A 144179-nucleotide genomic window follows, 5' to 3' on the forward strand; every position below is an offset into this window, starting at 1 on the left:
GATGAAATGGAGGACATGTCCTGGAAAAGGAGGACAACCTTTGGTCAACCTGCACGCAAGGCTTCTGTGCGCCTGACAACAGGGTGGGACTCTAAAATGGCGGCACTTCCGGTCGCAAGGCACTTCGGTACTTGTCGTTCCCTAAAGGCTTTGTTCTTGTTTTTGAGCGGACAGCGACTCCTAGTGGAATCCCTAGCTCTGGTATAGAGACGCGGAGGGAGGCTCTTCAGCGTAGACTACAAGCCCCAAAATGCACCGCGCGCGCCGTCCGTTTAGCTCTCTAGCTCTGGCCAAGCGACAAATGCTGAAAGGAAGAGAAAGCTGTAGGATGGGTCTCGGCTGCGCTGGCCTGAGGTCTATGGACTCCTAGAAGGTATGTCTCCGCCAGAGTGCCTGGCCCTTAATAGAGCCTCTGCAAAAATCTCCCCCTTTTTTGTCTCTCTTCTTGGACTCATCCGCACTGGAAGAATTCCTCCAATGAGGATGCATGCCTAGTCTGCCCAGCAACCCCTGCCCTCCTCATCCTCAGCCTAGCTGGAAGGTTTTTTAGCAGCATTGGCATGAGGAGGATGGTGAAGGGAGGTGCACAAACCCAGACTTTTTTGGTGCTGGGTTACAGCTGCGTGGCTGAAGTAAACAACGGATTCCGTCTTGACCTGGGAAGGAATGGGGTTCCACTCTTAGATAGTATAATCGTGGTTGAATTAAAGGACGTAGCCGTGTTAGTCTCTGGAATCAGTACATAGACTGGAGAGATCTTGTAGCACCTTTGAGACTCACTGAAAGGAAGAAGTTGGCAGCAGGAGCTTTCTTAGACTCCAGCCTACTTCCTCTAAATGGCTTTGTTCATACACTTTCAGACATATTTCACAATCTGCAGGGTTAGAAAATTACTTATATAAATATTAAAAACAAGCATCTCTGGAACATGATTTCTTCACCTGTTATCTGCACCCAATATTATCTCTGTGGATATTCTATATTCTTATAGAACTATTGGACATACACATCCTTCCTTCTATATCTTTATAATACAGTAGGTTTCAGAGATATAGCCATGTTAGTCTATAGAATCAGTACGTAGAGAGATCTTGTAGCACCTCTGAAACTCATTGAAAGAAAGAGGTTGGCAGCATCAGCTTTCCTAGGCTTCAGTCTACTTCCTCTAAATACACTTCCAGACACATTTACCAACCTGCAGAATTAGAAAATTACTGATAAAAATATTAAAAACAAGCATCTCTGGAACATCCAATCCCCAACCGATGGAAATCTTATTATCCAGGACCAATCTACAGACTTCAGAGATATGAGCAGACATTGCTTATACACTTTCAAACACATTCCACAGCCCACAGGATGAGAAAACTGCTTATACAAATATTAAAAATAAGCATCTCTGGAACACGACTTCTTCACCCATTATCTGCACCCAATATCTCTGCAGATATATTTAGCTTACACATTGTAAACCGCTTAGGGAGTGCTTAAGTACACTGATAAGTGGTATAGAAATGTACCTGCTATTACTATATTCTGTATTCTTGTGGAACTATTGTACATGGACATCCTTCATTCTCTGTCATACAGCAGGTAACCAGACCTGGGTTTTCCTTTCCTAGACTAGTTTAGTCATGCTAAAAAACCTAAGGCTATATCTGCTCTGCAAACATAGAAAAATGAGCATTTCATTGTACATGAATGTCATATTGAGGAGGGAGCAGGCTTGTTTCCTTCTGCTCCAGAGAACAGGACCCAGAACAATGGATGCAAGCTCTAGGAAAAGAGATTCCATCTCAACCTTAGGAGGGACTTCCTGACAGTGAGGGCTGTTCGACAGTGGAACACACTCCCTCGGAGTGTAGTGGAGTCTCCTTCCTTGGAGGTCTTTAAGCAGAGGCTGGATGGCCATCTGTCAGGGATGCTTTGAGTGAGATTTCCTGCATGGCAGAATGGGGTTGGACTGGATGGCCCTTGCGGTCTCTTCCAACTGTGAAATTCCATGATTCTGTGACTCAACAGTGCACATTCAGTGTGTCACACCCAGTTTCAAAAGAACATCAGCACATTTTCGTCTGAATTATTCTGTGTAGAACCTGGTGATAACATAGTACTGGGAAGGTGTATTGTCTTGCTGTGTTTTACGTTTTTGAAAAGTCTATCCTAGTAAGTACTAAATACGTAGAGAGATTTTGGAGCATTTTTGGAGCATTTGGAAGCACCAAATGCATCTGAGGAACTAGACTGAAGTCTATGAAAGCTCCTGCTGCCAACTTCTTTCTTTCTTTCTTTCTTTCTTTCTTTCTTTCTTTCTGTTAGTCTCAAAGGTGCTGCAAGATCCCTTTCCATACTGTAGCTGTGTCTGGCTGCAACAGGCAAGGTAAATAGCAGGCATCTCCAGAAGCATGCTTTGACTGGCAAACCAGAGAGAAAACCGTCCAAAACACGCTGCAGAAATAATCCAGTTTGAGACCACTTTAACTCAACTGCCCTGGCTCAATGCTCGGGGATTCTGGGAACTGTCGTTTTGTGAGACATTTAGCCTTCTCTGTCAGATTACTCTGCTGCCACAATAAACTACAATTCCCAGGATTTCCTAGCACTGAGCCATAGCAGTTAAAGCAGTCCCAAAATGGATTATTTCTGCAGTGTGTTTTGGACCTGACTGCCTCAAAAGCAATTTCTGGCATGTTTGTTTAAAAAAAGCATAGGCGCGTTACAGACTGCCCAAAATGGGTGGTCTGCTGGCGCCATCATTTGAGGCGGCAAGGAGCCCCAGTGGCCAAACCATGAGGCTCCTCGGTGCCGCAAAAAAGAAGCCCCAAAATGGCGCTTCTCCTTGCGACGCCTCAAGGTGCCAATGGTGCACCCACGACGTCATTAACGCCATGCGACGTGTGGACGCCATTTTGTATGTGCCGAGTGCGTACTAGGGTTAGGGGTGTCCGTAAGGGACGCCCCTTCCTAACCTTAGTGTGCGCTCGGCGCGTACTTTACGCCCATTTGTAACGGGCCCTAGATCTATAAGTTTGGCCACTAAAATGGAAATCATAAGAAAAATGCATCTGAGGAAGTAGACTGAAGTCTACGAAAGCTCATGCTGCCAATTTCTTTCTTTCAGTTAGTCTCAAAGATCTCTCCACATACTGATCCTACAGACTAACATGGCTATATCTTTGAATTCATACGGAAAGTGAAAAAAGTAATCCCTAGATACATTTGGGAAGAAGTTTTCAAATCATCTCCAGAAGGTTTAAAATGCTTTTCTTTTTGACTTATTCCTGGCTCACCTGAGTTGTGACATTTCATGTGCGCATGTTGTTAGTTTCAAATGAAAAGTCTGATGAAACATGTTGAGCTACTCTTTCTTTTTTGTGGTATAGAAGCCTATCCCTATGCTTTCCATGTTATTCATCTCCCTGGTACCATATTTTTCTATTAAATAATGCCCAGGAAGACTAGTTTTTTAACTGAGGTCTGTGTTTGTTAACTGGAGGTATACTTGAATAGGTCTGTGCTGTTAGGTTTGTTCAAACTAGTGAATAAATTAGTCATAGTTAATTTAAATCTCATTTCTTTCAATAGTATATGAAGTCCAGTTCTAGAAATATTTATGTAGAAGTAAATCGGGAGAGCCAGTGCAGCATAGTGGTTTGAGTGCTGGACTACAGCTATGGAGACCAGAGTTCAATTCCCTGCTCAGCCATGAAACGCACAGGGTGACTTCGGACAAGTCACACTCTCTCAGCCTCAGAGGAAGGCAGTAGCAAACTTCTGAACAACTCTTGCCACGAAAACCCCATGATAGAGTTGCCTTAGGGTTACCATAAGACAGAAATGATTGAAGGCACACAGTAACAACAACAAATTTCTCTTCATTTAAATGAGGTTACCCCAAATAAGCATTGCATAAGATTGCTGCCTTCCTGACTAGTATACATGGAAGTAAGTGTTCAGCATGGTTTATGCTGTGTGTAGGATTGCAACCTTACTCATGACCGATTTTAGCAAGTTTAAAGCCATTAAGTAGAACTCCTGTCCGACTGATTTTCAATAAAATGACTTTCATATAACTGCTGTTTAAAGCCTTTCATCTAGTGAAATCTCTCTTCAAGCATATTTATGACTGGTTTATCAGTGAGTTCACTGAGAATTGTTTCCTACACAACGTGCTTAGAATTGTAGGCCTCCGGACTTACTTTAAAGAGCCTCCAATTACTCAGAGCAAGTTGGATGACAGCTGAGGTTTTTTTATATTTGTATTTTTATTAATGTGTGTATGAAATAATTTATAATTGCAATTTAAAGAAATGAAACTAAGCAGAACAGATAGGAAAGAGTGTTAAGAGTGTTTATAAATAATCTGAAATATGTTTAGTTTTCATGCTTTCCATACCACATCTCTCTGCTACTAATTTAGGACTGACACTGATATGATATTTAGGATTGACATTGATGTATATCCTTACTGTAGATTTTTAAAGGATGGTCCAGTATATTAGTGCAAAACTAAAATGTACCTGTTGTGATTTATTACAAATTGAGAAACAAAAGCTTCCTGTGCCCACATACCTTTCCATACTGCTGTTGGGATGTTTTTGTCTAAATCAGTTTCCCATGCTGCCTTGTAACTGGGGCTATCTTTAAAAGCCCTAGCAGACATTTAACAGGCGCTATTATTAAAATCTTTTCCTGTTGGATTCTCAGAATATAAATATTCTTGAGGAACTTTAGGACTTTATCACACCAGCCTGCTGTCCGGCCACAGTCATGCTAGTTTAAGAATTGAAGCTTACCAGTTTGCCATAATTTCTTATCACACTTCCCCCCATGGTAGCACTTTGGAAGTCCATGGTTCCATGATCTGTTTTCCACACTGCCAAACAATGTCTTCTGGGAGGAACGGGGGTAAGCGATCATGGTTGCCAACCACCAAAGCTGGCTACTGTGTGAAAATGTGCACAGCAATTGGCTTCAGGATACCATTGGAACCACAGTCCTTCCTCTCCCCTTTCCCAAAGTGCAAGACTACTGTGTGCTGACAACCACCTCCTGAAGGTGGCTGCTGTGTGACTGTGCAGATGGAGAGTGTATTGATTGGCTTTCCATATCAGTGAAAAGGTTCACAACAGTAACAATTGGATTATAAGGCAGCAGCAGGTGGATACTATGTCATATGATAAGTACTTGCCAAACATATTTTTATCCTGTTAAAATACCACTTTTTAGCCTTATGATAAAGCCCTTAGACCCTTTTAATAGTTTTTGGACCTCTGCACAATTAAATTTATGGGGCTGTTGATACCAAGAAGCAACAAGAAGCATTTGGGTTTTATTGCAGACATGTTGATGTTTGCTACTTCATTTATTTATGTTCTACTTATGTTGTTTTCTGTTTACATTGCTTTACATGTTACCAGTTTCCTATGCAGCAGCCATATAGAAAATGGTGCAACTACCACGTGTTGATAGGCACATACAGTTCTACTTGTGTGCAGTTGCACATGCATGTGTTAAGAAATGGTGACAGTAGTTTCCTAGCATATGCATCAGCTTGTAGATGTGCATATTGCAAATGTTGAGTGATAACTGATGTTTTCCATACAGATGTTTGCACTTAGTGGTATATATGGCGCTGGTAGGAAACTGTGACCCCCAGATGTTTTTGGATTATAACTACCATCTTCCCATGCCATTAGCAAGGTTGTCCAGGTCTGATGGCAGTCATAGGCCAAAAACGTACCATAGGAACCCAATAGCCCACCCAATATAGGATTTTCATGATGCATGTTGGCATAATAATTAAAATAACATTTTTTATATATATTTTAGAAACAGTCATGATAAAAGTTAGTCAGGGAATGAAAGATGAACACTTTCTGCCCATAGCCTTTTGGATGAGAGCAGATCTTGGGGAAATTTTTAAATTTTTTAAAACTTGAATGGATGAATTCGATTTCCTTCCCCAATGGAGCCAAAGTCCACAAATTTCCTGGTTAATGCAGAAGTGAAACTTTATCTTCACATCCCTGTGATGTAGATCATTGTGTGAGATAATACCTGACCCAAGGTCCTCCAATGAGTTTCTTTGCTCAGTGGGGAACTGAATTCCAGATCTCCCAACTCCCAGGCCAGCACTTTAATCCCTGCACCACACTGAGTCTTAAAATAAAATATGTTTAAAAGATATGTGAGTAGGCATATGGAACCACTGGAAAAAAACACTTTTCTTTTTCTTTTTAAAGAGGACATACCTGGGGATAATCACAACAACTTAAGTTTTAACCTTCAAAGGTTTTTTTGGTAGGGTGATCTTTTCAGGATATCTGCTTATGATGACTGTTAAAGTGGCAATGATAGCAACACCATCACTGCTGAGAAATGCACTTGCTGCTGGTAAGGAGTAGTGCAAAAAATGGACCTCATTTAACCTGTGGACATTGCTTTAATGCTGTATAACCCTGCTAATCTGCAGGTCATGTTTGCACCTCTCCCTGCTATCAAGGATTTCTAGATGCTGCCACATGGAGTTTAAGCTGAGAGAGGCATCTCCTGTCCTTGTACATAAGAGCACTCGCTGCTAGTTAAATCAGTGCCACCAACTGCCCCACCTCCTTCATCCTTCCTTGCTTGCAACTGCCAGCACACAGGTTTTACTTACAGTACAGCAGTCATAATCCCTGTTCTTTTGGCAGAGAGAGAAAGGCAAAGTCAGACACCTTCCTGTTTGTTGGAGACAGGTCAGAACGTTTCCATGTTTGGAGTCCAGTGGAATATCTATTTGAATTCATCTCAGCAGTTATGGAAAAGGCATCTCCTCTGCAGCTGCGTATCTTTGATCTCAATTGCTGGTAAACTTAACCTTTTGCTTTAATTTTGAGGCCAGTGAGGGTAGCTCTGAACAGCATGCAATATTTAGCATGGGGAGGGGGCAGTATTCTCTTTAGCGGTCCTGTGATGTTGTATTACCAAGACATTGAGACTGGTAGATTTCTGTTCCTAGTTTAAAAAATACTTAAATGAGTATTTTATTTCTCTTTCTATCTTACCCTTTTGAAGGGTGGAATTGACAAAGACCTTCATGTCCCAGCAGGGCTGTAAGGCTGCAGTTTTGTAAAGATATGGGGACATAGTAGTGTTATTTGTAAAACTGTTATGCAGTTAGATTTTCTGTTGTTCCAGTCTTGGTGTCAACCGTTGAGGAAGTTGACTGAATGTGCATTGTAGCATCAGTCACAGAATTGAGGTGGGAGTATTGTTTAACGTCATGCTGCAGTAATGCACATGTGAAAGAATCTTCAACTGCAGCTTCTTGATCTTTTAGAAGAAATATAATTACCGGAATTCCACTAAGCTGGTGATTAAAAAAAGTAGCCACATTGGTTCATAAAAACAAAATTAGCCATGTTGGTCTACAAAATCAAATTCAGCAGTTGGGTAAGATATTTTGCTGCATTTTGGATGCTCCTAATGTACTTTGTTGTTGTTGTTAGCTGCCTTTGAGTCAACCTCAATTCATGGCAATCCTGTGAATGAGACATCTCCGAGCCTCCCTATCCTCTGTTCAGGTCCTGTAGGCTCAGGCCTGTGGTCTCCTAAAATTAGTGATGGTTAAGGTTCATTTTGGGATGCCTACAAGACTCTATGGTTCTGAACTAATGCCTTGTCCATAAGGCATAGTTAACTCTTAGATCTTTCTGTATTCTACTGAACTGTGCTTTCTACTTTTAGTGTGAGATTAAGCACAACAAAGCTCCCTGCCCTGCCTTTCTTCACCTTTCCTGCCTGCCTTATGTAGGCTGACAGTGTTCCTATGCTATATGCTAGGAAAAGTCAATTTGTTGGGGAGGTGAATGTTGCAGATGGGGGAGATGAGAGGGAGTAGGTGAGAGTAGGTGCAGCTTCTGATTCCTGTTTACCTTCCTAATATGATCAAAACAAGAAATATGATTGAAGCTGAATTCAGGCATATTGTGAAAGAGGAGGTGGTTCTTTTTCCTTCTGTGAGGCAAACCTAAATTCCCCCTGCTTCTTCCTGCAAATGACAGCCATTCTTGCTTCCTAATTCCTGTTATGACTTATTCTGTTGTGTGCCTGTGTGCCTAAGCCCTTCAGCATCTAGTGCTTTAATTTTGGAGTGTTAAAACACTCTGTTTTAAAGTTGAAGGACTCCTGCAGGGATGTAATGTTCCTCTTGGAAGCATCATGGGCACCAGCAATCTTTCTGTATCACAAACCAGTAGAATTGTATTTCCATTAGTGTGATCCTGAAGAGGCAATTGTATATCTGACCCAAATACTCCACTGCAGTTCTCTTCCTGATTTCAGATGTTCTCAGCACTGAGGAGGGAAACAAATAGGTTTAGAGACTCAGTGATGGAATACAAATTTGTATCCTTTATTTTCTCTGTCAGAGTATACAGTTATATTTGGGGGGCCTTTGGCTATTCAAGGCCTCCTCTATAGGCTTTCTGAAGTGGGCCAAATATTTTTATCTCTCTTTAATAAAATATCTCCCATTCATGGTCAGTTTGGCTTCAGTCCTTTCTTTACCATTTTTACATAATTAAGAGTCAGAATTGCAGTGGGCGGTGACCATCTTGGGAAACCTCACTTTCACTCCAATCCCTTCCTTTTCCGCCTCTTCCAGGGCTATTCGCTATTTGAGTAAATTGCGGCAGGAGCGTATTGAACTGATTGGTGATGTCCTCAACCAGGAGGGATTTGACTTGGCACTTTTACAGGAGGTGAGGAGAACTTAGATGGCTACAGTGGATTGGAACTGGGAATTCATATCCCTGTTCAGCCATTGGTATATTGTATGGTTCTGAGCAAATAATTAATTGGGCTGTTCAGGGAGTTGTTATTAAGTCTTGAACTGCTGTGCACACTGAACAGTGCTATAGAAAAATGATAAATAAGATAGTGTTATTGAGGGGATGGGGTTGGCTGAAGCTAGGGTCTAGGGCTTACTTTCAAATCAGCTGGTAATTTATGTCCTTTGTTTAGCAGTCATTGTGAGCACAAATTCTTTGTTTTTCCAGGTGTGGAGTGAGAAGGATTATTGGGAACTGAAGAAGAAACTGTGTACCCGTTACCCATCTTCCCACTACTTCAAAAGGTAAAAGAGGAGCTTAGATGGTGTCTTAAGTATGGTGGACTTTTGACTTCTCAGTGACAAATGGATGAATGACATTCTGATTACTACTTTATGAATGGGAAGCCCTTCTCAATTTTGAAACTTTATAAACTTTATAAACAAGTTAGGGCGAAGTTTGGCTGATCAGAAGATTTTTTTAAAAAAAAAGCCTGTGTGCCTTTATTAATTGCTTTCATGTCTTTTGTACTTATGTAGAACCTGTATCTTTCCAATACATTATTTTTCATTGCTCTCTTATGAACTTCAATCCCTTAATCATTTTTATTGCCAGGTTGATTGAACAACCTGAACAAGTCTTATAAAGTTGTGCATCCTTCTATATAGCAAGTATGGGTGGGGCCTGTGCTCCGGCCTGCATCCTGCCTGAGAGTCCTCCCAATTGCCCCCATGTGGGTTACATACTTACAAATACCGGATGTGTATGCAGTCAAACTTTCCTGAACAGTAACCTCAACAAAACAGTTTTCAAACAGACTTTCCCAAACACCAGCAAAGTTCTCCCCCAGGCTCAGGCCTCTTCGTGGTTGACGTCCTCTTTTCTGCTCCGGCAAGAAACATACTTTTCCAATGGCTCTCGTTCAGACTCGTCCCATTCTGTGGGGCCAGGGGCTTGCTCCCAGCATTCCCCTTTTAGGTCCCACCACTCCCTTTCTAGTGTACCTCCTTCCTTCTCGCTCCTCACCCTCTCTTGGGTATCTAAAGTCCCCCTCTTTCTTGGGGTCTTGCAACTTTACTTCCACGTGCAGGCATACCCTCAAGAGCCTGTGTCGTCCCTGTAAAGAGACAAGCTGGCCTTCTCTCCTTGGGCTTCTGGTGACCTTTCCTCTCCCTCTTCCAACCGGCTCTCCACAACCAATTCTTTGCATCTTCCCTTCCATCCCGTGCTTACCTCTCCCTCTCCTTTTATGCCTCCCCCAAAGGCCTTTTCCTCCACCCCTGGCTCCTCCTCTTTCATTCTCCTCATCTCGCTCTGACCAACCCTTTCCTCATCCTTCCCCACCTCACTACAGCAAGCTTTTATGCTCATTGGCTCCAACTATGTGGCAAATCTCTATGAATGTTCAACAGGTTTCTGAGGCAGTAGGTATCTCTTATCAGCAGATGTAGCAGAATTTAGAATTTTTAAAAAAATATTTGTGTTTCCAGTTCTAGCCCTAGCCAATTCTTTTTTTCACTGATGAGAACCCCAGCTTTTCTACTCCAGATAACAGGGGGGTTAGTTGAGTAATACCTTATATTTTCAAATCTGCTATGATGACTTCAGCAGCTTGGAGAAATGGGCCAAAACTGATAAAAATGAATTGAAACAGGGATACATAGAAGATAAAATACATGTGGCTACCTGTTGAGAATATGTTAGCTGTTGATAGTGTACTAGTAGGTGGTTGAACAAGATGACCCTTGGGCTCCAAGATTTATGACAGAAAGGATGGTACAAAGATGGACATGTCCAGTTCCAGGACAACAACTGATACTATACAGATTTTGGAATATGGACCAGAAGTACAGTGGGCCCTTGGCATCTGCAGAGGTTTGGTTCCAGGACCCCTGTGGATACCAAAATCTGTGGATGCTCAAGTCCCATTAAATACAATAACATAGTGAAATGGCATCACTTATATAAAATAGCAAAATCAGAAAATATATTTTCAAGCTGTGGATGGTTGAATCCATGGATAAAGAATCTAGGGATATGTAGGGCCAACTGTATATACACCTGGCTGACTTTCTTGTTAGTTTCTGCAGATGTCTGTGTTTCTAAGACATACATTGTAATAGAAGGTATTTATTCATATACAGTATAGTTACTAAACATTGGCGGGTTACACACCGCCATTTAGTACGCGCTCCGTGCGTCCTAGGGTTAGGAAGGGGCATGCTAGGGTTAGGAAGGTTCTCACCTTCCTAACCGCCCCTTTTCCTAGAATGCGCGGAGCGCGTAGTAAATGGCAGCGCCCGTCCACATGGGCGCTGCCATATTTACATCTTGGACGCACAGCGTCCAGACATGGCGCGGCGGAAGTGACGCCACGAGTGCACACCTTGTGGTGCCACTTCTGGGGGCCAAAAGGAGCGCCATTTCAGCCCTCCTTTTTAGCTGCGCCGGGAAGCCTTGCGGTCTGGCCGCTGGGGCTTCTCGGCATAGCTAATGGAGCCGGCGCCAGACCGCCCGCTTTTGGGCAGTCTGTAACATGCCATTGTTTCACATCCTTTACAGCCTTTTCCTCCCTGATGCCCTCCAGAAGGTTTGGTCCAGAACTACTATCTTTCTAACTGGGGCTGACAGGAGTTCACAGCAATGTCTGGCATTCAGTATTGCAGTTATGGATTCATAACCTAGAGTTACAGATGTGTAACTGCTCTGTATTCAGTGAGATAAATAGTTTTATGGTAAAACTCTACCACCCCCACCCCCACCCCCACCCCAGCCCACTTTAAGAACCAGCAGCCAGATCAGGCAAAAGAGGTTCATTCAGCTTCTAATCATGATGCAAAGAGGACAACATTTCTACCACCACCACCCACATCACTGAGCAAGGCTGCAACAATCTGAAATAGAAACCCATTACAGGTCCTTGTGGCAGCCTTGCTTGCTGGAGGGAAGGAGATGGAAATGTCATCCTTATTCCAACTTGATCACCAGCTGAACAGATTCCTTTGCTCAATGCAGCTGCTGCCTGTTAAGGTGGGTGGGTGGGGATGTAGGATTAGGAGATGTCACTTAGTTACACTTACATAACTAAGTAACCAATATAGAATATTAGCATACATCTGGAAGGCACCATATTGGCAGTGGCTGTTATAAATTATTCCTGCAGTTAGATTTTGATGGACAGGTAGCCTTTGACTTGTTTGTGCTGTTACACAAATAATTGGTTTGGCAGAAGCTCATTCCAGTCTGTAATCACTAGAGGTTTACACTCCTTTCTTAGACTCACGAGTAATTCCAAAGGAGCTTGAATGCTAGTTCTATTCTGTAAGCACTTGCCTTCAAGTGTTGGTCACTGGGCATATTCTTGAAAGGTGGCTTCCAGTGGTGGGTAAAAGTAAAGTAGTGAGATGGTGAAGGGTGGTAGTGATTATGCTGGTATTACCCCCTGATTCTAGGTGATGACTGTGGTGTTCCTCTGTTTTCTAGTGGAGTGATTGGCAGCGGGCTCTGTGTCTTCTCCATACATCAAATCCTAGATACTTTCCTGTACCAGTACTCAGTAAATGGCTACCCCTACATGGTAAGTAAGTAGTACTTTCTTTGGGAAAGAAAGTCAGGCACACCCTTTTGTGATGATGCTTTACCTCAGTGTCTTATGCTCTTCTCCCTCTCCTGTTCACAGTTCCAGCATGGAGACTGGTTTGGTGGCAAGTCTGTGGGGCTTGTGGTGCTAAAGATTCAGGGAATTGTTTTCAATGTCTATGTGACTCACGTAAGTCTATTTATTTTGGTTTAAATGTTGTGAGCAACTTTTCTAATCCCCAAATTAAGTCCTCAGAGTGATACAACATTCCCTAAATATTATACATTGGGTGGAATGTCTAGATGAGAAGAATATTACATGGTGAATGCAGGACAGCAGTTCCCACCTTTGAGATGTCTGCATTTTCATGTTGGATAGCATGAAAGTTGGTTCTTTTTGCTGTATGCCAGTAGGGGGTGCAGATGAACAACCCAAGGGTTTTTATGTATTTTTGGAAGACCTCAAGGGGGAAAAAAGGACTTGAACAACTACAATACCAAATGTTTCTGGTTTTTCTTTCTTGCTTCCCATCTCTTACTAATGTTGGTGTCATTAGTGGCTGCTGTATATTCTCATCCACACTGATATGGATGTAACCATATGATTTAACTATAAATGCAGCCCAGATTAGACAGCTGAATAGGCTAAGCAGTAACTGCTTGGGTTCAGTGTCTCATGTAGCAGCCTCCAGAGACTGTGAATTCAGTCCCAGAGTTTTATCAATGACTTTCTGATTGTGGAAATATCCCTAAGTAATTGTTCGCTTAGTAAAGGCACAGATAAAATGCAAAATGAATATCTAAGGCAAACTAGTAGAGTAGATAGCTCCAGTGATGAATAGTTTTGATCTTAAATAAGAAGTCTGACCATACTTAGTATACCCAAATCCAAAAGCTGCATATGGAAATATTGGGGGTGGGAATCTAGTGACACAATCAGAAGCTGTTATCATCTCAGAATATTTTGATGAAGATTTTAAAAAAAACTGTTTACATGAACAAAAATCTAGGATGTTTCAGCCATTCACATTGGACATAAAGCTAAGTGTTGGTTTAACAGTCCATAAATAACCCTAACGACCTTTTTGCCCTACACAATTACAGTTCTGCTTTAGCCACTATGGCTGCATCCTATGGAATCCTGGAGTTTATAGTTTGGTGAGGCACTGGAGTGTTCTCGCTGCGAATTTTAAATGCCCTCTCTCGTAAATTGCAAATCTCAGGATTCCACAGGATGTTGTCATGGCAGTTAAAGTGGAATCATAATGCTATGATTATGTAGTGTGAAAGGCCCCTCAGTTAGGCTCCCTTCTTCTCTTCCTCCAGCCTGACTTTGAGGAGGATATCACAGGCTCACATAATTACACTTCAGTACATGAGCAAAACTATAGTATTGTGCCTGAAGTGGCTAGCTCACATTGCTGACCGTCTTTGATTATTGAGGTGTGTCTCTGAAATGGTGAACTCCTGTCACTTACTAAATAAGCTTTGCATTGTTTCTCATTTTTTAAATCTTAAGTTGCTTGGGGAAAACCAGTTAAGAGCCATTGCCTCTTTTTGCCTTATATCAGGTTTGAATTTGAGCACAGGACTCCAAACTGGTTACAAAAAGCTACTGTAGAGGGCCCAGAGACTTTTGCCTTGTGGTTCTGCCTATAATCTAGATTGTGAATTTTATGTGTGTCCTCTGCTTCTTCCCCAGCTGCATGCAGAGTACTGTAGGGAGAAGGATGCTTACCTGCCCCATCGAGTAGTTCAGGCCTGGGAGCTTGGCCAGTTTATACAGTAAGTAATAATAGGAGACATAAAAACAAACAAAGAAAACAAACAAGCCTATTTTTAAGATTTGTGCTCTAGTAGAAATGCAGTTATATGCATTTCCTTGTAATTTTCCCCCTTAGCTAGATCATTCATAGGCAGTGGCCAAGAATTCTAGTTCAGAAGAAGCTCAGTTGATCTAATGCCACCTTCTGTCATGGGAGAGGGACGGAGAAGGGGAGTCAATGCAATTACACCCATCTAGAGATCGAGAAAATCCTGACAACATCTCTGTTTGACTGGTCCAGGAAGCCTGCAGTCTTGGTTTCATTTTTGATTCTTCTCTGCCAAGTATCCCCCAGATCCAGGCCACAGCCAAGGACTGTAGATTCTTTCTCTATGATATTACTAAAATCTGTCAATTTCTCTCTGTCTCTACTGCCAAGATGCTGGTCCACGCTGTGGTCGTCTTGCGACTAGATTATAGTAACCTCTTTCTGGCAGGGCTTCCTCTCTCTCACCTCCGTCCTTTAATTTCTGTCCCACATTCAGCTGCACGCATTATTACATCCACTCACTGCTTTGACCATGTTTATTATCATCCCTTCACTGGCTCCCCTTCCCATTCCGCATTCAGTATAAGCTTCTGCTGTTGACTTTTAAAGCCCTGCATGGGCTGGCTCCTCCTTATATATCTGATCTTCTTTATCCTCACATTCCCACTCATACCCTCCATTCTGGTAGTCAAGGTCTGCTTTCCCAATCTAGGATCTCCACTGCCCCGTCCCAGATTCGTCTCTTGAATTGCTGCCCTCACTTCTGGAACCTCTTTCCCCCACAAACGCGGGTCATCACTTCTTTAACCAGTTTCAAAACTGAGTTGAAGATTATATTGCTCAGGGAAGCGTTCCCAAGCATTGTATGATTGTTTATCTGATTGTTATCTGACATTTGATTTGATATTTGATGTTTTTAATTTGCTCCCTGCTTATTTTATGTAATTCTATCTTGTATTATTATCTATTGTTTTATATGTATTTTGTAGAATGTACGCCATTGGCAGGTCTCATTTTTATCAATTTTATTGTTTGTATGTACAGTGCTGTGTAAATCTACAACGCTATATAAAGTATAATAATAATAAATAATAACACAATCTACATTGTTCTCAGCCAAAAGCATTCTAACTAGGGGGCTATTTGTTCCCTCCCATTTTTGTGACACTGTCCTGTCTTCCCAGACATACTTCCAAAGGAGCTGATGTGGTGCTGCTTGGTGGAGATCTCAATATGCACCCAGAAGATGTTGGCGTTCGGCTATTGCGAGGTTGGGTTGGCCTGCAGGACTCCTTCATCGCTGCAGAGAAGGTTTCAGTGAGTACCCTGGTATCATGTTATGAAGTGAACAACAGCAGGAAGCGGGTGCTGGTTTTTATTCAACCTATCTCTGATAAAGGTTGACGAGTACCTGAATACCTATGAGGAAGTTACTTTTGGGACCTGGAAACTAACCTTAATTTTATTCATTCAAGAACTTGGCATTGTTAATATGTCTGGTGTGACTTGTTTTGTCCACATAACCCTCTCCCTTTATATTATTATTATTATTATTATTATTATTATTATTATTATTATTAAGCTTTATTTATATAATGCTGTGAATTTACACAGCGCTGTACATACAACCTTTTAAATTAGATGGTTAAAAATATAAAACTCTTAAAACCTACAATCCTTTGAATCTTAGCCAGGCCTAGCAACAGGCTTCTTCTACTTCACAGCCAGTTGTAGGTGCTCTGAATTTGTGTTCAAATGAAAAGTAATGAAGTTCTGCTTTTGCTGTCAGGGTTGTGAGGACGGCTCTACTCTGGTGCCAGCCAATTGCTTCACAAGCAAAAAGGAACTACACTGTTATCCTCAGGGAATTCGCATTGACTACATTCTTTATAAGGTATGTGAAAGTTTAAGACACTAGAAAAATAGACTGGGCTAAGTAGTGTGTATATTTCTGGAAACAGGGAAACAATAAAGGCTCTCAGATTTTGGGATACTGCGCAATGAATAAGTTTGCCTCTTTGTTTCCTCAGCTTAAAATGGAGAGGTAGAACAGATTCTGTTCTTGGTGGTGACTTTTTTTAATACAGGTATCTCCAAAATGATGTCTTGTCTTTGTAGGTGTGTTTATTGACAATGGACATAACTCTTGCTCTCCCGCATTTTTCACATACTAATCACCACCTAAACATAGAAATTCTCCAACCCACCAACCAAGGAATCAACTTTCTATCCTGCCTGCCTTCTTGTAGGGTTTGTCTCAGTATGAAGTAAAATGCAACAGTCATGAAACTACCACCGGGACTGCTCCCAACAAGGACATTCCTTACTCTGATCATGAAGCTGTCATGGCCAGTCTGTCTGTAGCTAAAACACAATCAGATGTGCTAAACCATCCTACAGTTGGTAAGTGCCCAAGTTTCAGTGATTTGGCACAAGAGGACTGGGGGATGTTATCTAGGTGCTTGTGTGTGTCTGTTTCTAATTCATTCACAGCCTTCAACAGGCTTCTTCGGAGCCTGCTTTCCTTTCTCCTTAGAGCGGGAGTGAGAAAAGAATTGTCCAGGGGCTTCCAGGCATCATCATCAATATTATTCCTATTGTTTTTTTAGAGCCAGCACTGGTGGACATTTTGAATGAAGCGCGAATGGAGGTGCGGGTGGGTCTGCATTCAGCAGAGCGCCAGCAGTATTCGTGCGGTCGCATGGCTGTCCTGGCTGTCCTGCTGCTGTTCATGCAAGGAGCCATGGGTCTGACTTCCATCTTTGGTGGAACCCTACAGCAACCCTTCCCTAAGTTCTCCTTCTCGCTGCTTAGTCTGCTGGCTGTGTTGGTTTTGCTCATCTCAGCTGTACTGTACCTCTTTCACACCATTGAAGTGAAAATGCTGCAGGGGACAGAGGAGCAAATGCGGCTGAGACTACAGACACTCCAGGACAAGCTAAGCTCTGGATGAAATCCTTTGTTCCTGAAGCTGTGATAGGGACCAAGAGACCTTTTAGCAACACATCCTCTCTCTGCTGTTTTGTTGTAAGCAGAAGTAGTAAAGTGTGGCAGTAACTAGCATTTGATACTGCAAATATTTTTTAGTTGAAGTTTTAGAACTGTTACACTTTCTGTGCTTCCATTCAAGCCTTTATGACAAAAAGGCACTTGAAGAAAAAAGAATTTTCAAACTAAAACTAAAATAGATGAATGATATGCAACAGAACTATAGAGAAACCAGCAATGTATTTTTATTTTTTTTAAGTGCAAACTGACTCAAACAAGGTAGTACTGTAAAAGTTGATGTAAATGAATTAAAATAAACACTACCACTATATATACACAGATACATCTTTGAGGTTATTATGACAGAATAAATCTATCTGCCTGTGCAACTATACAGAAAATAGTACTTTTAATGATATCTGGTTCTTGAAACAATTATCAGTTATTATTTTATTGTGATATTCTTCTCCTCAGTATCCTATTTTTCCTTGCAACATTCTTGTAATGTATATTGCACTGGCTCCTTTTCCAGCAAGGGGAGTCTTTAAGGACTTAGCCAAGTCCAACCTGGTAATCAAACCTGATGTGTTATATGAAGCTGAGTTGGAACAAGTAAAATCAGTATTCTAGCTCAGGAATGTGGTACAGTGGCCCTCCACATTTTTTGGACTGAAACTCCCATAGTACTATCACCCCACTGGCAGTGCTGAGAGTTATGAACCAAAAAGTATCCTGAGAGCTGTAGTATTATTATTATTGCTATTACTTTATTTACTTACATCCCATCTTTCTCCCAATATAGAGACCCACTCTAGTTATTCTGGTGCAGATACACTGAATGACAGTAGTTTTGTAGGCTGTCAGGTAAGAGAGATTTTTCCAGCCCTTTTTTTTTGCCAAGATCCTTTAATGTGAGATGCCAGTGACTGACCCTGAGATTTTTCCTCATGTTCATGTATTCCTGATCTGCATAACTGTATGCTAAGGAACCTTCACTGAACAGTTCATAGCAGCCTGCTATACGGTTGTAAACCTTTTTTTAAACCTGATCTTATGGAAGGGCGGTATACAAATAAAACGTTTATTATTATTTATTATTATTTTAAAACATAATATTGTGAACACCCTTCTGTTGTCAACAGATTACCTCCTACCCTGATCCCAGTGGCTGCTTCTTGAGCTGGGATTAGCAGACTTCAGGCTGAATTTTATGCAGCTTGTTCCTTAAAACATCTTGGGGAAAGAGACAGATGACCACATGGGTATGTGTGAGGGAAGAAAAATCCTACCCTTTCAAATATATTTGTCTCATTTTTTTTTTAAAAGCGTGAAGTGTAGCAAATCAGCATGCACTAGAAAAAGGAGGTACCTTTTAGCTTCTGCTCCTCCATCCCTTTTCGAAAGTCCAACTGGAAAGAGCAGTTTTGAGCCAAAGTGTGCTGTGTTGAACTGTATAATGTTACACCTTAGATCTTTTGTCAAACACAGCATAATGGAGAATGCACCAAGAAGCAGGATGCTGATAGTCTTGCTCAATGTGCATACAAGTTACTGAAATTTTCAGGTAAGCATGCCCTATCTCTGGGGCAGGGAAATGCAACCTACAGGCTCAATGCGCTCCTGTCCCCTTCCTTTTACTGCTCCTCTAGGCTCTAATGACCCTATCAAAAACTCACACACCCCTCAAAACTTTTCCAAAAAATGGGGTGAACAACCAGAGGCTTCCAGAAATAGCTATTTAATTTAACCCCCATTCCATTCCTGAAAACAATTTTGTTTTGCTCACTTCTGAGGTAGAAAGGTAGGCAGCATAGGCAGTAGGGTTCTCAAAGGCTTGGCAGAGATGAAGAAAACAATCTGTGGGCTAGTTTCTCTGTTGTGAAATGAACATGGATAAGAAAAGAAAGAAGAGTGCTTCCTGTTTACTCCACACACCTTTATTGAAGCAGGAAATGTGTGTAAAAGGAACAGCTGCTTACATCAATTCAGGCACCTTCCGATCAGAACAGAAACCAGTTTCTTTTTAATTTGGAAGGAAGCCCAATTCTGGTTGTGCAACAAACCAGCAGGAATTCTCTGACAGCTTCCCTGCAGTAAATACACTCTTCTGCCTAGTTAACAATCTTCTCTTAAGGTTGTGCTACTATTACAGGAATACTGTATCAGATGTAAGACACACTTGCATGGCTTTATAGCTGGGAGTTAATTAGAATCTATTACAAGTATACAAACAATGTGAAATGTTTGAGATTTGGATAATAAAGGAAGCCCTTGCTACTCCCAGGCCTTTGCCATTCTAAATTTTAATTTGGAGGAGATTGTCAGATTTAGTTCACCCAACAAGATCCTCTCCCACCATACAGATGTTTTAGAAGTTACATTTTTGGATTACAGCTCCCACAACTCTCTAGCCAGCATGACCATACTGGCTTGGGAATTCTGTGAACTTTAGCCAATAATAGCCCCTTATTTCAAAAACTTTACATTTGTATGCTCTTTTGATGTTTAGTTTTTTGTGGGTTTTTCGGGCTATGTGGCCATGTTCTAGCAGAGTTTCTTTCTGACGTTTTGCCAGCATCTGTGGCTGGCATCTTCAGAGAATGCTTTGCCTGGAAAAATTGGGTGTATATATACTGTGTGAGCCTGGAAATTTTGGTGTTACTGCCCACTTCAGTTTTCTGCTGGAAAGTGTCTTGAGTAGCTTAGAAGAGGGAGGATGGACAGCAGTACTCATAATAAGAATCCCCAAACCTGCTATGGAGAGGGGCAGCATTGTATTGTCAGCACTGGGAAGGAACTTAGAAGTAAATTGTCAACTATGTCATTTAACATAAAGGAGTCAGAAACATTGTGGCCTCATGCTGTGGCATGAAAGAGAAGCTGGGTGGCTTAGTATGGGAGAGAAACTACAGCTATAATACATAAAATGTTCCCTTCACTTCTCCACTAAAATGCCTCATCGGCTCCAGTTTTGCAACCCCATGTAATAAAATTTCTTATTGGCATAATAAATCAAATATCCTGTCCTGCTACACTGTAAAACATGCACAGTTCAGTAGCTGGAGCAGCATCACAGCCCAGCTTCCTCTTTTCATGCCAAGGAGTAGCTATCAAGCACTAACCTGGGGACAGGAAATATGTTCTATTTCAAAGCTTCTCATTCCGGTGTTGTTTTTAATCTGCCCAGAAAACTTCAGGTAGTAAGTGGTTATGTAATAAATAGATCTACATGCACTCCACTTCCAGGGTGCAGCCATACGTCAGGCAGGGCCTCCCCAATGTAAAATGGGTAATAATTGAATGCTACAGTTATATTGGCAAAAGTTCTGCTTGCAGCACACTGCAACACCATTGCATCTTGGGTCTGCCTTCAGTGACAGTTTGAGCAGCATCTGTGCAGTTCTTCTGTTCCTGTGGCAGCAAAGTTTCTGCTGCTGATCTTGAAGACAGCTTTTTTTTTGTCTTGTTTGCACCAAAATGGAACTTCAGCACAAAGAGAAAGGCCTCTTGTTTCCACAGGCTTCAAGCCAGGTGACTCTTAAATCTTTCAGAGTTCTCCCACCATTGGTACATGCTCAGAGAGTTCACTGAGACGTTTTTTCTCCTGCATCTCAATTAGGGCACTACGCTGATTTACAACTTCCAGCAGTTGAGACAGGATCTTCTTTTCCACCTGCTGGTCCTCAAGGGTTTTTGAAGACTCTGTTTAAAAAAAACATGTTTACAACACAGCTTAGAATGGGATGCTGTCAAACAACACGGTAATGTTGACACGAACAACTGGCAGCTCTCCAGGTGTTTTGGATTACAGTTTCCATCATCACAGCCTATGTTGGCTGGAACTGATGTGAACTGAAGACCAACCAGATATGGAGAGCCAGATATTCACTACCATTGTTGTTAACAGAAAGGTCAGTGATTCAAATATCTACTATAGCCCAAGTATTCAAAAAATCTTAACAGAGAGGGGAGATGGACTTGTGGGCATTCTAGACTTTGACTTGACTGTGTCCACTATACCAGTGTTGATGGGGAAGGTTTGAAGAAAAGTTTTAACACATTTGGCTAAATGCTCTTAAAAGAGCTGACTGGGATTCACAAGCAGGGTTACCACTTGAATATTAATGACAATTGTTGTTGTGTGCCTTCAAGTCATTTCCAATGTATGGTGACTAATGCAATGCTATCATGGGGTTTTCTTAGCAAGATGTGTTCAGAAGATGTTTGCCATTGCTTTCCCTTGAGGCTGAGAGAATATATATGCAACTTTTATAGGCTTCCTTTAGACTACCCCCATCAATATAGGCAGACTGAAAGCAGAAACAACAAGCATGTGTTTCCATCAAACTAGGTGTGCCAGACACATAAACAGCACTCAATTCTTCAAAGTTAAGTGAGATCAGCCAACACAGGCCAACGTTCTTCTTAAGTAGGGTCCTCAGAATTGCATTCTGAACAAATTAAATCCAGTCAGATAGAACAGACATCTCAGTTGTCATTCCAGGCAGCTGTTAGCCAGTGAGAAAAATTTACCAACTGTTCTGAGAACAAAAGTGCTTGGTAGCAGTTTCAAGATACTGCAGTGTAGGGGAAGCACAGTAACATCTAACACTTATGTCATTGCTTGTTAAAGCTTGCGCTGGTCACTTGGAATGAAACTTTTCATAAGGTTTTCTATTTGAGGCAGGCATGTATGATACATCAGTGCTGCCACTGTTCATTAGTTTTGTGAATGAGTAAAAGTGAATGATTAGAGCAAAGTATAACTGTTATTAATGTTCTGGCCAAATCCTCTTGGGCTATAACCTCCATAGCCGTGCAGCTACTCCCAGCTCAACTCTTGCAATCCCCACTTACTGGCCGATAGCCACTGTGATTCCCTAGAGGAGAAACAGACCTCATTGATTGCAGCAGCTGCTGCCCAGTAAGTGGGGACTCTGGGACTTTCACAGTTCCAACATATCCCCTGAACTACAGCATATGTGGGGATTGTGAATACAAAACAGTCATGAATACATAGCTCTATGCATTCATAACTGCCCAAGAGGATTCCAACCTCTCTTCTGGGCTGTAACTACATTTTGCTGCGTGCAGCTAACTTTGATTCAAGCTCTCTAATAACTGATTAAATAATTAGATGTAGCTAATAGAATAAAATGTAATTGTTGCTGCTTCAATGTTGATATGCCCATCCAAAGAATGCCAGACAGCACTGATTCTGCCAGAAGAAATAAGCTACCATAGAAAACATAAGAGTCAGAGATTCCAATACACAAAACATCTATTTCACTTTTAGGGTACACCAGGCATATCTGAATTCTAAGCTCTGGATAGCCAATTTTAGAGAATTTGCTATTTTGTGTCAGGCCTGTGTGACTTTTGTTTTCTTGTGGGTTCCAGATGGGTGTATATAATATTCATCCACTCATTAACCAGTTACATTAATAGTATAACAGGCTCATCATAAGTTTTTCCATTGGGCAGATTTTGGGTAAAATCTAATAACGCCACATCTCATCATAGGGTTTTCACTGTAAAAGAGATTCAAAAGTGGCTTACCATTGCTTCCTTCTTCAACACACACACAGAGACACACAGATACAGACAGACACACACACACACACTGCTACTGCTCAGTAGGGCCACCTCATCTGAGGCATTTGGCATCCTGTTAGCAGCATATGCAGGAGTTAAGTTAACCTTATGCCGCATATGTCTCTTTGTGGTAAAGATACAGTTAAGTATTCCCTTTCTCCCCACATATTGAACCTACTGGATAGTCACTGCAGCCCACCCATCCCCACCCCATGCTGAGAGGTGTTCAGAGTAGCATCTGGCTATATTCCTGTAGCTAGATGAAAAATACTTACAGCATCTGCTGAGACTACTGGGAAACCCCAGTGGAGGATGTAATCATTTTATGGCTGGCTAAAAGGACATAGCCAGACTGTTTCCCAATCCTCCACTGCTATCACCAGGCACTGAATTCCTGGGGGCAGTGGGCTACAGCAACTCTACGGTAGAGGTTGGTGTAGTTCCACATTCAGAACGTCTACACTTGGACCATAAAGGACTGTGACCTCAGTCTCGCTTCTCAGTAAAAGTCTCTCTGACTGGACTCTACTAGTAGCAATGCTACCATCAACATATCCTCTTGCTTCATGGGAGCATTCAGTCCCACCATCATGGAAATATAATTCCATGGTAGGAAACAGGACCATTGATGAAGTATAAATTTCAACCAGTGTAGTTATCCAGATGGTCCATGGGGTCCAAAGACTGCTCCTTCTTCCCTAGATGCTCAAGGGCAGCTGGTGGGTCCTGGGGTCAGCTCTGCAGCTGCTCTTGAATACTCAAGAGAAGAAGCAAACTTTTCCCTGCCCTGGGTCAAAGTTGAAGGCTGCTACCAGTTCCTCAGATGCATAACAGCAATTAGATGGCATCTGGGCCCTCCTCTGTAGCCAGTCAGTGGCTGAGAGGGAGCACACAGCTGCTCTCAACAGGCCTCGTGCACCCTCCACAAAGACAACGCACAAGGAAGGGCTTGATGGCTCTCCGAAATGCTTAGAAAATATTTGTTAATTGTTGTTAAATTGCCTTCAAGATGACTCTGACCTACAGTGACCCCTATGAATGAGACACCTCCAAGACATCTTGTTACTAACAGCCCTGGTAAGGTGTTGCACACTCAGGGCTGTGTGGTTTTCTTGACTGACTCTGTCCACTTGCAATGCAGCCTTCCTCTTCTCCCACTGCCTTCCACTTTGCCAAGCACATTTTGTCATCTCATGATGTCTCCAAATTATGATAGCCTGTTAATCAAGAGTTTGAACTTGATTTGTTCTCAAACTGGGGATTATTCCAGCAACTAAGTGGCCTTCTTGCTTTCATTCCATTTGCCTTAAAAAATAGGTTACAATTTTCACATGTCCTTGACCATACCTAGTATTCATCTACACCTGCAGCCTCAGTAGGAACCATGGTCTCATAATGCTCCTTCTTACCATTCATATTGTAGTACTGGCGCAGCTCTTGGTCCAGCTGGCACTGTTGCTCCTCTAGCTTCAGCTCTTGCACCCTAGGGGGCAAAAGAAATGAGAATTGAGAACTCCTCTGGTATCCATAACTAAGGACAAGCTCATGGAAGTGCCTCCCTTGTGAAAGTTCCCCCATTCAATTCCTTTTGTCACTACCTATTCTCTCTACACCATTAGCTCAAATAGCTATATATGCTAAAACTTAATGAGAAAGGCCTTGTAGGCAAGAGTGGCAGCAGTCATGAATTATATATGTGTGCTGTACCTGACTCTAGTTTCCCAGGGAGTTTGCATATGCTACTTGTGGTAACAGATACTTGCACAAGTTAGTGAGCCTTTACTACCTTGGATACAGGATACGATAGGAGGAAGATTTTTTCTATAGCTATACATGAGATTCTCAACACTGGCCTAAATGCTAGAGCTGTTCGCAATCAGAGTAGAGGCACTGAATCAATACGATTTACCTATGAGCTAACTTATCATTCATCAGTTGATTCAATGGGTCTACTCTTTTCAGGACTATCCAACAGGATTCCAGCCATTAGTTGTTGGTCTAATGAAAAATATATATGCACAGGTGGCCAGGAGTTAATTAATTGATTTCCCAGTATTAATATTTCCTAATCAATGCTGTCCACTTTATGTGTTAGGCTCTGATTGCTGACACTAACAGAAAATTACATTAACATTTCTAACTCCATAAAATATTCCATGGCAGCCTGTGGATACACAATTTTATTTGAAACAACTTAGCTGTTTAAAACTGAGTAAAGGAAGGAGTTGGAAGCAATGTATTGAAATCAGGGAGTTATAAACCGCTATTAACCTCCACCGCTTTTTCGCACTATGGAGTTTATCATGCAGGAAAAAATTGGAAGTTTAAAATGGTCAGAACCAATTGCGCAATTGGTTTTCACACGCAAAACACTGTTATTCCATGCAGAATCTGAGATCAATCTGCACTTGTACACAAATGGTTTTCATATAAGAGGACTAAATGTGCCTCCATCCCAATAATGATAAAAGCGCATGCATCCTGAAAAAGTGATCAAATACAAAAATCATTTCCAAACACAGACCACAACAAATCTGTGTGTGTGTGTGTGTGTGTGTCCCTGCCTTCCCTCAGCAGCTGTTCCTTTAAGAGCCCCGACTATGGGGGCTGAAGCTGGAGACAGGCAGACATAAACAGGAAAGAGCGAGGGGGAACTCAGCCTTTTCTTTATCCGGCTTGCTCTGTCCCTGCCTTTGCCTCAGTAGATGTTTCTTTAAGAGCGCTGGCTTGGAGGAAAGACTGAAGTGAAAGAGACACACAGAGAGGAGAGTACCTGGACTCAGACTTCACACACTCCCCTCTCTCTTTGCCCTTGCAACTGCTGTTTGTTTTAAGAGCTCTGGCTACGAAGAAGGGTGGGTACTTATTTTATTTATTCCGCGGCACTGGAAGTAAACTCGTCCCAAAGAACCATGGGAAACAAACACAAAAACAGGGATAATCCCATAAACAAACCGCAAGTAGCTTTCACACTACGGAAACTGCACAAAAAAAAGCGAATTTGTGAATGAAATGGAAATGAATTTCTGATATTTTCCTGAAAATGCTTATTTACTGGTTCATGTCACTTTCTTGTCAGATTCTTAAGTGGGTTGCGCACGTCTTCTGAAAACTATTTGCACAATTGCGCCTAATACGCTGGACAACTGCAGGTTCTGACCTTTTTAAATTTCCAATTTTCCCCGTGTGATAAACTCCTATGGGTGTGTTCATACTCTGTTTCACAGTCTGACTTTTCCAATTTAGAAAAAGATTCATCTAGAAGTATTATTATGACCTAAAGAAGAGCATATTTTTATGGGATAGTGTAGGAGGTACAAGAGAAGCTGGAGATTCTAATATGGAAAGGGGACATCTTGAGGCTCATCCACATACAGCATCAGCCCAGTTTCCAGAGAGTTATTGCTGCCGCTACATAGCCTCCCTATGATCTACAACAAGTGTGGGCAACTGTTGGAGGCTAGGGGGCCTCAGGAGAAGAAGGGCTGTACCCCGAGCAGAAAAATTGCTCCAAATGCCCTTGAACAGGGCTGGGAGGGCATTTTCCCTATTTTGTGTGCCGGGGGGAGGGGGCATTTTAGATCCAGAAGTGGCCTTGTTTTAAAAAACAGAAAGTAATCAGAAACTGCTTCCCTGTTTTGTTTTTTAAAAGTCTGACCCTTGAACAGCCCAGGGGGCAAATAAAGTAGTAACATTTTCCCCAAATATTCTCCAACTGGGCCTATGAGAGTGATTTAAAAAAATATATAGCAACAGCACTTGCACTTCTATACCGGTTTATAGTACTAAGCACTCTCTAAGCAGTTTACAATGTGTTAGCCAATTGCCTCCAACAAGCTAGGTACTCATTTTACCAACCTATGAAAAGATGGAAGGCTGAGTCAACCTGGAGCCCTGCAGGATCCAACTCACCACTGCGCCACCACAGTTCCAACCATATTAAAAAAAATAACCCTGGCGCCTACAAAGCACTCTAGGGTTTCTGAGAATTGCTTGCTAGCCCAGGCTTGCTGGGATGGGTCACCTCCCCTATTAAAATTCAGGTCTAAACTGGTAGGATCTGCTGGCCTCTTACGCAATCATGAGGTCCGACTCCTCACACATCAGGCTGTTCTTCTTTTGGACCAGGGAGAGCAGCTGGCTCATCCATTCTCTCTTTAGTTCAGATTCTGTTCCTGGAGGATAAAGGAGGCAAGAAGTTATCCTAACAGCACAGCTGACATACAAACCAGTTTTACCTTCTTGGTAGCTATTTTCTATATGCTATATCCTCACTTCTAGCTTTGTCGGAGGTGGTCCAGACTCTCACCTGCTACTTCCCGTAGAGACCGCTCCAGCTTCACCCCCTGTTTCTCAAGCTCTCGGAAAGTCACTTCAATTTCTTCTAGTCGCCTCTGGATTGACTGCAATGTCCAAGAGATCAAGAGTTAGTCAAAGCAAGGAAAGATGTTGAAGATGGTGGCTGTAACAGGGTGGCTGCTGGGGGTACTTGTAGGGTGAGCTAGTAGTCAACCAGCTACTTGTTCAGCAAAAAAGGGTGAATGATCAAAGCACCCATAAAGCTATGGTTACAACTACAGTTTCGAATTTAATGTCAGTGGTGATAAAATAAAGAAATAACAGCAATTGTTGTGACCTAGAGGAATGGGGGAAAGGATGTGTCAGAAACTACAGTGCGCCCTTGGCTTACGGAGGAAATCTGTTCCGGACCCCCCCTCCCCCGGCGTAAGCCAAATCAAACTGGAATTGAAGTTTAAGATACTATACATAAATTTAAAAGTGGACAGAGAACACTGTCATTTAACATTAAACTGATTAAAGAAATAGACATCTAGGAGGTGTAGAATTAAGAATCAGAAATTATTCACAGTTGTATTATATATAAAAGGAATGAAATTTATCATAAAGAGCTGGAATGTGTTGTAAACAGAAATTTGACAACAGAAGAAACAGAAAATAGCTGAAATCAGAAAGATGAGTCAGGATTGTATTACATTGAATGTAAAGTGGGGAGGGGGATTTGTAAATAATTGTGGATTTTTTTTATGAATGATTGATATACACATAGTGATGGACATTGATGATTGCATTTTGTGAAAAATATAAATAAATAATAATAAAAAGAAGAATTCCCAAGGGCTGCGTGTAACTTGTGGGCCACATTTTGTCCAGGTTTGCTATACAGGATCCTTTCATGGATCCAAAACAAGGGAAAGAGTGGGGAATGTGTGACATTAAAGCCAAGAGCAGGTACTATGAAAACAATAGGAACTGGATATTTCCTAACATCAGAAGTGAAAGAGCTATATTTTTAGAATTGTGGGTATGTCTTTCTTAAAGCAGGGTATGATAAGTTGTGTTCCATCCCAGCTGGATTGAACCAGGATGGGGAAAGACCACTAGAAGTGAAAGCACTCATATGCTGGTGCTGTCCAAAGTGTTACCTGAGCTTTGCAAAACCTCTTCATTTGTGCATCTCTGGCTCGTCGCATCAATGTCTTTTTCCATGTTGGATAATGACCTTCTTCAGTCAAGCTCAAGAACTGCTGAAACCATAAGAGGGCAGTAATAATTTTGAAATGTGTCTTTGTGGCTGGCTTAAGCTATAACATCACTGCTTGCCATGCAGTTATAGCCAGCAGTGACACACACACATCTGTACATCTCCTCCCCCCATGTGTACTTACAGCAGATATCCAAGACTAAGGCACCTAGCACAATATTCAAATACTGGGGAAATTAGGAGGAGGGTAGGAATCAAGCGTGACTGCTGGAAGTGGTCTAGGCCCAGACTATTTTGCAGCTGTAAGAACTTTAAGGGACTGACTCAACCTCCAATTTGCTGTGCAGACTGGGTGTACCTTGTATATACAATGGTGATAGCTGTCTGTTAGGCTTTGCCAGAGTCTTGTTAGTCATCCTTCAGTACACAAATGCTTCTGCTGTTCCTTTAGTCTCACAGACCTACTATAGCCTCCCCTCTTTCTGCCTTATTTTCAGACCCTTGGGAGATTTCCAAACATTCCCCATTTGTGTCCTGCCAAATCTTTGTAGGAATTCAACAGCTTAAGAGTCTCCACCACATGTGAGGGAGTGGATTGTGCAAAGGGCTAACAGACCCCCATTGATCACAACTGCTGCCGCCCAGTAAGGATGAACTGGGGAACTTTCACAGTCCCTATGTAGCCCCTAGGGCTATGTGAATATGAAACATGCACAAGTGTTTAACTCTAGGTTAGACATTTATAAATTGCCCAACAGGATTCTGCTGTTAACACTCCTTTTAAAAAGAAAAATGGAAAGAATTTTTTTGGCTGTTGATACAGTGTTCATGTAGCCCTTTTAGCCTTGAGAGTGATTTTAAGAGCCTGCTCTGGAAGAATTCAAGTTTAGACTCACAATCTCTGCTCCAAGGTCATGGCTCTCTGGTTCATATTCTTCTTCCTCCTCCTCTTCTTCACTTTCACTGCCAATCTCCAGAAAATCTACCCAAAGAGGAGCATTTATTGTTACTCATTGTTTTTAGGAGAGAACTATTTTACCTTAATACTTAAGTTACATATTTTGTTGCACGGACCTAAGCCCCAGTTCACCACCTGGGAAATTGTTGGATGGCACTGAGGCCATGGCCCTGCCGGACAATGTAACTGGTATGGATGGCAGAGGCTGTCTAGACAGAAGTGCAGTGGAAGGGTTAAAATGGCCATGGGTCCCTTAGCAATGGAGACTGGGTAATTTAGGAAATAATTTCTGTCAAGACAGAAAGCTAACTTGCTTGCTCTTAAGTTACTCAGTAGCTGGCACGGTAGCTTTCTATGGCAACAAAAATAGTTTTCCTTCTCCCCCCCCTCCCCCCCACCACTAATGTGAGAAACTTCAAAAGCCAGGGCATAAAAGCTGGTATAAATTGCCAAGAGGTTCCTGGCCTATGTCTAAGTGCCAAATTACATGTTGGGTTTTTGTGTAGCACGTCCCTAAGTCTTCATTTTTAAATTAATTACAAAAGCACTAATATAGCTTAGCAATTGTTCAGCAGATGTATATTAACAGAGCATTTCTTTTCCTGTGTGGATTTGGAGGTTTAAGAAAAATGTTGTCATTAGGTTTAGAAGGATTTCTTTTCCTACAGATTCAAGATTGGGGAGGGAGGAATGGTAATTTTTTTGTTGGATTGCAAGTGAGGATTAACAGAAAGAGAGAATGATGGGGAAGAGATCTTTTGGCAAGTACTGCATTATAAGTAATGCTCTCCTTCACACAAGGCTGTAATTAATTTATCAAAAAATGAACATGTAGCTTCAAACTATGTAATAAAAGCATAATATTGTGCTTTGACCCTTAAAAAAAGATGATTAAGGGAGAAACGGTGCCAAATGGCAGATGGGAATGTTTATTGTTACTATGTGCCTTGAGTTCTGACTTATGGAAACCCTATCATAGGATTTTCTTGACATGGTTTATTCAGAGGGGCTTGCCTCTCAGACTGAGATACTGGGATTTGCCCAGGATCACCCAGTGGGTTTCCATAGCTGGGTGGAAACTTGAATTTCATAGAGTCCTAGTACAGAGGTCAAATCACCTAGTACAGCAGTCAAACCACTTCCCAGGGCTGGCTCCTGGGAATTTTAACCACTGTCAAGAGCAGAATAGGATTTGGTAACCTACTGAAACTGTTTAGAGCAGACAAATTTAAGATAGTTCCATCACAATCACCTGTTGTAACTTTAGAGGAGAAGTAAGGAAGGTTCATCAGAAGAAAAGGCCAGAATGAGCAGCTTCTCTGTATGGACCATGCAAGTTTGCTATACAAGGAGGAGCTCAACATTTCCATAGAAGCAGCAATAGATGAAGCCTAAATGTTTAACATTCCAACCCCCCCCCCCCCCCCCCGCTGAATTTATGATTGTAACCACAACATACAAACTACAGGATGGAATTTTGCCAAAGGTGGAAGGAATGTTTGGAATGTTTTGACTTTACATATGCCCTACAGGGCATACATAAAATTATCTTTGGTGGTCCCTTGATGGGGTCATCCAATCATTTTTTTTATTCACACAGAATAGTGTGTTTGGTGGCTGAATGGGACAAGCATTATCACACTATGCTCTTAAAGAGCTACTATTCCAGTGTGACTCCTCTAGCAGCCTCCTGTTGCATGCTGGGATTGGCAGTTTTAAGGAGCTGAACTTCTCTGCCTGAGAATTCTAAATACCCCTCCTTAAAACTGCCAATCTCAGCATGCAACAGGAGGCAGCTAGAGGAGTCACACTGGAATAGTACCTCTTTAAGAGCATAGTGTGATAAACACCAGATCTGTTTCCCTCCTCTCCTCAAGGGCAACTGAGACTAATGTGTAACATGAGGAACTCAAGCCCTCAAAGAGATTAGCACTCACTGGAATGAAACCAAATGATAATTAATTATGGTTAATCATTCTCCTAGACAACTCTGTGTTCTACATCTAGTAAGTGCATTGGTTTACCTTCTGAGTCTTTGCTGGTGTTGAATTCTTCCAGACTTTCATCTGGAAAATTAAATGAGGCTGAAATTGGACTGAGTCGGGATAGTTCACACTTCTCCAGGGTTGACAGGCGAATCATTCTCCTCTGGGCATTCCCACACTCCCCTTGTTCTAGTACTGGGCTTGGAACAGTCAGCTGTCGAGAAACAACAGGATCTATACTGACTCCTTGCATGCCTGTAACAATGGCCCCATGTGCCTCTTCCTGCAGTTGGTTGTCAATCCAACTTCTTAGGTCATGTGCAGCTTCTTTAGGATAGGCCCTGCCCAAATCTATATCTTGGTCCCCCACCCATGAAGCTAAACTGGAATCAGAATTAGAGTTCTGCAGCTTCTCATCCTCTGCAACAAAGGGTTGCTGATGCAGATGTTGAGATGACTTTATCATGGCAACACCTCCATTTTTTCTGGATGGAGAAAGTTCAGATCCTTCACCAGCTGATTTCTGAGATTTCGCAAGTTGGCCTGCTGGTGGCTGATTTGTAAAAGATGATGGGCTTTGCTGTCTTGAGTCTATTTCCATTCTATCCTCATTAACAGCCAAGTCAAGAATGCCTTTATCTGAAGGACTGCAGACCTGGGAGGAAAATAACACATAAAAGCATTAGTTTTCCAGTGATCACATTGTGAGCAGATCAATTCCATATAAGTCTAAGGGGACACAGTAACTGCATGGTGGAATCTATTGCAAAAACATTTTGAACAAAGATATAGGTCTAACTAACAGTTCAAGACCATCTTGCTAGTTTGCACCAAACACCTCTTAATTCTGAAAAGGCAACAATCTCACTTACTTTATATCCTGTTTTGACAGAGGTTCTGCTGCTGGATGAAACCATATCTGTGGCAGTTGCAATGTGGAGACTGCAATAGAAATTACCTAAGAATAAAACAAGGTGGCTGTAGTCAGATGAAGGAATGTTACTGCCATGGCTCAGCCTCAGCAAATAAGTTCTAGTGCCAGGACAGATTCAGTCTACTCAAAGGGAAGAAAAGTTGATGAGATGAGTGCAGAATTTAAACCTTTGCTCCCAGGAAGTAGAAAAATAGCACAAAGAAACATGCTATAAGAGTTCAAACATCTCAAATAAAGGCCTGTCTATGCCCTTCATAGGAACACAGGAAGCTGCCAACTACTTGAACACCTGGCTCAGCATTAGCAGCACTGACTGGCAGCAGCATTTTTTCTCAGCATTATCTCAAGAAACCAGGAATTAAGCCTGGAACCGTCCACATGCAAAGCATGTGCTCTACTATTCACTCCCTCCACTCACCATCATCTTCATTGAAGGCAAAGTCCCCCAGTCGCAAAGTTGTCTTACAGTGGTAACATTTGAAACAGCCTCGGTGGAAGAAGCGCCCTTCAGCACTGACCCGCTCTACAATGTAGACATGCTTGCCACAGATATAGCAGGCATCACTGCTCCTCACAGGAGAGACAGGGGGGCTCTATCAGAAGACAAAAGTTTTTTTTCTCTTAGGGCCATGCACACAGATTGGATGAGAGGGTGTCCTTTTAATAGGCAGGCTAAACAGACAGCTTGGATACAGGTGACACCATGAAGAAGAGCTCTCTTGTCTCTCCACTCATTTATCCCTGTTCCATTATCTAGTGAAGACCACGGGCATGGCTGCTCTCCAGAGATATTCTATAGTGTTGGAAAGGGTTTACCTTTCAGCAAATCTACTAGAAGAATTAACAGCCCAGATAATGGGATTTGATAGTTGAATAGTTGAGACTTCAGGTGGCTAAGACATTATGATATATAAGTCCTATTTGTCTATTTAGGTGATTTTCTGAGAACATCTGCCTCTGACCCCCTAATATATCCCAACCAGTCACTTTTCTGGGGAATGTCTTTACAAAGGGTTTTGAGTTGGCCTGGTTAACCTTCTCCTGCCCAGGCCAGAAAGTCTAAGGCCTTGTCTGCACAGGCCAAAAGGCTGGTTTCCCCCTGTTTTCCTGTCATCCTTTTTAATGATAATAATAATAATAATAATAATAATAATAATTTTTATTTGTATACCGCTTTTCCTTCAGATCAAAGCGGTTCACAACATACAAGCTACATGTCACATGCTATAGCAATACAATACATCAACAGTGACATCAGCGATCTCATACAATTCAACAAAATTCCTCAAAAACAATGTACAAAGCAGTCAAAGCCATCAGTTGAGGCTTGTTGCCGCCAGCCTGATTTCTAAGCTCTGCTCACGAACCTCTAAGCTTGAATGAAAGGGATGACTGGCTTTTTCCAAAACCTGTTTCACAGAAGATGACAAGTGAACTCACCCCATGCTCTTGTTTTTTCTTCTTGGTTTGTTCATCCCACATGGAATTTTCCTCCTACAGTCAAAAGTGAAATCTTCAGTACAGCAGTAAACAATGAAGTCCCAAACCCGTATGTTCTCAGAGTAAACTAAGGGATATCCCATGGTGGCTTCCAAAGGGGAGGGGTTAGAATAAACTGGGGAGAGATCCAATCAAGTGCCAAAGGGCCACAATCCAATATATGAGATAAAAAGAAAGGTATCATTGGGAATGTGTGCTAATGGATTTAGTGATGGGCAAACAAACTCACCAGGTTCCTTTTACGTGTGAGAGAGAGACTCTTCTGCAGCTTGCTAAGAAACAGGATAGCTCCCTTGGTACCACGGGGTGTCAGGGGTTTAGCTGTTTTCTCCTCAGGTTCTGTAAGAGATTACATAGCATTTCCTGGGTCTAAACCTAATCTCCCCATCCTTTCCCACAGTACAGACATGGAAAAGGATGACTCTTAACAATAATACATCAGTCTCTGCCATAGTAGCCATAACAGGCAATACATGACTGGAAAGGTCTTCAAAAGAATGGAGAGAGATGGCCTTTGTCACTATACCTTCAGAGAAGAGCTTGACCTATGGTTCCCACAGTCCCCTGACATCCTGGCCACAAACCATGGTGGATGAGCTTCTGGGAGACACAGTCCAAAACCATAACACATCCCAACACTGCTTTGTGGTACCAGGGTCCACAGCTGTTTAGTTCTTGTTTGCATCAAGTTGAGTGCTTTGGAATAATTTACCACCATGCTAAGTGGTGACAGCCAGGTTTTATAGCAGAGGATGAAGTCAGCACCTACTGAGAGACTAGGGGTAGGAGTGGGACTGGTCTTATGGGATCCCAACACACAGCTGAGAGGAAGGCGGGCTTCTAACAGCGGAAGGAACTGAGTGTGCTTTCCTCTGATGTAAGCAACTGCAGTATCCATTAATCACTCAAAAAATATTTCACCCACTGGCTTTTTGATCATCTTCAAATCTGTTTTGATGTGATGAATCTCAATTCACAACAGCCACCAAATTTTACTTTGAAATAGGACCAAGACAAATTCAAGGAGGATAAGGCTAGCAAGAGCTATGATGTCTACCATCAGCCATAATGATTGTGTAGTGCCTCCAGGATCAGAGGCAGCATACATCTCAATGCTTAGCTAGTGCTCATTAACAGCAGAATGCCATAAGAGTCAATAGGAGACAGAATTAGACAGGCCTTTGATTTGACCCAGACAGACACTTCTTATGCTTATTTATAAAGACCTTGATTTCTCTCTTCTTCTCCATACCCCATCCCTTGTCCCTTTAGTAAGGACTATGTCCTTTGGGCCAGGGACGAATCTACCATTCTGGCTGCAAAAAATCTAGCACACTGTCAGTTCTATGTTTAAATGTTAAATGGCCAAACTCAAAACTGGATACCTTGAGAGTCTCTACCTGGAAAGTTCTTGAAAGCATCATAAAACTGGCTCAGGTAGGTGATCAAGCCAAGCTGCTCAGGCTCAGACATTGAAGCCATTTCAGTGCTGGAGAGGACTGGAGAGATCCCTAGCTCCTGCTCAGCCACATCTAAGGCCAGCTGGTTGTTTCCAATGGGGTCGTTCTGGTTCAGCGAGCTGAAGTCTCTGGAGAGGAAAGTTACACATTAGAGTGACTGACAAGATTCAGCTCAAAAATAGAGATATTGCCCAGAATCCTGTCCAGCAGTTAGGAATATGTAACCTAGAGTTACACACTTGTGACTGTTTTGTATTCATTATCCCTACATAGCCTCTAGTTTACCAGGAAGCAGCTGCTGCAACCAAGAGGGATGTTCTCCAATTGCTTGGTAAGCAGATGGCTGCTGTTTATACCCACTCTTCACATCACCAATCTCCAGAACAAGTGGAATAGGATATGATAGTAGCCAATGGGGAGATAGGGTAAGAACAGGAGTGAATGGGGCTGATTGTGAACAAGACAGGAGGAACCCGGAGGAGGAAGATATGAAGTGAGTTAAGGTCTGGTCCTTGGGAGAGATGGGAGCAAAGACATGGCACCCAGTGGTCTTCTCACTCTTTTTATCTATTTAGTGTCCCTTGTGATTGCTCTCTTGTGCTAGGACTTTCCAACACATCTTGAAATACTTGGTTCAGTCATAATTTGTTCAGACAAAAGGGGGAATACAGCCCCTTCACACCCACACAGATTTGAAACCATACACATGTATGGAGTGTGGAAAGTGCTGCAATGATTATGTAACATATACTAAACATCAAAGAAGCCACACAGGGGAGAAACCCTATAAATAGATGGAATTAGGAATGAGCTTCAGTCAGAGTGCAAATCTATAGTTACATGAAAGAACCTACACAGGGGAGAAGCCACACACAGTTGGCCCTCCACATTTATTGGGTTTCGGGGCACAGGATCCCCACAAAAATGGGAAAACTGTATCTTTTTCAATTATTATCCATTTAAAAAATATTGTAAGCTGCCTTGAATCCTGTTTGGGAGAAAGGTGGGATATAAATTCAATAAATAAGTGTTTTAAAAAATTGTTGCAGGGGCCTTCTGCTTGTCACACCAGAAATCACTCATAGGAGCAGTTGTAAATGGCACTCAGCTGCTTCCCAAGTGACAAGAGAACAGACCCCTGTCAGTCACAGTGGCTGTTTCCTAGTAAGAGGGGAGTGGGGAATAAGACAGAATTCAATGTGTTATACTCTGACTACAGTGATTATGCATATGTAAAGGCCATACAGGACTCTGGCCATCATTTTCTCCCATCAAGCCATCAAGTGTCACTTGCAGCAGTCAGTCATTCAACTTGCAGTCAAAGAGGTAGAGAAAAAGTGCAGGACCGGAATCTGTTGAGACAACAACAACTTTTGGCTCATCTTTTCTCTATAATGTGGCAACAGATTCCATCTGATCTCAGAAGCTAAGTAGGATCAGCATGGTGAATATGCAGGACTGTGAGGGAATACCAGGTACTGTAGGCAATATTTCAGAGGAAGGCAAAGGCAAACCACTGGAGTACTCATTGCCTTAGAAAACCCAATGAAATTCATGGGCCAACCATAATGCAACAGGCAATTTATACATTATATAACATTACCTGGTGCCTGAATTCCCAGCTCCCCACCATTCTTCCCTCCTGGTAAGCCTGAACACAGGGATGATCTGGACTTTTTCACTAATATGCAAACTACTCTGGAAACATCTTTGTTTTTTTTCTTTAAGTCCAAGGTAAAATAATGTTTTAAACAGCCCTGGAAAATTTTTGTGAGAAAGTATGGAATATGCATTATATGATATAGGTAGGCAATGAAGACAAGCAGGCACGAGACCTGTTTTTAGGCGATCCATGCTACCAGTAGCATGGGACGAAGCCATCCAAAATTGCCTTTGTAAACTGTCTTTATGTTAGTTCAGATATGTGTGTTCATATTTATATATACGTGTATTATTTAACCAAGAAAGGAATCAGAAGGTGAATTGTGTGACAGTTGCTTTTAAAGAGGATTGCACAGCAATCCCAGCACATGACAAGTCATTTGTAGACCAGCTAGCATTTTAAGGCATCAGCAAGCAACTATGCAAATCCATTTTGATTGGGTTTTTTTAAAAACACAGCACAGCTTCCAGTAACTGGACACCCGCCAGCTCTTCTTCCCCTGAGAGGACTTGGCTCCTACTCCATTTTACTTGATGGGGAGAAAGGAAAATTATTCTGCCTCATTTGGTCACCAATAATGAGTAAACTATATGCTGTGATCTTCCTATCAAGATCTGGCAGCCAGGACTGCAAAGCAACTATCCCACATTTGAGGAGTTCTTAACTCTAGGGATTAACAGGAGAAGGCAATAGGTTGCACATTAGAAGCTCATGCTCACACTTCAATTTTGTACAAGAGCACTGAACTATGGTGGCATAATTTCCACTTGAGTTCCAGCTTTGGGATATCGTCAGTGTATAAACAATGATAACAACAATAACATGTTTATGATAGATAACTGAAAGCAAACTATGGGCAAAGTTTTTCCGTGTCTGCCCCAATTTGTCCCAGGCTGTGTCTACACAGGCCAAATAGCACATCCTCTCCCTTGTCCTCACAACAATCAGTCTGGACAATGCAGGGCCCAAGCCCCAGTTCTGGTGTTAACTGTCCAGACAATGTCCAGCCAATTCAGCATCAATCCCATGATATGCCACCCTTAACATGAATTTTTTTCAAATGTCACCTTTTGCTCCAGATCTTCCCAGAAGATTTGGAGCCCTCTAGCGTGATACCAGATGGCTGTTTATAACACATCCTGCTATGCTGCCCTCCACCACTGCCACTGGCATGAGTTGCTCCTTCTGAGGTCAGAATGAAATGCCATGCCATGTCATCTATGCTGGGCACCTCATTTCTGACCTCAAAGGGAGCGACTTATGCTAGTGGCAGCAGCTGGTAGCACAGTGAGATGTATGTGCAAACAACTGACCAGTGTCACTCCAAAGTGACCAGGTAACAGGGGAATTTCAGGGCATCTTCAGGGCCAGAATACTCTGGACTGTTCCCAGAGCATTCTGCCCCATGCACACACAGCCCCTGATGTCTGAGACACATGGAATCTCCTTGTGACAGTGGAGTACCTAGGATTGGTGTCACCCAGTGAGGTAACTCACTGACCTCCTCCCATTTCACACTGTACAGAATCCTTAGGAATGCTTTTAGGCACTAATGTTACTGGTAAATCATAATTCTATATACCACTGAATGTACAACATGTCCGCATTTTATGCGGGTGCGCCATACGCAGCTTTCAGCATATGCCGGAAGAGCCCGTCGCACACCTCGAAAGAATTAATGGGCCATGTGCCCCACTCCTGTGCACCATGGGCGCAAGCCCCATTAGTTCCTATGGGGCTTCAGTATACGCTGATTTCCCCTTACATGGAGGGATCCGGAATGGATCCCCGCGTAAGGGGAGGACACACTATAAAGTGAATAGTTGTGACATAAACAACTAGCAAAATTAAAAAATATACCTTGAAATTACAATATCATAAATGTATTTACATACACATAGTAAAAATTTGGTTAAAATGTGATGTTTTTAAAGAAAATGTAAAAATACCGGTAATATCTTTTTTTAAAAAAATTAAAAATTATTTTTTTAATTAAAATTTTGAAATTTTAATTTTAAAAAATCTGGAACCTCTTCTATCTCCTCCCACTGAGCTTCATCTTACTCTCAGCATCTCTTAAATCATTTTTAAAGGAAGCAGGTAAATGCCACAGCCCATTTCTGCCAAAAGGTAGATGTTTGAGGAGCCGTGGTGTCACCTCCCCTTAGGGTGTTACCTAGCATGGTCCACACCCCACTAGTCACGCCACTGCCCCATGGGCCCTTTTCTGAAGTAGGAACTATAATGCAGTAGAAAAAGATCCACTCTGTCTACAATAGTGGTAGCACCATGTTGTACAGTGCGCCCTTTCCTTACATGGGGGAATCTGCTCCGGACCCTCCCCCCCCCCCCCCGCATTTAAAAAAAGGTATGCTGAAGCCCCATTAGAAGTACTTCTTCCAGGCGCGCCAAGGCTTCTTACGGCACAGGCTTCCAGCATATAACGCGGGTGCACTGTACTTTCTCAAAAATACTGATCAGTACTGAGCATCTCTGAACTGAAGCAAATTATCAAGACAGTCACAGAGACCTGCTAGGCCTACTAGGTCTGTGGTTCAAGCTTAGACTAATGCATACATTTACATTTATCATTTGATCACTCAAGTATTAAATGGTCATCTGTATCTGTGCATGACCTGCTGCAGACCAGACTCCACTGACAAAACCTGCATTTTACTATATACCTCCTTGTGTACTTTTTAGAAAACACATGTTCAGGTGCTGTACAGGCATGTATAAACTAGTTCTTTTAAATTATATAATACAAACAATTTGCTGAAGAAGAATCAGTCCCTCTTCCTGGACAAGACACATTATGCGTGTGTATATGAATTAGTCATCATTCAGAAAATGCACTCAGCAGGAAAACAAGTTGAACTGCTCACTAAATTTTAAATATATTTTCTACAAATACCCAGCATAATTATTAACTCGAAGAAGCCACAAATGTAATTAATACCCTGAAGATGCAGCAAGAGGCATTCAGTAATGTGCAATTACTACCCCAAAGAAGCTATGCTGAGATGTAGAGTGGACAGCTATTAGTCAAAATCAAATGAAAAACTTTTGGATTGCAATTGCTAGAATATCCCCTAGCTAGGGGAACCTGGCTGATACTGACCAAAAAAAGTAATTTTTCTAAGTTTTGGCTGAAATGCTTATGCCTTACAACCTTATAACATGCAAAGGTGACCCAACCACAATACCCTGATGATTTGACTTGTATGTGCTTCAGGCAGGGAGTGGAGTATTACATAGCTCTCTCCCATACTTTCATAGAGTTTGCCTTTAACATACAATCAGCATTTACTGTTGTTAGCAAGGATTCCTTCCCACTTTTCCCAAGGGACACTCACAGAAGGTCTGGCCGGAAGCGGTGTATGAGGGCACACAGGGCCAGGCCATTCTTCCAGGAGTGTGTGAAGTCCTCAACCTTGATGCTGTGGTAACTTGCTGTGTTAGCTTGACACCAGCTCAGGAGTTCTTCATAGGCTCTGCTGGCATCTAGGGGAAGGGGGACATTTCATGGGGAAAAGAGAAAAAGAGCAGAGAGCTAAGATCATGGTAGGACACAGAAATTGGCAAAAGAGCCTTTATATCACATCCTTAGGACATTTTCAACTACAAGACTTAGTTATTGTTAGTTAAATATAAAACACTTCACTCTTTTGCTGAGCTCAAGGTGGCTTGCATAGTTCTCTTCATTCCTACTTTACTTTCACAACAACCCCTGTGAGGTAGGCCAGACCAGAAGAAAGTGACTGGCCCAAGGCTACTCAGTGAGATTCATGGTTCAGTGGGGATTAGATTGCAGATCTTTCAAATTTCAGTCCAGTTTAATAATCCAGGGATGGAAATAGTGCAGCCCTCCAGATGTTGTAACTCTCAGTATTCCTAACCACTGCCTGTGCTGCCTGGGTGCTGGACGTTATAGTTCAACAACATCCAGGCAGCTGCACAATTCCAACCTCTCACCTCCTGCAACTAATCACTGCAATACACTGGCTCTCAATTTCTGCATTATAGTCTAAGGACTTCTGCAAACTAGGATTTAATCATCTAACCTCCTTTTTCTTTCCGACAACAGAAAAAAAAAAGTGGATCATTGTCAAGAGACAAGGTAGACTCTGAGCTTCAAAGCTTTCTTTCTTTCTTTTATTGGTTTACAATTCCTCAAACGTCTCTGCCAACAAAGCCAATGACTATGCTGGGTGGTGGATTCTAGGAGCGGTAGTCCAAATGGTAACTTTTCATGCTGGGTATGCTGTTGCACTATAGATCCAGCGCAACCCACAGCTCTAGTTTGCTTGCTGAAGACATGGAACCCTTTCACAAGCTCTGTACTGCTCACAACTACTACTAGAAAAACACGCAAAGGGATCTTTTAGACCTTTTGAAACTAACTGAGAGAATGACATTTGGCAGCATAAGTTTTCATAGTCTACTTCATCAGATGCATGGAGTAGACCTAGTCTACAAAAGCTTATGCTACCAACTTCTCACTTTGTCTCAAAGGGGCTACAAGACCCCTTTGTATTCTGATCAAGACTAACACAGCTGTGTCTTTGTATTCTACAATGAGGGCCACTCCGATTGTCTTGCTACAGAAGAGTGGGATATAAATATTTTTATTTTCTAGAAAAGCAGTTCTTCAAGAAAGACAGAGATAAAATAGACACAGTATGTAACAGTGGCACACATCTTGGTCTAATAGGTAGCAGGCTCTACCTATGTATCTGTTGTTCAGATACAAAGCAGAAGTAATAGAGAGGATGGCACTCAGAACAGAAAGAGTAAATGAACCAGTGAGTGGACACTGCAGGGAAGATGTCAGCTTTACATAAGGGAAACTTTCTAATGTACAGGTTGTTAGACAGTAACCTCAGGAAGTGAGGCTTCTCCTCCACTGAGGCTGGACAGTCATCTCTCAGGGATGCTGGAACTGCAACCTGCATGGGGAGTGTACTGGAGTTGGACTGGGTGACTTCCAATATTACTTCCAACTCTACAGTTCTGTGATCTACATCCAATGAAGGCTTGGCATGGTCACAGAGAAATCAAGAAGCCATTACACCTAAGGGAAGGGAGAATATGGAATACAAATGAATAGGAGGCCTACTTTCAGGTAGATCTATGCAACCAGTAGCCAGGGAGGAAGCCACTCATACTTGCCTTTATAGACTATCTCCAGACTGTCCAGACTTCTCCTCTTCTTCTGGTCCATTTCAATTTCTCCTGTCACATACAGGTTGCGGACCTGAAAGAAGAGGCATGCAGTTGGTATTGCTTCTCTCATGTTGTATATAGAATAAAAACAAGGAACTGAGGGTCAATTGGTGTGGCCCTCATCTTTTCAGATTGGAAAATACACCACACCCTATTTCTTAGCTGGGAGCAGAACAAGAACATATTCAGAACATATTGTTCTGCAGCCCTTATCATCAGTGTCCTTAAACATTTCTGTTACTTGCTGGAATATGGATCGTGGAGTTGCAGAATTAGTGGGATGTCAATGTTTAAAAAGTTGCAAGAGAGAAGGCCAAGCAAAGAGAAGAATCAGCTAACTGTCAGGGAGCCAGATCTGCTCTTACCACTACCACCACTGCCTCCCCCCTGCCCCCCACCATAGATCCCTTGAATACCTGAGAGGCCTTGATAGCTTGAAGGTTGATGTTTGGGTATCGTGTGATGGGGTCAATGCTATACTGATTGATGTTCTTGTTGGTGTTGTCAGGTGATGTCTGTGACAGCCTCTGATATAAGCTTTCTCTGGTGGAGGAAGGAAGCAGGAATATCCCCCTCTTAGTCCCTTAGCAGTGCTTAAGATTCAAATACAGCTTTCATCATTTAGATGACTCCAGGCAAAAAAGTAAGATCACTCTCCCATACCACACATGTTTTTCACTTTCCTGACAAAAGTCCCTCTTCTCCCACCTTGCCTGGCTCTGTAGGGGTGAAGCTAAGGAGCAACACTGATTTCTCTTGGACACATACACCTTCCTGCAGCTTCAATAGAGAATCCTGCCTCCCCTTCTTTCTATCTTCTGGACCTCTTGGCCACTGCTACACACTGGTGAGAACTTCTGAGACTATGGTCTGATACAGATGGACAGAAAGAAGCACCAAGACGCCGCCCCTTTCTGCCCCACATGGAGACGGCAGCAACCAAATGCTGCGGTCTCCAGGAGCCCTAAATACTTCTTAGGGTGCCATTAGCACCCTCACATGCGCTGATGTCAGCATGGCATGGCACCATTTGGATGCTGCACTGCGCATATGTCATCATGGCAGCCCCATGCAGATGGTGCGGTAGGGCTTGGGAGCGTGCGGTCACTCCGTGCTCCCGAGCCCTAATTTTGGCCCCAATATGGTGCTTGTTGCCCGTTTGTATCAGACCTATGTGTTTTCGAAGAGGCACAGAAGAAAGGGCTGCTCCTTTCTGTTCATTTGTCCATTTTGAACAATCCATCTCTAACAGTTTTTCACTTTGTGGTGGGTTTGCAGGCAATACTAGTCCAGTACAAGGTTGCCATTCTTTCTACATTCTTAACTAACAACAGAAGATATCTACCTATCCCACAACCCAACACTATTGACAGAGAATTTCCCTTCTCAAGGGCACTTACCTCTCTGCTAGCACATCCAGAGAGGGTATCCCTGAGGCCCACCTTTTTACCATCCAGGCAGCATCAAAAGCAGCCAGGAATCCTCTGCCCACTCCAGTGCCTAAGGGCCAGAATGGCTAAAGAATGGAAGAAACATAAAATGAGGAAAGATTTGTGGCCAGTTAGAAAAATGATTCTACCACAAAACATGGTGTAGTGGTTTGAGTGTTAGAGTCTGCAATACTAGGGTTCAAATTCCTGCTCAGTCATAGAAACTCAGTGGGTGACCTTAGACAAGTTTCACTCTCTCAGCCTAAAAGGAAAACAGCCTCCTCTGTAGAAATCTTGCCAAGAAAACCCTAAGATAGGGTTGCAATAAGTAGAAGTCTGATCTACATAACAACAATAGGAAAAATAGCCCTATAGGCACATATTGGCCTGAAGCTCAACAGACAATGAAATTAGACAGAAAAAACCTCATAAACTGGAGTTCTAAGATTAATATGGCAGTTGTAGTCTTTTTATGGGAGTCTCTCTGTGCACAGCATGTATTTGGGAAATGTTGGCACTAAATGGGGCCCATTCCCTTGCACATATCAGCTGGTAAGACAGCAGAGTGGAGTTGTATGAGTGCAAAAGACAAAATTCCAGGTAGGGCACAATGCATTTCCCAGCTGCTGGATGATCATTGAAGCTAAATAAACTGTAGGAGTGGGTATACAATCCCTCAGCAAAATGATACTCTAAGGCCATATATGGGAAATGAGATGAATCACACTCAGAAAAATCTCAGTTGTGTTCCTGTGACTGTACTAAATCAGAGGCCAACACATGTTTGAAGGCTCTTCCTTCACAAAGTGAAAAATGTTATATCTTAGGCTTCTCTAATAGTAGTGTATTTAAGATGTGTCTGTTGAAACAGAGAGGTAGCATGGTGTAGTGGTTTGAGTGTTGGACTATGACTCTGGAGACTATTTTCCAGAGCCTTCGAAAGCCACTGGGTGACCTTGAGCAAGTCACACTCTCTTAGTCTCAGAAGGAAGCAAAGGCAAATCCCCTCTGATCCTGCCAAGAAAACCCTGTGATAGGTTTCATCTTAAGGTCACTATAAGTCAGAAATGACTTGAAGGCACACAACAACAACAACAACATGTTCAGTAACGCAACCTGTTGTGGTTCAGTCTCAGAAAAGTGTGCCATGTGAACATACCATTTGGTTCTAATGGAAAGATAACTGAAGAAGAGCTCCAGTCAAGGATGCTCAAAATGTACACAGCTTCCACCATTTAAAAAAGCCCCTGTTCTTAATACAGTTATTCTGGTATTATTAAGGATGTGCTCACCTCCACAAGGCAGTCTCCTACCAATCCAATGAGCAGCTTTTTGCCATTACAGTCACGCACCAGAGCTGCATTGTCTGAGCGGCTCATGCAGGTAAAGTCAAACATGTCAACGTCAGGTTGGTCGCGATGATTCAGTGCAAACTGCAAATTGGGGAGCTGGTAGTTGGTGGAGAAGTTAGCAGCTTCCTTGGCATAAGCAAGAAGAGCTTCTGGATTTACATTCTCTGGAGACAGCAAACTCTCTATGTCCAGCTTATCCTAGAGATGGATACACACCATGATATCTTCCACAGCAACAATCCTTCATCCACACTGGGATGTTAACTTTTAACTTGAGGGTGGATTGTTGTAATACTGTAAATAGTTTAATTCTATTTTAGTGTTCACTTTTTGTATGTTTTTCATTGTACAGTTGGTTCCTTTCTTCCCTGGGCTTGCCATCCGTAGATGGCCACGTCAGTGTGGTTGCATGCATGTCGTGCCTCCATTGAGGATAGCAGGACTTGAGGTCCAGCAGAATTTGCTATCTGTGGGGGAGTCCAAAACGGAATCTCCCCAGATCCAAAAAGCTGACTGTACACTCATCCCTCCATATTTGTGGCTTTGATATTTGCGGCTTTGATTATAATTAATAATAATAATAATAATAATAATAATAATAATAATAAAGATTTATTTCTAGCCCGCCCAATCACAAAGAATCCGGGCGGGTTACAACAGTAAAATACATCAAGTTACAATAGAGTTTTTAAAAAATCAAACCCTAAACCTACCCCCCCCCATTCCCAGTACTAAAACAGAATTAAACAGTAATAGTATAACAACATTAAAGACATTAAAGACATTAAACAAAAAAATAGGCAGAAAGATAGGCGGGGAAGAATAGACAGATGAGGGGACAAATATCTCTATGTCTGGGGAGGGTAACTAAGTTGGAAAGGCCTGCCGGAAGAGATCCGTCTTGAGTGCTTTCTTAAAAGCTGTCAGAGTGGAAATATGACGGATCTCCACCGGCAGATCGTTCCATAGTTTTGGAGCAGTAGTAGAAAAGGTTCTCTGGGAAACTGATGTTAGCCTAGATTTTTTTGGCTGTAGTAGATTTCTTCCAGAGGACCTTAGTGTGCGGGACGGACAATAGGAAAGAAGGTGTTCTCTCAAGTACTTTGGGCCCAAGCCATGTAGGGCTTTTTTGCGGATTTGATTAATATGTTCTCTCTAGGAATATCTAGGTCCTCCAGTGCAACTCTATGGTCAAGTTTAACTAAAAGTTGCACTGAAAGACCTAGATATTCCTAGAAAGAATACTCTACTAGGCATTTGTAGCTCCTCCACTGAAGTTCTATGGTCAGTGTCTGTCGGACGTTGACCAGAGTTGCATTGCAGGACCTAGAAAGGTGTCCTTTCAGGTAAAAACATGGTGTTTTTGTTATTTGTGGTTTTTCCATATTCATGGGGGTCTTGTGCCCCTAACCCTAGCAAATATGGAGGGACAAGTGTACTTGAAATTGTGAGCTGCTCTGAGCCCAACTGGGGTGGGTGGGATACAATTATTATACTTGTGGAATTCTACAATGCTCCCAGGGTATTTGTGGAGACAGAGGGCTCAAAGGCAGAAAATCAACATATAATAAGCATCAGAACCTTGCTTATAACAGGGGTTCTGATGTGTACTCACAAGCAAAAAGTGTTCAATATCCACATGACTAGAGAAAAAGCATCCTGATCAAGATGCATCTAACTTGATTTGTTGTATCTTCAATTTTGTCTCTTCTCACTTCATTGTCTATTCCAAGCACCACCCATATTCTGATACTATTTAGAACCCAGGTTCCAAATGTTATTCCTCTATCACAGCTAGGTCTTGGAGAAATTTTATTTGTTACACTAATCTATAATGTGAATGCTTTTTTAGCAACAATTTGTAAAATCAGTGGGAACAAGTGGATATGTTTTTCTTGGAGTATAGTCCTTTAAACTGCACTGTGTGAGGTGGGGGAAGAGACAGAGAGAATCATGTAGACACACACACATACACACAGAGAGAGCTGAATAGTCTCTTGTAGAAAATAATTTCTGCACAATAATAGCTATCATGAGAAAGTTGTTCAGAATAAAGCCTTCTCCACTAGATGCTATATTCTGTGTGACTTGTCTTGACTCCTACTCATGGGGAAACTCTGAAAACCAGAACCAACCGTTCCAGGGCAAAGTCTTCTTTCTGATACTGTTAACTTACATAAACCAGTTCACACAACCTCCTTTTCCTCCCCTTAAGTTTGAAATTTATGCAGAAGCACATGTTGCAGATTGTGTATATCAGCCACCCAAAAGTGAAACTCACTGGTATGCCATTTCTTAAAACACTCAAAAGACCAAAGAAATGGTGTAAATCACCACTCTAAACCTGAAAGGACATTTCATCTTCAAAGCAGGTGAATTCAAAAGATGGCCTGGAGTCTCCACATCTTTCATGGGGTACTTGCTGGAGCATCCATTCTCTCACATACCTTTAAGATGACTCCCTTCTTCAGCAGACTCTGCTTTTTTGCTGTCATGACAAAGTAGTGGGTGTCATCTTTATAGTAGACAATGTTTTCCAAGTCAATACCTGGCATTGTTGAAAGACAAATGAAGGATTAGATGACAGAAGGCTATCAATAGCTACTCATCAGGACAGCTATATGCTGCCTTCAGAATCAGAAGTTGCAGGCATTGTGGGCTTCCTAAGAGGCAACAAGTGAGAAACAGTATGCTAGGTTAAATGGGCCTTCTACCTAATCCAACAGTGCAGTTCCTATCCTTTTAAGCTACAAATAAATATCTAACATAGCAATCCAAATACTGTCTCCAGAAAACTGGACCCAGTTTAAAATAACTCGCACATGCAAATGTTGCCATGTACAGAACAATATATTCTGCTTCTGTTATTAGTCATAAAAATTAAAAGGAACCAGGACGATAAGGAGACTGGTCAAAGGAGAAAGAGACAAGCTGATTTTCATCTATATGTTGGCTGGAGCCCCCTGTTTTGGCTCATTAGAAACCACAGAATTACACAGCATTGAAGGCACATAGAGAAACGGCTATCATTAATTGTAGACTCGGAAACAGAAAGCTCAGACCTGTTTTGTTATAGAGGTTTTGGAAGAATTTCTGGTTGTAGATGCGAGCTACTCCACTGATCTCAGCCACCTCCACCTCAGCTCGGCTGTGATTGTTAACAAAGTTGGTGGTTATGCCTATGGCCAACTTCCCACGAGTCTCCTTCCTCTTGAAGCCTAGGGATAAACATACAAGAGAATCTCCCATCAGTCCAGACGAGGAGGACTGACACTCCAGGAAAAAGCCACAAAAAGAATGGTGGACAAAGTAAAGGTATATACCCAAAATGGGGCCAGTTCCATCAGCTGCAATATGGTTCAAACTAGTCTCACTAGTCTCACTATCACTTCAGTAGTAAAGGAACCAACCAACACTCCAACTCCTAAGAATTTCAGGATCCCTCCAGTGGGCTGTCTCTATAAAGAGCCATGTTAAATGTCTTTAGTTTCCTTGCATGACTTGTAAGCTCTCCACAGAGAGACATTTTTGCTGCTGTCTAGGAGTTTGCATCTGGATAGTTTTTTGAAGCTCTATTTTAGCAAGCATCTATCTGCTGTCATTATTTTCAGTGCTATTGCTGATATTTTATGCTAATTTAATAATCTGGAATTTTATTCTGGCATCGTTGCATTTTGTTGTTGAATATGTAAGCTAGGTTGCAGTGGTATACACCCTAAAAAGTTATCAGCTCTAAATAGTAGATTTAGGAGAAAATTCAAAACCATGGTAGAAAAGTGACTATCCCAGGTCCTTACAATCAGCCTCTGACAGAATGGTCCCAGTAATCTTTATTACATAAAGGCTGGGCCATCCCCTCATATCTAGGGAAATGTAGAAAAAGCCTGGAGAATATTCTGAGAATAATGTGGGAAATGAAATGAAAGATGAGGTAGTGGGAGTAGGTCCTTTTGCAGTTACACAGGCCAGTTATGAATATGGTCTGGATGAGCACCAACAAATGATCTAACCCTGCAGATGCTATCCTCTCCCCCTGCTTTCCCTCTCAGTGCCTCAAGGCAAGTCGCCTTTCAGATTTCTTTTATGACCCAAACTACTGAGCTCAGTGGTTCATGCTGCTTTGCAAGCCATAAAATGACAGAGCAAAGCCAGACTAGACAATTGCTCTTGTTATCATACAGCAAGGCCTCTTTGGAATTCATAATAAGATTCACCCTTAGTTTGGGTTGCTACAGGTGATCATATTCCCCTGAATGTTTCCACATCATCACAAGGCCAAAGATGAAGGCTCACAGCACTTGCTGCTCCCAGACCAATGTTGAGACTGCATTTACTTTAGCCTTAAAATATTATTGGGAAGAAAACTGAAACTATCTTATGCTCTACTAAAAACACACAAATCTATAAATAAAAATAAAACCTCTCAAATACTCCTCAAATCCTGCCTCTTTGACTTTTTAAGAAAATTCCACCTCACATCTTCCTCAAGCATTCTTGAAGATTGACTTAACTGCAGGCTTTTAACAACAGCTTACCTTCTGGCACAAACCTGCCACCACCAGCAGAGATGAGGACATCAAATTCATACTTGCTCAGGGGAGAGGAGCTGGGATGTAATATAGCTCTCCAGCCACTGACTGCAATGAGAAGTTGGAATCAATATCCTTGCTGTAAAGACTGCCAAATCTACTCCCTTCTTCAAACATATACATTTATAAAGCAAGTAGAAATGGGCTGTATTCAATAAAAGATTCCAGGCAGGCAGGACTCTGTTCAAGGCTGTTTTGGTTATTGCTGAGGACACCGTAGCATCCTGCTCTGAAATTCGAGAATAGCATTGATCTACTTGCCTAGACAACTCTCTAGCTGGGACATTGCTTGCAGATGGACTACTCACAGCCATCAATCAAAATAGAAAATTCATGAAAACGCAGCTGTCCTTAACTTGACTGTTGTGAGTAATGTCAAAGATTAGGAACTTTAGAGGGGAGAGGCGACAAGAGCTTCTTTCCTTCTAGCTTTGTTTGTATGACATAGGTCCAAAACATATTGCAAAAATAATCCAGCTGAGTCATCTTCAACTGCTCTGGCTCAATGCTAGGGAATCCTGGGAACTGTGGTTTTGTGAGACATTTAGCTTTCTCCATCACAGAGCTACAATAAACTACAATTCCCAGGATTCCCTTGTACTGAGCCAGGGCAGTTAAAGCAGTCACAAACTGTATTATTGCTACAGTGTGTTTTGGACCACAGAAAGAAAAACTGAACATGGGGAGAAGGTACAGAAAATAAACTCTTCCCTAAAATAGCTTTTCACTATTATAGTTCTGAATGATTTTGCCAAGTATAAATTTGAACTTATTTTGCCCCTACGCAATGACATGACAACATAACATTTGAGACACAAAAAGATACACTCTACTTAACTCATTGGCCTACAACTCCCATCAACCTTGCCAGAATGGCCAATGGTAAAGCACTTTGGTAGTTACAGGGGAAAGGTTTCTGACCCTGGTTGCAGCCATAATTGTTTCAACAATACAGTATTTGCTTTCTGCAGGTTATACTCAAGTGGCAGCAAAATCAGTCACTTCTCAGCAAGGCAGAAGAGAAGCTGACACTCATAAGGGGGGTGGGGTGGGGTGGGGTAGTTTCCCAGGTTATGTAACAGGGGTCCCTGTGCCCTAGAAGGAAGCTCTTAATTTTGAAGAAAATTATTAACGCTTCCCTCTGCATATACATGTAACAAGGAAAAGGCCCTGGATCAGATGCATTGTCTTTAAAGACTTGCAGAGGGAATGGTCTCTGGAAGTTCTTACCCTGTTCACTAGAACTGGCTGATGGTGGAACAAGTCCCTTAAACTGCACATTGGTGTGAATCTGAACTCCCAGAAGTAAGGCAACTTTCAGCAGGATCAGCTGCAATTGACGGATACCTGTAGTGGGGGGCATGGAATAACCAGAGTTGTACTAGTTAACACACACATCCGCACACATTTTCAAGCTTCTTTTAAGCAATCAAAGCAATTAAAGCAGGGCTAGGCAACTTGTGCCCTCCATAGCCAGCACAGCTGAAGGCAAGACATGATAGCAATACCAGTCCAACAACAACTGAAGGGCCTCACCCTTTAAATGCAGCTCTGCCCCTCAAGCCATCTACTTTCCAGTTTCATAAAGCCCCATATCTTGAGCTCCCTGTAATAAACATGGGCTCAGATCCTACATGTTCCCACAGCTTCACAGATGCAATTCCATGTCCTCCTACCACCTGTCAGCTTTCAGGTCCCAGCAAGAGCTTTGCTCTTCATTCTTACTGGTGAGGAAGGGAGAGATAATTCAGATCATAGAGAAGCTGCTGGTGGAGAAATGAGGGTCACTCTCAAATGGCATGTTTCCCTTCTTTTCCTTCCCCAGGAACTCAGAACAGCCAGATTTTCATGGTCAGAACTGCCTCTCCCCTCCTCTTTCTTCCCTCTGGTTGCTGGTCTTTCAAAAGCACTGGCATTTATTGCTGACTTTTCCCATTTTATGTACTTTATCAAATACCTAACTGGGACCTCCGAAACCCAATGCTGACTACTAGCTCCCTTGAACTGGTATTGCTAGTTCCCTCTCAATAGCATATTCTCCAGGCTACTGCTAACTAAAGCTTGGTAATGTTACAAAAACCCTGATTTCCTCAGCCAGACTGACCCTCTCACTGACATAGACGATACCTTTGTCAATCCTTCCTGTCATACTTACTGATGTGATCCAAGGAGCCTGTGCAGAAGTGGCCATAAAATTTCTTGGCTCCTAGTGCCCGCAGGTCTTGAATGGTGAAAGGCCAAAGGTGCAGCACATTGTTTCGGGAAAATGCATCTCTCTTCTCCACCACCACTACCTGGGCTCCCAGGAAGGCCAGTTCAATTGCGGAACGCAGACCACAGGGCCCTGCCCCAATGATCAGGCACTGGAAAAAAAAATGGTAAACTGGGTGGCCACTTTGGAAACAAAAGACACAGGAGATTATCAGATGGAGGGTGGGAGCGAAGCGCATCCTTATCCCATCCGTAACAGCAATTGCGTGAAAGACTTTCACTCTTGACATGCCGATCCTGTCATAAACCTGTCAGTGAAGTGGAACTGCATTAACAAGTTCTTCCATTAATGTAAAATGAACAGCAAGGATGGGACAGTTCCACCTCACTGATGGGACAATGACAGGAACTTCACAATGTCATATAAAAGTCTTTCACACGATCAATGTCATTTGCGTTTCCTGGATGGGACAATGTCTGGGTCAGCGCTACGTCATCTGAAAGTCCTTCCCGCAATCGCACAGGAAGGACAGGACAAGGACATCCCATCCCCATCCGATAATGCTTACAGTGAACACATTCAGGAGTTACCAGGTCTTTGGCTTCTGGTTGCTGGCATACAGTGCAGAGTTGACCCTATTTGGTCAGCTGTCAGCTTAACCAGGACTGAGCAGCATTACATCAAAACATCCACAGTATGGCTGGGGAGAAGGATAAAGGAAAGCCCAGGAGTCTCTCTGCAACTGAATACCCTTCTCTTTGTGGGAAACAAGAATGTTTGAAATAGGGCACTAATTATAACAAGGGTAGTATTCATGCAGCCATCCCAGAGGGTGTTGGAATCCAGTTCCCATCAGCCCTAGCAAACGGGTTATAGACCGCCCATTTGGGGCGGTCTAGACCCGCCCCTTTCCCCGGAGTATCGGGGCTTCAGCGGATACACCGGCAGCCGCTGAGGCCCCGATCCGCTGCTTTTCAGGCTGCGGGGAAGCAGCAAAACGCCGCTTCCCCGCAGCCTGAAAAGGGGTGTCTTTGGGGCTTCAAGCCCCAAGGACACCCCGCGGCGGCGGGGAGGGGGAGAAAGGGGCCGCTTGGCCCCTTTCTCCCTTGCTTTGCTGGGCGCAGCCATCTGAAGGCTGCACCCAGCGAAGCAAAGCGGCGCCGTGGACCAGGAAGGAGCTCCGAAATGGAGCTCCTTCCTGGTCAGCGGAAAGGGCGCCCTAGGCGCCCTGCCGCAGATTGAGGACGTCACGTCCGCGCCGCCCCGTCTAGAGGTGGCGTGGCCGTGACGTCCTCACGGCGGCGGCCATATGGAAGGGCCGCCGCCGTTTAGTGCGTGACGGGCACGCACTAGGGTTAGGGCGGTGCGGAAGCACCGCCCTTTTGTAACCCTAGTGCGTGCCCGTCACGTACTAAACTGCCGGTGTGTAACCGGCCATAGGCAATGGTGAGTAATGCTGTCAGTTGCAGTCCAACCACACATCTGGAAGACCATGTAATTTCCATCCCAAATTCTAACAATGGCCCTTCCCAGATATTGTGTGTATGTATGTGTGTGACAACTGCATAGTTAACAACTTTGCTGTTGTAAGGCAGGGTTGGGGAATACTTGCCTCTCTAGATGTTTGGACTTAGAACTCCCACAGTCTATTACCACGGGCCATATTGTGTGAGATTGATGTGAAATACAATTGCCATGCCATTTAATTATTTCTATTAAGATTTTTGAATCCTCTATAAAATGTGATTGCATGAATGTCACTGGTTTCTATTCTTATGACACCAGTGCTGACAAGTGAAGCATTTCTTCTTCATCATGCTTCTGTTACTTGGTAAAAATTTAGAAACCATCCCACCTCCCTCTTTTTCTAAATATAGTGTCCTCTCAAACCACTGTAATGACTGTATGCTTCCTCTGTTTTTTTTTTAAACTGTCAGAACAAAGAACATAAGAATGGCTAGCCCACACAAAATGTATCAGCATTTTCTTCCTATAAAACAGTCATTCTCTCACATGAGTAGACAACTGATGTTTGAAGCAGTCACTTTACTCATCTGGTCCTAGAGAACATGCTTTAAAAAGCCCACAAAGGGTTTTTGGTGATGGAGGGTGAGCTCTTGGGTCCATTCACACTACAAAATTAAAGCACTGTGATTTTACTTTAATTGTCATGGTTTGATTCTATGGAATTCTGGAACTGGTAATTTGGTGAGAAACTAGAGGACTCTGCCTCAGAATTATAAATGCCCCTCCCTATACTGCAAATCCCAGGATTCCATTGAACAAAACCATGGCAGTTAAAGTGGAATCATAGCACTATAATTCTGTAGTGTGAATGAGCTCCTTATCTCCTTTTTCAGATTTCTTTCAATAGTGTTTCAGTTTCCCGAACACTAAAATGCCCTTTTCTTATTCCAGTTGTTTCATCTTTCAATTTAGTTTCCTTTCTCTGTATAATTAATATTATTCATTTATTTTCTTCATGAATGTGGATATTACCCACTGTCCTGCATCAAATGTTGACGTTTCAAGGCACAAGGTGGTTTAACAATGGAGGCCTCTCCTCTCCATCTTGATATTACACCCAGCAAGTCACAACAGATACAGTATGAGACATTTTGTTAGGCCATTCCAAGAGCTGTTTCATACTTCTTAATTCTGCTCTTAGGGCTTGCAGACATATATTTAAGGCTTATCTTGACAATCACTTCAAAGCACATCCATATGCATTCTAGCTTACGTGAGATAACTCTCCTGGTCATTTCATATTCAAAGGCACTACATTCAAGTCCATACATGGAGGAGGCAGGTAACGCTTGAAAACTTTCTAAATGATATAGGGTTGTTGTTGTTGTTTGGGGAGAAGATTTGTGTTGCTCTCCACCACCAGCCCTGCTTTTTTTAATTAAAAAAATGCTAATTGTCTTCCTTTCCAACCCTCTTTCAGCCGTGCCACCCTGCCTCAACCAGTGATATTAGCTGTTTTCACACTTGGATTGGTTATTTTATCCCAGCTGGAAGCACCACGTAAACTGATGCACCTGAGGAAGTAGGCTCAAGTCTATGAAAGCTCATGCTACCAACTTCTATCTTTCAGTTAGTCTCAAGGGGGCTGCAAGATCCCTTTGCATACATGTAAACTGATGACAGTAACTCAAAATAACAAAGCAGTACACAAGCAGGAGAGCTCAGCAAACAAAATGTGGGTGTGCAAAAGAATAAATCATCTAATTGCTTTCAAGAAAGAGGGTAATGAAGCTCAGAGGTGGTTGGTGGTTGCCATGACACAACTGTGGTGATTCTGTGTCTGATTTTATTCCAAATTGTAAAGGAGCTATCCAAGGTGCTAAGCCAAACCCCACTCAAAAACAGGTTCAGCACCTTGAATTAGTCTCTTAAAATGCAGATGGAAACCCAGAACGGATTCACTAACCAGGAAGCCACAGACCAGTAAAGTAGAAGTCCCATGGCAGCAGCATTCTAGCTAAAAGCCAAACCAAGAGCCAAATGATACCTTTTTCTTTCAGTTAGTCTCAAAGGTGCTACAAGATCTCTCTACACAAGGGCCAAATGATACATTACAGAGTGATTCTACTGGAAATCAGTAGGATCCACCTAAGTGTTGACTCACCACCCAATCTTTCACTCAATGAGACTACCAGTAAGATTACGATTGTGGAGGTTTAAATACAGGGTTTTCATTTCAGTGTCTCTCTCACAGGCCTGATGCAAAAGCTGAAATTCCAAGAGACAATTTGCCAATAGGAGAGAAATGCTTAACTTTTCCCCAAATAGCAAACAAACTTGTGACTAAACTGACTAAATCAATAGGATCCACCTAAGTGTTGACTCACCATTCAGTCTTTCATTCAACGGGACTACTAGTAAGATTAAAATTGTATGGGTGCAGGGGTGTATGCCTTCAAGTTGCCTGACAATTTACAGCAACTCTGTGGCAAGGAGTTTTCAGAAGTGGCTTTGCCAGTTCCTTCCCCTGAAATACAGGTACAGCCCACAAGACCTAGTATTCATTGGCAGTCTCCCTTCCAAGTACAACCTGGGGCTGACCTTACCTAGCTTCTAACATCAAATGGGATATGGTACCTTTAGGGTATTTAGCCTCTTGTTGCTGCTGCTGTGTCCCTTCAAGTTGTTTCTGACTTATGATAACCCTGAGGCAACTCTACCATGGGGTTTTCTTGGCAAGATTTATTCAGAGGAGGTTTGCCTTTGCCTTCCCCTGAGGTTCAGGGAATATGGATTTTTTTTCAGACAAGGGTAATTGGAAGTATAATCCAATGGCAATCCAAATCCAATCATAGGGTTTAACATTATTAGTTTAACGTTATTGTGTGATAGACTACCACATGCAATTTCAGGCAATGGGAAGTCAGTCTGAACGCGATCATGGGGTTTCACGTTATTGCATGATAAACTATCACATGCAATTTTGGGCAATGGCAAGCTATTTTCAGGCAATGGAAAGTCAGTTCGAATGCAATTCGAATTCACGTAAACTCGCTGAACTAGCGAATTCACATGAATGCGTTCTGGCCCCACTTTCTTCTCATTAGAAATTAAGAGAAATTCCTCCCATGTGATAAACTCCTATGACTTGCCTTTAGATCATGTGAAAGCATCTTGGTCTTCCCTCTTCACCCAGCCTTGCTGGGCTCTAAAATTTGAAGCCTGGCTAGAGGAGAAATTACCTGCAAGATCATGATTTTCGGGTAGCAGAGCTCAAAGTGTTCATTTTAGGGTTCAGATAGCTGCCCTGGCTGGGAGATTCTGGGAGTTATAGTCCAAAAAGTAATTTTCCTAGGCTCTGGAAGGGAGCTATGCACAGGAAGCACACGAGAGTAGTGGATAAAAACCTTACAACAGTAAGGAGGAAGTGTATTTTTGAACTATCAGTATATTTGAAAATGAGTTTAAGTACAGTGGAAACTCGCCTTATGCAGGGGATCCGTTCCGGACCCTCCCACGTAAGGCGAATTCCGCCTATGCTCGAGCCCCATTCAGTTGAATGGGGCTCGTGCATGCGGCGGTGTGGTGGTGCTGCAGTGCGTGCGCGCCCCACTCATTTGAATGGGATATGCCGCCCTGCACACTCCCCATGGCTTGAGTGCGTACGCTCAAGTCCGCATATAGCGCGCCCACGTATAACATGGCTGCACTGTACTACCATTAACAATGTGCATTGTCTTTTAAGACTGTGAGACTGGAAGAAGTTACTAATGTATGTAAAAAAGGAACCAGGAAGCAGTAATAAAGCATTACTGCAATAAACACTGGGATACAAGGGACTAAGTTGAGTCCCCTCCGCCCCCCCCCCCCCCCCGTTTTGCTCCACAGCAACAGAGCAAGTTATTAACTAGGAGGTAGAGCACCACCAACCTGTCTGAAGCTGTTACAGTGTACATGCAATGCTCTTGTTGAAACAGCTTCATTGGCTACTGATTTGTTTCCAGTCACAATTCAAAGTGCTGATTATCATCTATAAAACCCTATATGGCTTAGGTCCAGACTACATGAAAGGCTGAATCTCTCTATATCAGGGGAGAGCAAAAGTGCAAGGTGAAGGTCACACATGACCCTGGGGCCAATTTTTTTTTGTGGCCATCAGGTCCCCCCAGAGCTCAAAGAAATCTTCTGTTATAACTTTTGCCTCCAAATGCCCTATAGGGTTTGTGGGGGCATTTTGGCCATGAATTACTTTAACCCAGAAAAGGATTCTCTCTTGGGCCTAAAAGATGGTAAAAATGCCCCCCACAGCCCTAGAGGGTATTGAGAGGCATTTAGGGGCAAAAATTGGGTTTTCGTACAATGCGGGGTTTACCCCCCAGGTCTCCTAGGGAGGCTAACGCTTCCCCAGCCTCTCACAGTTGCCCATCTCTACATTATGTAAACCTACCCAAATCCTAAGACCCTCGGGGAGGGCTTTATCTCAGACCCACCACTGTTAAATGCCTGAATGTATATTGTACTGTGTTGCTATATGTATTCTCGTTCTATTAAATTGGATAGAATCATGGATCTAAACACATGCAACCATTAAAAAGATCTGAAACATTGGAAATGAAGATTTATCCCAGAAATATGCAAAGAATTTCCTGGACTGAGAGGATGACCAAGGAAGAAGTTATAAAGGGAGTGTGTGTGTGTGTGTGTGTGTGTGTGTGTGTGTGTTGGTACGTGCATGCATGCATGCTTTCAAGCTGCCTGTCAACTTATGGTGACCCCATGAATTTAATAGCAATTTTAAAGGCAATTATTAATTGCTTAGAGGTGGTTTGCTATTACCTTCCTCTGAGATATATAGGTTTATCTCACAGGGCTCCTGGCATGCCAATGGAACGATACAAAAGAGTTTGGGAAGTGAACGGAACAGGTGGGGGACGTATTTTACTGCACACCAAAATGCCGCTGAAAGTCCCCATTCCGTTCTGTTCCATTCCCCATCCATCCCAGAGGAGACGATTTTTGAGAACTGTTCTCTGGAACGGATGGGGAACGGAACGGGAAGTTCTGGCAGTGTTCTGGTGTGAGATAAAAAGCATCCTCCACCTGTTCCGTTCCCTTCCCAGCCTCCTTTGTACTGTTCCATCTGCATGCCAGGAACCTTGTGTGATAAACCTAATAGTCTACAGCACCTGACATTCCTTGGCAGCCTCCAATCCAAATACTAACCTTCCAAAATCAGACAGGATCTGGTGCCTTCAGGGTATTTAGGATCATTAAAAGATTGTATACAAACCAAGAAATGATAAAAATAAAAGATACAGAACTATCAATCTATTTTTCTCATTTAATGCACACACCCCCACACCATCAGGAGGCAGCGAGGGACTGTTGCTGCTGCTGCTGCCCTGCCTTCGCTGCAGCTGTGGCATTCCCCCAGGGAGGATGCCGGTGGGAGCAGCCTCCATAAAGCTGACCCGCCAGCGCCCAGGGAGACACCGCACACACCCCCACACCATCGGGAGGCAGCGAGGGACTGTTGCTGCTGCTGCTGCCCTGCCTTTGCTGCAGCTGTGGCGTTCCCCCAGGGAGGAGGCCGGTGGGAGCGGCCTCCATAAAGCCGGCCCGCCAGCGCCCAGGGAGACGCCACACACACCCCCACACCATCGGGAGGCAGCGAGGGACTGTTGCTGCTGCTGCTGCCCTGCCTTCGCTGCAGCTGTGGCATTCCCCCAGGGAGGAGGCCGGTGGGAGCGGCCTCCATAAAGCCGGCCCGCCAGCGTCCAGGGAGACGCCGCACACACCCCCACACCATCGGGAGGCAGTGAGGGACTGTTGCTGTTGGGCGAGGGATTGTCATTGCTGGATGCGTGTTCGCGTAGTGTTCGGGGAGACTGATTTTGTGCACTGTATTATGGTATTCTAAGCTGCTTTTATTGTGTTATTTGACTGTATGTTGGATTTTTGAATTGTATTTTTTTGTAATAATATGGAGGTTTGTTTGGGTACTTTTGTATTATGTAATTGTTGTACACCGCCATGATCGTAGGAATGGCGGTATATAAATGAAATAAATAATAAAATAAATAATGACAAATGAAAATTAGGGATTGCAATATCTGGTTAAATAAATGGATTAAAATAAATGGGAAAATAAGTGCAGGAAGGAGAAAAATGTCTTGGCTGAAATCTTATCTTTGTTTAAACTGGTTGCATACAAAGCAAATTGAGCCATGATGAGGTCCACTCTCCAATAAGAAAGGAATTTTAAAAAGCAGCAGAAGGAACAATTATTTATTTGGAAACAAAAAAAAATGTGATGAATGTGACAGATTTAGTACATCAGAGGTCCACAAGGTGGACACAATTGGCAATGTGGACACATGTTATCCAGAGGCTGCATATTCCCCACCCCTGAAGACAACCTTTCTCTAGTTGTAGCATGGCAACCATGGTCTGCCTCCTTACCTTGGTGTTGGCACAGGCTGTCCCCTGATCATAGTCTCTGTGTCCAGCTTTTTTGTCTAGCTTAGTCCACAAAGCCTTGGCACTCCAATAGTTGAGACAAGACTTGAGTTTGTGGTAAAACTGGAGCTGACCTGTGTGCTCCAGGCCCAGATGCCTACACAGTGCTCCAAAACTGTCCAACACCTCTTTGCACCGCTTGGCATGGAGAAAGGCATCAAAGAGGGAGTGAGACAGATTGGCTTGCTCTTCATCCTGTTGGCTCATCCTTCTGGGAATTCAGAGTCAAGAATGATGCCTACAAAAGAAAGAAGGATGTAAAAAATAAAGCATCAGCAATTTTTATGCTTTGGGAAAATCAGGAACTTAGATCTGCAGTACCAGACCTGACCATTTGGTGTAGGACTTTGCCACCAACTGTATCTCACATTTGAGGGAAGGCAGTGGATAGCACATCCCTAAATTCCTTTGCCTTTGCTCCTTGTACTATTAAGACCCCACTCAATACAATCTCTGCAATTCTCAATATAGGGGGAGGTCATGCCTAGGTGCACATGAGTGGTTGGCAAGAATGATGCAAGATCATTTCTGTCTTATCTGAGTTGATCTACATCTGCAGAGAAAGCACATGATGCAGACCTCTTAAGACTATACCACTTCAGAATGTAGGTGATGGAATTGCAGGTTTGAAAATTGTTGTATTTAAGGCATACACAAACATGAATTTCCAAAGGTTGAAAAAAAGTCAAGAACATTTTTTCTCAGATGTGCATGTTTTACATGCAAGCAGTGCTATTGCTGTTTTATACAGGTAAGCATTCAACTATGCAAACCCCATCTGCATTTGAAATATTCCAAGCAGGACTATGCCATGGTTTCATTGGATAGATGGGCACTGAAGCTGATTGAGCTGCAAAGTAGAATGCTATCTCCCACTCCTTCAATAATGCAGGAGCCAATGAAGTTCTTTGTACTTTGTCATTTATTAGTAGTTCATTGAATGACTAATATTCTCAGGCTATTTGTCAAAAAACCCTTTGCTTCTCAAGGCCCTTTAATGCCTTTGGGCTCCCATGTGCCTCTTTTTCATTTGGGCTGAGCTTAAGAGCTCTTCCATAGCAAAATATTCATCTTGTATTCTTGTTGCTATTACACAGGATCATGTGTTGTTTTCTTTTTCATGATGTGGCCTATTATAGTATGGTAGTTAATTGACTGACATATGAATCAGAGTCACTATGGGAGTGTTTCAAAAACCTTGGGATGAAGCCATGGACAAGTTATATATGACATTCTGATTCATCATCAGAATAGGCAGAGCAGCCACAAGGGGGGAATAGTGTTCTTTAGCCTTTTAGCCTAAGCTGTTGTCTCAGGAAGCAAAGGAACATACAAATGCTTCAGTGCAGAGATAAGAACCTGAGATCTAATTATCCTGAGCTTTAGTTCAGGTAGTGACAAAATGCTTTGGCCAGTCCATTAAACTCAGCTAAGAACAAAATTATTTTTCTTGGTATTCCAACCTGCTCTGATGTTTTTGTTGTGGGCCTTGAAGTTGACTCAGACTTACTGTGACCTTATCCTGAGGTTTTTAAAGTAAGATTCATTCAGAGGATGTTTCCAACTACCTTTGTCTTAGGCTGAGAGTGTGACTTTCCTACGGTTACTTGGTGGATTTCCATGGCTGAGCATGGATTGCAACCCTGCCTAGTTCAACACTCAGACCACTACACTACCTTGGCTCTTGTAATCTGCAATTAGGCTTGTCTGGACCATTCCAGAGCTTGGGAAAATTCCCTTTTTTACTATAGTTGCCAGAATCCACAGTCAGCCATGCTGACCAGGAATTCTGAGAGCTATAGTTATAAAGGTAAGATTTCCAAGCTCTAGGCCAAACTTTACATGATGTTAATTGTGTTTGGGAGCAGGCAAAATTGAGGAAGAGAGCAGGAGACAGAAGCACTCCACCAGTGCCCCAACCAAAGTGCAGAAGTACATGTGGTTCTTTAGAACATCACACATCAGAAATCTTCCATCTCTGTACTCAGTTGCCCTACTAGTCTCCACACAGCTACCAAAGGGCCCTTTCACCAAGAGGATCTTAAATATCTAAGGACCTGTGCAGATTGGCCATAAAGGGAGGGTTGGGGGTGGAGTCAGGGCATAGCATCCATACGATGCATGCCCCAGCTCCGTCCCCAGGGTGGTGTGACGCAGCATCACAGAGCTTCTCTGTCACTGCGTTCACAAAATGCACTACTGAAGGAGTGCTGTAAAGCCACAGTGCCACGGCTATCATACCTTTCCAGGGTGCTAAAAGGATTCGCTTTTTGTGGATCCTTTTTGCACCCTGGAAAGACCAGATCGGGGCTGCAGCGTGTGGTTGCTGCAGCCCCAATCTGGCTGTAAAAGAGGTGGCTGGAGGCCCCTAAGCCCCTAAGAGACTGCCCTTCCTCTGAATTCAGTGGTGAGGTTAGGAGGGACATGTGATGGGCAAGGCTGAAACTCATGGCACTGCCCATGCATTTGCAGTATGCCGTGGAGAGAATACTTTGACTTCACCCAGAGCAAAGGCTGCAATTCAGTTGTCTTATGAAGATGGATAGTTGACAACACTGACAATAGTTAGCACAGCATACATAAGGGATGCAAATAATTTAGCCCTGCAGATGTTGTTAGACTTCACCTTCCACAATTCCTCACTTTGGGCTGTAATGGGATGATGGGAACTGTGGTCTAGTAACATCTTGAAGGTCAAAAGACTAAGAGCCCAGCCCAGATGTACTGTTAAATAATGAGAATGGCATTCCTTCCATTCCACCAAAGTAAAAAAGTCAAGTACAGTATATGATACAGAATCACTCAGATTACTGAACTGACACAGAATGAGAGCATTTGTCTGTATTGGTGAACTACACAGCAACTTCTAGAAACCCCAGTGACCATGCTGGTTTGAGGTTCCTCAGTAGTGTCAAACCTCACATGGTGTTAACTGTGAATTTAAAGTGATACAACACTTAACCTACCCACTTTTATTGAAGAAAGCAAACAGCTGTGGAACTCCAGTCTGGAATGAGCTTCCAATAAAGACTGGGGCGTTGCACTCGTTTTCTGCTGAAAAACTGCATCTGGGTATTTATGGTCTTGTATTTTATTGTTATTGTTAGGTTGTAATCCCGCCTCGATCCACCTGGGAGAGGCAGAAAAATACCCCAAAAATTATTATTATTATTATTATTATTATGGTCACCAAAAAAGTTGTGTAATTTGGTCTTTAGTTAATAATTGTTATTAACTAGTTGTTGTTATTGTGTGCCTTCAAGTCCCTGTTTATTGAACTACCTCTTAGCTACTACCCAAACTCCAACAAAATTAATGTCAATGAAAGATGGAGAGGATCAAGCATGAAAGCTATCAGACTGCAAAATTAGGAATCAACAACCTTCATTAAATAACAGGCCCACACTGCAAGTCGTACTTAGAGACCAATGCTTGGTCTCTCATTTGTATACTTTTTAATGAAATAATGTAGGATGGGTGTGCTATTTTGCTTGAGTAGTTCATCAGTACAGAAATGAGGGTATTTAACTTTTAAACCCTGAGCTGTTTCATTAATCTAAATTGCCCATCTGCAGCTGATATTTTCTCCATGGAGAGAAAGGTTCAGGAAGTTCATTAATTAAATAATATATATAATTAAATACAATTATATATATGAGATGCTTCCCCAAACAAATCAGAAGCTCTTCAACCCACAATTTTATCTGTTGTAGTAGTTTTATGGATGTAAAATATGAGACAGAACTAGCACAATATATACACATATTCCTTTTGCATACTAGGAAAGCGTATTATCTCTGGAAACCTAAGCTTATTGAGGCACATCTGAGTAGAGTAAAAGAAGTTCCCAGCATCTACCAGTCTTCTTTAAAAACCAACTTGTGAAATGCTAGGAAGTTCTTAATCATGAAGTAGAGAAAAAATGTTTACAGAATGTAGCAGAAGCATTACTCAGGAAACCAAGGGGCTGTGGTTAGAAAAACGAGACAGCTCTTTTGTAATGCTTCTATGAGCCCTGTCCTGTTGTGGAATTGTGAATAGAAACACAGCTTCTCCTACGTTTAAATAAGCCATCTATGACAAATATGTGAACTCCATGCAAGACTATTGTTACAAGCATGGAGGCTCCCTCTTAAAATTCATGCCACGTGTATACACATTAAATAGACTACAATCTTTTATATTCCATCCTCCTCTTCTAAAGTGTGCTTTTATCTGTATTCCATAAGTAAATGGTTAGGAAAATCTAATCTAAAGAACACTTCAATCCTGAAGGAGCACCAATTGTTTACATATCATAGAACTGTTGAAAGAGAACATAACAAGCATGTAGTTCAACTCCCTACCATGCAAAAGTACACAGCAAAGCACTCCTGACAGATGGCCATTCAACCTCTGTTTAAAGGCCTCCAAAGAGGAAAAGTCCCCACCTTCTGAGACAGACAATTCCAACATCTCTTACTGGCAAGAAGTTTTCCCTAATGGTTAGGTGGGATCACTTTTCCTGAAATTTGAATATGTGAAATATTTAGTTTGTTTCTTAATCTTTAGAGCAGCAAAACAAGCTTGCTCCTTCTTCTGCATGATGAACCGTCCAATATTTAAAGATGTCTTGTAATATCAGTTGGCTAACATAAGTGGTAAAAAAGGGGGAAGGGTTTCCCCCACATACTATATACTCCAGACTTTGGTGAACATGGGGTAAGAGTGAGATGTGACTGGACGAATAAGAAGAGGAAGTCATATTGCTACTTCACGCAACCTCCTAGCTATTTCTCTAGGTTTTGCACAATGACATGTATGGGTGTGAGATTTTTAACCTGGCTATTTTTGACTAGGAAGGGAGATAGGATTTTGCTCCAATGTGGAACTCTGACTTTTTCCAAATACCACTGAAATCAAAAGAATTATTCTGGCACGTGTGTGTGTGTGTGTGTGTGTGTGTGTGTGTGTGCGTGTGTGTGTGTGTCTTCATATTGCCTGTTGACTTATGGCAACCCCATAAAATTTCATAGGGTTTTCTTAGGGAAGGAATATTAGAGATGGTTTTGTTAGCTCCTTCCTCTGAAATATAGCCTACAGCACCAGGTATTCCTTGGCAATCTCCAGCCAGGGCTGACTCTGCTTAAGTGTCCAAGATCAGACAGGATACATTAAATAAGAAAACAATGGTTTTAAAATATTAAATAAAACATAGGTAGGCACATGCCAGGGGGTAAGGGGGTCATATAGGCTCTCCTTGGGACCTTCATCCCTGGATCCTAATTTTAAAAACATTTTAAAATGTTGCCCCAATTGGCCTCCCCTACAGGGTATCGGGCAATTTCGTAATGATTTTGGACCCCCTTGGGCTATTAGAGAAGCATTTAAAAAAAAAATAAAAAACTGGGAGTCAACCAGAAGTCAACTACCAGTTCTCCTTAACATCACACACAGACCTCTCCCCACAGGGGAAACGTTCACTTTCCCCCTTCCCATGCATTGCCCTGAAAACATGAAATTGTATTTCATTGTGCTTTGTTTTCAGTGTTATCTGATAACAAATAAATTCTGCAGCACTACTTATCTTGAGACCTGCTTGTACATTTCCTGCATGTATCACATAGCTATTCCCTGTAGCAAAAAGTAACAATAATCACTTTATTTCTGCCTTCTTTCAGTTTTTGTGCCATCTTCCCAGTCATCTTGCATTAAACAGACATGTAATACAAACCATATGTACCATGCAGAGATCTGGTAGCTCATGGAAGCCACACCACGTAGAGGCAGGGGTTGTACACACTCAGGACCTCTGGCAACATTTTTGGTCTGATTATTTTTTCCTTGTGTATATGGGAAACGAAAAAACACTAGAAAGTATTTTAGAGCAGAGGTGAACTTGTGGTCCTCCAAATGTTGCTGAACAACAGCTCCCACCAACTATGCTGACTATAGCTGATCAAAGTTGTACTCCAACAACATCTGTAGTGCCCTATGTCCTCCCTCCATATAGATATATATGTTGCAGAGTGTTGCGTCTAACTCTGAAAGCAAACCAATTAAAAGGTTTATATTGCATTTATGCTAACCATGATGTTTCAAATGTTTGGCACAAACCAACCCATGCTGATTTCAACCAATGCAGGGAATTTTTCCTTTGCACACCAGACAGACAACATTGTAACTCCCCCCATGTATGATTAAGCCTTACTCCCAAGCCCTTTCTACCAGGAGTCATGCAAGGCAGAAAGTGGCCAGGGTACATTTGAGTTGTAAATTATGCACAAAAGTGTACATTTGAGTTGTAAATTATGCACAAAAATGAAAGGAACCAAAAGTACAAGGAAGGATTAACAAACAGGATGCAAACCAGGAGACATAGGAAGGCAGCCTCAAGATTCCCTCTTTACTCCTTGAACTTTAAAGAGGAACGATTTTCTCACCTATGCAATTTTAAATCTTGCATCCCACATTTTGACTGGTAAACAGACCAAGCCTCAATGTGAATTTCCCCAATTGTGGAACATAACACCTGGTGGCATTTGAAAACAATTGCCAGAGACGGCAGTTGTGTCATTAGGTTTCGGCAAAAGAAATGTGCTAAGGCACCTTAAGGAAACAATCTTTTGTGGTACATGTGTTCATCAAAACTAGTAGTGGCTTGTGTCTTCCATGTCAGTGGGACCACAGAAGTTTAATCCAAACATTAAAGGTGGTTTCAAAAATGCTGATCCTTAGTCCTCTAGTAGGTTTAACATTTTGTATAGTTCCTTCAAATTTCAGACTACAATCCTGAGAGGAATCTGTCCCACTGACTTGAAATCCACCACTGATTAAATCTGTTATTTGGGACACTTGAAGGAAAATGCATCTGTATACATAGCTACCCATATAGTGGACCACATCAGCAGTTCCAGCAGAGCAACTACCTTGTCACAGCAACTCCATCCCTAAGATTAAACTGGGAAATAACTGAGATACGTATATTGAAAGATGTGTTTTTTTGGTAAACGATACAAAGATCTTAGAAGGCACAAAGCAGATGATACATGACAAGTTGGAATAGTTGTTTATTTTATTGTACAATGGAATTTAAAGTCTTGTAAATAATGAATATAACATGTTCAACTTCTGTGTTGAACTATATCGATGATAACCACACATATAGAAGGAAAAGAGAGCAAACTTTGTATGCACAGAAGCTTATCAAAAATGGGAAACATTATTTTTGGAATACATCTCTGAGGAATTTTGGGAGCTACAGCACAGACGAGGCAGCATTCATTTGTTTGTTCATTTATTTATATCCAGACTTTTCCCCAAAACTGGACTCAAGGTGGCTGACAAAAAGTTCAAACAAATACAGACAAATACTGCTCTAAATTCTGGGCTCTTCATTAGATTGAAGCTCCAGATACACATGAATTCTGGGCAATTGGTGGACCCTTGGGATATAGCTGTACATACAGACTCCCTTTGCTGGCAGTTCACTTAATGTGTTGTCAGGCTGAATCCACTTCCACATCTGTACACTAAAGAATAAACAGCCCTTGATGATTTTATGACATGAATCTACTACCCCACATCTGCTTGGCATTTCCCTACTCTGACAAATGAATGATGAAGGAGATTGAGATGGAGAAATACTGTGACACCAGTATCAAAGGTCTTTCCCCCTTCCCTTCTGTGTTTCCTTATATGTCTGTTTACAGGTAGATTCTAAGCCTGGAGGAAGGGAGGGCTCTTCTCTTTTATTCAATGTGGTATTGTGTTTCCACACAGTACTTTGCACTATGCGGGTACTTAAGCAATGTATTTAAATTCACTAGGGAAATGTTGGGTGATACCAGCCACATGCTCATCAAAGCATGTAACTTGGGCTTGAAATAAATTCAGCAGTGTTGGGTAGAGCTCAAAAATTCAAAAGGTGATAAGCCTGTCTCTAGACATGAAGATGTAGATCAGGAAACACAAGAATGTTAACCAATTAAACCCTGGCCTTAATTATCTAATGTCCTAAGCAATCAGTCGTTTCCTCAACCAGTGAAGAAATACTTGTGATAATAGAGTCAGGTTTGGCAGAGCTTGTTAAACCCTCTGTGGCAGCAAGTGAATGTACAAAGAGTGGGCCAAGATGCCATTTGTCTCTGTCACATTTTGCCAGTTCACTATATTCATTAGACAGGGATGAATCTGGAATAAAGGGCTCCTGGAACTATCCATTTGTTAGTACTGAATACATAAGGAGCCAGAGTGCTACTGCAGATATGTATTTTAATTATGCTTTCTCCTATGATACCTCTAAACCTTCCAGCTACCTTTTTCTGGCCTGATTTCCAACAGTGCCAAAGACTTGTTTTTCTTTTGGACTCAACTCTTGGGAAAGTCATAGACGTACAGTTATAACCATCCAAATATTTACTAGGGTTCCAGTTCAGTCTCATCCCAGGACCCAAGATTTCTGAGCCAAAATATGAGACCTACAGACATCACCTGGGGATATCATTAAGCAATACTGATTAAGTGCCAACCACAGATGCTCATAATTTGACATTTAAACACGCACACAGAACATATTCTCTTGCTTGGAAATTCAGACAAATATCTTAGCTAAAGGGGCTGTTCTGTTACTAAGCTGGGGATTTGTACACTGCCCTTTCCTCTTGTCTGGAGCTGAACACATCAAAACTGGAGAATTTGCACCCTCACCTCTCACCTGAAGATGACTCATGAAAATTGGAAACTCAGGACCAGTTCTCCATTACTCCAGAATCATGCTGGTCAGAGATATTCTGAGAGTTGTAAATTCAAAGGGTAACCTTTGTAAACTCTGCCCAAATCCCCATACTCAAAACTACAGATTAGTATGTATCCCCTTTAGACACCATAAATCTGCTTTGCACAGGTGAGGCAAACATCATGGTATTATAGTCTCAGCCTACCTTGTGCACATACAGTGAGACACCTAAAAGGGATCAATATCAATATCAGGAGGAAATGCTGCTAAACCTGGGGTCAGGAAAATGACAGCTTCACATATATTGCTGGGTTTCAGTTCCAGCAGCCCTAGAAACCTAAGGACAATCCTGTCTATTTCAAAAGGCAAAAGATTTATATAATCTGAAGAGAAACCAGAATATGACAATCCTGTCTATTTCAGATGCATGCATGCAGCACACTGTGTTCAAGAAACCCCAGACAAAGGGAGCTCACAATCAAAGGAAGTGACATACTGGGATAGATAATAGACATCTTTCAGTGAAACTGTATAGGCAGCAAGCCACATGCAGAGAGTTACACTACTCCTGTGACCACACACTTAGCTGTCAGGCAGGGGTGTCACCAGGGGGTTGTGAGGGGTTCAGATCACACCAAATTACAAACTAAGGGAGGTGACACCACTGCTCTCCAAACACCTGTCTTTTGGCAGAAATGGACTATGGTGTTTGCCTATGTCCTTTCAAAATGTTGAAAAGATGGTGTGAGTGGGGCAAGTTTCAATGGGAAGAGAAAGGAGAGGCCCTAGCTTTTAAAAGCATCTTCTAATGAGGTTAAAGCAGGGTGCAGATCTGTTCTGGTCCTGTGTCTTTGACCTCACAATACAGACTTACTCTGTATTTGTGTGGAGGATTCAGCAACAACATGTTCATGCATTTTTAAAGGCCACTCTATAAAGGTGAGCCTTTGTGAAAAAGGCATCCACACCTAAGGAATGAAGGCCCCTCTTTTCGTAGCCACACAATCCACAATTTATTCCACTAGGGCAGGAAGAAATGGCCTTTGAAGAAGATCTCATAGCCTAGGTAGATATATATATATGAAGAGAGGCAGTGCTTCAAGAACCTGATCCCAAGCTGTGAGGAGCTTAAATGTCAAAAAGAACACCCTCCTATCTATATCTTCATTTTTCATCAGTTATACTTTGCAAAACAAGTAACCCAAATTCACCTCCCTATTCTTTCTCACTTAGAAATTCCCTGTCCAAACTTGTTTACCAGGCTGTCCCAAATTTTATTTACCAAGAACCCCATCAACATATCTCAGGCTTGTTCTGTAAGTGTATTGCAAAGTATTTAAATTGTTTTCCTTTGGATCTTGGGAATTGAAACAACAAATTCACACTCATCTGGCAACCAGGCCTAGCTACAAGATGGAAACATTTTCTAGTCTGCGTCCACCCCCATACTAAGTGTGGTGATTTGTCAGTAGAAAAAGCAAGTATCAAGGTTCTGACATGCTTATCTAAAACTGTTGTTCTTGCCTTGGTTGGACATTGTAATATAGACAATAAGCTTCTTTGGTGAGCAATGGGGAGACTAACAGAGGTCTCACCATTGCCCCTAATAAAGTTACCATGAGTCACTCCTATTGACATCAGGATTTCCTGGAACAATTTCACCAGCTCAGGTTTTAAAAGATGTCAAAACAACCCCATTGTGGGGTAAGAGGGAACTTGTACAGTTATTTCTTCACTGGAACAAGCCCTTAGGAACTTGGGACCATTTGCATAGAAAGTAGCCTATTGGGCTTATGAAGTAAAGCATTTAAAGGAGTACAGAAGAGGAATATTTAATTATTAAACCTTGAGCAGATGACAGAGCCAAAACAAAAGAAATGACAGAGGAAGATTTCCTTATTTAGAGATTTACCACATGCAGTTTATGGTGCAATAAAGTGCATTTGTTTCTTATCTGTCATGGACATTCTGGTAAAGAGATACACTCCCTTCCATTTCACCAATTACGTTTTAAATTAGTAGCTAGGAAAATGCCAAACTTGCACAAACTGCGGTTATAAACAGCCATGTTCATGCATTTTGGAAATTGGAACATGGACGTGAACAGGTGAGATATTTTTGAAGCATCACTACTGATCAGCAACACAACTCTAGTTGACATGCTTCAACTACTGTATATTGTGAACTTTTAAAAACATATTAATATGATCAAGTAGCAACAGCAGTTTCCTTTCATTCCTTTACTGCAACAAGAGTCTCAGCACTGTCCCCAGTTGCTGCAAGCAATATCAGACAGGGACAGGAAGCAATCAGCAATATAGGAGGAGGAATGCATGAGCCCAATACTTTATTTTGTTTTCTGCACATGCATGTAATGATAACTACATTTCGCAGATGCACTGGGAACATGTGGCACTCCAAGTGTTGGAATGCAACTCTTTCTCAGTCTTCATCATTGACTGTGCTGGTCAGAGCTGATCTGGAGGGCCCATACACTCTCCACCTCTCATTTAGCATTATGACAGAACTGTAACACAAGTTAATGCAGATGCAATAACCACATCCTGCACAAAAGCAGGGTTTCATAAATAAGGCTTTTCCATGCAATTTGTGAAAGCATCTTACCAACTTAATTTAGCCTTAATGTGAAATCTTGTGGGGGGGTTTTAAGCAGGAAGATATCCAGGGAAAATGAGCAGATGCTAAATAATACTTTTGAACACATGTTAGAAAGCAGTTAATGAAATGGCAGCGCTTTACTGCAAGTCATTTGTCTCTTTTTTAAAATGCCTCAAGTAAGCATCCCAAACTGGATTTCTGTATTGCAGAAATTAGTATCAATATGTTTGTCATGTTAGTTGATATTTTACAGTACTTCTAAATACTTCAATGACTTGTTGCAAATTAAATTTGACTTGATTTAATACAAAATAATTCTTACAAAGTTTAGATCCAGTGCCAACACTTTAGAGCAAGAATGGATGACTACTCTAGTTATGGGGGCCCATTTTCTTGCCCTGGAACCATTTGGAGGACACACAGACTGCCAAAATACCAATGAAAACAAAGTCCACTTGTGGTTTGGGGGGGGACAAGTATTTGTTGTTAAATAGCACATGCAAGTTTCAGCAATTTATGTGCAGGGTCAAGGAGAACCACTATAATAATCCATGAGGAGAAATAGAAGGTGACAACACAAAAGGAAGAACAGGAAACCTCTTACACAAAATCCAAACAATTAAAAGGAAATTTTAAACAAGAGTGGGGATGCTACACAACCAACAGAGGAACACATTACACGGCCCAGCAGAAATAAAAAGCCAGTGCAAACAATATTTGGATGAAGGAACGTCAATGCTTTAAAAGATGCTGATAGCACCATACTACTAATAGAAAATAGCAAAAACAATTACTGACGAAAGTCAAGGAAGAAAGCACAAGAGCAGGTTTACAGGTGAACATTCAGAAAACAAAAATAATGACTACTTAACTACAATATTACTTACAACACTTTAAAGTAAATGTTAAGACAGTGAAATAGTTCAAGATTTTCCATACCTTGGCTCAGTCATTAATAACAATAGAGACTGCAGTCAAGAAATCAGAAGAAGACTAGGACTTGGAAGGGCAGCTAGGAACTAGACAAGATCCTGAAGGGTAAACATATCTTATTGAATACTTAAGTTAGGATTGTCCATGCTATCATATCTCCAATTTCTATGTATGGTAATGAAAGCTGGAAAATGAAGAAGGTTGATAGAAAGAACATCAACTCATCTGAAATGTGGTGTTGGAGTAGAGCTCTGAAATGTGGTGCCGGAGAAGGCTTCTCTTGATGATCTCTGAGCCTGGATTGGCTCATACAGGGAGATACAGTCTGCCAAATATCTTGGACTTGAGCCATGTAGGGCTTTATATGTCATAACCAGCACTTTGAATTGTGCCTTTATACAAACTGGCAATACCGATGGAAGGACTCAATCAAGGAACCCCAGCCCTGAATCTGCAGACTTGGGACAGAGCTGCTGAGGAAAGGGTGCCCTGTAGACCTCTCATCCATAGGTTCACCATAAGTCGAAGTCAACTTGATAGCACTTAACAACAACAAATCAAAGTGACTTTCCTAAGTTATGCTCCTCCTCCTTCAGAGGAACAAGATAAAAAGAGAATTTACTGTAATGCATACACTTTCTCTCGAAAAACTACTCGCACCTTGGGCTAGGTTTAGGCAATGTGGCTGCCAAGGAAACTGGGCTACATGCATCTGCACTGTAACTGATGTCTGGCAATATCAAGGCCTCAATGGACACATGCCTGGATTAATCTTTCTATTGCTTTTTACCATGCATGTGTTTTTCCACAGGCTGCCAAGAAAGTCAAATACCAATTAGAAGGTACAATAAGAGGAAAGACTAAAGAGAGCCCTTCAGCCATGCCTTTTTGACTCTTCTCTACAACTGCTGAGTCAAAAGCCTTAATACCATCTGGCTGTTCAAAAGCAAGGGGCCCATCTGGATTATTAAAATGGATCCAGATGCAATCTTCATTTGCAACCTCGATAAATGTAAAGCAGTACCATACTTTTTTACAGTACTGTATCCTCCATCTAGGAAAATAGTGGTGGTGGTGGTGGAAATGTTAGATCCTACTCTCCCTTTCCATATTCCTATATCACAATGCAATCAACCAGGGGTACATACATGTACAACTGAGACATTTGCAATGGAAACCGCATTCTAATTAGCCATAGACTTTCATCTGCGCATATAACTATTTTTATTATCTTCTACTCTTTTCTTTGGCTGCACCCACACTGCAGAAATAATCCAGCTTGACACCACTTTAACTGCCAGGGCTCAATGCTATGGAATTCTGGGAATTGTAGTTGTAGCTCCTTTGTGGTGCCACAACAAGTTGCGATTTCCAGAATTCCAGTGTTGATCCCTGGCAGTTAAAGTGGTGTCAAACCAGATTATGTACCCAGTGTGGATGGGCTTTTTCTCCTTCTCTCTCTTTACCCTTCTCATACTGGCTAGAAGGAAAATACACCGAGTAGTATTTCCTGTTTTCAGCAATGGCCCCTGTCTCAGGCTGCTTTTTTAAAAGGCCAGTTTAAAAAAAATAGATAAGTTTTATTTCAGTTCAGCAGTCAAGCTGCCTGAGGCCTAGAGGAAGTAAGTGTGAGAATCAGGAAATGCCAACTCTCTTTACCCAGGTACAACGTTATCAAGATTGCAAAGCAAAACCCAGCTCCGGCTTCTGCTGCTCAAGGGCACAGAAAGCAATATACCCTGCTTTTCTTAGAGATCACATATGATGCTTGCTGTACACAGGGCAAAAGGAGAGTCTAGTTTGAGGTAAAGTAGTAGGATCAGGGGTGTAGCTACTGGGAGCAGGAGGAAATTGAGATCATGCTGCCCCCCCCCCCAATAAAAAATCTGCTCTACCATGAAATTTTCCATCAGTCCCCAGATTTAACATTGCAATGTCTTAGAACGTCAGTTGAACATTTAGACATACAACAACATTTGAAATCCACAAAACAGTGATAGCTTTATTGGACCTAACAAAATGAGCAAAATACATTGTGCAAGCTTTTGAAGCTCTCCTGGCTTCTTCATCACACAGGTGATAAAAATCACACAGGAGAAAGAAAAATATGAAGAGTCACAGGCCTACACTTTATCAAGATGTAGTAGTTGTTGTTATTCTGGGTTCTCCCAGCACCCACATGTCCAGAAGGAGGAATGCCCTGCCTACATGAAAATCCCTCCATACTTTCTTAACTGAGAACAACAGCAGCAGCAATGTCTTGACAAAATGTAGGCTTGTGACTAACATGGTCATATTTTTCTTTCTTCTGTATGATTTTTTACATCTTTGCCTGATGGAGAAGCCCTGTGGAGCTTCAAAAGCTTGCATCATGTATTAGAGATAACTGTACTTTGCTGTATGGTCAACAAAGCTACCCGTGTTATTTAGATATACAGTTTAGGCATTATAAAGAAAAAGGGGCAGGCAAACTTACCGAGGGAATGAGGATACATGTAAGGGTTCTAGGTGGGAATAATTTTCAGTGTCTCACTATCTACAATGCTAGAAATTTAGGGACTGAATTAAAATTTAATGGGGGGCAGAATTCCTGTTGGACCTCTCTCACTATTTGTTTAATTGTCTGTTGTCAAAGGGAATCAGAAAAAAAAGTACCTTGCAGGGTTGTAACCTAATAGATATAAATAGTCCGTCTGCCAAAAAATAGAATTTTGCTTTTTAACAAAGATCCTAGTATTACTAGAAAAGCTGCAACTTTCTTAATGGCATTAGCTGAAGCCTGTGCTTGTTATTATGAGGTTTTCCTCTTAGTTTGAAGTTTCACTGCTTTATGCCTTTAATTTGGATAGCTTTTATATTTAATTCTTGCTGATAAGTTTAGTAGAAGTATGAACGATGTTTGAAATTTTATACAGTATTATACCTTACGTATTTTTATATTTTAATTGTTGTTTGATATTTGTATGATCTCTTCATTTTATATTGTGATGACCTATGTTTATAAGGAATTAAAATTGAACCGAGCTGGGGGGGGGGGAGAGAATGGCTGTTGGGGAGACAATGCCCACATTCTCCTCCCTTCCACTCCTGAATAAGACCCACAATTTGTAAAGTTACATGTTACTAATCGTTATATGTTGAAGGCAAGCATCAATTTGTAAAAAGATGAGCACTTTGCACATGCTCGGACACACTATCAACTTTCCAACTGAAAATGCTGAGGGAGCCAGGAAGTAGGACCTCAAATTAAATATCTTTTTGGATCTTTTCTGGATTTTAAGATACCGCATTATAGCCACAACAGAGGAATCCTAAAAAGTCAGCCTGTGGACTAGGACTTTCCTATCTGAGGTTTCGACCTCCAAAATTTCTTCTTCTTCTTCTTCTTCTTAAATTTGGACTGGATGGGCATGTTTTACTTCAATGCCACCTAAAGTTTTCCTGATGAAGTGTCCTCATCCCATCTTAACAAAGAACAGGAACAGCAAAAGGCAGGCCTATGTTTGGTCTGTAACCCCTTGTGATGAAGAGTTCAGTGAAGCTCTGAAAGCTTGCAACATGTATATTGTGTATTCTGGTTGGCCAATAAAGATACCACTGTTTGGATTTGCTACAGTAGATGGCCAACATGGCTACTCCATGGATGTTTTTAAGTATCTTTTTGTGTTGCAAATGGATGTTAAATTTCCTGGACTTTGAGCATCTCCCAGTAGCCACAGGGCCAGAGGGAAAAGGTGCCAGCCTGCAAGATACTCCTCCATACCATCTGAACTGAGAACAGCAAAATGCAGGCCTTCCATTTTTTCTCTCCTGTATGGTTTTTAACACCTTGCCTGATGAAGAAGCCAGTGGAGCTTCAAAAACTTCCAACATGTCTATCCATGTGGCTATAATGTGGTATCTTAAAATCCACAAAACATCCAAAAAGATGCTATGGATTTCTGGGAATTGTAGTGTGTTGTGGCCCCAGAGCGGAAAGGCAGTTAAAGCATCTCAAACCGGTTATTAATGCAGTGTGGATGCAGCCTTAGTTTGAGGTCCTACCTCCTGGCTTATTGCATATTCAGGTTGGCTTGCAACATGCATATTGTGCCTTTTGGTTGGTGCCATAAAGGTATCACTGTAGATTTTGGAGGTTGCTTAATTTATTCCGTGTGCATTATTATTGCATGTGCCTTCAAGTTCCCTGTTGATCTAAGAAGAGTCGGTGGATGTCAGAGGGCTTTCTGATGCAAGACATACTCAGAGGTGGTTGGGCCAGTTCCTTCCTATGAAATATAGCCTGCAGCATCTGGGGTTTGTCTCCCATCCAAGTGCTAACCAGGGTCACACTGCTTAGCCTCCAAGCTCAGAAACAATCCGGTGCCGGGAGGGGATCCAGGGGAGGAAGGAAACCCAAGTCTTTGTGCACAACTGTCTCAAAGGGGTTCAGAGGGCAACTGGCACACTCTCTCAGCCCCAGAGGAGGGCAAGGGCAAAGCTCCTTCTGAAGAAACCTGCCAAGAAAAGTCCATGCTAGGCCCTAAGCGGGAAGCCCCTTGAAGGCACACACCAACCAACCTCAAGAAACAAGGGCAGCAAAAGGAGGACCAGGCCCCACCAGATGGAGGACTGTCCGGAAAAATGGAGGACAGTAAGCTCGAAACAGCCAGATAAATCTAATCCCATGCTCCTTAGTCCTGCTTCCAATGGAGGGCACTTTGGAAGTCCTCCTGGAGGGAAGGCTGGGATGGAGGCCCGTCCGGAAAAGGAGGACGCCTCTGGTTCCCTGCTCCTCCTCTTGGCTGGGTATCTGAAGAGCTCTTGCAAAGAGCCCTGTTGTTGCTGCTGTGTGGCAACCCTATCCTGGGGCTTTCCGAGCACGATCTGTCCGTCCCCTGAGGCTGAGAGAGTGTGACTTGCCCCAAGGTGGCTTCCCCGGCAGAGCTGAGAACTGAACCTTGCTCTCCAGAGTCCGGCACTCAAACCACTAGGCCATGCTGCCTCTTCAGGTCTCCTCTTATGATCCCCTTGAAACTGGAGAGGCTACGTGGCGCACTCTGCCCATGCTTAGCAGCCCCTTGGGCCCAAGGATGCCAAGGGTGGCCCAGGACTCACCTGCCCCAGCCCCGTCCTTGAGCTGCCAGGGGCCTCCTCCTCCTCCTCCTCCTCCTCCTCCTCTCCCTTGGCCCGGCAGGCGATCCAGTCCCTCCAGACCTCTGCCCTCCAGCTTTTGGGCAGGGCTGCTGTCGCTTTCCCCGGGCAAAGGCCTCCGTCCGGCGGCGGCGGCGGCGGCGGGGATGCTGCTGCTGCTGCTGCTGCTGCTGCTGCTGAGGGATGCCCTCCTGGGCTGGGATCCCCCTCCGCCTGGGAAGCACCAGCACCAACCACCAGCAGCAGCGGAGCTCTTCCCCCGGCCAAGGCAGCAGCAGGCAGCGCGGAGGGAGGGAGGGAGGCAGGGAGGCAGGGCCAGGGCCAGCCCAGCCCCAGGCCAAGCCTCCAAGCCCCAGGGAGGGAGGCAGCCCCACCTGCAGCAGGACTCCGAGGCAGGCAGCTCAGGGGCAGACTGCTCCCCAGGAGGCATTCAAAGGGAGAGCCCGGTTAGTCTGTGGCAGCAGCAGTGTCTATGGAGAGAGCCCTTGCAGCACCTTTCAGACTAAATGGAAGAAAGAAGGTGGAAGCAGGAGCTTTCCTAGACTTTGCTTCATCAGATGCATTGAAGTCTGCTTCCTCAGATGGATTTCCTAGACTGCAGTCTGCTTCTTCAGATGCATTTAAGCCTATTTCTTCAGATGGATTTCCTAGACTTAAGTCTGCTCCTTCAGATGCATTTAAATCTACTTCCTCAGATGCATTTCCTAGATTTCATCTGAGGAAGTAGACTGAAATCTGGGAAAGCTCATGCTGCCAAATTCTTGAATCCAAAAGGTGCATCAAGATCTCTCTGCATATTGATTCTCTCCAGGAAGAATGCAAAAAGGTCCTCCATTTGGAGCAGGACCGAGAAGCATGGATTTATTTTTAAATATAAGCCTTTTGAGGGTTTCTTGTGGAACATCCTCCATTTTTTACATTTACATTCCTAGGAGTGTTTTCAGCTTTTATTTGGCCATGTCCTAGACTTTTGGTGCAGTGCCTTGTCCTCCTTTGCAGCCTGACTGAGGGACGGCTTTTCCCTGCTCTCCCTCCCAGCTGCTTCCCATAGAAAGAGAACAAGGATGCCTCAAGAGCTCCCAATACAAAATCCAATGTGCATTAAAGAAAAATAAAAGGGTTGTTGTGTGCCTTGCATCGGCACTAGAGATAGAATCTGGTTTGACACCACTTGAACTGCCATGGCTCAGTGCTATAGAATTCTGGGAATTGTAGTCTGTATTCTGGGGAACCGCTCAATAACTTCAATCCCCAGAACTCCATAGCATTGAGCCAGGGCAGTTCAAGTGGTATCAAACCAGATTATTTCTCCAGCCCAAGTCATTTCTGAGTTTGGTGATGCTAAGGGGAACCTATCACGAGGGTTTTTATGGCGAGATTTGTTCAGAGAGGGTTTGCCATTGCCATCCTCTGAGGCTGAGAGTGTGTGACCCAGTGGGTTTCCATGGCTGTGCCTGGCCTCCAGAGTCATAATCCAACACTCAAGCCACTACACCACACTGGCGAATTTGCCTGTTGTAAATTCAGACATGAAGCTGCACTTCATTATAGCCCTGTTTCCCCAAGAATGAAAATAATCATGACAATGATGATGAAAGAAGTTACATAGATCCACATCAACAAGCCAAATTGTAGCATTTTTTAAAAAAATTAAATGGCACTAGCATCAGGTCTTTTGTAAAATCAATTGATCTTGATTGCTCATTGAAAACCAAATAAGGCCAAATGTTTTATGTTCCAACTTGGATAGCTCACCACAATATATTGTTAGTAGGTAAATCCATTCCCCTGCAGTGGGGAAAGAGTGGCAGATGATGGCATATTATTAGACAATCCCAACATATCACTCCTGTTAGTCCTAGCTACAGGACAACACTGTTCATATACCAGTGATAGGGAAACCATTGGCCCTACAAATGATTGGACTGCCTCAGTCCCCTTTCACTTGCCGTGATAAGTAGGGCTGCCTGGAAATGTAGATTAAAACATCTGGAAGGCCACTCTTAAGTTGATAAGACCCTTGCTTTCTGCTGTAGCAATGAGGCCAGCATGTACAGAAGATTCTCGTAAGTCTACAGTTTAGTTCTAGCAAGGATGCTGAAACCCATTTGTGTGGCTTTATGCTATTTTCAAGACTAATGGCCTATTACAGGAAATTCAAAGCCAGAGTGATCACAATGAGGATCAAGAGGAGGAAAAAGGCTTTTAGACCTGATCCACACACACACACACATACAAACATCAACATGCAGGCAGCTGCAAATGCAACTACGTATAGCCTGCACCACAAGATAGGATCTGTTTGGACGAAGTGACAATACCAAACTTGACTTTAGCCACTATGTACCATTTGTGGTTGTTGTGTACCTTCAAGTCATTTCCATCCTCCTTGAACTATGGAGACACTAGAGTGAACCTATCATGGGGGGTTTTCGGGGCACAGAGTGTATGACTTGCCTATGGTCACCCAGTGGGTTACCATGGCCTACTGAGAAATCACATCCTGATATCTATAACATTCAAAACCACCACACCACAGTGGCTGTTGTATACCATTTACTTATATGACTATGTGTTTGTGTTGATGATGAACAGTGAGACCTAAGTGGGGTGGTGCTTCCCAGGAGTGTTTTGCTTCTGAGACAGCTTCTGGCACAGGGTAGACAAACTGCAATCCTGGGGCTGTAACTGTGTGCTTTTATGGTATGTTTTTCTGATGGTTTTATGTGCCCTATTTCTGGCTGAAAAGAGATAAACTGTCTCTTGCTTAAACCTCCAGGAGCAAGAATACAATTTTTCAAAATATCTTGCACAACCACCCCCATGCTGTTAACTTCTGTCAAGTTGACTTTGACTTATGGCAACCCTATGAAAAACATCCAGGTCATCCTCTCAACAGTCCTTGCTCAGTTCTTGCAGGCCTAGGGCTGTGGCTTCCTTGATTCCATCTTTCTATAATGTGGTCTTCTTTTCCTATTGCCTTCCACCTTACCAAGAATTATTGTCTTTTTTTAGCGAGCCATGTCTTCTCACAATATGTCCCAAGTACAACAGTCTTCGTTTAGTCATTTTCATTTCTGGGGAGAACTGAGGCTCCATTATTTGTCTTTTTATCCATTCACCACATTTCAAATGAATCGATTTTCTACCTCTCAGCTTTCTTCATTGTCCAGCTTTCAAAACTATACATAGAAACTGGAAATATGATAGCTAGCACAGACAATCCTAACATTAGTGTTTGGTCATGATTTTTATTTTCTTAATGTTCAGCTGAAAACCTACCTATGGCTTTCTTCCTTGACTTTCTTCAGTCATTGTTCCAAGTCTTTGCTATTTTCTATTAGTGGTATGGTCTCATCTGCACCATTTAAATTGTTGGTGTTCTTTTGTTGATATCCAGTTTTCACACTTCCTTCCTACTAGTCTAATCCTTCTTTATGTATGATTTAAGCTGTTTAACGTAACAAACACACACCCCCTCCTCTCCAGCTCTTCCTAAATCTCAGATATTTTTGCACCCCCTACACCTGGCATTTGGTTTGTGTGTTGCTGTGTGCCTTCAAGTCACCCTAAGGCGACACTATCATGGGTTTTTTTCTTGGCACATTTCTTCAGACAGGTTTGCATTGCCATCCTCTGAGGATGGAAGTGTGTGACTTGCCCAAAGTTACCCAATGGGTTTACATGGCTGAGCCAGGATTCAAATCCAGTTCTCCAGTCATAGTCCAATGCTCACTACTATACTGTGGTGGCTCACAAACAACCTGCATTTGAAACATCATGCTACTCATCCCATTAAATTAAAACAGTATTGAATACAAAAATTGTATTCATGATGAATTTCCCTTTATATTGACTGCTGGCTTTATTGTCCATATTGCTAGCTGCACCTTCCCCTTAATTATCATGATCATCTGTTTTGAAGGCTACATTTAGGTGGCACCTTCTCATGGCTGATTTAGTAATGCAATGTTATCCAGACTCAACGTAGACGAGACGTAGGGGAAAAGAGGCAGGAGTTCTAACAGGTTCATGGGATATGTATCTCAGTTCCTACCTTGTTTAATTATGTCATGAGTCTGACCTGCAATAATAATCCTGCTAGCTCCCAATCTGCCATTTGGACTAGCGGCCAGTAATCTGCAAAGGGATCAGCTTTATCCCCATACTACTTGCTGGTGTCACATGTGCCAAAGAAATACGCCTGACAACTGAAACACCCTCTATGTGGCTGCACCCACATATTAGCTACTCCACTTTCTTTCTAACTGGCTATCTGTGTTAGATCTCTTTCCTGTTTTTTTTTTTAAATTTAGAGTTGATTTTAAATCTGTTAATGTTGATTTCCTAACAGCCTCTTGTTGAACTGAAGTGCTAGTCTGCTCTGGGTGGAGTAATATGCAGCTTCTGCATACAAAACATGGTAAATGTTAAACAGCTTGTTTATAATAATGTTGGGGCTGGGATTGTGTAACATTAACACTGTGATGTATTTGTGCAAACCTTGGAGCAAGGAGCTGTCTTAGGCCCGGGTTCCAGATGACCTGCTGTGTTTGCAGGTGACATGCCAGTGCTTCTGAAAGGCCTTGTTGACTCTCCCAGGGGTTTCTTGCCATCCTATGGATGCATCCTTTCTTGTGGTAAATAATGCATGACTTCCAAATCCAAGGGACAATGAGAAGGGGAGCCATGTAATTTTTCCCATAAATCAACTTCATGGGGTTACATCCTTCCCACTTCTCTCACCTCTGCCACAAACCCCACCACCACCATTATTTGATTTGTTCCAAAAGAACAACTCCTGTCCCATTTTGCCTTCCAGCCAATAGGAAGTCTGTACTTCATAAAAGGCAAGCATTTAAAGCAGAAGGCTGCCTATGGCCCTTGGGACCCCAAAGTGTGGCCTGTCAAGCCCTCCTTCCCCAAACTCTCTAAATCCCAATTTTTAAAAAACCATGCTAATATTTAGGCAATTTGCACAAAAAAAACAGCCAAATGTACCCCCGATCAGGTGCAAATATAGTGGTTTATTCCCCTAATCCCCCCCAACACCTCCCCCCAACAGTCAAATATTAGCCCAATGGCAACTGGAAATGATCACTTCTGGCATGCTGAAATGCAATGGTGTGGCCTGCCAGGGTGGGGGTGGGGGTGGGGGTGGGGGTGAAAAATGTGCCCTGCCCCTTTCACAGTTTCCAGCCCCAGATCTAAAATGCATTTTCAAAATGGTGACCATTCACATTTATTTTCTCAGGGCTTGTTCAAGAACTTCTGCTGTCTGAGGTAAAGGAGAAAAAAATCAACAACAACCACCACCTTTTAATGTTGTTATCTTACTTTGATACTGATGTTGGAGTTGGTTATAATTTCCAAGTGCAATGGCAGGTAGTATGATAGTTTAAGAAAGTCAGCATGCTTGGCACACACAGTGCTGTCTTTCCACACATCATCAATCTACTGCAGCCAGAAAAAGCTAAGCTGGCTGCGGTTATCCAGAGGACCTTTTCCTCTACTGCTCCCAAGTTATGGAATGGCCTGTTGGAGAAGACCTGCTATATTATTAATCTTGACAGCTTTAAAAAGGCGATCAAAACGAATCTCTTCCGACAGGCCTTCCCAGATTAGCATCTCAGTCGCCTCCCACTGACTACCCTGTCTTGTCCGTTTTAATAATTTTAACTGTATGTTTTATTGTTATTGTTTATTGCTGTGACTTATTGGTTATAGTGGGTGGGTTTATGGGGCACTGTTTTATTGTGTTTTTAATGTTTTTAATATTGTTGTAAGCCACCTCAATCTCATTGGAGAGGGGGTATAAATAAATTTATTATTATTTATAATTATTCCCCTCACAACATCTGCTCCCTGGGGTAGCTGCTTCACTCTGCCTAATGGTAGGGCCTACCCAATACATGTCTGTGTCTTCAAATTGCCTGTCAATTTATGGCAATCCTATATGGTTTACTTAAGCAAGGGGTACTCAGAGGTGTGTTTTGCCAGTACTTTCCTCTGAAATATAGCCTACAGGACCTATTCCCATGCAAGTGCTAACCAGGGCTGACCCCACTTAGCTTCCAAGACCAGATAAGATCTCCTGCCTTTAGGGTATTTAGGACCTATCCCATACTGCCTCGGAAAAGGGCTTTCTTTTATTTGGCCCTGTGAGACCGAGAGGAGGCTTTTCTCTTCCTCTTTTCATGTAGTTTAGTCCTAAGAATACTTGCTGAGTAGTCCTAAGAATGTTTGCTGAGTTCAGTGGAATTCACTAGTAGGTGCAAGTAGGAGTGTAGTTTTAGAGCCCTAAGTGGGCAGAGGGCAGCCTATGTTGGACTATAACTCCCATCAGTCCCAGCCCAGGTGAGGAATGCTGGGAGATGTCATCCAGCCACATTAAGAGCAAGGATAGGAATTATGCTTGTTGAACTGTATCTCCCAGCATTCTTCATCATTGGCTGTGCTGGCTAGAGATGATGGCACTTGTAGTCCAGCATCATCTGGAGGGTTACACAATTTCAATCCCTGATCTAGAAGGCTGTACTTTTCCAACCCTTGCCTTAGAGAAGAAAGTAGTTGGTTCCCTGTATCTGTTTTTACTGCAGTGTCCTTCAGGGGCTCTGTGTGAGCATCAGTACCACCTACTGGTGAAGAAGAGTGTTGCAGAGCACATCATCCTATCTGCAACATGAGTATTATCAGTATTGTCCACATTCCATGGATTGCTTTGAGATTTTGTAAAAGCCTCGTAGGAACAATGTGCACAATCATATATTTCTACCATGCTGTTGCAATACAAATAAAATTAACATTGATAAAACCTGAGATCATCCTTTTTGACAAAGGACAGAATAACCACTAATAACTATATAATGATGGGATTCACCTTCAGACTGAGCAGCAGTTAAAATGAACTGATACAAAGGAAGTCTGAATAGACAAGCCAATGACTGCACTGCAGAGAAAGCCTTGAACATGCTAAATTTACCTACTGTACACGGAAATGGAATTGCTGCTGTTTTAACCTGAAAGGATATTTAACCTCAAAAGACTGGGGGGATAAACCAGCTCTTGGAAAAGTTACTTTTTTGGAATACAACACTTGAGGATTGTGGGAGCTGTAGTCCACATACATAACTAACCTTCTGATGCATTGGAAATAATGTAATTGTACTATTAGGTATAACTGTAACCATTATCCCAATTAGACATTTCTCAGGAGTTTATCAGACAAGGGAAATTGGAAGTATAATCCAATGGCAATCTGAATGCAATCATGGGGTTTAACGTATTGCGTGATAGACCACCACACGCAAATTCAGGCAATGGGAAGTCAGTCCGAGTGCACTCATGGGGTTTCACGTTATTGTGTGATAGACTACCACACGCAAATTCAGGCAATGGCATGCTATTTTCGGGCAATGGGAAGCCAGTTCAAATGCAATTTGCATTCACGTAAATTCGCCCCCCCTTTCTTTTCATTAGAAATTAAGAGAAATTATTAGAAATTCCTCAGGTGTGATAAAGTCCTCAGCAAGTGTACTCACTGGAGTTACAGTGGATCCATCAATTGAGTGACAGCTAATACCATCTTGGATTCAGATGTCCTTAGCTATCAACACGCTTCTCCAGCTCTTTTCATAGCAATCAATCATCAGCATCACATCCTAGGCAATACTTCCCTGGTTTCACACATGCTCGACAGCACCTTTTTTCTGTTCTTTTTATTATTGTTGTTGTTTCATGGTTGTCGTTCTTGTTCATATGTAAACTGTTTTATAATTTGGACAGTGCAGCATTCTGGCACGGTCCATCTGTTTTTCCTGTGCCTAAGAGTCAAAGGTTGTAAATGGGTATTGTTTCTGCAGCTCCAGGATCCGGATCAAAATGAGGCAAGCAATTCCTAGAAAAAACAGGCACAACAAAACCCAGTAGTAGGTGGGCATTGAGAACCAGGCTCTATAAAGTTCCATTTTAGATCCTTTGGACCTGCCAAGAATAAATAAATAAATTATTATCCAGTGTAATTAGATATCTATTAATCTGATGCCATTTCTCAGTATAGGAAAGCTCAACCCCATTAAACAAAGGTGCAGATATAGCCATTAAAAATTCCCAGTAGTTATAAATGTCAATTTCCCAATTTTACAGGGCTTTGCAATTATGCTAAAAGGATGGTGAACCTTGTACCCCTGTTTCCAGCACTCCAGGAAGACTTGCTCTGTGTTGAACAAGAGTTCTACTAGTGCAGAACTAAGGTGCAGCACCAAAAGACCTGCCATTCATCTCATTGCAGTTACGGGGGTAGAGGTAGTAAAATCCAAAGAAGTGAATTGCTACCCCATGACAGTGGATCTACCTGCCACTCCTTTTTTGAGACTGTGCTTCTTACCAGTGGGTTGTAAGGTGCAAATGACCAGAGTTTGTGACATAATTTTAAAATTGCAAGAGATGGTGTTGTGGATGGCAAAATGGCATTCACTCACAGGAAAGCATCAGGATCCAGTTCCTCACACTCTTCAGTGACCTCCTCACCACCAAATACTTCACTGGGCTCTTCTGCTATTGTTTTGTTGATGCTGGTTCTGCTCCTAAATTCAGATTCTCTCCTGGAAGGAAAGAGAGTAGGGATCCCTTACGGCTCATTTCACATGCACCCCCAAAATTAAATATAGGTATTGATGGGAGTTTGTAGCTTGTAATGCCTTCTGAAGCAAAGGAAGGAAGTTTCTTTGGGAGCCTGATCTCTAACGCTTGGGTCCCATTTTGGTAACAAACCAGAGAGAGACAATGACTTACTCCAGGGCTTCAGAAGCTTTCTTCTTTTTACATGGCAAACACATCAGTGTTTCCCAAACAAGAAATGCAGAGTGTCAGTGACTGAGTGGCATCCTCAAACACCTAAGAATGAATCAAAGAGGAAGGCTGCCCTGCTAACCTTACCCAGCTATGCAGTGGCTTCTGTTTATGTCACAAGCAGTAGTTTTGGGCCTCTGCAGGTTCTGCTGTGATATGTTGGAAGATTTTGCAGTATGCAGAACAAAGTAATTATCAGAGGAGCCTTCTTTAGGACATTGAGATTGCCTGTTGGGGAAAAACAGGTAACCAGTTATGCCAGGGAACAAGGAAGAACATTTCCCACAAACCGATGAAGTTGTGATAGGTTTATCAATGTATTCCTACCTTCTTGGGATTCCCTCCTCCACCATTTTTGGCTTAGCTGCTTCTCCCTCAGATCCTTGTCCATTTTCAGAGTTGTGAAACTGCTGCAAGAAAAATCAAGGATATCTGTTCGAAAGAAGAACACTGACAAACAGGTCTACTATGTTCTATGGCTCAGTAGTATTTCTGTATTTCTATTAACAATGTTCATAGAAGGGATGGGCAAATTGTGGCTCATGGGCCACACATCCAGCCTGCGGGTTTCCAAAAGTGTCAGTAACCACAATTACAGTGAGATCTTTGCCCCCAAACAGCCAATTGCACCCTCCAAACCTCTGAACCCTCAGGCCTCTATTGAAAAGAGGAAGCAACAAGAATTGAAATATGATATCTTCCCAGTTTGAAAGAAGGCGTTACACAAGGTATAGGTAGGAACATTTGGAAATGTGGTAAAATGCCTAGTAGCATTCCCTCAGAGGCTTGAGCGAGCTTGCTATTGGTCATATTTGCCTCAGGTCACCCTCAGGCCCAATACTGGGAGCTGGAACACACTGAACATATAGATGGGCAAAAAATAAAAAAAAATCCATCACACTTTGCAGTGACATCTTAGAATGACAACGCCTACAGTACTGATAATCCTTATTAAATATGGCTTAATAAACATTTACTTTTCTATCTTCAGGAACACAAAAGGGATGTCAACTTAGATTTGAATAAACTCCTAAATAGAATCAAAACTATGTCACTTGTATAGAAAAAGTGGAATACATGATGGCCACATGGATTATCATTGTATTTTGGGGTTATGAAAACAAGCAAGCTTTTTTTTTATGGGGGGGGGGGGCAAAAAAAGAGAAACAACAAAAAACACCTCACAGTAGAAAAAGAAATTCTTTACCATTAGCTGCCTGGGAATAACTGCAATGCTGACACGACGACGAGCTGATCCCTGGAAAGGAGAGGAAGAATTCTGGTTAACCAGCCTATAGCTGCGATGGTGGAGGGTGAAATTGGGAAGCCATGTGGCCCTTTTGGAGATGGTCAGGCCCTTTTCTTAATTATTATTATTTCATTAAAAGAGATCTGTATCCTATTTGCATATGCACCTATAAAGATATGTGTGCAAGAAATGTTCTGGTCAAGCAGACGAAAAACTCTGAAGATGCCAGCCACAGATGCTGGTGAAACGTCAGAAAGAAACTCTTCTAGAACATGGCCACATAGTCTGAAAAAGCCACAAAAAAACATGGATGCTAGCCATGAAAGCCTTCGACTTCACAGAAGAAAAACTATTCTTACTTTCCATTGTTTACGAATCAGTGCAAAGGACATCTAGGTATTGTCAGTTAGATCTTATTTGGTTAATATTAAATCCAACTAATACATTGGACTATCTGTACTGAGATTCTTATGACTTTAGAATTCATTTTAAGCTCCTTCCTGACACAAATTCTGATACTCTGCTGATATAATTGCTCAGCAGCTCAATCCCAACCTCACCTGATTTTGGTAGTTAAGCAGGGTCAGTCTTAGTTGGTACATGGATGGGGAACCAATAGGTAATACCAGGAATCTCCGAGGAGGACTAAAAAAAATCCTGTCTGAAACCCTGGAGAGCTGATGCAAGTCTGATGTTGAGGATACTGAGGTTGATGGACCAAAGGCCTGACTCTATCTGTATAAGGCAGCTTCCTTTATTCCTATGTCATAGGGCCAGCATTTTGAACAGGGCAAGAGTTGAAGCTCTCTACCTGCACAAGCCCAGCTGCAGGCAAAGGGCTCTCCTTCCTAAAATCAAGTTTTGGTCAACCTCTTTCCTGAGCATGCTCTTGGTCAACCACTCTGAGGCTTGACTTAAAGAAAATACTAGGCATCTAAAACAATCAAAACCTTTCCCTATGCAAGACTCCATGTGGCTGATATCACTGGTCCCAGATGTACAATATCAGTTCCTGGGGTGGGGGGGGGGGGAAGGTATGCTAATTCTGCACATGCAGACACTGGAGGAAATCTGTACAGGCAAGGAGTGTGTCAGGGGGCTGTTTGTGTGTTTTATGTTTGTAGTGCTTCATGCAAGGCAGGAAGAGGGGCACAAGTTGTCTAGTTAATTATTTAACCTCTTCCTAACTTGGATGAAGCACAGCAGGTTGTATTCTGTTGTGTTTTTTTTTAATAAATGCAGCTCACATGTTTACTTTTATTAGGTATGTTCTACCATCAAAAACCAAGGCACAGATACATAATTGGGAAATAGTTGTTGTGGTTCAACCTGGGGAGGTTGGTCCCAAATATCTATATGGGAGAATATAGCCAGACTGCATGATAAGATGAATTACTGAAGTTGTGTTGGGGTTGAGATGAGATGTCCCAGCAGTTCTGATCAGTTTCTTGGCCATCATTTATATTTTGCTAATGGAATTTACGTAACAGTTTCTAGCATCACCTTACAACAATTGTGAACTAGTAGCTTCTTTGGTTTAAGAATCAGACACTGAAGACAACACAGGACTTCTTCCTGCTTATGAAATTATTTCACTTTGTGCCAAATAAATACCAACAGCCTATAAGGTAATGGTAAAGAATTTCATTTTCTACTATGAGGTGATTTCCCCTTCCAAGGGATGGTGAAGTCAGATGACTGGTTCATATGCTTTCTACTATTGTGTCATAGCTTCAAGACTGCCTCTGTGTTCCATGAAATAGTTAAAAAGCTGGCCATAATCCTTGAACTTCATCTCCTTACCTGCTGAAACATTCGCATTGGAGGATGCTTTGGTCTTTGCTCACCATCATCTATGAAAACAAAGACAGATCCTTAGGAGAAGGCAATAGCCCAAATGTTAAAAGCATGTGCTTTGCATACAACAGGTCATGGGTTCTATCCATGGCATGTCTAAGTATGTTCCTTAAGGCAGTATTTAAATCATATAAGACTATTTTATACACTGGTATGGTTAAGTCAAGGATTTTCAACCACTAGTATATGGGAAAGAGTAATAATCTACATGTGACATAGGGTTTACACAAGAATTTTCAACTATTAATATTATTAGTATTAAGATGCAATGGCTTAGTGGTTAAGATGCCACTTCTGATGATTGGAAAATCGGAATGTTGGCAGTTCGAGGCCTGGGCTCTGCGTGATGGAGTGAACTCCTATCACTACTCCCAGGTTCTGCCAACCTAGCAGTTTGAAAGCATACAAATGCAAATAGATAGGTAGTGGGAAGGTAACAGCGTTCAGGGCAGTCATGCTGGCCACATGACTACCAGAGTAGTCCTCGGACAACGCTGGCTCTTCAGCTTAGAAACAGAGATAAGCGCCGCTCCCTACAGTCAGTTACAACTAGACATTCATGTCAAGGGACTACCTTTACCTTTACCTTTATTAGTATTATTATGTCTATTTATTTATTTTTACTCCCAGCAATATTACTGCAATTTTCATGTCCTTGAAATGTACTGTAAATAAGAATGGCTGATAATGAATATAATTATAAATATTCTTCTTGAGAAATGTGGGGGTTTGTTTCCATCCTGAGAGGTTCCTTCATAGAGCTGTTGGTGGGACATAAGGTGTGAAAGGTTAACAACTACTGATCCACATGTTGGGTTGCATATTGGTTTCTTGAATGGAAGGGATGCCCATAATTCTCATTACACTGCCTGCAAGTTCAGAAAGCTGCCCCATTGTTAAGATCACTGCTGCAGGCCTAATTCCTGGCCTGCTGTTATGATTTGTAAATCATTTTTAGTGGTGGCTCTTGCCCTGTGGAACTCCTTCACAAAACATAAACATCTCTTGTCATGTTTAAGCAGGTTTTTAAAGCTTATTTATTTTGGTTTTTTTTTTATTGAAACACTGCTATTATATATCCTTTTATACATTTCTTGGGTCACTGGTTCACTTTAGAATAATTTAACATGATGTTACAACAGCCTTAAGATTGTGGCTTGTTCTAAAGCTGTTCACCATAGTTTCTCTGCTTTGCAAAGCAGCACAGAACATCTACTTGCCCAACTGCAGATAAAGAGGGCCTTCTGCAACCCACATAAAGTGGGGAATGAGAGGCAGAGGTTTATTCACATCTTTAGTTATCAAAAGGACAAAAGGTAATAAATGCTACCACTATTTTGTTTTGCTCTGTTCTAGTTTTTCATTGCCAGTGCCACCTCTTATAGATTTTCAAAGAAGGATCCTGCCTAAACTACAAGCCATTCAACTTAATTTGTTACTAACAGCTGGTTCTCAAATTGGACTATAGTCATGTTAGCCAACATGTGGCCAATAATGGAAATATTAATCCAATTTATAAACCACCAAAACATGCAGTGGAAAAACTGGAAACTTATTAAGAAAATATAACTAATCACATCTTTCTGGCTCATGCCTGCCATACATGCCTAAATGTTTGGAGATATTTGGGACAATGTATGCCCAAGTGGCACATTAAATAGTAATAAATAATAAAACTTTTATTTATATACCGCCTTTCCTTCCGATCAAAGCGGTTTACATCATTAAAACTCTATGATCCAAGTCATAGTACAATATATCAAACAATCCATACAATTCCAAAAATACAATCAGAATTTTTTAAAAAACATATGAATCTCTTCCGGAAGCGCGTTCCAATGAGTTGGAGCCATTGCAGAATAAGCTCTTTGGTGTGTCACTGCCAATCTTACTTTTGGCCATTCAAGGACATATTTCCTTGTTGTTCTGATGGTGTGGGGCGGATTATGTAGGGAGAGACGCTCCCTCAAGTAACACGGGCCTAAGCCATGTAGGGCTTTATAGGTAACAACCAACACTTTGTATTGTGCCCGGAAGCTAATTGGCAGTCAGTGTAAAGATTTTAGTACAGGTGTTATATGGTCAGTTCTAGAAGTTCCTGCGACCAATCTGGCTGCAGCATTTTGAACCAGTTGAAGCTTCCGAACTTGGTACAAAGGTAGCCCCATGTAGAGTGCATTACAGAAGTCCAAGCGAGACATTATTTATGTATAGAAAGCATGTAAGTATAGAAAGCATGTAAGTTGTATCTGCGGAAGGAGCATGGAAAATATACACCCATCTCTTGCCTCTCCATCCATAGTCTTTATGCACTGAGCACAAAGGTCTGAAGAGAGATTGTAACTGTATTCAGCAGATCACAGTTACAGTCTGAATGAGGTCAGACTGTCCCTTTACATCTCCCTGCTCAGAATAAGGCTTAGGTGAACAGCTTAGGTGAATAGAACAGCTGCATTAAAGTGTGAATCATGCCTCACGGAGAGCAGTGATGTAAAACCAGACTGACTAGTTTGTGTAATTGTTGCCTCTGAGTTTTAAGAAGAGTCATAAGAAGTCTTATTTCTGATCTGTTCCTAACCAACTGTGATGACCTGGTTAATGGGGTGGAAGTGGCAGGATCCTTATGTGAGAGTGATCATGTTGTCCTGGAGTTTGTTATACAGCGAAAAGGGGAAGCCAAACATAGTCAGACACTCATTCTAAACTTTAAGAAAACTGATTTCAATAAACATGCAGGGGTAGCTGTGTTGACCATTTAACAAATACAAACAAAAATCCATCAGTGATACCTTTGTTGGTTATTTCAGTCGGCTTTTTGGATTTTTGATTTCAATAAACCTAGGGAAATGCTTGGTGTGATGCAGTGGTCAAGAATACTAAAGGAGGAAGGAGTTCATGAGGGATGGGAGTTACTTGAAAGAGAGATATGAAAGGCACAATTTGATCCAATGAGGAGGAAAAATGGGGTGTGTCTAAAGAAAACTAATGGATGTCTAAAGTATTTTTAACTTAGATAATATATAGAGGGAACATGTGCAAGAAATGGAAAAGGGAGGAAATCACCAAAGAGAAATTCAAACAGCTAGCCAGCCCATGTAGGGAAATAGCGAGTAAAGCTAAAATGCTGAACAAACTCAGGCTGGCTAGAGAAGTTAAAAGCAATAAAAGGGGCTTTTGGGGGTTATGTCTGTAGGATAAGGAAGAACAATGAAATGGTAGGTCCACTGCTTGGAGAAGATGGGGAAATGCAGAGAACAGAAAAGGCAGAACTACTCAACATTTTTTTTGCCTCAGTCTTTTCCCAAAAGGAGAGCAGTGCTCAAACTGGAGAAAATGGAGCATATTATGCAGTACAAAATAACTAAAGTGGCAGTACAAGAATACCTGGCCACTCTAAATGAATTTTTTAAGTCTCCAGGGTCAGATGAACTTCATCCAAAGCTATTAAAAGAACTGGAAAAAGTAATTTCAGAACCACTCAATAATCTTTTAAAAGTCTTGGTGAACAGGAGAAGTCTCTCTCTCTCTCATTGACAGAGTTACAAGCTTGAGAGATGAAGGGAATGCTGTGAATGTAGCATATTTTGATTTCAGTAAGGCCTCTGACAAGGTCCCCCATGATATTCTTGCAAAAAAAAGTATGTAAAATGTAGCCCACACAGTGCAATTTTTAGGTGGATTTGTTGACCAATGGCTCTTCTTCATCCTGCAAGGAAGTGACTAGCAGAGTGTCACAGGGTTCTGTCCTGGGTCCAGTGCTATTTATCATTTTTATCAATGACTTGGATCATGGAATAGAGGGCATGCGTATGAAAATTGCAGATGACACCAAATTAGGAAGGGGAGCTAATGCCCCATAGGACAAGATCAGAATTTAACAGATTAGAGAACTGGCCAAAAACTAACAAAATGGTAAAATGTAAGGTACTACATTCAGGAAGAAAAATAAAATGCACAGATGTGGGATGGGTGATATCTGGCTTGTGAAAAGGGATCTAGGAGTAGTAATAAGCCACAAGTTTAACATGAGTCACCAGTGTGATGAAACAGCTAAAAAAAGCAATTCTACATTTCATCAATAGGAATATAGTGTTTAGATAAAGGGCAGGAGGTTGGCCTAGAATTGCTGGATGGCCCATGCACTCTCTTCCAGCTCTATGAAAAGGTCTTTCTTTCTTGGCACTGCTTGACACCCAAAAAAATGATCTGAAATCTCAATTGATGAGGTTGATCAAATTATGAGGAAAAGACTAATTAGAGGACACACCAGTTAGAGTCAGATACTCATTGTCTTTTCTACTCATCACAATGAAACATTACAATAACAAAGCAATTTTTACTTCTGACAAAACTATATATTAAGTTCAATGCAATGTCTTTGAACTCAATAGGCAGGGGTTTGGGGGGGTGGAAAGGAAGGAGTAGCTTGGAAGATAGGGGATGGATTGAGGACAGATCAAGGAGGATAGTGAAGGGATCAGAGAAGGCAGTGGAAAGGGATGTAATCTTTTATTCTTCTGCTGACAAATTGAAAAAAATTACTTCTTGACGATTTTCCTCAAGAGACAGAGGAAAACTCATTAACCTGTTCTCATTATGGCCTGTTCTTATTAATTAACAGCTTTCTTACGTTTTGCAATTTACATCTTTAAAGACTTGCAGGATCAGGCTAGTGGCCTCTGATAGTGATCCAAGATCTCAAAATTGGCAGGTCATCTTATTATCCTGCGATAGCTATAGACGATTTTCAAGTCTTAAGTACCAGTAATCCCAGAACCAAGGCACTTGTAACTATTAAGTAAATGACTAATTGTTACAAGCTTCAGCTGTCAGAGGTCACTTTATTAATCCTCTAAATTAGAGGTGCTAATCAGAGTTTAGAAACCTTGTTTGTGGACTATAACTCCCAGAATTCCCCAGCCAATTTGCCAAATAATTAAGGGATTTGTAGTTCAAATTATTATTGTCAAGACCTGCCTTTAGTAATCTTTAAGTACTGTATGTGCTTGTTCAGAAGGCCCAATTTAAATAGGGAGAAGAAGCATAAGATGAAAAGAAAACTTCACAATCAGTTTTTCGTACAGAGCAGGCAATCGTGACAAATGAACGTTCCAGTCAGTTAAAAACAAAATTTTACTGGGAAAAGTACAGTAATGCCAATGATTTCAAGGATGCTATTGTGAATTATGAAGCAGCAGAAGGGAAGAGGTGGCTTTGTGCCACTGGAAATATAAAGAACCCTTACTTCTGGGAACACATTTACAATTGAGCTGAATTGATGGACAGCAAACATCCCTGGTGTTGTTTCCAGAGACAATATAATCCAAAACATTTCAGGTGCATTTACAGCCTATTGGGATGTGCACAGGTCTTTGTGATGTGTGGCATCAAGTAAACAAAAACAAGGTTCACTGAAACTGTCCCAGGAGTCCACTCCGGCAATAGGTTTCTTTTTCATTCCCAAGAGCCTCCCTGCCTGCACATCAGTCATTTTATTTTATTTTGTTATACTAGTCTCCCCTCCCAGAAGCAAGTATAACCTTCTGCAAAGGCTGGGCCCACCTCACCCCTGTTTTCTGCCAGTTGTCGGTTGCGGGAGTTCTGTTGGATCAATCTCTTCATCTCCTCCAGCTCTGTGTGCTCCCTCAGGTGGTGCCTTTTCAGGTTCTCTACATGTTGCACCATCACCTCCGTGGCTCTGCTCATACGGGCTTCCTGTGGGATTGACAGGAAAGAATGATTAATACAAAGTAGTGGAGGCACAATAAGGCAGTTCTAGAAAAAATAGTGCACCCTGGAGCTTCTAAAACAGGTCGCCATGCATCCTACCCCCAGAATTTATAATAGAGCTCATGTGTTATTTTCCTAGTTACTGAAATTGGAATTGATTAATGGACACTGCACTGGTATTCCAAGTACTACTTTGCAGTTTGTATCATTTCTAGTGTTTGAAGTACATCTACAGGTTGAGTACTTCTTATCCAAAAATGCACAATCTGAAATGCTAAAAAAATAATCCAAAGCTTTTTGAGAACCAGCATGACACCTTGAGGTGATGGCTGTGGCACTCCTACTTATTCATTCACAATCTGAAAGCAAGTGGCTGGCAGGCTCCCCAGAGATCAGTACTGCATTTTGTTTCCACTGATGCTGGAAAGAGACATGGCTGGAGAAAGACACGAGGGTCTGTGAAATAGCAGGAAGCACGGATTCCCTCCAAGCACTATGTTTAGATGCCTGCCATTTCACAGATCCTTGCATCTCTCTCCAACCTTGCGTTTCTCTGCAGCCTCGCATGGTCTCGTTTCTCTTTCATCTTTCAAATACAGTATGGACTATGCTACTTACATTCCAAAACCCAAAATATTCCAAAATCTAAAAAAATTCAAACCCTGGAACAATTCTGGCCCCGAGCATTTTGGATAAGGAATATCCAGTCTATATTATTATTATTCCATATTACAGACTGGGGACAGGGGAATAAAGCTGAATTGTTTAAGACCATAACAGACATGCTGGATTAGACCAAAGTTTGTTCTAGTCCAACATTCTGTTGGATATGATAGGATGCCTATGGGAGGCCTGTAAGCAGGACATGAGCATAATATAACCCTACCACAGTGTTCAGACCACTGACACTATCTTTTGGTGGTGGTGGGATTGCATGCTACTGTACAGTTGTACTGATGACAGCAGTGTTGATGGTAGATAGGCTTTTGCTGACAAGCCAGAATAAATGTGCCAAACAGCTAGTGGGCAACATCAACAGTGAAGGGGTAACACTGGCAGAGAATCTCTCAGAGACAATTGCAGAGGCACCATAGCTAATGCTTGTTAGTACTACACAGAGGGAGTCACAGTAAACACTCTTTTCAAGGTCTTTTACCATGAAACCCCTATAATGCAATAATCTAAAATGAAACAAGAGATAGTGGCAAAAGATGAGACCCCCCTCCCCCACTCAGATGGCAATCAATGAGCTACTCAGGTAGAGCAGAGGAAGAATAGCTCTGTGGCTAATGATGGAAGTGGACTTCAGATGAAAAGATATTCAGCTGTTGATGTGTTCAGAAGAGGTGAAAAAAGAATCTGAAACTGCACAACACATATTATAGGAACATGTCATGTGAAAACCATGAACAGGGGAAACTAGACATAGTAAAATAAGAAATGAAATGTATAAACACTGCAATACTTGGGTTCAGCTAAAGTGAACAGGAATGGTACATTTTGTGTCAGATAATTACACAGTGTTTTACTCAGTAAATGAAATCTAAGAAGAAATGAGGTGACATTTATAGTGAGGAGAGATGTAGCAAAGCCATCAAGGAAAACCTATCAATATAACTTTAATCCAAGTTTATGCTCCAACTACAGAGACAAAAGAAGAAGAAATTGCAAGATTCTATATTGGAGCCCAGGAAGACACTGAAGTAGACAAGATCCTGAAGTATAAAGATATATAATTGAACACTAACATTAGGATTGTCCATACCATCATATTTCCCATTTCTATGCATGATTGTGAAAGCTGGACAGGTGAAAAAAGCTGTTAAGAAGAAAATCAACTCATTTGAAATGTGGTGCTGGAGAAAAGTGCTACTGATACTGTGGACTACTAAAAATGCAAATACAGTTGCCCCTCCGTTTTCATAATAAAATAATAATAATAAATTTTATTTGTATCCCTCCCCTCTGAGAGCATTCGGGGTGGCTAACAAGTTAAAAATACAAAACATACCAAATCTCTAGTACCCTCCCCCCCCTTAAAAAGGTATTAAATCTAATAGAGAATTAAAACCATACAAGTTAAAATTAACCCAAAGGTCAAACAACATAACAATAATCAATATAACAATAATCGATGGGAGTGGCAGTATCTATTTATTCATAGGAGTTTCCTGAGGCCGGGTTCTCTATTCTGGAAAGGCCTGCCGGAAGAGATCCATCTTAACAGCCTTTTTAAAGCTGTCTAAGGATGTAAGCCAGGGGTAGGCAACCTTTTTGAGCCGGGGGCCGGGTTGCTGTCCCTCAGAAAACTGGGGGTCCGAAGCCAATAAATAAATAAATAAATAAATAACTTTTTTTTTAAAAAAAAATTAAATAAATAAATAAACCGGGACAAATGTAGGGCAACATTTTCAAATGGAGGACACTTTTTTTATAAAAAAATGGAGGACACACGAAAAAATTTGCTGATTTTTAATAAAATGTTAAGATCAATGCATGTTGCTGAGGCTTCTATAGACAATTGCCCCCCTTGTCCCTGCGCGCAAGAGGCCAAAGGCCCCGGCGGCAATCGGCGGCAGGACCGGGCTGGGGCCGGTCCCAAGGTCTCGCTGGGCTGCAGGTTGCCTACCCCTGATGTAAGCAGACGGATCTCATCCAGCAGGCCGTTCCACAGTCTGGGGGCGACGATGGAAAATGCCCTCTGGGAGGTAGCCGAAAGCCTAGATGTTTGTGGCTGAAGTAGGCCTCTCCCAGAGGACCGGAGTGCGCAGGGTGGATTGTAGGGGAGAAGGCGGTCCCGAAGATAGTTTGGACCCAAGCCATTTAGGGCTTTAAAGGTAATAACCAACACCTTGTACTGGGCCCGAAAACTAATAGGCAGCCATTGGAGGGACTTTAGAACCGGAGTAATATGGTCTCTCCTAGATGTTCCGGAAATTACTCTGGCTGCCATATTCTGTACTAGTTGCAGTTTCCGGATCAAGTACGAGGGTAACCCCATGTAGAGCGCATTACAGAAATCTAGACGTGAGGTTACCAGCGCGTGCACAACAGTCTCAAGATCGCTTACTTCCAGGAAAGGGCGCAGCTGGTGTATCAGCCGAAGCTGATAACAAGCACTCTTGACTGTCACATTTACCTGATTCGACATCAGGAGCGATGAATCAAGGAACACCCCCAAACTGCGAATGCAGTCCTTGACGGAGAGTGTGACCCCGTCCAGGACCGGAGGTTGCAACCTGAATCCTGGTTTCGGGGCCGCTACCATGAGCACCTCCGTTTTGTCTGGATTCAGTCTCAATCTGTTTTTCCTCATCCAGCCCATTACTGCCTGAAGACATTCATTGAGAGAGAAGATGCTATGAGAATTTGAGGCCGACAAATGAGACTTGGAGAAATAGATTTGGGTGTCGTCAGCACACTGATAACACCCAGCTCCATTACTCCGAATGATCTCACCCAGCGGCTTCATATAGATGTTGAACAACATTGGGGACAGGATAGCACCCTGTGGAACTCCAAGGTGAGCTCCATTTTACTGGAGCAACTGTTCCCAAGCATCACCCTCTGGGATCTGGCTGAGAGGAAGGAATGGAACCACTGCAATGCAGTGCCTCCAGTTCCCAATCCTCTCAGGCGATCCAAGAGGATGCCATGATCTATTGTGTCAAAAGCCACTGAGAGGTCTAAAAGCACCAACAGGGTCACACTGCCCCTGTTGATGCTCAGACACAGATCGTCAGTCAAGGCAACCATGGCAGTCTCAACCCCAAAGCCTGTCCTGAAGTCCGCGGTCTCAATTACTCACGGAGGAGCGAGCCCCATTGGTTAGAATGGCGCATTTGCCTGTAGCGCACATGGCCATTCAAGCCAATGGATCCTGAATATATGTGTTTCCATTTTCGCGGGGGGCTCCTCCAGAATGCATCGCCCATGAAAACAGAGGGGCGACTATAAATGGGTTCTAGAGCAAATCAAGCATGAGCTCTTCTTCGAAGCCAAGATGACTAAGCAGAGATGTTATACTTTGGTCACATCATGAAAAGACATGACTCACTAGAAAATACAATAATGATTGGGAAGTTAGAAAAGAGGAAGACTGCATTCTAGATGTCAAGTCTGCAAGACCCGAGCAGGGCTATTATGGATTGGGTGACCCATCACTACTTCTTGTGGTAACAAATTTCATAGTATGACCATGCATTATGTGAACAATTAGCAGGGTGAGAACTGAACTGGAAATTTCCTAATCTCCAGTTCATTCTCTTAGTTGCTGCACTACATTACTCTAATGACAAACATTCAGGATTTCTTTTTATGCTGCTTCAAAACCTCAGCAAAGACCTGATTCTTCTTTCTCTTCTACCGAGAGGCTTAGCTATATTCTCCTGATTGAAAGGACCACTTTCTAAGATCAACTGGTTCTATATACCTTACACCTTTCAGCTAGGATTAGGAGTTCCTACAGAATATGTCAGCATAAACTAGGTGATCTGATTTATTAACAAGTGCTATACACAAGAGTGGATTAGGATGAAACATACAGTATTTTGGGTAGAAAGCTGGCTCTAACATCTGGCTCTGGAGCTTAATTCTGATTCTGAATAAACCCAAGGAAGGCTGAGCAGCAGCTCTCTCCCTGCATTAGTTTGTAAACAAGATCTTTAAAAGGCAATGCTAAATCAAGTACTCAAACCTCAATGTACAAAAATAAAACAAAATACATTTTCGCAGCTCACTTGTGCCACAGAAACACTAACATTTCAAAGTATAGCTCATTGAGCCAATGAATAATGCATGTATTCTTATTGTTATGCAAAACCAAATGTAGGTTGAGGCAAAAAGCTGGGCTGTTTTTATCTACCCTAAGTAGATATATGTCCCAGAGATGAGTCTAGTTTGCAGGGAATCTTGAGCACACCACAAAACATTGCCTCTTACTATGGTGCTAAGTATACCTGGTGATGGGAGCAATGCTTGTCTAAGTTTTCAACATTTCCCAGGAACAATACATGAGAGAAAACTAAAATGGTCATTTGGAGACTTTAGTGGAATCCAATTGGTGCATTACACTAGCACTTCCATCTTATAAAGTTTGAACATAGTCTGGACCAAGTTCTAGTTCAGACTACTTCTTGCCTGACATCCATGAAATTGAGGCATTTCCCTCAGTGTCGACCTTATAAGAATCAAGACAACTTTTTCACATTTGAAGATGGTTTTAGAGAGGCTGGAAGAGGTGGTAAGAAAGATTTAAGATCACTGAAGGGCATGCTGGACATGGTACATAAACTATTCTTCACCCTTTGTGGGACACAGTATTTGTAGATGGGGCTAGATTAGACCAGCTGCAGTCTAGAAGTTGTCCCTGGAAATACTATCAAGAGAAGTCCAGTTTCAAGGTCAGAAATGCACTTCTTACCACTATCCTTTTCAATAATTGAAATTAGTCAGAATTAGCAAAGGTGGTGAGATGCATAGGTATGAAATACCTGAAAAACATTTTACCTCCACTGTTTTCTGATCTTACAATACTGGTACTTACAGTAATATTAAGCAAGTTCCAGAGAAAAACCACATCAGAAGGGCCTGTCAAGTTCCATAATACCCAAGCATAGGCCATGAGATATCAGCTTCAATGGCATATTCTGTGTCATCTTGACGGAATAGCTACCATTCAGTCTATGGGAAGGGAACCTCCAGCCCACTGAGATGCCCCAGGGGAAGGAACATCTAGACCACAGATGCAGATGCCCTGCCTGGCTTGCTTGCCTTTATCTCCAATGAGGCTGGGGATATTGCATACCGAAAGGACTTTGCACTGAACAGGAACAGCAGCTCTAGTTTGCAGAATGTCTGAAAGTTGGGCAAATTTATAAGATTTATGCATGACCTTGTCCACTTTGTTGTGGACCCTCTCTATGTACTTAGCCCTGCCTGTTGCTGGAATCCTCCCCATCTGAACTTTGGCCCCATGTTCACAAAAATGATTTCCCATGCCATTTTACTTCGTTCCCAGACTCTTAAGAGATTTTTTACACAAAAACTCAAGTTTGCTTTACTTTATATCAGTCTTCGGTGTTAATGCAAGACCTAGACTGGCAAAACATTTGATTTCTCTTTTATGTTCTTTCCTGCAACAGCATTGAGGCACAACACAAACAACACAAGACCCCAGAACTATTTTTAATTGCCTCTGACAAAACATGAGCCTATCAAAAGAAACTAACTTGATGGACAGCTCCTAATTTCTCTGCTGCAACAGTTGCTCTCTCAATTGCACCTGCCAGGACTGTTAGACTGCTCTTCAGGTGTTCTACCATTTCCTTTGTCCTGCTGTCCAGACAGGCCTGGTCCAGCTTCTGTGGGGGGAATTAGAACAGAAGCAATCCATTAATTCACATGTGAGTGCATCCTTGCACACACAAACTTATATACTATGATTCTATGACCCAGATATGTATTTAAAAAAAACAATGAAAGGGAAAAAGAAAAAGAAAAGAAAAAGAGAGGGGAAAAAGAGAGAGCACACAGAAAACAAGGATGGGGTAGGCATATATGCTAGTAGAAGTTGCCTATGAAAGGGGCGTCCTTTCCGGACGTCCCTAACCCTAGTACGCGCTTGGCGCGTACAAAATGGCAGCGTCCGTTCTACACGGGCGCCACCATCTTGACGTTGCAGACACATAGCGTCTGCACATCCCGCGACAGAAGTGACATTGCGAGTGTGCCATTGGCCACTTGCGGCACCAATTCCAGGGCGCAAAAAGAAGTCACTTTTTGCGGCTTCTTTTTGTTGCATCCGGGAACCATATGGTTTGACCACTGCGGTTCCCGGACGCAGCAACCAGCGGCGCCAGCAGAGCTCCCTTCTTGGGCGCTCTGTAACGCGCCTATATTTCCAGAAGCTCATTTTCTTAAAGTTGGTGTCATAAAATACTGTACACATTCATGAGTAGTTAAATCAATGAGATCCTCTGACCATTGAAAAACAAAGGGAGAGTGGCTATCTTTCCAGCCCTGGAGTTAAGTCTTTTGGCAACAGTAAGAATACGCAGGGCCTGACTGTGTTAACCATTACTAAAATTCCATGTCTCAAAGAGATAATTTAAAAAAACACATGTCTCTGCAAATATTATAATTTTTTTCAGTACAAAATGGATATGTTACAGCACATGCAACCAAAAAAAGTGTAACCACTGAATATGTCAAGATTATTTGACAAAAGAAAGCCATTATTGGGTTAATCTTGCATTAACCAAATCCCTAGTTGGGTTGCGTCTCCAGGATTAGGTGAACAAATTCCCAGGACTGGATCTACACATTAACCAAACCACACAGCACACCTAGGTGACTGTAGAAACACCTCAGCCTAACTTATTCAATGGCATTTGGGTTGAGTACAAATGTTAACTGAACAAAGGCTCAATTGAAATGAATGGAATAGGATGTGATTTAAGCTCCATTTATTTCAGTAGGAATTAAGTATAACTAGACAGTCAGCATGGTGTAGTGATTGTGGGACTATGACTATGGAGATCAGGGTTGAGATTCAACGCTTTGCCATGTAAACCCACTGGCTGACCTTGGGCAAGTCACACACTCTCAGCCCCAGAAAGCCTAAGGTTCTCCTTAGGGTCGCCATAAGTCAGAAATGACTCAACGGCACAAAAAAGAGAGTAGGGCCTGTTACAGACAGCCAAAATAAAGCTGCTTTGAGTCACAGTGGAGGTATGGTGTTTCAATGATGCATGCGTCCTAAGAGTCCAGAAGCCACACCAAAGCCACGCTCCAGTCCTTAGGGCTGCAGTGTGGCTTTGGTGCGACTTCTGGACTCTTAGGACACATGTATCATTGAAACACCATACCTCCACTGTGACTCGAAGCAGCTTTATTTTGGCTGTCTGTAACAGGCCTAAGTATAAATAACAGTCTGGAACCAACCCATTCCCTGGTGCTCCTGAGCCATTTTTAGGTTTTTGCGAATATGCAATGCTAGTTGTGAGCTCTAATTTCCAACCCAGGAATACAACAAAAAATACACATGATGGTCAAAAGAGTCCAGAAATGGTTTCACTGACCTGCAGTGTTGCCTGGCATTCTGCCAACTCCATCTGAATATTCTCCTCAGCTGTGTTCCTTGCCCGCTCTTCTACCTGTACCCGCCGCTTCAGCGTAAACATGTCGCAACGGAAAGCCAGAGCCAAGTGTGCAAAAGCTGCCTGCCAAAGAAAGCAGTGGGTCAAACAAACCATACTGCTGAGGAATCTCATACAGCATTCAGGCACAGCCTTCACCAGCATTATTTATATATCAGAATAGTGGAGAGGAGTGTTCATGAATTGGGCTATGAGAGATGAAGGGCCATCTGGGGATACACTACTATGTTTTGCTGAGAGGTCTTAGATTTTTGAAGGAAAGGGGGAGTACAAGAGCAGTGTTTTTGTTTTCTCTTACTCTCTTTTTGCAAACTGACTTAATATGTTTCCAGGTTTTGTGAGCCAGCATGGTGTAGTAGCTTGAGCACTACTAGATTATGACTCTGGAGACCAGGGTTTGAATGAAAACTCACTGGATGGCCTTTAGAAAGTCACACACTTTCAACCTTAGGGGAAGGCATTGGCAAAAACTCCTCTGAACAAATCTTGCCAAGAAAACCGTGCGATAGATTTGCCTTAGGGTCTCCATAAGTCAGAAACAACTGGAAGGCACACAACAAGACCAAAGTCAGGCTGAGAATTTCCATTAGGGTTACAAAAAGGCCTGACTGACTGGCTAAATGAAAGTCAGAAAGGCAGTCTCCTTCAAGCCAGCTGTGAGATTACAGACATTTCTTACAATCGTTGCTGTTGAGCTAATCACAAAAAAATTATAAGCTTTAGAATGTTTTGTAGAGCAACTCAAAGGGGTGCATCTAATGGGTTATCTCCAACCAAATGAAGAGAGTGGTACTCACCTCCACATCTTGCTCAGTCAAAGCCACCCTGCCAAAGAAGAACATTAAAAAAACATGAAGGATAAGACCTTAGAGACTTGGCAAGGTTAAGCAGAAAGGAGGCCCTATGATTTTCAGTTTAAGTAATCTCCTTATTGATTTATGAGAAGTTTAAAAAAATCATACCCTTCAAACATAGTTTTAGGGTGGCTTACAAAAAAAAGAAAAGAGGAAAACAATGAAAATGTCAGTGTAATATAATAAGCTATAAGCCATTAAATAATAAAACAGAATGAAACAGCAGAATTAAAACTGCATCTAGAAAGCTTGGGGAAAATAATAATCTAGTTGACTGGCATAGAAAAGACAATAAGAAGTCAGCAGCACTGAATAAGTGGCATTGGGACAGAGGCCACCCCCCCCCCCCCCTTTCCATCTTTTGGTTGTGCAGACAATGAGTTATAGCTATGGTGCCAAATAAACTTATTTGCACAAATCAGTCTGTTTTTCTTTCTTTCTGCAGAGGTCATTTCAGTGAAAAGATCAAATGAATAGAAATAGGGACCCAGACTCTTGATGCTCATGGCTGTCTGTCTGCCTGTAGGGAAGGTCCATTGTTAGGGGCATCTTGTTGCATGACTGACCCTTCTGCTGGCAGAAGTTCTAAGTAACATGATTCAGACAGGGACAGTTCCAAAGTATTTTAGTGACACTATTAGCCCCATGTATACAAGGGGATAGTTCTGCCACTGATTTTGGCAAGATCCCACATAGGCCTATAATATTCTTTACATCTCTTGTGAGAGTTGATATAATCTCAGACCTATTTTGTATGTTTTTATTAGCAATTCAACTATTTTATTTTAGCTGTGTTTACATATGATATTGGCTTTTTTATGGTTATATGACTAATGCAACTTAATCCCAAGCCTGCTATCATCTCAGTTGTGGCTATTCACTTTCATTTGAACTTTAACACTACTTTATTAAAGTGTTACTAGCAATGGACAGACACACAGATGGTTCATACCTATGTAGGCCCAGCCTTTGCAGAACAGAAAGCTCCATCAGTGCAGAACTCAGTGAGTCCTCAGAGTGATTTGTGTCTAGACAAAGAAAGACAAAATCATCATCATCACCACCATCACTATCAGGAGATAGACCAACAAGCCAGAGTCAGACAAGGAAACATAAAAAAAAAACCTCTGTTGCTCCTCAAGATTATCCTATTTGGCATGAAAATGAAAAGTTAAAATAGGGCAGTAGTAACCAGATAATGATCCTTTTCCTTTTCTGTGTTACTCTGAACCACAAACACTGAAATTCCTTACCAAAGTCAGTCACAGTCTATGCCATTTCTATTTTGCATTTATTTACTATAAGTATTACATGCTTAAAATTTTTTCACAGAAAATCTAAATATTTATAGATTAAAATTCAACCCTAAAGTCAACGAATAAAAGAAACACAAGCATATGTATTTGTATTAAACTCAACACAAAAACAATGCTAAATATAAACAGAATTAGCCAACCGAAATATACTTGTTGCAAGCTTTCAAAGCTCCACTGGTTTCTTCATTAAGATGTTACATACCAAACAGGAGAAAAATTGGAGATGTTAGTAAGATGCCTGCATTTTGTTCTTTCTGTCCTTAGTTAAGATGGTATGGGGGAGGGTATCTTTCTTACTTGATGAACAAGACAGTGGAGCTTCACAAACTTGCAACAAGTATATTGTGCATTCTGATTGGCCAATAAAGGTAACAGTATAGTTTTTTGTGGGTTTTTCGGTCAATGTGGCCATGTTCTAGAAGAGTTTATTCCTGATGCTTCACCTGCATCTGTGGCTGGTATCTTCAGAGAATGATGGCATGGAAGAGAGTTGTGTGTGTGTACATACACACACACACACAGTAGAGGAGTGATTTCCATGTTAATCTGTGTATTGTTCTGTTGATAGCAAGGTCTATGCAAAGAGGATTAGTGTTTGCTTAATTAGTGACCATTGTCTGCTGGGAAAACCTCTGACCCTGGGTGGTTTTCTATTTGCATTTGCTGAGTCCTGATTTTGCTTTTTTTCAGGAATGGTAACCAAATTTTGTTCATTTTAAGGGTTTTTTCTTTCCTGTTGAAATTGTCCAGGTGTTTGTAGATTTCAATGGCTTCCTTGTGCTTTCTGACCTGATAGTTGTTGGCATGGTCCATGGCATGGCATGGCATGGCAGGTTTATACCACCCTGGGCATAAAATGCTGTTTGAAAACACTGAAATTGTGGACCATGCCAACACTTTTGCTAGCCCTGGTGAGGAGGAGGACACTAAAAAACCAATAATCAACCAAGGGAAATCTTATTCAGGACCAAACTACAGGTTTCAGAAATTTTAGAAGACATTGCTCATACACATACTGTATTTCACAACCTGCAGGATTAGAAAATTACTCATAAAAATATTAAAAACAAGCATCTCTGGAACATGACTTCTTCACCCATTATGTGCACCCAATATCAATGTAGATATTCTGTATTCTTATGGAACACCACTCATCCCTCCTAATTTGCAGGGGCTTCATTCCGGATCCTCCACAAATCGGAAATATTGTGGATATTCAAGCTCCATTGGTTATAATGGTGGCGCAAACACCATTTTGTCCCTCCTCACTTGCTGTCCATGAAGGACCAAAAATGCAGACTCCAAGGGAAGGGAGGTACAAGTGTACTCTACATACACATTCCTCATTATGTCTCTCTATCATACAATAGGTAACCAGAGCTGGGTTTTCCTTTTCTATACTAGTTTAGCCATGCTAAATAACCTAAGGCCATGTCTGTTCTGCACATAGAAAAATGAGCATTTCATTGTACATTCAACAGTGCACATTCAATTTGCCACACCCAATCTCTAATGCACATCAGAATGTTTTCGTCTGAACTACGCTGTGTAGAAACTGGTGATAACTTAGTACTGGGAGGGTGTATTGTCTTACTATGTTGTACATCTTTGAAAAGATTGTCCTAGCAAGTACTAAGTATGTAGAGAGATTCTTTCTTCTTTATTTCAGTTAGTATCAAATGTGCTACAAAATCTCTCTTCATACTGTTTCTACAGACTAACATGGCTATATCTTTAAATTATTATTATTATTATTATTATTATTATTATTATTATTAACCTTTATTTATGAAGCGCTGTAAATTTACACAGCGCTGTACATACAATCTTTTTAGTTAGATGATTCCCTGCCCTCGGGCTTACAATCTAAAAAGACATGACACAGAAGGAGAAGGGAGTGGTGGAGGGAAAGGGTAAGAGGTCCAGCAGTTCCTCTCTACCACTAACATGGCTATATTTTTAAATTCTTACCAAGTTGTTGTTAAGTAGTAGTACAATTGCAATATACAGATTGTTATAGCCCATTTTAAAATAGACTAACATTAAAGAAGGAATAAAGAAAAGTGTTACAATGGTGAGAAACACAGGAAACTAATGGTGTGCCTGCAGCATTATAGTACAGGTTGAGTCTCACTTATTCAAAAGGCTTGGGACCGAAAGCGTTTTGGATTTTGGAGTTTTTCAGACTTTGGAATATTTGCATATACATAATGAGATATCTTGGAGATGGGATTCAGGTCTATACATGAAATTCATTTATGCTTCATATTCATCTTATACATGTAACATGAAGTTAATTTTATACACAGCACTTTAAATAATTTTGTGCATGAAACAAAAGCAAAGGTGTGTCTCTATCTCAGCCACCAATGTGGACAGTTTTGTATTTTGGCTCTCAAGATAAGCAATACCCAACCTGTAGTCGGATATTACTTTAACTGTCATGATTACATCTGTGACAGAACAGGCTTGGATCCCTTTCTGGGAGAAAGGTGGCATATAAATGAAATATATTAAAAACTAGGATTCGCAGTCTCTGCTTTGATCTATTGAGAATTCTGAGTATCCCACTGAACTGCAATTATGTCAAGATTTTGTTGGATGCAGTTTTAATAGAGTGATATGAAACACAAACAACTGTATAGTGCAGATACATAGCAGCCACACATCTTATCATGACAATCCAACTCCGTGAGGAAATGAGGTTTACAGTTGGTTGTCTGAGGCCTGTAGCTTTTATCTGGAAATAGCAAACAATGAAGCCCAAGAAATCAGAACTAAAAGGAAAGCAACAAAGATGAAGAAGAGACATGGATGGGAAAACAGATTTATCATGGTAGGTGGTTGCTGAGGAAGGGTAAAATAAGAACTTTGCAGATCCCATCAAGGATTATGCCCAGTGACCTGCATAGGAGTAAGCCTTGGGGCTAGGAACATGCAAATCCTCTACAGGTGGAGAGAGTGTGAAAGGAAAGTTCAAAGTGGGGAATCAGAAAAGAAAGAAATGAAAAAGAATTAAAATAAAAGGAAATGGGTGGGAGAAATTCTGGAAGAAGTAAAAAATTAAAATAAACAAGTTTAAAAAGGGACTAATGAAGAAAATTACTTCTAGGGAAAGAGAGCAAATCATAAAAGCAATGGCAAAGACTCACCAACCTTCATCGCTTTCACCACTGTCTTCAAAATGCACGGTAAGTTCTCTGTTCCCAGTCCTAACCCTCTTTGCTTGCTCTTGGGGACTCCCAGCAGAAGGCTGCAAAAAAAGAACATGATCTTTATAGAACGTAAATGAACGTAAATGTGTCTTGTTTCTGGAAAGAGAGTGACATAGGCAGAGGTGTGGGCTGTAGGTAGCTGAATAAGCAGGAAGGAATAACATCCTTCCAGATGGACTGTAGGTTAGCCACATCTCCATTGCTGTTGGAGGGTCGATAATGGGCTGCATTATCGTTTTTCAAGAAAAAGAACAGGGGCCTGATCTAGACGAGCCTGAAGTGCACCCTCGTCATGTGCTAGGGGTTGGCCGAGGACGCACCACCCATACGTGCCTCCCCCCAGCACGTGATGAGGGTGTCAAAATGATGGCGCCCTGTACACACAGGTACCGCCATTTTGACGTGACGGACGACTAGCGTCCGCACGTCCCAGTGTCATTGTGATGCCACGAGTGCGCCATTGGCACAGTGTGGCATCACAATGGCACAGCAGAAAGAACCTGCTTTTTGCGGGTTCTTTTTGCTGCGCAAGGGAGCCACTTGGTTTGTCCGCTACGGATCCCTCGCGCAGCAAAACAAGGCGCGGATAGATCGCCCTTTTTGGGCGGTCTGTATCCCGCTTATAAGTTCTTTTCCATAAGTCCTAAGATTCTGTAGGATAGAGCCATGGCAATTCATCTCCTTTAATTCTGCAGCGTGGCTATACCCCTAGCCCACCTTACCTTTTCGGTGCCACAAGAACTCCCCCTGCTCTCATCCACCATCCTTTCTAAGTTGTCTTCTGAACTGGCCATTAAGCCTATGAATCAAGTGTAAGAAAAAGAGGAAATTTTTTTACTCAGCTTACATTTCCACCACCCCACATCTTTAACCTCCAACCAGAACAACACAAACCACCACATTACATATGAAAATGACTTCCCACTTCCTATCCTTTGGCCTATTTCATCAATTTGTTACATTTCCACTTAATTTAAATATTCAAATTACAATACACCTCTACTCCTACATGTTTGAAAGATTCTTTATAGTTCAAAACCTATTGATATTGTCATTCTTTCTTTTTCTGTTATATATTTAAAAATGCATTCCACTCTTTCACAAACCTGTTTGTTGTTTTTTCTTTAAATAACTAAGGGCCCAAAGGTGTGCTCCAGTCCTTAAGACTGGAGTGTGGCTTTGGCACAGCTTCTGGCCTCTTTAAGATGCGTGTGTCATTTAAACAGCATACCTCCAATGTGACCCGAAGCAGCTGTATTTTGGCCTGTCTGTTAGGGCCCTAATTTAGCCATCTCTGTGAATTCTAATATTTTCACAGTCCAGTCCTGAATCGATGGAGTTTCTGTATTCTTCCATATTCATGCATATAATATTCTCGCCGCCATAATCAAATATTGTAACAATTTGCCATGTAGTTTCAATGTATCATCTACTAAGCCTAACAGAAACAGTTCTGGTTTAAAATGCACCTTTATCCTGAGTATCCTTTGTTCTTAAAATCAATCTACTTTTAATATATTTTCTTTGCCTTGTTACAAATTCACCCTGCATGATCATATGTCCCTACTTGTTCTTTATACTTCCAGCATTTATTTTTGGCTCCTTTATGCATCTTTAATAACTTATCTGGCATTAAATGTCATCTAATCATCATTTTACAAACATTTTATTTCAAATTATATGATAGCATAATTTTCAGGCCCTTTGTCCACATTGTTTCCCAACTTTCTACTTGAATATTATGACCAAGATTTTGCACTCATTTAATCATACACTCCTTTATCCTCTCCTCTTCTAATTCCAACAACAAATTGTGCATTTTCTGGATCATTGTTCATCATTGTTCATCACTGGTGCATAACTGAGCTTCAAATTCTTCTTTCTAAGTTCAAAGTCATACATTTTATTATCAGTTTTGTATCTTTCAAGCAACTGTCTATATCAGTACCAGTACATGTTTGCTCCCTATGCTATCAGTTCCTCAATAATTTTAAATCTATGTTCACCATTTTCATAAGTCAGAAGATCTTTATATAACAACCACTTTTCATTCTCCCCTTTGCCAGTGTTATCTGATTTAAATAAGGCTTTGTGCATGGATACCCATAATGGCATTTTGGGGCACAACCTGGGTCTGTACTTGTTCCATGTTGTTAAGATAGATCTCCTAATGCAGTCATTATTAAAAACTAAATTTGCTTTTACTTTGTTGTGTCAAAGATAATTGTGCTATCCAGACCTCAGGTTGTGCTTTTCCAAATTCAAAAGTTTATTCTTATCCAGTGTTAGCCAGCCCATTAACCACACCACTGTACATGCTGTAAATTAATTTTTTTAATCTGGTATGTTTCTACTTTTGAGTTCTCAGTCTCCAAAATGGACCAGACTTCTCTCCTTGAAATCAGAAGCCAGCAGGAGAATTGGTGCCATCAATGGACTGCTGTGTCCTTCAACCAAACATGGTAGAATTAGTTGACAAGCAGGTCTTGATGGTCATTTGTGTTAACTGAACCTCTTCCAGTAACACAAAGAAAAAGAGATAAATTACAGCAGAAAGAGCAGTGGTGAATTATTGTAGTAGACAAACTACATTGGCCATTGTACAGAGATTTAGAGTAGCACTGCTTCCTACTTGATGGTGAGCTTGTCATGTGAATACAAGCCTGGGCAGGCAACTCATAATCCTCCTGCAATCCCTGTTATTTCTCACTTATTTATGCTGGCTTGAGCTGTTGGCAATTGTGGACTTACAACATATGGTGGCCAGCAAGTTATTCATCTCTGCTACAGACAAAGCAACTGGGTGGTCTTAAGTCAGTGAAGGCCTCTCTTGCATGTAAGAAGTTAATGTTTGAGATTTGCTAAATTTGAGCATAGCATCATTGGCCAAGATCAAACCAGTGACCAGAGAAATTAGGGTAGGCCCAGTCCACAAATTACTGTCAGGAGGTGGCACCATAAAGTAACAGGAGATATAACAGTAGTAGAGGTTTCCCTGTGAATCTTTCATCTAGTGCAGAGGCTTTTCAAGAGAGCACTGGCCGACAGCAGGAATCTACTGATGTGAAAACCTTCTATGCCCATCAGAAAAATAAAATGGAGAGTAGTGCTGAATGTTCTGGTGGAAACAAAAGTAAATAACCATGCAGAAGGTGTTGCAATTAGGCAATGTATGCAAGATACACAGATCAGACCAGCACATTGGCTTGAGTGTGGTTGTGAAGTGCTATGATGGTAGGCAGAGAGGAATAGGTAAGAATGAGTTTGTGTTGTATTTTGCCTGAACAAATAAGATCCTGTGAAGGTCATAAGTGATCTGAGAGGTGCTTTTCACAGTTAGTAATTAAGCCATGGAAGAAGAATGCATCCCACTTGGATAACAGGCACAAGGGTCCCCTCCCAGAGGACTGCCTTTCAGAAGTGCAGCTGACACCATCCTGTTGGGTTAAGGATGCAAAACCTTAACAACACCAGACAATTGATAAGCAGTGAAGATCCAGCCAAATCCTAACAGCAGTAGGCTTCTGCCAATCCAAACAAATCACATCAGGCAGCTGCCTCATCAAGATGAGGAATAACCCCTTCCTAGCCTCCAGCTACTATCCCCATGCTGCTCTTGACCTTACCTCTGTCCAGTGAGAGCACAAGTCCATCCAGCTCCCCTGGCTGCTGCATCAGCCTCTCTTTTCTAAAAGGATAAACAACATGCTAGATTAATGATCACAGAGCTCCAACTAGCACAGAGAAGAGCATTATACACAAGCAGAGTTGCACAAATTTCCTCTATCCAACCACCCTCTCACAGTGTTATCGTCCCTGCAAAGAGACCCTTGGAACATCTTTCACCAGGATGTGTCTTTAAACAGAAGTTGTTTCATTCTAGACCACCTTCTGCAGCATGATCCATTTCCATAGGGTGCTGCAGGCATCACTTTCCAGTCACCCTCTTCTCTCCCTCCCTCCCAAGCATCACTTACTCCACAGATGCTGCTGGCATGGATTCAGCAGCCTTACCTCTGCAGCACCACTCCATTCTCCATGCCAGCCCAGGCTGCTGGCAGCCAATGCTGCAGAGTCCTTGCCACAACCTTTCCTTCCCTGGTAAACTAGACAGGGAGAGGCTCCTTGTAAAGGCATTTCCCCAAAAAATTGAGTCACAAACCCACAGCAAGGTCTGCACCCATCACATTTCCACTGCCCTGACAAATGGGCCCTGCAGTCTCCTAGGTAGCTAGCTGTTAAGTAAGTATTTGCTAATCCAGGAGAAAAGAAAATAAATTAGAGAAAGGGGGCCATCTGCTGATAATGTGTGGTATTTCAACCTCTTTGGAGTCAGAATAGCAGGAATCAATTGGCAAATGCTTCTGAGTAATATACCTTGTTTATAAAAACTCTATGAAATTAATGTGGTGGCGTAAGTTAACAGGCAATCTGAAGGAACATATACACGCAGGGGCAAAAATGTGGTTGATAGAAAAGAATAGGAGCCATAGAGGAGGATGAGGGCATTGATTCCCCAACTAAGAATTCTATCCCCTCCATTAAATTTTCCTTCATTTCCCGAATTCCTAACATTGCAGAGAGTGGGGCAGTGAAAATTGTTCACACCTAGAATTCTTACATTAGCTGTGTTTGTATTCCTGTGGTAACTGTATCTGTTTCTTTTCTTTGGATATCTGAACTGTATTTCTAAATGCTTAACTGAAAGATTAAGTTATTTTTCTGGAACTCAGAAGCATTTTAGTATCTTTCTAATTCTGCAAGTCAACTGCCTGAAAATTGGCCTCATAATTGTTATCTGAGAACTTTTGTCGTAGCTCTTAAACCCCACTTTTGCTCACTGAGAAAATTAATCTTTAGATTAGCACTCCCTTGGTTCTCTGATATAGTATGTTGCTTTTATATGCTTGGTTTCAGTTACTGAATGAGGAGGAGGGGAAAAGAAATTATTTTTCTTCTCAACAAAGACCAAGAAGTGAGAGTAATTTCTGCATCAATATTATTGTGCTGTATTTCTTATCCATTATTATTAATTATGCTTTGAATGTGTTTTTAACTGTTTTAACCATTTTTAAATGATACTATTATTTAATTATTAAAAACAACTAAAATAAGATTTTAACTTAATCTTGTTTTAAATTACTGGAAGATATCATAGGTCCCACCCCAGGAGAAAGGTGGGGTATACATTGAATTAATAATAATAACTAGCCCAAAATAACCAGACAAAATGTTCAGGCCTGTGCAGAAAACTGTAATCACATGGAATCTTGTTTTGAACTGCTCACCATGATGCCAAATTAGCTGTATGTGTGAAGTTATTCTGTGCAAAAGTTGGCCATATGAATCAGACCGTTACACACAGAGAGAAACACACTCTTTGAGAGGTTTGCAAATACTGCTACTCACCAAGGCTGTGAAATGTCAAACCTAGGTGACAAATATACCAAATGATAAAGGCAAATGACAAATAAAAGAATAGCTAGATTATAGACTGAGATGCACTATAAGAACAAATTAATGGAAGTTTTTATACACACAGAGAGAGACATACAGAGATAAACAAAGTATCTGCTGTAGCGTGGTTCAGTATTTTGAGTACTGGACCAGTTTAAATGCCTTACTCAGCCAAGAAAACCCCACTGAGTGACTCTGGCCAGGTCACAATCTATCATCCTCAAAGGAAAGCAAAGGCAAACCCTCTCAGAACAAATTTTACCAAGAAAAACACATGATAGGTTCACCCTAAGGTTATCATAAGTCAGAAACAACTTGAAGGCACACAACAACAAACAATATCTGAAACTCAGCAAGGCTAGCATATGAGGGAAGATTTAATTTAATATATAATTTTTTTTCTTTCATGAAAGAGAGTATTTTCATTTTGTTCTTCCCATATGGTGCATAGTTTAATAATTCATAAAATACAAGGCATAAGAGAGACAAATAGCATATTAATTTTCTTCTTGACCAATGAAGAACAGTGATAATGAAGCAAATTTACTTCCAGATTTGTTATATGTACTCAGCAAGGGATGCATTCAAATTATACATTCCTTAAGATGTACTGATACGTCCTGAAAAACCCAGCGCCTGTGCTCACAGTGGGGGAGTTGAACACAGTCTTCTCTCAGCCTTGTATTCACAGAAGGAGCAGCCATATAAGAGCAATTACGCACTGCAAATAACCCGTTGTATAAACACACTCATGAAATACATACCTCTGTGTTTCATGAAATATTTCCACTTGTTCGGTTAAAACAAGCCTCCAGGGTCACTGCAAATACGACTTTCTCTTTGGGTGACTCCATGATACTGCAAACAATCTTATCCACCCAGAGAAGGGAAAGAGCCCACTAGCCACCATGGCTAGTTTACCACTGCCTCATTTCACCTTCAGGCTAATCTTCCTTTCCAGAGTCCCAAGATAGCTTTAAAAAAATAGCAGGTGGAATAGGGAGACTATGGAGAGTTCAGAGCTGCTCCACCACCAAAACCGTGGGACATTCTTCTCCTCTGAGAGCACCTGTTTATGATGGATCTCTTCTCAGAGCCTGTTCATCATCACTGTAATGCCCAGGAAGCTATTGGGAGCTCTCCGTGTGCCTAAGCCTATCCCACAGAAAAAGCACCGATAATCCAGGCCAAGGGCAAAGGACTGAGACAGAGCAGCAACAAGCAGGAAGGGATTGGTTGATTTTAAAAGTCTTTAGCCCTTCTTGACTGAAAGGATCCTGAGCCACATCAGGAACGTACACTTCAAGACCCTTACAAGGCCAGGTGAGAGCAGGATAGGAAGATGTCAGAAATGTGTTTTTCCTCCAGCAGGTGGTTCTTTCCATTCATCTTACAGTACCTTGCTATCTATATCTGAATGGATCTGATCAACATGAGTTCAGAAGAGATAGACCTTCCTTCCTTTTAGGCTATTGAATATGCACTGTATTCATGTTCATATTTTCCACATGTCAGCTGAAACAATGTATTTTCTTCAAAAGATGATCCAGACTTTGTAAGGCACATGCTGAGAGCTTAGGAAGTTAGAAATGGTGATTTATTGTTTATAATAGGGGTGGGAAAAGTGCATACCCTCTAAGTGTCCTGATTTGGCAGAGACAGTCCTAATTAATCCTCTATTGTCCCATTTTTTCAGCTGCTTTTAAAATGTCCCAGTTTCTTTCTCCTCCAGCTTTCCTCAGCTGCTGCAAATTGAGTCCAAAGCGTAAACGTAGTTTGCACTTAATTAATTTAGCAGAAAAAGAGGAGAGGAGGAGCCAGAATCTTGCTCTTCACAATAGACTGAGGCAAAAGCAAACTGCTGCAGCATCTCATAGCTTGTATGTTCTTCCTCATTAATAACCTTTGCCATCTTGACCATACTCTGATATTGTTTGGCCACTCGTATCCCAGTTTTCATCTGTGAAATGTTGCAAGGTATGATGGTATAATCCTGAGGCCACACGTAGCCTTTGAGTCTGTTTTTGCAAGCCTCACCCATTCCAGACTCCTCCTTGTACTGCTCTTTTTCTGCTCCCCAGGTGAATTTCCTCTTCCAGAACTTTTGAAGACCAATAGGTCAACACAGACCGCAGCCTCCACTGCATTGTTTTAACATTTGTAATAATCTGTTTTTCAAAACCAGAAATTGATTTTCAGCCATCGCCAGATTTGTTTTGGACAGTTCTTGTGACCTCCACAGGGTCCCAGAGGCAGAGATCAGTGATCCCCAAAGTGGGCAGTATGCCCCCCTAGGGGCAATGAGATGATCTGTGGGGGGCAGAAGTGAGGTGGTGAGGGGAAAAAGGGGCAGCACGAGGGCCTTCAGTCAAAGTATTGTGTGTTTAAAAAACATAAGTGGAACCAGCAGACTTTAGGACCATGGTGGGGATAATGTTGCATGAAACCTTTTTTCAGGGTTCCTTAAAGCCACCATGAAGTCTCATTGATTGCTTCACCTGCCCATGTGAGCTCATTCTCTCAGCCACATCTTTCGCTAGCAGTGGCAGGAAACTCTTGCAAGGCTTGGGCACAGGGCATCTTTTCCCTGGTTTGGTGCCATTTTGGAACAAACTGACTCACTGGAGCAAGGAGTTAGAGCATGTGACAATGCAGAAGTGGTGGCAAAAATGAGGTTCAAATTTGGGACCACGCTTAAGATTTGTAAGCTTTGTTGGGACTTGGCTGGCAGGTTGGAGCTGTGCTGCTGCTGCTCCTGTTTTCATTCACTGGACAGGCCAAGAGAAGAGGTAGTAGAAGAAACAATATTTATGTGTGTTTGTGGTAAAAGACACATGAAGCTGTGTGGGAAAGACAAGTCTCTGGAGATGGAAGGGGAGTAATATCTGGGGTTGATTCTTGGAAAGAGTCCTTCCCCTTGAAGCAGCTCCTATAGTTAAAATATCTCCCTTTCCCTGCCTACACCAGTCTCCAGTCCAGAGCATGTGGCCTCTGTTAACCATCGTATACACACTGGCCGTGCCCCTCTTCTCCCCAAGAAAGAAGGATTGAGAGTCTTTCCTCACCAAGGAGAAACTTCTCCCTTTGCACTTGGTCACTTTGTGAGCAGCAGCCATGCAGCTGGCTTAGCAGCAAGCAAGAAGCTTCTTGCCCATACTGGCCAGCATGGGTGAGAGGCTTCTGGGTCACTTCTCAGCCAGCTGCTCGGTTGCTGCTCTCAAGGTGACTAGATCCAAAGGGAGCAGTGACCAAGTTTGGTTGTTTTAAATTTGCAGTAGAACAGCAGATTTAATATAAAGAAATAGGTATTGGGGGGCACTAGAGGTGTTACCCAAGATGAAAGGGAGCAGCAGCCCAAAAAGCTTTGGGGACAACTGCTCTAGACACACCACAGTTGCCCATCCCAATCTGAAATAATTCTGTTGCATAATTTTCAAAGTCAGACTTATGTGAAACCATACCATATAAGGTAACAGCAATATCATTTTATCACAAAAAAGGAGGAAAATGAAAGATAAAAACAGTGTATCTTATTACTACCATCTGTTCTTTTGTTTTGAATAAAAGTTATCTTTGTTTCTCCTTTTGCCCCCAATTCTGAAGTATTGTTGTTCTTGGCTAGCAATCCCCCTCTCCCACATGTTGCTCAGCGGACCTCATAGATCAAATTCAGAGAAGCTAATTATCTTCAAAGATATTCTCCTTTGATTTTATATTGTGCCTTTTGGAGACAAATATTTGATTTTCTTCTCCCTTGAATCTCATTTCAAAGCTCACATGATCTAACGTTAAGCAGGGAAATATGAGATGCTAACAGAGAGACAAAGAGAAAGGAAGAGCGAGAACTCACATAGCTGTTCCTCAGTATACCAGTGGTCACTGGCCCTTGCATTCAGCTTTCCCCATCTGTGCATTAAATATAAGAATAAATGACCTACCTTGATAGGGATGTGAACATTGTCACATGCTGAGAGACAAACGTCTAAGCAAAACCACCGAAGACATTCCCTTCTTTCAAGAGGGTTTTCCGTTCCTATATTAATGAAGGCAGCATTAACAGTCCAAATTGGACAAAGATAGGGACACCAATTTATGCTTTGCCCCAGAACAAAAGCACCGTCTCATGAACACTAAGCTGCAACACTGCTCCTCATGCTGCCCCCTTGAAAGATTTTCCTCTTGCCTAACTTGCTGTCTTTGGAATGCACTTTCACTGCTGCTGGAGAAGCCCCTTGTTTATAAACCGGATGACTACCATCTTGTAAACACTCTGTGCTTGTCTTTCTAGCTGTTAGTGAAGCTGAAATCTGGACAAAAAGTCTTTTCTTGGTTTTGTCATCTCATTTTGGAAAGAGAGTGCCCTACTGCAGCTTAGGAAAATAACAGAATACATTGCAAAGGCTCCGAATACTGACCTAACTGGGTGGGCCCAGGAGGAAGTCAACTATGTGGCTTCCAGAAGATAGATCATTTCATAAAATCACATCAGCATCATCCAAGGCATTTAAACTGCAGCTGTCTCCACAGTAACCCCAATCAAGGCTTAAATTCAGTAAATGGTGAAGGCTCAACAGAAGATGGATTTGAAATGTCATGGCTGAGCTCTAAAACATGTAAAGCAGGTGGGTGTACACATACATAAACAGACAGAATATCATATACACATACACCACTGGTCATGTGCTGTGGATGCTTCAGTGTTTAATTGACGTATTCACTGAACAATATTTGATCAGATAAAAGTTACTTACAATTAAACGGCTTTGTTGAAAGGTTTCTTTTTTAATTGCAGAATTTATAACAAATGACTACGGAATGTCACTTTTGAAGAGGCACAACCTCTGCCTTCCCGTACACTTTTCTCCTTTGCAGCTATACACAGGAAACCTTTTTTAAAATGGTGCCTGCTATCACAATACACACATACACCAGTCGCATCACTAGCAGTGTGGGGAGTGTGGCCTGCACTAGGTGACACCTCAAATGAGGGAAGACACCTGGTTGGGTTCTCCTCCCACTGCAAGGTGAATGCATCCCTCATAAAGAGGTCTCTGGCACTGGGGTAAAGGAGAGGGGCAAGTACACTCTTTTGGCTACTGCTGTCACACACACACTGAGAGCCCCTCCTGCAACAAGTGACACCAGGGTAGGGGTGCCACTGGTGTGCATAATTCTAGAACAGAAGTATGCCTCCCCACTTCAGAAGAATTGTTATTCTTATGAAAATTTATTATTTGCATTGTTATGCAGATAATATACATTTTTTCCCAACCCATCACCCTTCAAATGCATTTGGATATGATGGCTTGAAATGACAGCAATTGTAGTTCTCCACATCTAAAGTGTGCCACCTTGGGGTAAGCAGGTTCAGAATATAAATCAATGGAGCAAAGGCCTTCTGTTGTGAATTTGCTTAAAGTCATATCTCACTCAAATTACACTGCATGTAGGCTATCTTGTTCACTGGTATTTCTCTGTTGCCTCAGGCAAGAAAATAGCAAAGGCAGCTTTGATTCCTGACCTATTTTTTTCATCGCACTGAACTACAACCAATATATAGCTACTCTTTCCAAGAAACACTTCCCTTCTGCAGCAGAATCTTGAAAGAAGCTTTGTTGCTTTTGATCAGTCATAAGCTGCTGTGATGGCTGTCTGTGCAGAAGGAGAAGCGGTTGTAAATGGCTAGACAGAAGTTTCTTCATGGGCTCCTTCATCATCTCACATGCTCAAGACAAGTCACATCAAGATGGGAAGGTGGAGCTCTCCAAAACCCCTCCTTAGTCCTGCTTAAAAGGGTTCCCAGGTGAGCTCAGCAAATGGCACTTTGTCCTGGGATTACGTTTTTAGCATGCTAACACTGACCTTATTCACGCTGTTTAAAAGCAGAGCATTTAAGCCTGAAAGAGCCAGCATGGTGTAGCGGTTTGAGCATTGGATTATGACTCTGGAGATCAGGGTTTGAATCTCTATGGCTTGGCCATGGAAGCCCACTGGGTGATCTTGGGCAAGTCACACTCCCTCAGCTTCAGAGGAAGGCAAAGGCAAACCTCATCTGAATAAATCTTGCCAAGAAAATCTCATGATAGGTTTGCCTTTGGGTCACCACAAGTAGGAAACGACCTAAAAGCACACAACATTGAAAGCTGAAATTTTCCACATTGTGAATTAAGTTTAAAAGTGTCTTCCCCTAAATGTTGAAGCTGTTGTACAACGAAAAGCATCTTTTTGTATATATGAGCTTATTGTCCTATGGTTCACAGCATTTGTGTAAAAGTACTGGAGCACATCTTAAGTGTTACAATAAAAAAGCTCTGTGTGAAACTGTTACGTCTATCAGTTAATCCTCTGGAGAACAGAATATTATCATTAGTTGCACAAAATGAGAGGATGGAAGTCATGGTATGCTTAGTACTGGTATTTGGGGGAGTCAAGTTTGGAATTTAATTCTGATGCAAAAAAACCCCACTAATGCTTTATCAGTGTCTAATAGAGGTGAAAGCCATGAGACAATCCTCCAATGCTGTTTTCCCTTTCTTTCTCCCTCCCTCTTAACAATAGTAAAATAAAGACAAGCCTGCCTTGCCATGAAATAGACTTTTGAGGTTTTCCTGCCCAATACTAAATGATATACTGTATAGGATTCTAAACAACCGTGTAATGTAACAGAATTTCTCATTGCTGTATTCAGAGACTTATGGTAGACATACTAGATTATTATTTTGATATTTATGTGTTTAATAATCCTGAGTTGTTTGCTTTTGCATTATTGTAAAACAAAATACAAATACACTTTGAGTGGTATTATTGTTTGGTGGATTTTTGTTTGATCATACACCTGTGTAGCCAAGGGACTGGTTAGGGGAATTTTTATTATTATTGTTATTAGCTCAAATATTGCAAGAGGAGGGCCTGCTACGACGACCCTTGCAGAATCGTCTCCCGATGTGTATACGGAGTAGACCAGGGCCTCCCAATAACTGAAGCTGAGACAGATTTCTAGAATTAATAACCAATTTATTTATAAGGGGAAAAACACTTAGGATTCACTAGCATACACACACACATACAAGGCTCAGGAGAAGCATAGGTTAGCATGGATTAGGATTTTAGGCATCACTGGGGTGATACGTACCAGAATGTAGACTCCCTCCAGGAATCCAAATGGAATATGATGAGGATGGCATGAGGCTCAGCTATGGAATGACTGGCCAGGAGCCAGGATTCAAAGGGACATAGCTTCCCCCTGAAATCCAGACTGGCCCAGTGAACAGGCAATTCTGAGAGTATTTATAGGCAAAATCTTGCTCCTGGCAAAGGTGCTTGATGGTGAGAACAAAGGTGTTTAATTACTTTCTTTTCACCTGGATGTTCCTGTCTGATTGTCTTAGTGGTCTTAAGCTGCTTGGACAACAGACCCTGGGGAGGGGGCAAGAGCCTCAGGCAAGGCAAATATTTGCTCTTCCTGGTCCTATGATAATCATTTTATGCGACTCCTTAGATATGATGATGTGGGTGCCCCTCAGGGGTGTGTGTACATGTCCTCATGTCTTGCTGGCAATGGTGGACAGGCTATTAGAGTTCATCTAGGGGTCATTAAGGGTTATCATTTATACCAAAATTTATATGGAGCAGCATGGGTAACACCTGGTTTAAAGGAATACTTAACTTTCTAATAGAACCTTACATTTACCACTGAGTACATTCTTTGAATGTTTAAGTATACAGTGTAAAAACATCATTTGAAAACAGCCCTAGATGTGAGAATAACAAAAACTGAGGTATTAGCACTGGGTGCTTTTAACCGACAGTGCATGCTTTCAATAATATTTCCTGGTTTAACTGTCCACTATTATGCCTGCAAACACATGTGAAACAGAAAGCTTGACTTTGCTGCAATAAGGATAGTGAGTTGAAGCCAGACATCTTACTTAGAACATGCCCATTAATGTTAATGAGACACAACTTAGTCATGACTCAGACTGGATCCAACACCAAGAGGACTTTAATAATAATAATAATAATAATTGTTATTATTTCTCATTTCAGCACTAATAGAAAAATCTTTCCTCAAATATATTTTAAAGCACCATACAGATTAATAGTGAGAAATATTTAGGAGCAACCCAATTCTCAGGAGGATCTCACCTTCTCTGCTGGGAAACAGCATTGCTCCAAAATATAGAACACACACTTTTGTGGTTTTTTAATATGATAAAAATGCCGTACTGGTCACTGCCTAATTTTGTTTTCCAACAAAAATTAGACCAAAATGTTAATGTCTTTCAACAGTTCAAGAATCTATTGCACATGCTCTGTTTTAGAGCAAGAAAGACTTTGGCGGGATACAGACTGCCCAAAAAAGGTGGCCTCCCGCCGCCCTGGTTTGCTCCGCAAGGGAGCTGCAGCAGACAAACCGCGCAGCTCCGTTGCAGAACAAAAAGAACCCACTTTTTGCAGGTTCTTTCTGCAGCGTGGTTGTGATGCCGCAAGGCGCCAATGGCGCACTTGTGGCGTCACAAAGGCACAGGGACGTGTGGACGATAGGCGTCCATCACATCAAAATGGCGGCACCCGTATGTACAGGGCGCCGCCATTTTGACGCAGTCATGTGTGAGGGGCGAGTCGCGCCTGGAAGCACCACCCCTCGCACATGATGGTGCCCTATAGGGCCCGTCTGTACAGCAGCATAAGCTTTCCTGCTACAAGGTGACCATGCAGTTTTGATACTTACATTGTACCAGACAGCAATCCTAACAGATGACAAATTGCAGTGAAATTTCTTCTGTCTGTTCTTGAAATCTAATTTGCCAAGAGACCTTTTGTCTCTACTGAACTTATTTACTAAGAAGCTGTATCAGTGATTTAACCCAACTGTTCTCTGATTTCAATTATCAAATGCAGCCACATTAGATCACATTTTCTAAGATGGATAGTTTGGGCAATTTCCTTTTAGAAAATAGGTGGTTAAAAGATACATTTAAGCCCATTTTTATCTGTAAATAGTCAGTTCTAAAAATACGAGCCATCATGGAACAGTTAATACCTTCAAATTTCTACACCATGTAGGATATTTTATGTGTGTGCATGATAGAACTGCTGAAATGCCTAATGAAGTTTGCTTCATTTTGCATACTGAGTAGTTTTTAAAGGCTCCAAATAGTTGTACTGGTACAACCACATTGTTATGTAATATGGGAATGTGGACACATGTATACATTTTGATAAAGAAAATGAAAACTGATGTTGTTGAAAACTAGTAGCGTTAACAGATATGTACACCTGAGTGGAGTATCTTGGCCATATGAACCAGGCTCCAGCACAGAAGCCTTATCTTCCCCAAACGAGGGGACATATGATCTTTGATCACCACTCAATTTTGTCTAATACATTCCACCATACACATCCTTTCACTGCAATTTACTGTTAATAGTATCCCTTTAAGATACTTATTAACCCTGGTCATCATAGTCCTATACTCAAACTTACTACCCCACACTGGCTCCAATGTAGTGTCTAGATCAAGGGAAGTAATAGGGCCACTGATGTTCTGCTTTGGTCAGGCCCCACCTGGAATACCTTGTCCAGTTCTGGGCACAATTCAAAAAGGATGTGGAGAAACAGTAAGGGCTGTTCGACAGTGGAACAAACTTTCAGAATGTAGTGGTCTTCTTCCTTGGAGGTCTTTAAGCAGAGGCTGGATGGCCATCTGTCGGGGATGCTTTGATTGAGAGTTCCTGCATGGGAGAATGAGGTTAGACTGGATGGCCCTTGTGGCCTCTTCCAACTCTTTGATTCTATTGTACATACAGGCAGATGACAATGGCGAGAAGATAGTTGGAGCACCTTGGTAGCACAAAAAGATGCACAAGTAGGTGTCATTCACAGTGGTTGCCTAAGTACAATCCTTAATTAAGCAGCAGCCAATCTTTTCTCAAGTTTAAACAAAATCTCTCGGACTTGGAGGAAAGCTAATCAAATGTTGTAAAATGTGTTCCCTGGGTCATAGCATCTATAGTACAACTATCAGATCCAATATAGTTAACTAATATACTGTATATTTATGCTAAAAATGTACAGCTGGAGTGGGTATTTTTGGACTGCAACTCCTAGCATCCCACAGAATTGGGAGTCCATGCTCTAAAGGTTCCTACCTGGCAGAACTGGGCAGGCTTGACTACAGCAAGCCAGCCAATCACACCTCAGGGAATGCTGTGAAGGTTGGCCTACAGGTAGAAAATTCAAAACTGAGCATTGTCTCTGACAGAAGGCAGGCAGGGGGGAAATGGCATAGATAGGGAAAAGCTGCAACAGAACAGTGCACCATGGGAAGAACTGAATTGGATTTTGGGGAGCTGTGAGCAATTAGTTCAGGGGTTAATGAATGTGTGATCCAACTGCGTATTAATACACTTTCACTTGTTTATTCTTTTATAGCTGTGGATGAGTCTGGTCATGCTTACCACAGTGAATACACTGAACAATACATCAATGATCTGTAATATCAGTCACTTTGAAGTCCAAATACTTGATCCAGGGAGGGATCTTGAGGGGAAAATGGATAATTCTGTCCAAAACCCTGGGGAACTACTCCAAGTCACCATAAAAAATATTGAGATATGATAGTCAAACCAATGGTGATCTATTTGCCCCCCAAACAAAAAGCTACAAGTGTTAACAGTTGTTTGATGGAATCAATGAACTTGAAGTAAATCCTGGATTCAATTAAAGTCCAATACTTTGCTCTTGTTAATGAACTGCATTATGCTGAACAGGCTACTTCAAGATCTGATTAAAGCCCTACCTATGTGCTTTTTCTAGCCCTGGTGACCAACGTCTATATATCCTTCAGCATTATTATTTCTATTGCTATGTGACAAAGTGTTCCTTGGCAATCCTGGATTATAATTGCATCTGAATGCTGGTACTGGTGATGGGCAAAGGGATCTCACTTTACTGAGATTCCAAGTACTAGAGCTTTATAAATACAACAGCCACACACTAAGTTAGTCAAAAACAACTGTATTGTTATTAGTACAGGCGCTGGGGTTTCCCCATGGTACTCTTGATGTACAAGGCTCGCACATTTTGCCAGTTTTTCTTCAACAGAGATACCAGGAAATTGATGGCCAGATGGATATTGTAGACCAATTCATCCTCTGTCATCTTCACATGGCCAACTGCTACAGCCAGACACAGCACCTGGAAGAATTGATTAAATTACAACATTCAATTATTCATCTCTCTCAAAGTAATAAAGTTAAGGAAAAAGGGGTGGGGTGCACATCTAAAGCAAACAAGAAAGGCTATGAAGCCACTCTATTTGATATGCTATATGTCAGATTGAACTGACAATTACATTTTAGGCATGAAGGTGAAGAGGACTGCAGTTTGCAGTAAATAATCAAGCTTGTTTTTCAATTTTTGGTACATCAGATTAGGTAATTCCACTAAAATGGGAAATCTAGTGGAAGAGGATACAAATGGTTTTGTGGGAATCAGAACAAAAAATTCTTTAACACTGAACTGAGCACATTAAGCAGTTTGTCACACAAATACAGTCAACTTGTACAACATTAAAGACAAGATTAATGGATCTTGAGACAGATTTTTTTTTAATCCTCCGCCTTCAGCTTTCCTTCAACCAAGATATCCTTTTTTAATAGGAGAAAGCCATCCTGGTTCTCTATTCCAAAGGATTCAACTCATTTCACACAACTGTATCTTACTCCTCCTCCATAATCCAGATTTGCTATTTGTAGATAGGGTTTAAGAATAAACAATACAAACTATGCAAAAAATAGCATCAACATATGTAGTATTTTTAAAACTACCTTTTTCATTTGAAACTTGATTGTGGATTTTACTTCATCAATCTTTGATACCATGTTCTCATTGTGAGTCAGGAGAGAAGGAAATTTGCCAGCCTTGTTCAGTCCTGGGCCTAAGATTCGAGGAATCTGCTTGATTAGGGACTCGGAGGCCAGGAAAGCATCGTATTTCTTGGCTGTTTTAAAGAAAACCCCAAAGATTAATACATAGCACTAAGACCATTAGACTCTCCTTAAAAGCTTACACAACCGAGTACAGGTATTTTCAAATAGCACCTATGAAGACTTTCTAAACACCCAGCCCTACCTCCATCCTCTTTTTTTGTGGAGACTAAAAACCAGTATCAAAACATGCCCTCAAGGGCTGGGAGCTGATCTATCCATAGGTGAAAGTACCATGTCTTGGACTGGCATCTGTTCTATGGTTTGTTAAGCCATTCCTGCAAGTTGAAGCAGTAAGCCAGGATGCATCAGTAAACTGGCTTGTCCTCAACAAGCTGGAATTCTTTTGGATTCCAGCATGTCATAACATCTGCATTCAAGCACCATGCTTTTTCTCCTCTGCTTACAAAATAAATTCAAAACAATTCATTTTAAACAACTATTAAGGTCAGGTTGAATCTCTGTTATCCAAAATGCTTGGGACAAGAAGTGTTTTGGATTTCAGGATTTTGTGGGTTCTGGAATACCTGCATTTGAATATACATACATAATGAGATCAGAGCCAAGTCTAAACACAAAACTGATTTGTTTCATGTTATACACATAGGCTGAACCAAATTTTATATTCTACTCTACTCTCTCTATATATATGGTATGAAAGGTTTGTGTTTACTGAATCATCAGAAAGTAAAGGTGTCACTATCTCAACCACCCATGGAAACTCTTTTGTTTTTGGAGTATTTCAGATTTAAGAATTCCAGATAAGGGAGACCCAATCAATCAATAAGGTTTTGCCTAGATGAGAGAAAGTACAATCAGTGATTGAGAAATCCCTTTCCAATTTTGCTCACCAAGTTTCTTCACCAGCTTCTTGTTCTTATTAAGTTTTTTCAGCGCTTCTATGTCCATATGAGGGATGTCAACTGCTTTGGCTTCATCACAATGCTGCTGATCCCCCAGCACACAGATTGAAAACTTTGGCCGTGGAGCAGACTTGAGTCTGGGAGAGGAGAGGACAGTACCAATAAACATTTCACACATCTGACAAAACATCATAAAATGTAAAAGGTATGTTCAGATTCATGGCTGGAAAGCCTTACCACAGCCAGCTGGCAAGTCTTCACCCACCAGCGTTTAAGTCTGGCTTCTTAAAGTGATCGGTGGGATTAGCAGGACTGCCTCACCACACCTTCCCTCATGTTTTAAGACCCAGGGTAGGGGTCCGTCCAGTCACACCCACTTTACAGTGGGAGGATCTGAACTACCCGGGCAATTCAGCATTACACCCAGCTGCTATGCATGTTAGCAACCAACATGCTACCATTTGTAAGAGATAGGCTGAACTTAAGATCTCTGTCATAAGGAGCAGGGTGAAAGCTGAAGGCTGGGTGGAACAGGAACAAATCCAAACCTGACAGTGCCAGAAAAACGCTTGTCCTTTTGTGGGTCATAGTTTTTCAGACTGATCTGCAACTCCACAGTCTCCAAGAATCTAAAGAAACAGAAAGTTACACAAATTTGGCTTTAAAAGAATTTAGTAACACATAAAATATACCTAAGTGCATTTGGGACAAATTAAGCAATGTAATCAACACTGCAGGAATAGGTGAGAAGCCTAAATGCCCCTCACATCTACAGTTCAAGAATCAAATGATGAATAACCAAGAATCCCAGTTGTCACTGACACCCTGGCAAGACTATGTACCTAAAATGCATTAAAATAAGTAAGAGAGGGATGGGAACAACGTGGGAGCTCAATCCCATATTAGTTAATGGCTGCAGATGTGTGTGCACCTCTGCACCATGGGGAGAGATAAACAGGAATACCTTGGCCACTGTACTTATGCACAATAAAACAGAACTGTACTGACAACTAAAGGCATCTCTTTGATTAATCACAGATTTAATTCCTTGAGGAATTAAATTCCTTAGCACTATATTAAGATTCCTCTATTCCCTCCCCATCAAGAGAGAATAGGGCTAGGCTGCTGGAGTATTTCTCTAAAGGACTACAACTTGCCGATTCGAACTTTGTATTCTAATGCTTACAGCTACCCAATTACTTAACTGTCTGCTCTGCAGACACCACCCCACAAAATGCAGAGGAAAAAAGGGAGGCCTCCGACATTCAGGATCTGCTTGTTATCCCACACTACCAGATTAAGACAAGATGGTGAAGGGAGGCATCTTCTAGCTTTATAACTAACAAAGAACCAGCAGAGCATTGCTACAAAAATACTATCCACTGCCTGAGTAGCAATCTGCATGCATCACTGTCTTGTTTTTTCCTCATACTTTGAAGAGGGGTAGGGTAGGGTAGGAATAGTTCCCCCAAGTACTGCATTCCACTCTCTGTCACAGGGACAACACACAATCTGCCATGCTTCCTTGCAAGTGATGAGGTAGTACTTTGGCTGTCACCACTAAATTCCACATTCTCCTTTAATGGGAAGAAGCAGAACATGCGGCAGCCAACTGTCTAGCCTTAGAGCTCCAATTTTAGAACAAGAAGGGAAACGAACCCTTAGTAGTGCTTTTATTTAATACTTTGCATAGGACTAAGCTGCTACTCTGCATTGATCTCATGAATCAAAGTATTGCTCATTAAGTTCATAGAATTAGGAAGTATGAACTAGAATTAAGGTGATACACTTCTTACTTGCGTGTCTTTGCTTGACTCCCCTGAAGGACTTCCTTCACCGCTTCATACAGCGTGTCACGGGAGACCTTACTGTTATGGGAAAACATAGTATATACATGAGGTATGTTTGTATAGATGTTGTAAGAGGACATGAATATATGCAACACCAAAAAGAAGAGGACACCCCCCCCCCCGAAAAAGTTATCCAGTTTTACTTGAAGCATGGCAAATTTTCTCTGCTGCCAAGGAAGCAATGAGTCAAGGGAAGAAGGTGCTTGAAAGAAATAGGTTTTCTTTACTACTAGGTTCAATGAGGGCTACTGTAAGGACAAAGTTTTCAACTCAGGGTTGAAATGGACCCGCATAAAAAGCTGGATTCCAGCAGGCTTGGGGTCATGGCGTACAGATGGCCCACACCCCCAAGACACCCAGAAGTTGGCTTCAAGTCGCCTGGCTGTCCATGGGTCAGCTTCTGGGTGCTTTGGCAGCACAACGTTTACATACCGCAGGAGCATCTTAAAACCACCCATGGGCCATGGCAGGCATGAAAAACTGTCCTTTTGGTGGCTCTTTGCTTCTCCTTTTTTTTGGCCGGCTTCAATACAGATTGGGGCTGCCTAAGGGGTGGCCTGTTTCACCTCTCAGTTTACCCAAGAGAAAATAAGATGCCCTGCCTATTTTGATGTGGCAACCCCTACTTATCACTCATTTCTAACTCTTCTTACCATGGGCTGTGAGAGGAACCCAACCTCACCAAGTACATGCTTTAAAGGTTTAAAGAACACTATTCTTGCATACTAAAAAAGCTTCCAGTAAGTTTGAGAATGTTAATGTTAAGCTTTGCTTCAGAACAGCCAGCTTCAAGTTTAATGGGGGTTTATCTGGGTCTGGTTTACAGTTGGCTTGGCCAGGAGTTTTATATGTGCAACTCATATAGAGCAGGCATGTCTTGCAGTATTCAGTAATGTCTGGGTGGATTAGGACTTTATTACCCAGCATCTACTGTCTTCCTCAAAACCCTAAAAGACACACACATTTTGTGCTTTTCAGCAAAGCGTGTGTGTGATAAAACTGGCTATTAAGTAAGGAGTCTGGCAAGAATAACCATGTTTTCCAAGACAAGCTGTGCAAATTCTACACAGGACCCCAGCACTATGCTGTGTGCCTTCAAGTCATTTTCAACCCTATGACAAAGTATTTTCTTGGGCTGAGAATGTGTGGATTGTCCAAGTTCACCCAGTAGGTTTCATGATCGAGTGGGGAATCAAACCCTGGTCTCAAGAGCCACAGTCCAAAACTCAAACCACTATGCCACACTGGCTCAGTCTAACCAACCCCTAAACCCATCCTCATCCTAACCAACCCCTAAAATCAGTGATCCTCAAACTTTGTTCCTGCATGTTTCTGAACTTCATAGAATCATATGAATTGGAAGAGACCACAAGGCCATCCAGTCCAACCCCATTCTGCCATGCAGGAAATCTCAATCAATGCATCTCTGACAGATGGCCATCCAGCCTCTGCTTAAAAGGCCTCTAAGGAAGGAGACTCTACTACACTCCGACGGTTGAACAAACTACTGTCAGGAAGTTCCTCCTAATGTTGAGCTGGAATCTCTTTTCCTGCAGCTTGCATCCATTGCTCCGGGTCCTGTTCTCAGGAGCAGCAGAAACCAAGCTAGCTCCCTCTTCAATATGACATCCCTTCAAGTATTTAAATAAGGCTATCATATCACCTCTTAACCTTCTTTTCTCCAGGCTAAACATCCCCAGCTCCTTAAGTCCTTACTCATAGGGCATGGTTTCCAGGCCCTTCACCATTCTAGTCTCTCTCCTTTCTCCACATCCTTTTAAAATTGTGGTGCCCAGAACTGGACAAGTATTCCTGGTGTGGCCCGACCAGAGCAGAATAGAGCGGCACCATTACTTCCCTTGACGTAGACACTATATTGGAGCCAGAGTGGGGTACTAAGTTTGAGTGTAGGACGATGACTCTGGAGACCAGGGTTCGAATCCCAGCTCTGCTATGAAGCCCACTGGGTGACCTTGGGCAACTCGCACTCTCTCAGCCTCAGGGGAAGGCTATGGCAAAGCCCCTCTGAGCCAGCCTTGCCCAGAAAACCCCATGGTAGGCTGGCCTTAGGGTCGCCATAAGCGGGGAAGGACTCGAAGGCGCACAGTTCTCTCCCAGGGGGCCCACCCTTCCCAATATCCTCCCCGAGAGTCGCCCCCATCCTCCCCGCAGGGACAGGCGCGCTCAGCCAAGGCCAACCGAGCCTCTGGGCCGAGGATGGCTCTGGATTGCCAGCCCCGGCCGGACACCCACCTCATCTTGCCGCCTCGCCTGAGCGGAAAAAGAAAGGCCTGCTCCCGCTCTCGTCACAAGTAGGCGACCAAGTCTCGCGAGATAGAACGTTCAGTCGCGTCAGAATGCCGCACCGCCAGGGGGCGGGGCTTAAAGAGAGAGAGAGCAGTGCACTCTGGGTAGATGAGTGCGGAAGTGATGCTCTGGTCAATGCTTTCTTATTGTTGTGTGCCTACAAGTCATTTCATTTCAGACTTATGGCGACCCTGTAATGGGGTTTTCTTGGCAAGATTTGTTGAGAGAGGGTTTGCCATTGCCTTCCCCTGAGGCTGAGAGAGTGTGAATTGCCCAGGGTCACCCAGTGGGCGCTTCATAGCAGAGCTGGGAATTGAACCCTGGCCTTTAGAGTCCTAGTCCCAATATTCAAACCACTGTGCCACACTGGTTCCCAATATGTGTAAACATGGCCAAACTGATTTCCTCTTGAGGCTGAGAGAGTGTGACTTGCCCAAAGTGGCTCTACGTGGATGAGCTGGGATTCAAACCTTGGTCTTCACAGTTAGAGATCTAGTACTCAAACCAATAGGCTACACTGGCTCCAATACAAATAATTACGGTGGCCAGATGTCCTCCTAGACCTTGCTGCAAAGGAGGACAAGGCACCATAAAATGTAGGGCATTCAAAAAAATGGAGGACATGACCAAATAAAAGCTGAAAACACTCATGTAAATGTCGATTCTTGCTTCATTGGTCCAAAACATACTGCAGAAATAATCCAGTTTGAGACTGCTTTAACTGCCCTGACTCAGTGCAAGGCACCAGAGCTCCCTTATAGTTACAGAGAAGCCTAAATACCTCACAAAACTACAATTCCCAGAATTCCCTAGCATGGAGCCAGGGCAGTTAAAGGGGTCTCAAACTGGGTTATTCCCGCACTGTGCTTTGGACCGTATAGCAAAGCCCTAGACTGTAGGCAACTCAGTACGCTCTTCACACACACACACACACACACACACACACACACACACACACACAGACAGACAGACACAGACACACACACAGAGTACTCAGCATCACCTAACACTTTAAATATGTCCTGTTGATACATTTACTCTGTAGTGAAGAATGTGCAAAAAGGCTAAAGATTCTGGAGGAATGGCATTAAGACTCTGAACTGGGGGAGTGAATGAGATAAATGCTTGTTGTGCATTCCATATACAAATGGGCTTTTATTTTTCATTTCAATTTTCCATAGCATGATGATCATGATCATTTTATTTTCATTAATAGTCTTTGTATATAGTTGAAGCAAAGTCCCCATTCTGGAGTTGTGCCTGTTTTGTGCAAATGAGATTCCTATCCTTTATTGATCTGTGACCATCTCCACACATATGATATTAGTTGCATCAGTGATTTTCATGCCTTTTGCACTTGTGACCCTCATGTGGATGTTGAGCCCCCCCCCATTCGATGTAGTATATGAATAAAAATACTTTGTTTAGTATGCATTATTTCATTCACACATTTATATATATTCATGAATATAGAGGAGTACATCAGTGTAGCAGCATTTTGTCTTGAGAGTTTATCACACTGCTTTAACAAGTGACTGATCACTCCAGAACTGTATTCTAATTCAGGCTGCATTTGGATCCTATCACATGTATTTTTGCTGCCGCTGCCATCACTGGACAGGTACAGCCATGTAACTTCTGGATAGAATCTGAGTTCAGCTTTGCAAATCAGCTGGCACAGCTCAGATTCTGTCTGGACATTATATGGGCTGCACCTGCCTGGCAGCATCAGCAGCAAAAATCCAAGTGATGGGATCCAGATGCAGCCAGAATTAGAATTTTGGAGCAGTCAGTCGCTTTTTAAAGTTGTGCGATTTCTTGGCACAAACAGAGCTACAATGCTAATCAGTACATTGGAATCCAACCAGAATGTCTACTTCATCCATTATATATGTCACCAAAGAATGCTGAAGGAGAACATAGCACATGTCATGTCATCAAATAGACAACAATCTTCTACTAAAGAAGGAGTGTGCTTTGATTATGAGTTTCTGCATGGCAACTGGTTGGACTGTCTGGCCCTTGTGGTCTCTTGCAACACTATGATATTATGGTTCTATGAAAAAAACCTAATCTGATCTAAATTCTACATAGACAACAATCTCCTAGTAAAGAAACCTTATCTAATCTAAACATTCCATAGACAGATGTAGAAATGCCTGTTTCTCACAGGACCAGAATAATTTAATTTTTTTTATTGGCATCTACTTCCTTTTAGTTTAATAACAGCATTTTTCTCTGCTAGTCTAATCTAAAAAGGCTTCTTTGAGAGTTAGCAATTTAATATTAAAGAATAATTTTCTAATTTAATTCTAGCGCTGTCACCATGAATGTGGTATACTGAAGATGATTAAGTCCCTTCTCCTTAACCACCACCTCCAGATAGAAGGAACCCTGTTAAAAACATGAACAGCCAGTAACAAATACTTACATGGAGAAGCAAGGAACAAGAGGTAGTACAGTATGCAGACTCTCTCCATGATGCCTGGATAAAAGCCCATATAAATACATGCTGAAATATAAAATGTGAATATGACTGTGCAGTTTCCTCTTTCCACGCACCCCAAATAACAATCTACAGAAGAATACAGTAGGCCCTTGGTATCCACTGGGGTTTGGTTCCAGGATCTCCGGTGGTTACCAAAATCAATGGATGTTCATGTCCCGTTATGTACAATGTGATAGTAAAATGGTGTCCCTTATATAAAATGGCAAAATCAAAGTTTGCTTTGTGGAATTTATAATTTTTAAAAACATTTTTGTGCCGTGGATGTTGAATTTGTGGATAAAGACTCAGTGGATACAGAGGACCAATTGTATTTACTATGGTCAAGCTGACAACACTTTAAAAAATGGACAGTGGCAGAGCAATAGATGTACATTGCAGTTATGTACTTAATGAAAATCCATCTTCTGAATGCAGATTACAGTAAACAAAGGAGGTAAGGAAGACAACACATTTCCTGGACAGGAATGGCTAGTGAGAAATGTGGATTGATTAATGCATTGCAGGCATCAGAAAGCTTGTCATAGGGTTGCCTGCTCAGGACTATCCAAAGCCCTGAAATTTCAGAACCAAAACCTGAGAGCTAGGGATGAGCCATTGGCCCAGGTGATGTTACAAAAGTCAGGACCCTGGCGATGTCATTCAACCACAGTTGCACAGAGCATGCTACTTCAAAAAGACCAAGTCTAACAAATGAGGAAAATATATTAAAAACATTTTTCAAGACAGCATTTTCACCCTAAGCTTCCTCTTCCTCACTTTGAAGAGTGGAGAAGATGGTCCAGGTCCTGAGAATCAGGGCTAGGCTCTGAGATCTGGCAGCAACATACCCACAGAATCCCCCTGCAATGACATGGCCATGGCCATGTTTTGCACCAATACTATAAGTGAGCTGTGGATCATTGCAATTTAAAAAAAATATATAGTAAATTTTCTCCAGTAGAAAACCTAGGAGTTGGTGAGGAGAAAGTGGAACAACTATGACAGGATAAGAACGTTAGAGTTTATCAGATGCAAGTTTTTGGCAATTATACTGGTCCAATATCGTCATGTTTGCGCCGCCAACAATGCACATTCACATGATAATGTGATGTTCTTTCAGACATCATTCATTTCTATGGGAGCCTGTGTGTGTGTGTGTGTGTGTGTGTGTGTGTGTGTGTGTGTGTGTGTATATATATATATATACACACACACACATATGTGTGTGTGTGTGTGTGTTTTGCCTTGATGTTAATATAAAGACATGTGTGTGTTATCAGTTACTGTGGATACTGTTAATATGCAGAGATATGTATATTTGTATGTGTATCGGAAATATATGTGTGTGTATGTATATATCTGTCTTGCCTGCCTGTATTTATAAAGAGGTGTGTGTGTGTGTGTGTGTATTTATATGTATTTATATGTATATGTATATATGTGGGGGGGGGGGGGTCTGTACCTATAGGTACATCTAATCTATGCAAGGGCCCCCCCAAGGGCCATCCAGTCCAGCCCGTTCTTCTGTCCCAGAGGAATACATAGGATGCTAGAGATGGAAGGGACTCCCAAGGGCCATCTAGGCAGCCCCTTCTTCTGTCCTGAAGGAATACATAGGATCCAAGAAATGGAAGGGACCCCAAAGGGCCATTCACTCCGGCCTCTTCTTCTGCCCTGAAGGAATAGATAGTATTCTAGAGATAGAAGGGATCCTAAAGGGTCATCCAGCTCAGCCCCTTCTTCTGTCCTGAAAGCATATATAGGATCCTAGAAATGGAAGAGACCCCAAAGGGCCATCCACTCCAGCCCCTTCTTCTGCCCTGAAGGAATACATAGTATCCTAGAGAGGGAAGGGATCCCCAAGGGCCATCCAGTCCAACCCCTTCTTCTGTCCTGAAGGAATGCATAGTATCCTAGATATGGTGGGATTGAGGTCTGTCACAGCACATGTGTCTATATATGTGTTGTGTGTGCACACAAATACATGCGCTGTCATCTTCAAGCGTGTCTTCTCGCATATATATGTATACGCTATGAGTGCATATATAGACCTGTGAGCCCTTTGAGGTATGTCATGGATACATGCTCTGCCTTAACCATGTACCCACCTATCCAAACATGCTCCAAATATTATAGATCACAAGGTAAGATGGAAGAAAATATTTTATTTACAAATGGGAATGCATAAAAATTGGGGATAAAATTAATTACAACCGGCTGCTGTTACATCACAGCTGCTGGAGGGGGGAGGACACTGTCACGCATTCACCTACAAAGGAACACACAACAGAAACATGTTGGATCGCATCCACCTCCTCAGGAATCTGAGCATCCCCCTGCGCCTTTCCTGCCTCTGATGCCGCAGCTGTTGGTACCTGGCAAGCAGCATGGTCATAATTGAAAGGATGAACTGCAGTCCACCCATGGCTGTAGCCCCAGTAGCGGGGGGCATCGCACAATTCCTGAATAAAGAAAGGGAATCCGCGCGAAAGCTAGTACACACGGAGCTGGAGCTAGCATGCACACTCGCATGCACACACTTAAGACGAAAACAGGAAACAGGAAACTGGAAGGGGTTTCTCCCCTCGCTCCCCCCGGAAGCACAAAGGTCATGATACGACCAAAACCTCCAAAGAGCATGTGCAAAGATGTTGATGCGAAATGTTCAACACAAAAGGAAGGCACTGGTGTAGTAAATAGATTCACTTTGAATGGTTTCGCATCAAGCAAATTGCCTTGTTTTCGCTGTTATAACGCTCACACCACGCTTCGGGAGAATGACGAAAAAGCAGCCAATGTGATAAAACATCGCGTTATAATGTGAATTCACATCGCTTGCTTTGCATCCTCAACGGAATTGAGGGTCCGAAAACTTGCGTCTGATAAACTCCATTGTTTGGCATGCCAAAACAAAACAAACAAACAAGCAAAAACATGCAAGATGTACAAAGCCACCTATAAAGCTGTCTGGAACAGATGGTACCAGATAATGTTTTAAATTCTATAAGTAATGTTTCTGGTTAACTAGAACTGTCATGCAAATTTTAAAGAAAGTGTTTCATTGCCTAGAACATGTTTTCTTAGCTAGCTCTGCTGTCTGGATTGGAGAGCAATATTCTCATACCAGTGGAGGGCTTCATGTGATTGTTTACCAAGCATGGAAATAGTTACGAATTAATTAAACTGTAAAATGTTTCCTACATTTTTCAAGTTACAAAACAAAATTAACAAAGACACTATGTTGTATGGAAATAGCTAAAAAAGCAACCCCAATTGGACATGCTTTCATATCTGTAACAAATAGTATGTGAAACTAGTCAAAGCAGGATTAAAAAGAACATAAATCAAACAAAGAAGATTTTTAAAATAGATAACTAAAAGTTCAGTCAACAGTGTTTTAAAATTAAATTTTAATTAGTTTTAATTAATATAATTTAATTAAAGTAAATATCTTTCTGTAATGTATCAAATAAATTTGCAGTCCTCCTTTCTGTTTAAAAGCAGTTCAGTCAGACTTAGAAAGCTTAAATTTGTGCAGCTGTTGGGTTGATGATTGGTGGTAACTCCAGGGGCTGCTTCTTGTATAATACCAATATGGTCTACCTCCTGAGATTTCACAAGGAGTCATTCTCAAGTGTTGGCCCTGGGTGGTTCTGACCTAGTAGCCCTAACAGACTCCCCCATAAACCACATTCCACTTGGAAACAAAATGAGCATCAGTCTTGGCTGGGGCGTAGTTGTGTTCAGGGTTATTTTTATCAATATTGTCGGCTCCTTCTGCCCCCATATATATCAACATACCTTGCTTGTTTATTTTTAGTATTGATAAATTGCTTTCCTGCTCAGAAAGGCCTCCAAAGCAATGTACAATCAAATTAATGTTAATATACAACATAACTTTAAAGTAGATGATCAAAATATTGAAATAGTTTAACATTTTCTATACCTTGGCTCAGTTATTAATGGAGACTGCAGTCAAAAAATCACAAGACAACTAGGAAGAGTAGCTATGAAGGAACTGAAGTGTAAAGACATATATTATTGAATACCAAAGTTAGGATTGTCCGTGCCATTTTATTTCCCATTTCTATGCATGGCTGTGCAAGCTGGACAATGAAGAAAGCTGATAAGAAGACAATCAACTTATTTGAGATTTGGTACTGGAGAAGCGTTCTATGGATACTATGGAATATTAAAAAGATCAATAAGTGGGTCCTAGAGCAATCCAAAGCTGGACTCTCCATGGAAGTCATAATGACTAAACTGAGGGTGTCATACTTTGGCCATATCATGGGAAGACATGACTCTCTAGAAAAGATAATAATGCTTGGTAAGTTAGAAGGCAGTAGAAAAAGAGGAAGACCACATTCCAGATGGATAGACTCAAGCAACAAGGAAGCCATGACCCTGAGACTGCAACAACCTACACAACAACAACAACAACAACAACAACAACAACAACAAAAACCATTATTTTAAACTAAAAACCCCTTTAAAAGCCAAAGACCTGAGGGGATGATCAGTTTGAAGTCTCCTTTGAAAATTCAGTGGGGATAGAGCCAGTTTGACTCGGGTTGGGGAGATTCCATAGTTAGGTTACTGCTGCAGAAAGAGCCTTAGCACTGAAAGGTTAGGCTGGTGGGGCTAGAGATGTCCCAGAAAAACAAAACAAAACAGAAATCCACCCCACCCCCAGGATTTTCTTTTATTTATTTTTCCTCCTGAAGCACCCCCCCCTTTTTTTTTTTTTTTTACAAAAATACAAAAATTGAAAAAAGAAATGAAAACTGTATTATGGATTTTTCCCCCTTCTTCTAGAGTGATGAATAAAATGTTTATCACAAGGTTTATTCCTCCAAATGTATTTCTAAAGATTATTTAATAGTAAGATCTTTATTTAAGATGAGATAGTATATAGTATTTGATTGTTGCAGTTCATGGTCTTTGTATCCTTTTCTCAGTCCTTTCTATGGGACTGAATGCCATGTGTCTATGGAAGACTAGAGGAGACAAGATGATTTTCTCTGTTTTAATAATCTTGATGGTTTCTGTTGTTTATATTCTAGATCTGTTGTTGAAGAAGCAGGTTTCTTTAAAATGTTAAAGATCTGGCTGCCTGAGCATAGGAAGCTTATAATATAGTGAGGAGAAGGCAGCAGATAGACTGTTACACCCTTCAAATGTCCAGATCATGTAGAGATCCCATTGCAGTTCTGTTAGCACCATAAGATGGAAAGGCAATAGTTACTGTCTGGCAAGCAGCCTCAGTACTGAGCTAATTCACCAGGTTTTCTGATATAACTTAGCCCTGCCTTCTGTGTAAATCCATTGGACAACAGCTTCTGAGTTCCTTGTACAAATCTCTCTCCTCATTCAGTGCTGCTGAGCTGTTTCTAAGAAGAGATTGTGAGAAAATCCAATTTAGAAAAACACTCATGAAGAAGACCTGGGAAGAAAAAAGCAACGTGAAAAACCTGCAAAGAAAATTCAAATAGCAGACAAGCATTGGCTGCTTAATACAGTCCTTGCTGCAGAATGAAACTACTGGAAGATTTATTATTCTAAAAGCGGAGCCTTATTCCCATCCAAAAAGGAAAGGCATTGCTTTATGACTCTAGAACTAATTTGGTGGGACAAGAACATTATTTTTAGCCAGTGAAACTATTGTAGCTCTGAATCTCAAACATATGGAGCTTTAAAAAGTGCTTTTTTAAAAAGTGAAAATGTTAAGTTACTTCCATTTATTCCCATCTCCATTGCTGACATTTAAACAGAATGGAAACCTTACCAGGAAGAGACCGGAAACTCTGTAACCATTCTACTGAGGCTGGCTGAAGTAGATTTAAGGATGTCTGGTACTCCGTTTTCTCTTTCTTTTTCAGGTGGTGGTTTTCTTGCAATTTATGAAATAGGTGTAATCCAGGGTTTATTGGAACAAGCGCCTGAAATTCTGAGATCTGCACCAAAAGTATATGGAGCATCATCTGGATCAATCATGGCAGCAGCTGTGGTGTGTGGACTAAGTCTTGGTAAGCAATGCAGATTTGGATTATTTTCGATATTCTTATATGTATCTATTAATAGACATTTTAGAGTGAAATTTCATGGTTGTGTCTGTTGTAGTGAGGTTGCTTTCACAAATTCAGTTCTCAACATTCATTGTCCTGTCAGTTTAACATGGAGAGGTAACAGTGAGAGGTTACTGTTACATGAGATGGTAATAGTAGCTCAGTTTACAATTGTCATCAAAGATGTTATTAAAATGACAATTCATCACCATGTAAATATGAAACATTTTTGGCAGTCCAGTGATGTTAGACAAAAATATCTTTACATGTTTCAAAAACAATAGCTTCTATGAGGGAAGAAGAAACCAGTTTTCTAGATTTCTACTCAAGAAAAGTCTTCTGATCACTAAGCGTCAAGATGTTTTTTCTAATAAATTGTTTGCTTTGACTCAATAAGACCCTTTCTTACTACTATTGTGGTCTTGGTCTCTTATATCAGAGTATTTGCATAGCCAAGTGTTATATGAGTGAGGCAGAATATGATTGTGTAAGTGCCGACTTTGGTGCACTTTAGATTAACTGCACTGATGACAGTGAAAATGACTTCATGCACTAATGATAAAACACTATCCAGCTACATAGTAAACCACACTATTAGTACCTATGTACTGATTTAAAACAAAGGTTGCATGGCAGGTCCCATATGACCTCTCTGCCCATTTTAGTGGTTCCTGCTATACGTCCTGGTCAAATAGAGGTAACACATAGGATAAATTTGTGTTTACTTTCATTGGGAACTGGGTTCCTTAGCACCATTCTTCTTTTTTTAAAAGGTACATGTTATTAATGCACTTTAATGTTTTTTAAATGTGTAAAGCGCAGAGAGTACCCCAGATGGACTTGTGGTTACTTATTTCAGCAGTGCACAGCAGCTGTGATGTGTGTGAAATCTCCATTTTTGTCAGTTCTAGAGGGGAGAAATTGGCCCTTGGACCTACAATTTTATGACTCTTGAATTTAATGAAGCTCACACCTGTCCAACTGATCTGTATTGTCCTTACAGTTTCTGCTGTTGGGGTTGTTTGGGAACGACCTAGTTTGCCCAGATCAGTAGACAGTGTGCACCCTACTGAGAAGCCTGTCCTCATGATCCCATTTAAATGAACAGCAAAATCCTTCATGGGTTTGAGTGGGAGCAGAATAAGCAAGCCTTTCCCTAAAGGGCTTATTAATAAACACCCATATAAAAATAGCATTAAGTTGGGTAATGAGAAGAAGAAAAAGGAAAATATTACAGGTCACTGAGGATTCATATCAGCAACTGGTGCTTTCAGACAGACAACCCTAGTGCTGTCAATCTAAAGGCAGCATGCTGTTATTTCATCTTTTCTCTTACTTTGAAAGATATTCTTGTGGAAAGAAGAAAGGCAACAAAATTATGCAATCTGAATTAAAATGCTGTGCAAAGCAGGCTGTACAAAGAAAATTGTCTGGACTCACCACAGACCTTTTTCTTGCCCTAAACAACACAACTACATATTCATATTCTGTTGGCATTGATAACAGGAAAACAGAGATTGTTTTTATGAACTGTTTGCATATCATCCATCTGATTTCAGTGTCTCTTCAGTGGCATCCTAAATACATTTGCTTCCCCAAAATCCCTTTGAACTCATGGGATTCATCTTTGAATAAATATGCTTGGACTCTTCATGTCAGCATGGGTGGGCTTATAAATGGAAGCTATCTCAACATTATGTACCAGAGTCAACTATCCCATTTGAAAGATCTTCTGTTATGATTTAGAAGTTCAAGGACCTCTTGCTTATTTGGGCTCCAGGCCACAAGAAGTTCAGAGTCTCCTTCGTCTATTGTTTTTAAGATCAATCAGCCAGAATTTCCCTTTCTGGACATGTTTCAGTAATTCATGTTTTGCCAAACTATGACCTTACTTGAACTTGTTGTGCATCCTCCCTTACTTCTACTCAAACATTTATATCAGCCCTAATTCCCAGAGATCCAGTATCTTCAGGACACAATGATATTTCTGACCCATCTAATCTGTCTGCCTGCCTACTTGTCTGCCTGCCCCTTATATCTAGACTAGCCTTAAGGTTCATTGCATGATACTAGACAGAACATGCAAAATGAACTCATTTGGTTATCTTAGGCTTCACTCCAGCAAAGAAATACTTATGTTATTGCAGCTCATTTGATTCAACAATATTAATCGCATGTGTAAACTTATGATACATTTAACTTTAGGTCTCCTTTCCCCACAACAGAGAAGGGAAAATAAGGTAAGATGTTAGACAAATGGTACGGTATTTTCCCCAGTATAGACATAGCTAATGGTAATATTTATGATTGTTGACCCATAAAAGGATTGTTGCCTGGGTCTAGTGCTGAAATTGGAACCATTTTTTGGGCCATTTTTAGAACAGAAATTAGCTATGGTACTTTGTGAATGAACAATTATTATTTCTAGATACATTTATCAAAATGGATGCAATACATCATTACTTGTTTTCCCAGAGTAAATTAAGTACTATAATACAATCTAAATAATGTGGATTTTCTTAGACAGCCTGCAGCCAACAATTTCATATTGTGATTTATCTATTCAGATATTATATTAAATGCAACAGGGCAGTTTAAATGCAGAATTGGAAGCTAGACATGGCCTTTCTGATGAGACTTTTATCCTGCAATACACCCCACCCCACCCCACCCGCCTCATGAATGGATTTCTTGGCAGAATGGAGGTCAAGATATTGTTGTATTATAACCCTCCCATATTTTCCCAAACATTTTCCATTCTGAATTTTCCATTACAAATGGACACTAGTGATGATGATATTTTGGCTTATGTTGTTGTTGCTGTTGTTGTTGCTGTGAGCCTTCAAGTCATTTCTGACTTATGACGACCCTAAGGCAAACATATGTTAACAGGAGGTTTGCCATTCCCCTCCCCTGAATTTGAGAGCATATGACTTGCCCAGGGTCACCTAGTGGGTTTCATAGCCAATTGGGGAATTGAACCCTGGTCTCCAGAGTCATAAGAGTTTATCACATGGAGGCAAATTGCTTAAATCCTGTGCAGAAACTGGATTTAAAAGTGTGAAACCCCCCCCCCCCAAAAGCGGGTTTTTCAGATGTGTTTGTGTAAAGGAGAAATAATGTGACAATAACCCAAACAACAAGTCACCAAAACCCACTCCTTTTTACTTTCAAAAGTTCCCAAAAGTAAAAAGGAGCGGGTTTTTGTGACTTTCTGTTTGGGTTATTTTCATGTTATTTCTCTTTCACCCAAACATCATCTGAAAAACAACCCACATTTGCAGTTTTTTTTTACTTTCTGTTTGGATTAACCCTGAACATCATGTGAAAAACAACCAGCAAAAGCAGTTTGTTTTCACTTTAATTCTAGTTTCTGCCTCCATGTGATAAACTCCATAGTCAAACCATTATGCCATACTGGCTTTTATTAAAAGCTAATTCCTATGCCTGGAGGCACCCAGATAATTTTGACATGCTCAGTTGGACCCAGGATGGGAGATGGGGATAATGAGTTATGGAAAGTCTGATGGTGGAAGTATAGATAAAAAAAAAAAGATCACTCATCATAAACTGAGTGTAGTGTTCACTCTGTCATTGACAGACTAGCAAGAATTGCCAAGAAAAGGACTGAATGCTAGTTATCAAAGCTAAGCCAAATTAAGCTTTGATTGGGAAGTCATTCCCTTTCCTTGAATTAGCATCAGCCTGGATAACTGAGGTCAACAGGGAGTTATACAGTAGTGTGATGGGAACAAACCAGATAAAGAATCCAAGACCTTATTTGATGCCAAGTGACAAACAACATTCTTTGGATAAGTTAAGTGATTGTGTTTTGATTGACAAGGTTTTCAGTTTCCTGCTGGAATACTAGGGGTATCTATATGATCATTCTTTATTTGTATATTTTATTGGCTTTTACCAATCTGATGTGCTCCTAATATGTTGGACTACAATTTCCAGAATCCCATAGTTAGGGGATGCTGTAAATTGCAGTCTAACATATATGAAGGGCACCAGATCAAGCAAGACTATTCTCCATTCTTTTTTTACTTTACTGGCCAAATATGTATTCCACCCCAATTTGCTGAAGTATTGTTTTTGATTAGGCTCTTCTCCAATGGTTGATCACACTTTACTGAAGCAAAATTGACTAATATATTTTCCTAAGCACCAGTACATTATTACTGATGCATTTTGGTAAGTAAAATTCATGAGTGAGGGGGTTTGGATTAGTAATTTGGGGAGTGTCAGAAAATGTGAAGAACTTCCCTTAGTAAATAGGCACATCACAAAATGCTCTGTAAAAAAACATATTGGTTGCACTGTTACTGGTTTTATGACTAGTTTCCATTATTGTTAACCTTGATAACCTTGCCATCTCCATATACCTTCAGGGTGATCTTGTGCCACCATCTTCTTTTGTTCTTTTCTTAATTAATTAAATATTTTTATAAGCATATGAACCTGTAACTTCTTATTAGGTAGTTCTAACAGTCCTGACTGGCATGCCTTAATGGCTTTTTCTTTTCTTTTTGTTTCCCTCTTTCTTGCCAGATGATGTTAAAAAGTGTTTATATGGAGCTGCCAGAGATGCCCGGAGAACCATTCTAGGTCCCCTTGCCCCTGGTTGCAGCGTTGTACGGATCCTGCAGAAGCGGCTATCCCAAATTCTGCCAGAGAACGCCCACCGGATGGCCACAGGAAGGCTTTATATTTCTCTCACACGTTTAGTAGATGGGCAGAATGTTGTGGTTTCCGAGTATAATTCCAAAGAAGAGCTTATTCAGGTGACAAAGTTCCCCTCTCTTATGTGAAAACTAAATTAAAATACGTACAATGTTAGTTTAATAATATAATTCCTTATGATATAATTTCACAAATAACCATCAAGGAAGCAAACATCAGCATAGGAGTAAACATTAACTTAAAGGGTAT

The 144179-nt window shown here is 41.7% G+C and overlaps 5 protein-coding genes across 21 annotated transcripts in view; 2 read left to right on the top strand and 3 right to left on the bottom strand.

Moving 5' to 3' along the window:
• The first annotated feature begins 272 nt into the window (after positions 1-272).
• On the top strand, positions 273-17540 carry SMPD2 (sphingomyelin phosphodiesterase 2). Its single transcript, XM_089514807.1, has 11 exons — positions 273-373; positions 6696-6851; positions 8651-8747; positions 9045-9121; positions 12300-12393; positions 12496-12585; positions 14098-14180; positions 15394-15526; positions 15999-16103; positions 16459-16612; positions 16819-17540. The coding sequence occupies exons 2-11, from the start codon at positions 6802-6804 to the stop codon at positions 17160-17162; spliced, it is 1227 nt and encodes a 408-aa protein (XP_089370933.1). The 5' UTR covers positions 273-373; positions 6696-6801; the 3' UTR covers positions 17163-17540.
• A 1578-nt stretch (positions 17541-19118) lies between these two features.
• Positions 19119-77109, bottom strand: MICAL1 (microtubule associated monooxygenase, calponin and LIM domain containing 1). 4 transcript variants are annotated; one of them, XM_089514796.1, is made up of 24 exons: positions 76956-77109; positions 59534-59828; positions 51548-51755; positions 50623-50739; positions 49339-49440; positions 47866-48021; positions 47251-47351; positions 44744-45001; positions 43422-43537; positions 42438-42564; positions 41968-42052; positions 40152-40299; positions 35073-35260; positions 33902-34011; positions 33613-33666; positions 32591-32765; positions 32111-32196; positions 31278-31893; positions 29192-29277; positions 28237-28335; positions 27102-27195; positions 26868-26967; positions 24202-24275; positions 19119-20899 (listed from the first exon to the last, which is right to left on the bottom strand). In XM_089514796.1, the coding sequence occupies exons 2-24, from the start codon at positions 59795-59797 to the stop codon at positions 20745-20747; spliced, it is 3519 nt and encodes a 1172-aa protein (XP_089370922.1). In that variant the 5' UTR covers positions 59798-59828; positions 76956-77109; the 3' UTR covers positions 19119-20744. The 4 variants fall into 4 exon arrangements, with proteins under 4 accessions (XP_089370922.1, XP_089370921.1, XP_089370920.1 ...); XM_089514795.1 differs by having other exon boundaries at positions 28237-28338; XM_089514794.1 differs by having other exon boundaries at positions 35058-35260.
• Positions 77110-82038: 4929 nt separating this feature from the next.
• Positions 82039-117797, bottom strand: LOC149316102 (uncharacterized). 13 transcript variants are annotated; one of them, XM_089514813.1, is made up of 15 exons: positions 117617-117797; positions 111848-111909; positions 108944-109020; positions 108163-108259; positions 104643-104718; positions 103634-103661; positions 102759-102899; positions 100908-101039; positions 94515-94662; positions 88894-88943; positions 87049-87099; positions 86169-86251; positions 85929-86069; positions 85472-85594; positions 82039-84974 (listed from the first exon to the last, which is right to left on the bottom strand). In XM_089514813.1, exons 1-15 carry the CDS (start codon positions 117634-117636, stop codon positions 84815-84817), a joined length of 1389 nt encoding a protein of 462 aa, XP_089370939.1. In that variant the 5' UTR covers positions 117637-117797; the 3' UTR covers positions 82039-84814. The 13 variants fall into 13 exon arrangements, with proteins under 13 accessions (XP_089370939.1, XP_089370941.1, XP_089370948.1 ...); XM_089514815.1 differs by lacking the exon at positions 117617-117797 and adding an exon at positions 114443-114827; XM_089514822.1 differs by lacking the exon at positions 117617-117797 and adding an exon at positions 112256-112488 and having other exon boundaries at positions 111848-111928.
• Positions 117798-124681: 6884 nt separating this feature from the next.
• RPL10A (ribosomal protein L10a) lies at positions 124682-130720 on the bottom strand. Of its 2 annotated transcripts, XM_089514824.1 has the most exons (6): positions 130635-130720; positions 128328-128399; positions 127080-127160; positions 126520-126668; positions 125510-125682; positions 124682-124877 (listed from the first exon to the last, which is right to left on the bottom strand). In XM_089514824.1, exons 1-6 carry the CDS (start codon positions 130637-130639, stop codon positions 124707-124709), a joined length of 651 nt encoding a protein of 216 aa, XP_089370950.1. In that variant the 5' UTR covers positions 130640-130720; the 3' UTR covers positions 124682-124706. The 2 variants fall into 2 exon arrangements, with proteins under 2 accessions (XP_089370950.1, XP_089370949.1); XM_089514823.1 differs by lacking the exon at positions 130635-130720 and having other exon boundaries at positions 128328-128416.
• A 2346-nt stretch (positions 130721-133066) lies between these two features.
• Positions 133067-144179, top strand: part of LOC149316104 (omega-hydroxyceramide transacylase-like) — a 29378-nt gene continuing 18265 nt past the window's right edge. Inside the window, exons 1-3 of the mRNA XM_089518615.1 lie at positions 133067-133141; positions 138554-139205; positions 143799-144031. Of these exons, the coding sequence (XP_089374741.1) occupies positions 139025-139205; positions 143799-144031 (414 nt within the window). The 5' untranslated portion in view covers positions 133067-133141; positions 138554-139024. The remainder of the gene's footprint in view (positions 133142-138553; positions 139206-143798; positions 144032-144179) is intronic.

This window comes from Sceloporus occidentalis, unplaced genomic scaffold, assembly GCF_023333645.1.
Source record: "Sceloporus occidentalis isolate IW3139 unplaced genomic scaffold, rSceOcc1.0.p SCAF_3, whole genome shotgun sequence".
NCBI lineage: Eukaryota > Metazoa > Chordata > Lepidosauria > Squamata > Phrynosomatidae > Sceloporus > Sceloporus occidentalis.

Coding starts and splice junctions, on each gene's coding strand:
- SMPD2 (XM_089514807.1), top strand. CDS start 6,802: ATGGAAAAGGCATCTCCTCTGCAGCTGCGTATCTTTGATCTCAATTGC. Junction 12,586..14,097: donor TCAATGTCTATGTGACTCAC/GTAAGTCTATTT, acceptor CTTCTTCCCCAG/CTGCATGCAGAGTACTGTAG. Junction 14,181..15,393: donor GAGCTTGGCCAGTTTATACA/GTAAGTAATAAT, acceptor CTGTCTTCCCAG/ACATACTTCCAAAGGAGCTG.
- MICAL1 (XM_089514793.1), bottom strand. CDS start 59,797: ATGAGCCAACAGGATGAAGAGCAAGCCAATCTGTCTCACTCCCTCTTT. Junction 32,766..33,612: donor AGAAAAAACAAGAGCATGGG/GTGAGTTCACTT, acceptor GTCTTCTGATAG/AGCCCCCCTGTCTCTCCTGT. Junction 24,276..26,867: donor GAGTCGGACCTCATGATTGC/GTAAGAGGCCAG, acceptor TTTGCCCCCTAG/GGTGCAAGAGCTGAAGCTAG.
- LOC149316102 (XM_089514822.1), bottom strand. CDS start 112,358: ATGCCTTTACAAGGAGCCTCTCCCTGTCTAGTTTACCAGGGAAGGAAA. Junction 103,662..104,642: donor CAAAGGCTGGGCCTACATAG/GTATGAACCATC, acceptor CTTCTTTGGCAG/GGTGGCTTTGACTGAGCAAG. Junction 86,252..87,048: donor TTATTCCCAGGCAGCTAATG/GTAAAGAATTTC, acceptor TTTTTCTTGCAG/CAGTTTCACAACTCTGAAAA.
- RPL10A (XM_089514823.1), bottom strand. CDS start 128,416: ATGTTTTCCCATAACAGTAAGGTCTCCCGTGACACGCTGTATGAAGCG. Junction 125,683..126,519: donor GAAGCTGGTGAAGAAACTTG/GTGAGCAAAATT, acceptor TCTTTAAAACAG/CCAAGAAATACGATGCTTTC. Junction 124,878..125,509: donor TCAAGTTTCAAATGAAAAAG/GTAGTTTTAAAA, acceptor CAATTCTTCCAG/GTGCTGTGTCTGGCTGTAGC.